This window comes from Culex pipiens, chromosome 1 (assembly GCF_016801865.2).
Source record: "Culex pipiens pallens isolate TS chromosome 1, TS_CPP_V2, whole genome shotgun sequence".
Taxonomy (NCBI): domain Eukaryota; kingdom Metazoa; phylum Arthropoda; class Insecta; order Diptera; family Culicidae; genus Culex; species Culex pipiens.
Window position 1 is genome coordinate 59679493 of NC_068937.1, and position 133786 is coordinate 59813278.

At 38.4% G+C, this 133786-nt stretch overlaps 7 protein-coding genes, 6 long non-coding RNA genes and 1 pseudogene across 20 annotated transcripts; 7 read left to right on the top strand and 7 right to left on the bottom strand.

Annotated features, from left to right (window-relative positions):
• The first annotated feature begins 4131 nt into the window (after positions 1-4131).
• LOC120425031 (uncharacterized) lies at positions 4132-6835 on the top strand. The gene is made up of 4 exons (XR_005606465.2): positions 4132-4223; positions 5383-5506; positions 5578-5645; positions 6511-6835. It is a non-coding gene; the product is annotated as an uncharacterized LOC120425031 (long non-coding RNA).
• Positions 6836-22590: 15755 nt separating this feature from the next.
• On the bottom strand, positions 22591-40037 carry LOC120425005 (phosphatidylinositide phosphatase SAC2). Of its 4 annotated transcripts, XM_039589373.2 has the most exons (11): positions 39507-40035; positions 38120-38241; positions 37232-38054; positions 36977-37169; positions 36593-36920; positions 36466-36536; positions 34509-34736; positions 34189-34428; positions 23075-24136; positions 22875-23016; positions 22591-22814 (listed from the first exon to the last, which is right to left on the bottom strand). In XM_039589373.2, exons 1-11 carry the CDS (start codon positions 39601-39603, stop codon positions 22707-22709), a joined length of 3414 nt encoding a protein of 1137 aa, XP_039445307.1. In that variant the 5' UTR covers positions 39604-40035; the 3' UTR covers positions 22591-22706. The 4 variants fall into 4 exon arrangements, with proteins under 4 accessions (XP_039445307.1, XP_039445309.1, XP_039445310.1 ...); XM_039589375.2 differs by lacking the exon at positions 34509-34736 and having other exon boundaries at positions 39507-40034; XM_039589376.2 differs by lacking the exons at positions 22591-22814; positions 22875-23016; positions 23075-24136 and adding an exon at positions 33806-34073 and having other exon boundaries at positions 39507-40037.
• A 7012-nt stretch (positions 40038-47049) lies between these two features.
• Positions 47050-48277, bottom strand: LOC120425021 (uncharacterized). Its single transcript, XR_005606462.2, has 2 exons — positions 48033-48277; positions 47050-47969 (listed from the first exon to the last, which is right to left on the bottom strand). It is a non-coding gene; the product is annotated as an uncharacterized LOC120425021 (long non-coding RNA).
• Positions 48278-49261: 984 nt separating this feature from the next.
• LOC120425010 (puff-specific protein Bx42-like) lies at positions 49262-50670 on the top strand. The gene is made up of 2 exons (XM_039589381.2): positions 49262-49819; positions 49887-50670. The coding sequence occupies exons 1-2, from the start codon at positions 49791-49793 to the stop codon at positions 50158-50160; spliced, it is 303 nt and encodes a 100-aa protein (XP_039445315.1). The 5' UTR covers positions 49262-49790; the 3' UTR covers positions 50161-50670.
• A 158-nt stretch (positions 50671-50828) lies between these two features.
• Positions 50829-56769, top strand: LOC120425006 (bromodomain adjacent to zinc finger domain protein 1A). Of its 2 annotated transcripts, XM_039589378.2 has the most exons (5): positions 50829-51297; positions 51626-51943; positions 52005-56051; positions 56120-56328; positions 56406-56769. In XM_039589378.2, exons 1-4 carry the CDS (start codon positions 51185-51187, stop codon positions 56319-56321), a joined length of 4680 nt encoding a protein of 1559 aa, XP_039445312.1. In that variant the 5' UTR covers positions 50829-51184; the 3' UTR covers positions 56322-56328; positions 56406-56769. The 2 variants fall into 2 exon arrangements, with proteins under 2 accessions (XP_039445312.1, XP_039445311.1); XM_039589377.2 differs by having other exon boundaries at positions 56120-56769.
• Positions 56770-58514: 1745 nt separating this feature from the next.
• On the bottom strand, positions 58515-59297 carry LOC120425011 (uncharacterized). Of its 2 annotated transcripts, XM_039589383.2 has the most exons (3): positions 59158-59297; positions 58855-59056; positions 58515-58783 (listed from the first exon to the last, which is right to left on the bottom strand). In XM_039589383.2, the coding sequence occupies exons 2-3, from the start codon at positions 59015-59017 to the stop codon at positions 58716-58718; spliced, it is 231 nt and encodes a 76-aa protein (XP_039445317.1). In that variant the 5' UTR covers positions 59018-59056; positions 59158-59297; the 3' UTR covers positions 58515-58715. The 2 variants fall into 2 exon arrangements, with proteins under 2 accessions (XP_039445317.1, XP_052562209.1); XM_052706249.1 differs by lacking the exon at positions 59158-59297 and having other exon boundaries at positions 58855-59151.
• An 11532-nt stretch (positions 59298-70829) lies between these two features.
• Positions 70830-72233, bottom strand: LOC120425008 (WD repeat-containing protein 18). Its single transcript, XM_039589379.2, has one exon. The coding sequence runs from the start codon at positions 72125-72127 to the stop codon at positions 70865-70867; it is 1263 nt and encodes a 420-aa protein (XP_039445313.1). The 5' UTR covers positions 72128-72233; the 3' UTR covers positions 70830-70864.
• Positions 72234-77240: 5007 nt separating this feature from the next.
• Positions 77241-80252, top strand: LOC120425018 (uncharacterized; annotated as a pseudogene).
• Positions 80253-84979: 4727 nt separating this feature from the next.
• LOC120425009 (NIF3-like protein 1) lies at positions 84980-87650 on the top strand. Its single transcript, XM_039589380.2, has 4 exons — positions 84980-85124; positions 85348-85616; positions 85677-86182; positions 86245-87650. The coding sequence occupies exons 2-4, from the start codon at positions 85399-85401 to the stop codon at positions 86433-86435; spliced, it is 915 nt and encodes a 304-aa protein (XP_039445314.1). The 5' UTR covers positions 84980-85124; positions 85348-85398; the 3' UTR covers positions 86436-87650.
• Positions 87651-90515: 2865 nt separating this feature from the next.
• On the bottom strand, positions 90516-91948 carry LOC128092416 (uncharacterized). Its single transcript, XR_008211751.1, has 2 exons — positions 91809-91948; positions 90516-91739 (listed from the first exon to the last, which is right to left on the bottom strand). It is a non-coding gene; the product is annotated as an uncharacterized LOC128092416 (long non-coding RNA).
• Positions 91949-92385: 437 nt separating this feature from the next.
• Positions 92386-94085, top strand: LOC120425028 (uncharacterized). Its single transcript, XR_005606464.2, has 3 exons — positions 92386-92526; positions 92588-93032; positions 93083-94085. It is a non-coding gene; the product is annotated as an uncharacterized LOC120425028 (long non-coding RNA).
• Positions 94086-95969: 1884 nt separating this feature from the next.
• On the bottom strand, positions 95970-98915 carry LOC120425036 (uncharacterized). Of its 2 annotated transcripts, none has more exons than XM_039589405.2 (3): positions 98724-98915; positions 98190-98668; positions 95970-98129 (listed from the first exon to the last, which is right to left on the bottom strand). In XM_039589405.2, the coding sequence occupies exon 3, from the start codon at positions 97853-97855 to the stop codon at positions 97280-97282; it is 576 nt and encodes a 191-aa protein (XP_039445339.1). In that variant the 5' UTR covers positions 97856-98129; positions 98190-98668; positions 98724-98915; the 3' UTR covers positions 95970-97279. The 2 variants fall into 2 exon arrangements, with proteins under 2 accessions (XP_039445339.1, XP_039445340.1); XM_039589406.2 differs by having other exon boundaries at positions 98186-98668.
• Positions 98916-109142: 10227 nt separating this feature from the next.
• LOC120425002 (uncharacterized) lies at positions 109143-111055 on the top strand. Of its 2 annotated transcripts, XR_008211770.1 has the most exons (4): positions 109143-109741; positions 109801-110026; positions 110108-110183; positions 110242-111055. It is a non-coding gene; the product is annotated as an uncharacterized LOC120425002 (long non-coding RNA). The 2 variants fall into 2 exon arrangements; XR_005606458.2 differs by having other exon boundaries at positions 109801-110183.
• A 1186-nt stretch (positions 111056-112241) lies between these two features.
• LOC120425004 (uncharacterized) lies at positions 112242-121550 on the bottom strand. The gene is made up of 4 exons (XR_005606461.2): positions 121272-121550; positions 121067-121151; positions 120758-120901; positions 112242-112525 (listed from the first exon to the last, which is right to left on the bottom strand). It is a non-coding gene; the product is annotated as an uncharacterized LOC120425004 (long non-coding RNA).
• Between the last annotated feature and the right edge of the window lie 12236 nt (positions 121551-133786).

Genomic DNA, 133786 nt, shown 5'->3' on the forward strand with positions numbered 1-133786 from the left:
ATTATCTCAATAATATTCTGTTATTTGAGACATATTAAAACTTTTGTAACTCCCTCTATTTAATTTGAACTTGAACAACGCGAAAAACGACCGTCACTATTCGCTTGTCACATGTGAAAATTGGCGTCTCCGGTACAAGAACACCCACACACACATCAGTTCGAACAGCTCTTCTTCGACTCTAAAAAGCAAATCACATCACACAAGTCCGGGTGTATTAAAACAGCGTGGAACACATCTGAAGGAACACGGTCCACAGAGGAGGCGTCAGAGCAAGTGAGAGAGGATTTAGTGAAATAAGATATAAATATGTATAAAATGAAAATTAAAAGCCCTTGAAATTGAATCTATTGTGCATGTGCGGATCTCGACAACGGCGTATCTTTTATCGTTTCGTTCAACCCCCTCCAATCACCTTGTCTGTCAGGCTCTCTCGACCTCACCACCCTCTTTCGACCTTATTTTCCCACCCAAAATCTGCTCGATTGGACGATTGGTTTGACTTGGTGGAAAATTTGGCGTGGAAAAAGCGACGGAGATTCGATTACGAAACCAATGAAGCTTAGCGGAGGAAAATAAATTAAGCTATCAAACAGACGGAGAACAGGACGGACGCCAATTACAAAGTGTCCCGATTGTACCAGTCCTTTTGGAGTTTCTTCTTGGTGATATATTTGAGGCTTGGGTAAGAGATTGAATGGAATTTGGCAAAAGTGTGGGCAAGCCTCGTTTCAATAACAATTATCAAGTTAAATGCTTATTTTTCTTTTTAGTTGATTCAAAACATTAATTAAGTCGAAAATTTTGATTCATGCGGAAGGAATTTTTGACGTGATAATTCGTATTTTCTAAAAACAAACTCAACCAAATTTAACTCAACAAGCTAAAATAAATTGAGCAGCTTGAGGTTGCAATAGTTGCAATTGAAGTGCAATTGGAAATGTTATCAATCGTCTATGTTGGACGCTATCAAAAAAGTCCTACGGAGTTTCCACGCCTGAGGTAACGTCAACTAGAGCGAATCTAGACTACGGGTAGGATAGGTGCAGAAGTTTTACAACTCTTGAAATTTGGAAAACGGTGCAATAGATTTCATTCCGGATAATCGAATCACAAAAAAATCCAATGTCTTATTTTTGATTGTCGGGCCCCTGAACTACTATAAAGATTTAAATCCAAGATGGCGGCCAAAATGGCGGTGATGAAATATTGAAATAAGTAGCGAAGCACTAATAAAAAATACATATGTTTAATACTTAACTACCGTCAGTGGGGGTGACATTGGGTCTGGGGGGTGAGATTGGGTCAAAGTGATTTTTTACGGATTTTACCATTTCTCAGGTTCTTCTCAATGAAAATGAATTCTTTTGAAAGGGTTGTGTAGGGGACATCATAAGATGACTTCGCTGAAAAAATCTCGTTCCTAGAACAAATCTAGATTAATTTTTCAAAACAACCTATCCCTCATGGGTTTCCTATGCAGATAGGACCTTTTGAAAATTTAATCGAGAAATCCTGTTATTTTGGCAGATGTCTAAAGTTGGGGTACGTTTTTGGCCAAAAATGACCTCTCGAAAAATCATTTTTCTAATATTTTTGTAAGAATTGCTCAAAAACTACCCAAATGTTTGAAAATCTCCACTTCAAACATTGTAGCGTGTCAATACGATTCCCTCGAACAAGAAACACTGTTGCATGACTTGTTTTTACCATATCGTTGTATTTGAGCGTCATTTTAGTTTCATTTGACCCAATGACACCCCCTCTAAGGGGTGAGATTGGGTCAATTTTGAAACAATTGGCATTTAAGGTAGTGTTCATCAAAATCCACCGTATTTTGGGAAAATGTTAATAAACTATCTAAGAACAAATCTACGTTGAAAGATTTATAACAAATGGCTGGCTAACTCCAGCAATGATGAGACCTCCCTTATTAAAATACCTCAGGGTCGGCCTGTTAATCCGAATTCGGCACAAAAGGGAAACACCTGCTAATACCGTTGAACAAAACACCCACTTTATTCCGGTTCTAGCGTGACAGTTTATTAGGCAGACTCAAGCTGCACTTCCTTGTCCTTCCCACTTCCTTATCCTAGTCCTACCTCACACGTCCTCTTCTTCCTTCTTCCTTGGGGCCCCTTTCCGGAACTGTCACTGCTGCCGCTGCTCGTTCTCGCCGGCTTCTGCTACTCGCCGTCGTTGTCGCCTCCACGCATCCGGGACACACTCCACCGGAGCGGAACGCCTTCTTCTGCTCTTCGCTCGTGCTTGACGGTCAGCTGCTTCAGCTCGTACTCGGACCCTCTCCTCGCCTTCTGCCTCGACGCTCCTGGGTTTGTTGACGGACCCAGGACTTCGGTGGACAAGTCCACCGGATTGCCTGGTTTCCGGCGTCGACGGGTTGTAACGGTTGGCAGATTCGGTGGCGGTTATGGTCGCGACAGGGATGTTCCTCGGAACAAGATGGCGGCGTCGCGACCGGCAGTTCCCACACCGGAACGGTGTAAAGCTACGATCGTCTGGCGTGACGATCGCCGTAGGGGACACTGCGGGTGTCGTGTGGGTCACACGGGCTTCCGGCACCCAGGGTTGGGCTTGCCGGCCAGTACGCGAAGCGTACACACCGAGGGGTCTGTAGGGCACAATGGGGCAGCGTTAGAAGATGGCGGGATGGAGATGGGTTGGCTGTTTCGGGGTTAAAGTGGAATCGTCCTTTACCTGGATGTCCAGTTTCTACGCAGGTACTCCTGCAGCTCGTCCGGATCTTCCGATCGACGGACCCTTTTCTTCCGGTCTTCCGCACCGGTTCCACTTCACTCTCACTTGACGGCGAACGTAGCTGGTTCGACCGTCCACTTCTTAAATCACCAGGCAAGTGACCGATCCAATGGCGCAGATTCTCCAGCGATCCTCAACCTCATCCATCCTTCCCGTTTCGCCCCATTCTCATCCTATTTCGCCCTAGCGAATCCATTGTCCTTCTCGTGGCGCTTTCTGGTGGTGACTAGCGCAACTACTCCAGCGTGCAGCGTTGGTAGCGTCCATTGGCGTTGGACCGCTACTCGAGTGGGGATGTTCCGCTCTCCAGCTTTCACAGGGTTCCCTTTCGGCATGCTAATTTACGCGTCGCGGAACAACAGTCTCACCACTCTTGAAGCTAACCTAACCACTGGTTACACTCTCCCCTCGCTCGGGTAAAAAAAATATTAGAACTAATATTTTTTTTGGAAAACACTAGAACGAATATTCATTTTATATTATTCACTGTAAACTGCGAACACTAGCTTACCTCTGAACCACGAAACAAGAACAAAAAATGACTGCACATCTGTGTTTTAACTCAAAGTAACCGGAAATAGTTGAATATTTAGACCTCAGTACTAAGTCAAGTCTGCATACACAAGTTGACAACACTTATATCAGGAATTATGGGTCGGGGTCATAAGTTATCATCGTCAACCTAAGTCGACTCCTCTCAGTTTCAAGGCCGTAACCTGTTACTGACCATCAACGTATATTTCAACTCCGGTCTCCAGCGAACTCCAATCCTGATACATTAACCGACATTGACAACATTTAAATTACAAAAATATATGTACAAGTCAAACAAAATAAATATTTACAAATTAAAATTCAAACAAGCATGCAATTTCTACATTATTACAGCATGCAAAATATTTACAAAATTCAGAAAATCAAATTCCAGAATAATTATTTACACAATAAATTCTTTTACAATCGTACCGAGTCACACCAAGTGACGGTTGATATACATCAACACGCGCGAGTGTCGAAGATCTCCTTTTCCACTCTACTTCGTTATCATTACCATTCGTATCAGTGTGTGTATGGCTCTCACGATTGTGTGCAAAAATTGTTTGTAATCTTCATGCAAATTTTAAGACAACAACAAACAACAAATTAAAATAATAAATAATTACAAAAATAAAATAAATTAACAATCGGCATAATATTTACAAAATTTGCCAATAATTTCCATATTTTAACTGAAAATTAAATTTGTGCATCAGCACTTTCATGCAACATTGTACGCAAGCTCTTATCAAACCTCGATCTAGTACTGCCTTTTCCGATAAATTGATATAAACTGTTTAATTGTATGTGTTATCACTGTTCGGGAAACTTACGAACTGTCAAATGAATCTGTCACACTCTGTCAAAGATGGTTTATATGTGGGAATGAGGCATGAATAAATGGAATGGTAAGTATCGATGAAAAAAAAAAAAAAAAAAAACGAAACTATTGGCACTACGCCCCCCGGGGCATGGCCTTCCTCTAACGTGGGATTTCTGCTCCAGCGCCTCTGACGAGACAGGAGAAACCGGGACCGACGTTTTACTTCACCATCCGATAGAAGCTCAGTGGATAAGGCGGGAATCGAACCCGCGTCTCATAGCATCATCGGGATCGGCAGCCGAAGCCGCTACCCCTGCGCCACGAGACCCAGTATCGATGAAATATTTGGTAAAAAAGTTGAGAAATTGCGAAGCAAGTACTCTCCAAATCATGAGGTACCAACATGCTGGTCAAGTACTCGCTGGTGAATGAATCTCATTCATTTTTATCAAGTAGTTCATCAAATACAGTGAACAAAAAAAATCATAACCTCAAACCTAATTGTGAAAATTGATGATTGGATTTTATTGGTGCTTTAATTATGTTGTGATTGATATTGATTATTATGTTTCATGATTTTGGTTACTTTCCCGAGACACATGATATTCAGATACTTTCTATGTATTCCAAGTCATTATGCTGAAGGCAAATTATGTGGGTTCTGTGATTTCTATTTATGCTTTTATGCTTTCATTCACTATTTATGGTGGAAGGTAGAAAATCGACTAAATTTTTGGACAAAACAGTACAAATCAATAAATAATCATGCAACAAACTAAAATTCAAATAAATTAACATTCAATTCAACTTTTTTACAAGATTTGTACAAACTCCTCACAACTACAGGTGATTAGGAGTAAACTACCTTTCTCCCACGCATTTTCTTTGGTATTAGCGATAATTGGAACAGTGTGAGTGTATCTAGAAGAGATGTTTACAGATACGACTCTCTTGAACCAAAATCCACCAAATAACATCGAGCCAAACTGCTCTAAAAGTTGCCCTAACTCGAGGCACAACTACTCCCACATTTTACAGGCTAGACCAACTTAAACGCAATACACGATCAAACATATTGTTAACGATCATGCACGCTGTTGTATCTACCGTAACATTACCGAACTCTGTCTCACCATCTCGTCAGATGTTGTGTGAGCAGGCTCAAAACTTCTACTTTCTGGATCCAAATTCAGCATAACAGCTGTAACTATGTCCTACGACACTAATAAACATTTCTCCTGCAGGTTCACCAAACTACGTGGCATATTACGAAGGACTGGAACTTAGTCACAACTACTTTGGCCAGGGATGAGCATTGGCGTACTTGAATGGACGAAATAGTACTTCTTAAAGAACATTTAACAGAAGGTAACTATTTGCCAAACTGTACTGCTCGATCTAACCAAAAGCAGCTCAACTAATTCCATCTCTTCTTTCAGGGTAAATTGGCCGTAACAACGCACCACCCTAACAAAGGAACATCGTCCTCAAAACATCTCACACACAGGTAAGATTTACATCTACAAACACTTCACAAACTTCACAAACACAAACGATCTTCATCGTCTTCCTAGACTAGTACCACATTACGATCAATGGTGTCTCTGTGTTTGCATGTCCACTACATCTGAAAATTCGACGAATGATGAACTTTTAACTTCATCGATTCTCAGAGTAGTTAACTACACACACAAGAGACCCAAAACGATCTAAAAATCTTGTTTGAGGACTAACTTAGGTGAACTAGTACTGCAATACTCTGCCTCTCCGAGTATCAACATTTCTTCTCACCAAGAGAAAACACATGGCCAACTCGACCAACATAAACTCCTATCTCTTCACAACATTAACTCCAAATTTGAACAGGTACTAGAAAAGTCTAGGAAATCTTAATAAAAAGAAAACAGATTTTCTAAAATTTTGTTCTTGGGTTAAAAACAAGTCTCATACACAACAAACTTTCATTTGTCATGCAGAAACCTACCACTAACTCTCTCATACTCGTAGCGACTCTCACTACAACATAAACTTTCTCCCTAAACGCTCTCTTTGATTGAAAGCTCTCGCAATTTACTTCAATTATCAACTCTTGTTTCAGATTTATCTCTCATTTTTTCAATTTCATATTCTTTTGCTGATTTGCTCTTTTTCTGATTCTCTCAAGGGGTAATTGGGTTGGAAAATTGGTGAAACAGTTCACCATTCTAGTACATCATTCATTCATCATTCTTTCATTCAAATATCACTCATCACTCAAACACTCAAATTAAAATCCTTTCAATAAATTTGATCACAAGATCTAAAACATTCACAACACTAAACCATTTCGTACAAAAACACTGTTTATTAAATCAAATACTTTTCTTTTTTAGATGTTATTTATCATCGCAAAATTCAGCGAAATGGACTACAAAGTACTGTGGAGTTCACTACCCAAAGCGGTCATGTTGTCATCATCCCACCGGAACACAAGTCCAGATTTGGAATGGAATTCCAATAAAAATTGGATAAAATTGTAAAGAACTACCTAGTAAAACGGTTTTGCACGTCGAAAATAATTTGATAACCTAGAATTTGTTCACGCTCGATACCTAAATGAGCTGATTTGAAATTGTATAATTACTAGGGCTAAGCTTGTGAACTCGCACAGACTGTAGGGAAAATAAACGATTTGTTTTGCCTGGTCTTTTCATTCAACACTTACGAAGGAAACCACACTCCACTGATACGAAAGCCATTCTGGAATTTTGTAAATTTATCAATGAAATCTTCGACCAATTACTATGTCAATGTCTGGTGGTCGTTCCTCCTCACATAGACATCCAAGACCCCTCCAAAGGACCTAAATATCCAAGTATTAGTTGTTCTTCTGTTTGTATTTTGATGTTTGGTCAAGTCCTGAACTTGAATAATGGGCGTTTTCCCAGAGAAGTGGGCATCATGCTCACAATTCACAGATATTCCCATGCACGAATTAGTTAAACTATTTCTAGTTGGGCGCCAAGTATAACAAATGGCTGGCTAACTCCAGCAATGATGAGACCTCCCTTATTAAAATACCTCAGGGTCGGCCTGTTAATCCGAATTCGGCACAAAAGGGAAACACCTGCTTATACCTTTGAAACAAAACACCCACTTTATTCCGGTACTCGCGTGACAGTTTATTTCGGCAGACTCAAGCTGCACTTCCTTGTCCTTCCCACTTCCTTATCCTAGTCCTACCTCACACGTCCTCTTCTTCCTTCTTCCTTGGGGCCCCTTTCCGGAACTGTCACTGCTGCCGCTGCTCGTTCTCGCCGGCTTCTGCTACTCGCCGTCGTTGTCGCCTCCACGCATCCGGGACACACTCCACCGGAGCGGAACGCCTTCTTCTGCTCTTCGCTCGTGCTTGACGGTCAGCTGCTTCAGCTCGTACTCGGACCCTCTCCTCGCCTTCTGCCTCGACGCTCCTGGGTTTGTTGACGGACCCAGGACTTCGGTGGACAAGTCCACCGGATTGCCTGGTTTCCGGCGTCGACGGGTTGTAACGGTTGGCAGATTCGGTGGCGGTTATGGTCGCGACAGGGATGTTCCTCGGAACAAGATGGCGGCGTCGCGACCGGCAGTTCCCACACCGGAACGGTGTAAAGCTACGATCGTCTGGCGTGACGATCGCCGTAGGGGACACTGCGGGTGTCGTGTGGGTCACACGGGCTTCCGGCACCCAGGGTTGGGCTTGCCGGCCAGTACGCGAAGCGTACACACCGAGGGGTCTGTAGGGCACAATGGGGCAGCGTTAGAAGATGGCGGGATGGAGATGGGTTGGCTGTTTCGGGGTTAAAGTGGAATCGTCCTTTACCTGGATGTCCAGTTTCTACGCAGGTACTCCTGCAGCTCGTCCGGATCTTCCGATCGACGGACCCTTTTCTTCCGGTCTTCCGCACCGGTTCCACTTCACTCTCACTTGACGGCGAACGTAGCTGGTTCGACCGTCCACTTCTTAAATCACCAGGCAAGTGACCGATCCAATGGCGCAGATTCTCCAGCGATCCTCAACCTCATCCATCCTTCCCGTTTCGCCCCATTCTCATCCTATTTCGCCCTAGCGAATCCATTGTCCTTCTCGTGGCGCTTTCTGGTGGTGACTAGCGCAACTATTCCAGCGTGCAGCGTTGGTAGCGTCCATTGGCGTTGGACCGCTACTCGAGTGGGGATGTTCCGCTCTCCAGCTTTCGCAGGGTTCCCTTTCGGCATGCTAATTTACGCGTCGCGGAACAACAGTCTCATCACTCTTGAAGCTAACCTAACCACTGGTTACAGATTTTCAATGTTATTTAAATTGTTTTTGTTATTAAGAAAATACGAGAGGTGTATCGTTTTTTGACCCATAGTCACCCCCACTAACGGTATTTCTAACTCATCGTGTTAAAATACAACCAAAATTCAACATGTTTCCAAACTATTGATGAAACTTTCAAACCATCGCTCCATGCAAAGCAATCAATCAATTCAAGATTGATTCGTTTGGCTTATTTGAAATAAATTTATTTTTTTCTCTTCAGCTCTCCAACTACACAGTAAAGCCAACACTGCAGCGCAGCCTTCATTCAACATTTCTGCGGCAATGTGCCCGATTGTCGATAGAAAATAATGTTTACTTTGGACTTGGTCCCCCGAGCAGAGGACACCACGCACGGCCGTTGTATCGCTGTACAACAACCGTCCCGGTATCATCATTTCTCCATTTGTGCCACATGAGCCCACAACTCTGTTGGCGAAGGATATGTGAAAATCTTTCTCAAAACATCGAGAAAACTCCCAGCTTTGGCGCCTTAAACTTTGCGGCATTCGATGATGTTGGCACATTCAGAAGCGGAAAAAAAGAGAAAACTTCTCTCTGCGAAAAGTCTAATTCACATGGTGTATCGGGATGTTTATTTATTCATTCAGATGCCTCCCTTAAGCTCACCATACTTGCTCCCACTCTGCTGAACCGAGACCCAAAATTCAACAGATTGTGTCATCGAACAAAACGGAGTGTGACGAAGATGCTCCTTCTCAAAGGTGGCAAAGGAGGGTGGAAAACTTGGCCAGAATGGACCAAACAAGCACACATTTACAAACTGAGGAAAAAGTCGGGAACTCTTGATATGTCATCGGGGACAGTTTTGCTTACAATTTGAAAGAGTTAAAAAGTTTTGTGTCAGAGCATCAAGAAACAGTATTTGGTGTGATGTAGTCACAAACAAAGCTATGATTCATGAGGACTTTAAATTTTAAAACGTTACAGACCAAATAAAAATAATTTAATTTAATCAAATACATTGTTTGAAAAAAATATAAAATATTGTTCGAAACTCATTTATTATATTGAAAATAAAAATAAAAATTTATTTGCAAATTAATCTAAGATTATCACTACTTCCAGAAATTTTGGCAAAGAATTTGTATTTCATTGTTCGTTGCGGTAAACTCCATTTATATTAATATATTTTTTTCTGTAGAGCCTTAAAACCACTGCGACCAATTATTGGAATGTTGTGGTGATATATATAGATGGGTTTCGTGGCGCAGGGGTAGCGGCTTCGGCTGCCGATCCCGATGATGCTATGAGACGCGGGTTCGATTCCCGCCTTATCCACTGAGCTTCTATCGGATGGTGAAGTAAAACGTCGGTCCCGTTTTCTCCTGTCTCGTCAGAGGCGCTGGAGCAGAAATCCCACGTTAGAGGAAGGCCATGCCCCGGGGGGCGTAGTGCCAATAGTTTCGTTTTTCGTTTTTTTCGGTGATATATATAATATTCCCAAGAACTATAGTTTTAAGAATCAGACATGGAGTTGTCCCTTGTAGGGAATGCCCTTAATTTCCCAAGCTGGCTATTATGGCTTGATGAAAAGCACGACGCCACATTATTACAGTTTTCTACTTTCGTCGATTTTAACGTATTGTAACACTTTCCAAAAATGTCTGAGCAAAATTAACTTTTTAACTCACATTGTAAAATTGGTTCAATACGATACATTTTTGAACAAAATATTTGTGTTCAACCAAACCACACTAATTCTCCATACAAACTTTTGAAAAAACAATTCGGCCCTTGTCTGAATAGGGGGGTTGAGATTTCCTAAAAAAAGTGTCCTCGTCACCGAACTTGATAATATATAAATTTGAGATAAGCAACTCTTGATACATGAAGATTCTTCACTCCTTAATAACTACGTCAGAGTTTTAATGTGTTTCTTATTTTCCTTCACAATTTGACAAACACTTAACTGGAGCTTAAGATTAGGATTATAAAAAAAATCAGCTATCTGCATAAAAGCGAAAACCTCAATTGACAGTAGAAAAACATTGTTTCGTTTGGGTAAATTAAATGTTTATTGCTTTATTCATTTTATTTATTTATTTCACAAACCAAACAAAAAATCAGAAACAAACAACAGATTTTTTTGGGCAAAAGTGCATTTAGGATCAAAAATTAAGTTCAATAGCTTTTATAAACAGCTTTTATACAAAAAAAAAATGGTCATGTAATTATTAATTCTCATACAATAGTCTGCACTGGCCGAGACAAAAAAAAAACGTAACAAACTCGCGCTGATAACGTTTCCCATCATCACACAACATAAAACATATAAAAAACCAGTCCCCAGCAGCCCCGATTGCACATTGAGCGTGCAAAATTACACCGGATGCGCACATTATTAACCTCTGATCAAATATTTTCACGCTGTATCAATGGACCCCAGGCTGTTGTTCGCCTGGCCACTGGCAGTGTACATAAATAGGGTCGCTCATCTCCGTTTCCCTTTCCCTCTGCAGATAAAGTTGATGTCTCTATTATTTACACTGGGTTCCGAGGCCGTTTTCATTTTTGTCGAGGCCAGATATGCGGAATTTATAACGCAATTAAAGCGGTAAATAGCTGTTAAATTGATAGGAATCATGTGCAGATCTGCCGTTTTACGGCGATATGATGTATACGCCATTGAGGTGATTTTGCTGTAGACACGATTTTCTGTTTTTGTTCATTTTTTCAATTTAAAATGATCAATTTAAGGTCTGCTCTGTAGAAACAGTTAAAAAGTACAATAAAAATGTGGCCCCTACAAAATTTCTTGTTTTTTCCTATTCTCTACGATTTTAAACCACAAACATCATTTGGCCGAAAAAATAGCAATAAAAAATCACTACTTTTACTGCCCAATGATGTATGTATACATTGCTCGATCAAAGCTGGCTTTATTTTTTGTGCCAGCTATTTTGAAAGCTGAGCGGATCCCGTAATGCATTGTCCACGTGGATACTTAAGGGGGGGGGGGGGTATTAGGGAGCGTTCTTTTATTACGTAACGCAGTTGGGGGGAAGGGGGTGGGGGTCGGAGGCCGTGTTACGCTCCATACATTTTTTTAAATTTGTATGGAAATTTTTTTACGAAGGGGGGGGGTCTAAAATCCGATTTTTTGCGTTACGTAATAAAAGAACGCTCCCTTAGCGATTGTCTACGCTCTATAAACACATTTTTTGGATGTACAATTGTCCGCAAGGGAGGTGGGAGGGTCTAGAATTTTCAAAAAAGTGTCTACGTGGATGTGGATAAGGTGTCATCCATTAAGTACGTCACATTAAAATCAGCCAAAATTTACTCCCCCCTTTGTCACGATTTCCTTATGCTTTTAACACGCAACGTCACGCTTGCTCAAAACCCCCCTCTTCCCTCAGATCGTGACGTACTTTATGGATGATGCCTAATGGACGTCCCCTTAAGAATTAAATCGAAATAATGTAATAAAATATTGCCCAGTCTTGATTTGGTCCCAAAACCTCAAATCAACATTCAAACAGTATTGAATTTGACTTCTATCAATTCTCAATGTATACATACATCATGATGAGTAAAATTGGCGTATACATCATAGTTTGTTTGCTTAATAAAATTAGCCCCAGAGCAGTTTTTTGAAAAATTCTTTCGTCAGGAGGTAGCTTTTAAGATTCTTTATCAGACTGTACAATAAAATTGAAAATGTCCAAAATGGCGTATACATCATATCGCCGTAAAACGGCAGAGATGTGCTCCCTGGTTGGTATGTCCCCGACAAAAGGGCACGGCTCAGACCAGGCCAGTGTCCGCGGACGGAAGAGCATCGAACGGTTGATCGGTACAGTGTCCTCTGTGCTGTGCGGTCCAAATGAGCCATAGAAGTGAACCTAATTTAATTACGCGCCACGGTTCGTAACGATCCGCATTGATGCGACAACGGACCAACGACCACCAATCGCTGACTACACGTGGTTGAGTTCAACTCAGTCTCCTCGCTAAATGTCGAATGGTTTTGGCAGTTTTAGGGAAATTACAATCGTCCTCCTCCTCCTCACCGGTGGCGGTGTGAAACGTGATGTAAATTAGCGCAATTCACTTTTATCACAACATATGTGGTCGTTTAAAATTCAAATAATTGCCCGTACAATTACGGTGACCCCGGGCCTAAGGCCAGCCTGCAAACCATTAGTCAGTATGAATAATAGATTTCGGCTGGTCGAATTTTACTGCAAAATTCAAAATAGTTATTATTATGCACGGATGATGGGTAAAACAGCGCGCGCAAATTACACCAAATGCTAATATTGGCAGGTGGGTAAATATGTGATAATTAATTGCACAATATTTACGATGTGGATTAATAACACGCCATTTGAGATTGAACGTGCAAATTTGTACGTTTTGCATTTTACCAAAGCATGCAGTACTTTTGAAGAGGTGTCTGAAACCTATATTTGTATCAATTCATTCTAAGCAGGGTTGTGAGAATATACAACTCTCAATTCTCAGCGACCTCAATTATCATGCCCGAAATCTCATCTACCAACTTAGCTTCTTCTTCTAACGCATGAAAATAGTGTGAAAAATTAATGCAAAATAAAAAAAAATCATTATGTAAAAAAGTTTACGCAAATCGGAGAATCAACCAATCGATCCCAACCTGACTCTTTTGAAAATATTATTTATCTATTCAGATTTTCTTTTCAATACACGTTTATTCTGTCAAAATATTGTTGAGTGTCCAATAGGATGCCCAGTAAAAATGACCCCCTGCTCCAAAGTTGTAGAGCATTAAATTTTCAATAAGAATCTCACTTTTGGGAATATTTGGATGGAAGTAGCGCACCATGCAGACCAAACAGTAAGAAAATTGGGGTTTCCATACATTTTTTTCGATTTTTTCTATACAAACTTCACCTCCGATTATCAATGGGTAAATGATGACCGATTTTGCTCATATTTGGCCCAGAGTCCTAAAATAGGTCAAGGTCAAGCGATGTTTTAAAAAAAGTCCCATATTCTGGGCACCCTAGTGTCCAATCACAATCGGTGATTTTTTAGCTCAAACCACCCTGATGACTCAGTTACCGAATCCTGCTCGCCAAATGGCTAAATGTGATCAAAGACATCCAGGGGATGCCAAAGTTTAAAAAATAACAGCATAGGAAAATTAAAGAAACTCAAAATATTTCTAGAGCAAATCCTGTAAATTTTCTTTGAATGTGGCATGACAATTTGTGAAAACTTGAAAATGTTTTCTTTATTTGTTGGATTTGATGATACAGTACTTGTTCGGTAACTGGGCTGAACAAAAAATAACGAGGGGACTACCGATGCATAATATTTTCTATATGAAATATAAAAATGAAAGTTACTGAAATAGTTTACAATGATTACTTTTCACATTTCTTCAATTGTGACTTTAAATTACATTAAAGTTTGAAATATATATATATATTTTTTTTTATTCATTAAACATGATTTTTGCATCCAACGGATGATTTCGGTTTGCTTTGGTTTTTGACGTTTGTCTGCTTTTTAACTGGACTACGGACCAGTTATCGAGCGCCCAGTTAAACAACGCCCAGTTACCGAACAACTACTGTACATCTATCCAGTGACCCTTCGTTCATGTAGCATTTTTATTGTTTTTGCTTTTGTCTGCTTTATAACTGCCGATGTTCACATGAATGTCCCAAAGATAATTAAAACTATAGAATAGACCGAATAACATCATAACTTCACAACTTCCTTGACAATTTAGTTGTATTTTTTATGCTGCTAAAATACTAAAAATACAGTAACCCGAAAGCATTCACCGCTTTTACAAATTCATTCAAACAAACAAAAAATCTTCCAACCATCTGCGTGGACGCGAAAAGGGACATCACGCCTTCCTTGCCGGCGTGAGTAAATCGGTGTTTAAAGAAGCGTGAAATAAACTGCTTTGCAAATTTATCTCAAGCTAATCGAGATCTACTTTTCCGCATATTATACGAGAGACGAGCTTCTTATCCCTTCCATTACGTTCCCAAAGAAGCCGGCCATTTAGCTCATCTGCTCGACGGCTTTGGACGCAGCAGAGTGAGGAAAGTATGTCGTTTCGTTAAGTCCGTTTTTTTTCTTTACTTTTATTTTGAGGGTTACAACTAGGGTATGCGTCAATAAACTGTAATCAATTTCAAGGCTGAGTTGTTTTTTTTTGTCCCTCACTCAAGACAGATGATATCATGCACTTTTTTGACAGATTCATTTCACAGGACTACATATTTTTAGTTTTTCTGAATTTAAATTCACACATTTTGATCTGCATCACTTTAGATTTAATTACTATTAGCCAATAAAAAATATTACAAAAGCCGACTCTGTCCAAATCAGGGGGCCAATCCATAAAACATTAAAATTTAAAAGGAAACATATATCTAATCAACTGAAAACAATTTTAAATGCATTTTCCGCGTTTTAAATCATACTTAGCATGTCTGATCGATCTAAAATATTTTAAATTTTTGTGGAATTCCAATGTACGCACCGCAAAATGTTTTTTTTTTCGGCGCATTTTAAAACACTTTTTTTCATTCAAATGTCAATATCAATTTTTATATTTTTTTAGCATACCGTCAGTGGGGGTGACTATGGGTCAAAAAATGATACACCTCACGTAATTTCTTAATAACAAAAACAATTTAAATAATATGTTCTTAGATAGTTTACTAACATTTTCCCAAAATATAGTGGATTTTGATGAACACTACCTTAAATGCCAATAGTTTGAAAATTAACCCAATCTCACCCCATAGAGGGGGTGACATTGGGTCAAATGAAACTAAAATTATGCTCAAATACAACGATATGGTAAAAACAAGTAATCCAACAGTGTTTCTTGTTCGAGGGAATCGTATTGTCACGCTACAATGTTTGAAGTGGAGATGCGAGAAAACAGATTCTGTTTTGTTTATGAGCTGATTTCTGCTCATTTTTTTATTTATTTTTTTTTTTTGTTGTGGTACGATTCGAAAGACAGTTTACAAAATAAGAAAAAATATAAGTTATAGAACGTCCATGATGAAATGGTGGTTTTCTCATAATTAATAACGCCGATGTGGTTAGTTAGACTGTCCAAAATGTTCTGATTTTATTGTAATCGAAAAGTCCCCTAGAGCTTCACACATGAGGTACTAAGGTTTTGCTTACTGAGCATTAATCGAGCTACTTGCTTTAATCGCGGCGAGGTAAACGAAGTTTAGCTTTGTTCGCAGTTTGGGTAACTGTTGTCGGCTGTGCTGACGATGTTGGTGGCGTCGATCAATTATGCGGAAAGCAATTTCCGTAACTTATATATTTTTTAGGATATATGAGTTTTTTAAAGCAGTTAAGCCAATAACTGATTCTTATCTTACTTCCTATGTCAAACGTATAAACCAATCAAGCAAAAGCTACAGGGATCTGACACGCATGCAGTTTCCTGAAGTCCCCGCCAGAGGATAAAACGTAACTGGCCGAGCTTCCGTGGCCGTAAGGTTACGGGTTTCGCCTTGTAAGCGGAAGGTGATGGGTTCGATTCCCGTCTGGCTCGGCAAAGTCAGATCCCTTAAAAGAGTTAATATGCTCACTGGGAATACTGACCGGTAGGGGATGGGTTTCGACTAGCGGCGTGCTGGGTTTCTAATCCAGAGGTCGTGAGTTCAATTCTCGTACCGGGATAATGAAGTTTAAAAAAAAGAAAAAAAACTCTTTTTAAAGGAAAAAAAAAACTGAAAAAAGTTTTGATTTTTGTAATTTATGTCCGATGCGCATACGACCTTTTCAAAAAGCTAAAAGCTACACATTTGCAGTGTGTCGATGCCTGTGTGCTCTCTTGAACTAAGCTTGCTGGTTTTCCTTTCTAGTTAACATAAGAGAGCACAGAGGCATCGGTGTGTCAAGATATCACGATCTGATCTGAACTACATTTCATGTAAAAAATTACAACATTGCTCAGGGACCATCCATAAACCACGTGGATACTTGGAGGGGGGTGGGGGGTATGGCGATTGTCCACGATCCATACAAAAAAGTTTTTTTTTGTATGAACAATTGTCCACGAGGGGGCGGGGGGGTAACGGATTCCCAAAAAAGTGTCCACGTGGTTTATGGATGGTCGCTCATGGTTCTTACGGTTTTTGCTGGTTATATATAGGGGAGAGTGGGGAGACTTGATCCTCGGGGACACTTGATCCCAAGCCTGTATCTCGTCAGCATGTGGGTAAAACAATTAACTTTGTTCTAGAAAGTTGTGCGAAATTAACTAAAACTCATTGTAGAAAACAAAGCAAAAAATTAAAAAATGTTTAGATTGAGTTACACACATTTTTCTAAAACGAGCTGCAAAAAACTTCCAAGAGATCTTTTTTTCTTTGTTTTGATATGTATTAGGGTGGTTACGAATTTTTAAAGTTCTCAGATCAAGTTCTGGTGTGGTTCCCCTTGTAGGTCATACCCATAGGGACTCTCACGCCAAATTTCAGCTCATTTGGTTGAAAACTGGCTTGTCTCAAGCGGTTTCAAGTTTACATAGAAATTACTATGGGAAATTTTGAATTTTCGTTCATTCGCTCCTACAGGCCTGGGGAAAACATGTAGAAACTTCTAGGATGGCCAGAAATGAGCGGAATCGTCTGAAGAACAACTTTCCCTAAGAGACCAGGTCGATTCGTTCAACCCCCATCGAGCTCAACGGCAATACATCCGGGGTTTTCGGAACCAACGGTTTTCCTTAGAAAAGCATCAAATTTTCCTTAGCATGCTATGAATGGTTGATGAACACCGCAACACCACATGTCAAACAGCTACCACGTGATTGTACAATTTGCACCACAACAGTTTTTTTTTCTTATTTGGAGATTTAGAATACAGCTAAATAGTATCAGGATCACCATAAATGATAATTCTATAGTTCAAAAAGTAATAAAAAGTAATATTTTATAGGCGATGCTAGTGCACGTGGTAGCTGTTTGACATGTGGCGTCGCGGTGTTCATCTAGCATTCATAGCATGCTAAGGAAAATTTGATGCTTTTCTGGGGGAAACCGTTGGTTCCGAAAACCCCGGATGTATTGCCATTGAGCTCGATGGGGGTTGAACGAATCGACCTGATCTCTTAGGGAAAGTTGTTCTTTAGACGATTCCGCTCATTTCTGGCCATCCTAGAAGTTTCTACATGTTTTCCCCAGGCCTGTAGGAGCGAATGAACGAAAATTCAAAATTTCCCATAGTAATTTCTATGTAAACTTGAAACCGCTTGAGACAAGCCAGTTTTCAACAAAATGAGTTAAAATTTGGCGTGAGAGTCCCAATGGGTATGCCCTACAAGGGGAACCACACCAGAACTTGATCTGAGAACTTTTCAAAATCCGTACCCACCCTAATATGTATAGAAAACACTCAAAAATTATTCAAAAAAATATTTGTCATGCATGAATTGTTTGATATACTTATCAACTCCAAAACCCTTACGCATTTGATGTTAAAATTATCGTTATACTATTTTTACAATCAATTGTTTAAAAAAGTGCGTTTAGGGAGACTCGATCCCTGCATTTTTACAGTCACTGGAATCAGCCTCAAGATTATTTAATTGGGCTGGGTTTTCATACATAGTTTCCTTTAGTATAGTTGCACATAACTTACTGCAGTTTGAACTTTTTTTGAAAAGTTTTGTAAACAAAAATTTCCAGCTTTTGTAAACATGGTTAATTTTGGTCTAAAAAATAATATTTTAAGTTTTTAAATATTTTACATACTAAACTTGTTATATTTTGAACACAAACGTACAGGTTTTATGTGAAATTGCTGTAACTTATAGAAAATTAAAAGTTTGGATGAATAAGAAACATTTTGCTTAAGATTTCTTCAAAATGTTGAAAGGGGGATCAAGTTACCCCTAACATTTTTAAAATGCCGGTTTAAAATATTTTTTTAAAACGCTTGGCATGATTCGAAGAGTTCATCTGATGAAATACCCTTATTAGCCAAACATAGATGAATGTTTAAGCTTTCAATTCATGCAAAAAGTTTATAGTTTTGGAGAAATTGACAGAGTTACGTGCGATACAAAAAAAGGGGATCAAGTCTCCCCACTCTCCCCTAAGGCCGATGCAAATATTTAAAAAAGCTTTTGTCCCTCGGCCCTGGCCGAGGTCAAGGGGGGGGGCAAAAAAAATAAAAAAAATAAAAAAATTAAATAACAAGCCATAGTCTTCACATTTAAATGAAAAAAGTGTTTTAAAATGCATTTTACAATAGTTCAGTTGTTTTGCAATCATTAGTTTTCAAAAAATCTAAGATCTGACAAAAACAAAAATTGTATCGAAAAAAAAGATTTTGCATCGAAATTTTTTAAAAAATCTTAAGATTTTTTAATAAACCCAAACATGCTAAAAACGATTTTAAACGCAGGAGAATGTATTTTAATTTGATTTCAGCTGGTTGCACTTGAATTTTCATTGAAATTTTGAAGTTTATTGTAAACATATTTTTTTTGCCCCCTGATTTTTCGGGCCAATTTTGAAGGGGGGGGGGGGGGGTGACAAAAACTTTTAAAAATATTTGTACCAGCCTAAGAGAAAATCGGCAAATTCGATGGAAATAGGACTAAACATACGAACATGCGAAGATTGCCATTATTCTTTAGAAAGTGGTTGATATCACATCGAACAGTAGAAAACACTTTAAAAAGCAGAGTTCGGCAAACCACTTACATTCACAAATCGAGTAGGCTTCCTCACAGCAAACACTCTCGATATTCACCATGAGTGTGAGGGCTGAGTAAATTTAGTCATATTGACGTAGACTTACGTCTTTGTCGAAAGTACTGGGGTGCCATTTCAAAAAACCCGGGCCGAAGGCCCTGGAATATTGCGTCATCCGTCAAACGCTTATATCTTCCTTCCCTCAAATCGAATCGGCACGATTTTGGTTTCATTCGATTCGAAAATTATTCAGCAATTTGCTATTAAATTTTCAATGTTGGCAAAATAGTTTTACTATTGTAACAACTCAATGTTTTAAAATGTTTTCAAAATGCAGAGATTTTGCAAGCAAAATGAGCGCTTCCCACTCACGGACGGGAATGTCAAGTACCTATTTTGAGAGGAAAATCACCCGAGCAACGCGACCGAGTGTCGGTCGCGAAAAAGGAAGGGAAGTAGCGGACTGAAATCATATATAAGAACGCGCGCTCAGCCCATTCTATCATTCACGTCTCAGACGTCGGACCGGCAGCAGCAGCAGGAAAGCTCAGCCCAGAGCAGCAGCAGCAGGAGAGAGAGAGGGACCAGAACTGCAAAAAAGCGCGCATCGCCTTCTCGTCGTCACCGTCAGCCAGTTGCCTCTCGATGGCCGGACCGTTTGGATCTTTCGTGGTAGGGGGTGAGGATTTCCCTACTCTTCGGAGTTGCCTCACTCCCCGTCTCTCGTCCCACCCGTGATGAGTCGGTGAAATGCCTTTCAGGAACTAGTCTTGGTCTTCGGGGGTGACGATTTGCACAGCTTTCTGAGACTGCTCCCCCCCAACCCCTCTCTCTCCCCACACATTATGCTACCAAACTTTCATTCGGTTCGCGAAAAAATCGCGAATTCAAAGGAAGGTTACATGGCAGTTGCGGTCCGATTGAGTTGACTGGAGTGTGTAAGTTCTGTCTTGTTGGGGGGTCCATCTCCCATTTACGATCTTATTCCGTTAATGTATTTCAAGTATCTAGCTAATTCTTCAAAATTAAGATATGGAAAACTCTATGTCCACATCTCATAACTTTACGTAGTCTACGCCATTCCGGTTATGTCTGTGACATAACTACTTTGACTTTTTGAGTAAAATGAGGGCGTGAGTAGGCCGTTTCCAACAGTTTGTTATTTATAGAATCAATAAACCTATCAATCCAAAATCAAACGTCTTTATTAATCAGTTGTACATTCGAGGTAGCGTTGATGTCTATAAATCCGAAGGTTCTGTGTTGGTATTAATTAGGCATAAATATATTTTGTTGTTGTCTGTCTGGTATTTTTTTTTTTTTTTCATTGCTGCAAAAGAAACCTTGGATTGTCGAAGTCCAGCGGCTGACGGATGGGCAATTATTTTCATAATTTTAAGATGGGCGACTGGTCGAAATCCGTTGTGGATTGACCTACCACAGGATAAATTGGAGGCCGCAGACCGGGGCAGCTTCTGCGGGTGGATGTTGGCAGCCATACCAAAAGTAGAATGCCGTGTTGTTGTGGGCAGGGGTGCCAGGTTGCCAGATAAATCTGGCATTGCCAGATTTTTTGCGTGCCAATTTGAAAAAAATAATTTTCTATTTCATCCACACATTGTTTTATTGACGTATTTTGTTTATTTTGTGAAGCTATAATGTATAAAAAGTGAAAATACACTGTTTTTGAACACAAAATTGCTTATTACTTTGAGAAAAGTGGCTTGCCAGATTTTTCCCAGATTTTTTGCCAGATTTTTTTCTCTTCAGACCTGGTAACCCTGGTTGTGGGTAACATCTCGAAATTTGTTTTCTAAAATAGCCCTCATGAGCCCTCAATGCCCTCTTTGTGAGTGAATGAGGAAGGCCCTCACACTCACCGAGAGTGTTGAGTAATTTACTCGCATGTAACTTAGTTTTTCCTCATGGTTGAGTAACTCGTGAGTGAGTTTCCGAACTCTGTTAAAAGGTGATCTCGATTTGTCCCCTCAAATGAGCTGAATTTCGGAAAGTTTCAGTAAAAATAAATACAAGTTTGCTTTTTGCTACGATTTGGATATTGCTTTTGGATGACGCGTCATACCATACTGTAGATTCCAATAAAGATATAATTTTTATAGTTTGTTTTGAAAATAATTCTCTCTATTATAAACGTATTACGTAAGATATTTTTCTAGTATCGTAAACCTTCATTTGGCAAAGGCTTCTCAAGATATTGATAGCAGATGAATTTATGGCTTTTACTTTCCAAGCAAACAAACAGAACATTTTAATAGTGGAATGAGTGTTCAATTATATTTTATCTTACAGAAAAAAACGAATAAAAATTGACTCTTCCAAACAGTAAGCAACAAAGACAATGAACAAACAATTCTTAGAGAAAAAAAAGGAGTTTACAGAAATAACGTTGACAGATTTTTTTACATTGAACGTGAACAAGAAGCCCTGATAATATCCTACAACAAACGATTTTCGTTTTCTCAACTGCTGGAGGACAGGGTTTACGATGTCTCCTAAGCTCTCTTTCTCTCAGGCATGCTACCCCAGTCACGACGTTCTAGCAGGATTCTAGCAGAGTTCTTATAGAGCTGAATATTCTTACAGCATTCTAGCAGAAATGTTCCACCGTTCTAGCAGAATTCTGGCAGAACCAGCTCTGCTAGAATATTTCGTGACTGGGACTCTGCGCCAATTTTCTACCGAAGCTGGTTTTCTGTTACCACTAACTGTGTAAAATGAGATTAATACAATCACTTCTAACAAATGAGTTATTGTTGTTTTGCTCTTTGTAATGCTATTCTCTTGTATTGTATAATGTGTGTGTGTGTGTGTTTCAATATAATTGACCTTTGTAACTATTCTGTCCCTGCGCTAGCTCAGATAGGTGCGAGCAATTTTATAAATTTAGCAGAAAACTCTCGCAACATCTCTAGGTTCGCTTCGGGCTAAAACCACTGCTTTTTTTAAGGTTTTGTTATCATGAATAGTTGAGATGAATGCTAAAAATAGATCGTCGAAGCACGATTTTCAAATGGATTACACACTAACAGGAATGGTCCAAATGGTCACTTTCAAAGGATACACTTTTTATGCTCACAATACGAGTAGTAAATATGGTAGTAAATATCTTTGGTTAAACACAAATAAGCCAGTGCCGATTAAGTAAGCTTAATACTGCATACAACGAACGGAAGCAAACTGTTTTCGGCTGTTGAAGGACTCAGTGTTGGTGTTTAACGCAGTTCTGCACACCACTCAAGCCTCTTATACACTTATTCTAAACGAGTAATCGAGTTGCGCCAGAAATTATGTCGACAAATCTACTAACTATAAACGGAAGAAAACTTCGCAAAAATTGTTTGTAACAGCCTATTTAAATATTCGATTTTCGCTAATTATCGAGTAGCCATCCACAGAAAGCATTTTTTTTTGTTTATTCTTTTACTCGTTTGCTGGGGTTGTAACGTACGCGCATAGCATATAATACCTGTGTGTGTATTTGTGTTTTCAACAATTAAAAGCCGGATCTTAGGCTCGCTTACAACGCGATAAGCTTGCTGCGACATTTGGCGTTGTCCCACTTCTCCTCGAGCCGCTTAATTTCCGCTGTAGGTGTTTCCATACTACGCGCCGGAAGTACCGGAGTCTGTAAATGGTTGGAGTCTTTAGACATTTGATTTATTTTGTTAAAATGACTCAATTTTACCTTCACTGCCATTTTACGAGGGTCGAGATTAGCACCCAAGCTTTGCAACCCTTTGCCAATGTTTGAAAGAGGACTTGTGAGTCTCTTTAGCTGTTTCAGAGCGTTATCGCCTTGATTTCCAGTCAAGTTTAGTGAGAGATCCCTAGAAGAAAAGCCGCGTAAGCTACCGTTCTTATCTTCTCGATTGCATCCCAACTCACCTTCCAGCTTTCCCATCCGATATCGATTTGTCCATGACCTCTGCGGTGCTCTGATCAACCCGTATCTCCGGAGTTGGGCTGCGGCCACGGATTGGCGAAGCGCACTCGAGCATTCCGGCTGGCATATTGATGTGATCCGTGACCGACGAAATGGACATTGTCGAAACGTCCGAAGACATTTTCGCAAAACTGTCCCTTTCAACAAGCAATGATGTCGAGCTGCCGTCGGTTCCGCTGTTCCCGGAACCACCCATGACGATGCCCACTGACGGTAGGAAAACATTTTCGTTGTACAGTGGATTCTCCTGCACCAAATCTGCCAGATCGTACATTCCCGGTTCGGCTTCCTCAGATTCTGAGCTTGAACCTTCGGCCTTTTGCAGGCTAGAACTGCGCGATCCAACGGTGAATTTACCGTGACCGATTCCATCGGAGACCGCAGCCGTGCTCACACTTGGGACGGCCGTTGCATCCTTGTCCTTCTTCCCGGAAGTTCCACGACCAATCTTTGCCGGATTCAAACTCTGTCCGATCTTGGAAAACTGTCCTGCCACGTTACTAAGTGCCTTAGACCCGATCTGAACCAACTGCGACTCGGAGAGATTCCTCGGGATACCCTGCGGAACCGAGAGCAGAGTGCGACTCTTCCGACGCTGCAGGCTTCCTCCACAAAGCAATGGAACGTTGCTCCGTCCACGACTTTCCAACGCAATCCGAAACAGATCCACGATCGCCGCCAACGATTCGGTAATTTCCTCCGTCTTCCGGATCACCACAGCAACGTTGTTGAAAAACCGGATATTGGGCGATCGAAACATGTGAAAGTATCCATCCACTCCGTCCACGGTGTAGTTGAGCCGTATGCAGAGATAAGCCGGTGCCGGTCCCTGGAACATTTTGCTGTGCTGAAACAGTCCCAACTCGATCAGCGTAACGTTGTCCAACGACACGTTCTCGAAGCGGACAATCTTATCCAGATGCGAGTCGTACTCTGCCACGATATACGAATCGTCCGTTAGGATTAGAATGGTATCCACCTCCGTTTCGTTCGGGTCGCCGGTGCTAGGTTGAAGAGTAAAGGTTACAGCTCTAGACTGCTGGAATCTCTGCAAATACCTTATCCTAATCTTATCCTAACAAAAGGAATGCATAACAGTGCAACATAGACAATCATTACAATCATTGAAGCATGTGCAGTGCAATAGGAACATTTATTAGTTTTGACAAAGAACTTTGTCCTAAGGGCTCTATTCTGGTGAGGTGTCAATCCAGAAAACCGAAAAATGTCGCGCGTTACGAAAATGTTGCATGCTTGGTACTGGGGAAGAGGTGTCTGCGACGCAACAAGGCACTGTTGCGTGGAATTTTCCGCACAGTTGAAACAAAAAGCGAATGATGAGGTTTGGGATAACCGGCACAAAAAGGCGGGGCATCCGTCACCATTTCGAGCCAATATAAACCCCGCTCGATCAGCCCAAGAAAATCATTCTATCGCTGGACGCCGAGAAGTGAACAACAGGGTTGTTACGGACGGCGCGGATCGCGCGGATGGCGCGTTTCGCGCGGATAGCGCGGATCTGGCGCGGATTTGCTGGCTAATTTTGCTCAGGCGCGGATTTCGCGCGGATGGCAATTTTGATAAATAAATTAATTGAGAGAGATAGAATTACTTTCAAGCTATTAAGAAAAATATTATCAGGAATTACGATAATTTGTTTTTTCCTTTGAGTGGAAGAATTTCATAATTTTTATTAATTGAATTTTCTTCTGAAAATGTTTGTTTGTATTTTCTTAGTATGAATCGTCGAAAAATGAAGATGAAGATTACGTAGACATTAGGTCTATTCCCGTACTTGCAGAATTGCAGAATTTCTGCAGCTTCTGCAGAATTCTGCAGCCAGCATAAGTCACTTTTTTGCAGCACGTTCCCGTACTTTTTAGCTTGCTCTCTTCATCTCTCTCTTTTGCAGAAGTTCTGCAAGTAGAGAAGCGGCAAAAAATTTGCCTGGGTAGCGCGTTGCAGTACTTTTTCTGCAACATTGTACACAGTTGAGTGGAGTTACTCAAATTGGGTATTATTTTTTTTATTATTTCAAAATATTTAAAAAAAATGGTTGATTAAAAAAAGTAATTGAAAGAAGTTTACCTATAGAACTGGGACATTGCAATGCAATGGGAATGCAGCACAATATTTTATTTGAAAAATTAGGATGTATTACTTATTAAGTAACTAGAAATTAATTATGCTTAGGTAGAAATCATATATTAGAAACAACTTAAAGAATTTACATTAGGTAACAATTTTACAAATGAGAGTGGCAGGTACGTTTAATAAACATGATTTGAAAAAAAGACAAACAAAGGTTTAATTTAGAATGGACCAAAAATACATGTTTAGTAGCAGAATGTTTGAAAGATTATTCAGGATAACATAAATAAATTATGACTGGATGTCACATTAAATAACAACGGCGAAGCAGTAAAATTGACAAATAAAAAAATGATTACAAACTCAAAAATTTTGATACACATAAATTAAGCAATCTGGAAATTAAGAAATCCATGATTAAAAATATAAAAAAACTAATATTTCCACATCAAGAAACATTTAAAAAAACATTAAATCAGATATTTGAGAAATTTATAAATGCAATTTATAAATGCAAAAAAACAAAAAATCACAAATTCAAAGCTTAAAAAATCAAATAATTAAAAACCAAATATTTCAAAATGATTGAAGTTCAAAAAATCTTTATTTAAAAAATTCAAAATAAAAAAATGGTTGAAAAAATTCAAAATAAAATAACAAAGTTTTTTTTAATATTTATGAGTTCAGAACACAACAAATTCAAAAGCTCAGTTGAAAATAATAAGATAGAAACATAAAGAAATTATAATTTCAAATACAAGTAAAATTAAAAAATTCTGCAAATCAACATTTTCAAAACTCAAATAAAAATAAAATAGGAACATTCAAAATTTTCATTCTTTAAATGCTCTAAATTTTAATTTCTAACCTAAAATATGACTTCAAAAAATGTGTATTTATTATGATTCAAGATGGCGTAGAAATTAAAAGTTCAAGAATTTATGAATTTAAGAATTTAAGAATTTAAGAATTTAAGAATTTAAGAATTTAAGATTTTAAGAATTTATGAATTTTAATTTCGACAAATAACATTTTTTTCTTGGTTAATATAAGAATACAAATTGGTAGCACCGTTAAAGGTATAATTTATTATTTGCCAATTAAACTTACTTGTTATTTAACACACATATTTAGTATATTCTGAGGTATATTCAAAAACAATTGAAGATCAAAAATTATTCCTAAACAAATATTTATTTGAAATTATTAAACTCAAAAGAAATGTGTCTTTTAAAAGTGTTTTAAAACAATTTGTTTCTTTAGTACAATTTTTTGTTGGGGTACTAGCCGTGCTGTCACACTATGGCTTAAGTTATCAATGTTTTATCAGGTAAAAATATAAACACTAAAAAAATCGCTATATCATTTACAAAAATGAACTAAGCCTGAAATCGTTTACATAAAAAAATCGTTCTCAATAAAACCAGAAATTAAAAAACTATCCCAAAATCATTTATTATTACAACTTATAATAAAATGCTTAATTTCACCCAACTTGCAGATTTTATGTAAGCGTGTAGCGAGGCGTGTAGTGAACATCCATCACACCAAATTGCAGTAACTTTTCAACAAGAAAGAGAAGAGAGAGCTTGCAGAAAAGTACGGGAACGGTTTTGCTGCAACTTCTACCTCTCTCACTGCAGAAGTTCTGCCTGAGAGAAAAGTTACTTTTGTTGCAGAAAAGTACGGGAACGCTTTGCTGCCGTTTTTGTGCAGAATTGCAGAATTCTGCAGTACGGGAATAGACCTATTATTTTTTATATGTTTCTTGGCATTTCTTAACACCTCCGGCTCTGAATATTTTATTTATTTTGAGTTTTGAGTAATGATTTTTAACCTTATTTATGCTTAATTTTGTAAATCAAATATTACAAACTATTCCCGAAGATATAGACATTAGAATTTGTGTAACAAAAACTATTATTGGGGCTTGTTCTGGTGGGCGCCAAATATGAGCTTGATTGGACGTAACAGAAGCTGGCCTCCACTTTCGAATTTTGGAATGGAATTTAATCGGTAGAAATATTTTTTTTCTAAATTTAAACATTCTTGGCGAAAATAAAAAGATTAGAACATTCCAAATTCAAAGCTTCTGAAATTCAAAAATTCGAAAAAAAAATATTTTTTTTTATAGTTTTTATTAGATTAAAAAACTAAATACATATTATTATTTTTTTCGAAATTTCTAAAATCGTAATTTCAAAAATCTGAAATTGTGAAATTCAAAATACCAAAAATTTGGGTAATCGAAAATTTGAAGTTTTAAAAAAATCAAAATTTAAAAGTCAAAATTTAAAAACTAAAAAATATCAAATTCAAAACAATATAGAAAAAAAAATCTCAAATCTGAAATATTTTTAGTATTCTTATGCTAATAAATTCTAAAATTCTAAAATTCTTTAAGCATGAGCATGAGCATGAGAGACCACTCTAAAATTCTTTAAATTCTTAAATTCTTAAATTCTTAAATTCTTAAATTCTTAAATTCTTAAATTTTAAATTCTTAAATTCTTAAATTCTTAAATTCTTAAATTCTTAAATTCTTAAATTCTTAAATTCTTAAATTCTTAAATTCTTAAATTCTTAAATTCTTAAATTCTTAAATTCTTAAATTCTTAAATTCTTAAATTCTTAAATTCTTAAATTCTTAAATTCTTAAATTCTTAAATTCTTAAATTCTTAAATTCTTAAATTCTTAAATTCTTAAATTCTTAAATTCTTAAATTCTTAAATTCTTAAATTCTTAAATTCTTAAATTCTTAAATTCTTAAATTCTTAAATCCTTAAATTCTTAAATTCTTAAATTCTTAAATTCTTAAATTCTTAAATTCTTAAATTCTTAAATTCTTAAATTCTTAAATTCTTAAATTCTTAAATTCTTAAATTCTTAAATTCTTAAATTCTTAAATTCTTAAATTCTTAATTTCTCAAATTCTTAAATTCTTAAATTCTTAAATTCTTAAATTCTTAAATTCTTAAATTCATAAATTCTTAAATTCTTAAATTCTTAAATTCTTAAATTCTTAAATTCTTAAATTCTTAAATTCTTAAATTCTTAAATTCTTAAATTCTTAAATTCTTAAATTCTTAAATTCTTAAATTCTTAAATTCTTAAATTCTTAAATTCTTAAATTCTTAAATTCTTAAATTCTTAAATTCTTAAATTCTTAAATTCTTAAATTCTTAAATTCTTAAATTCTTAAATTCTTAAATTCTTAAATTCTTAAATTCTTAAATTCTTAAATTCTTAAATTCTTAAATTCTTAAATTCTTAAATTCTTAAATTCTTAAATTCTTAAATTCTTAAATTCTTAAATTCTTAAATTCTTAAATTCTTAAATTCTTAAATTCTTAAATTCTTAAATTCTTAAATTCTTAAATTCTTAAATTCTTAAATTCTTAAATTCTTAAATTCTTAAATTCTTAAATTCTTAAATTCTTAAATTCTTAAATTCTTAAATTCTTAAATTCTTAAATTCTTAAATTCTTAAATTCTTAAATTCTTAAATTCTTAAATTCTTAAATTCTTAAATTCTTAAATTCTTAAATTCTTAAATTCTTAAATTCTTAAATTCTTAAATTCTTAAATTCTTAAATTCTTAAATTCTTAAATTCTTAAATTCTTAAATTCTTAAATTCTTAAATTCTTAAATTCTTAAATTCTTAAATTCTTAAATTCTTAAATTCTTAAATTCTTAAATTCTTAAATTCTTAAATTCTTAAATTCTTAAATTCTTAAATTCTTAGATTCTTAAATTCTTAAATTCTTAAATTCTTAAATTCTTAAATTCTTAAATTCTTAAATTCTTAAATTCTTAAATTCTTAAATTCTTAAATTCTTAAATTCTTAAATTCTTAAATTCTTAAATTCTTAAATTCTTAAATTCTTAAATTCTTAAATTCTTAAATTCTTAAATGTTTTTGTTTTTAAATTCTTAGTTCTTAAATTCTTGAATTTTCAATTTTTGAAGTCCTATTTTATGTAAGAGATTTTGAAATTATAAGAAGACATCATTTTAAATATTGGAAATTAAATTTCTTTCGGAGTGAAATTTTGGCGAGGATTCTAATTTTGAGGTTATATTTTGAAGTTAAATTTTTAGGTTTTTAAATATTGTATTTTCTATTTTGATGATTTTTTTTCATGACCCTTGCCTTGACCGTTGAGGATTTTTTTTAAATGGATTTATTGCTTTCATTCTTTTAGAACCTTTAAACATAAAACGAGTTTTTTTAATCAAATACTTTCTGAATTAGTTTTTCTTCATTAAAAAATAAAATTTCTTAAATGTTGGTCTCGATATTTTTTTATATGGCGTGGATTTCGCGCGGTTTCGGATTTTAGGTCGGCGCGGATTTGGCGCGGATTTTTTTTCGACTCTCCCGTAACAACCCTGGAACAACAACCTGGACCTGGAAGCAGATGGCCTGGAGGCCCAGAAGCAGTTGGCCGAAAAGCAGCTGGCCTGGAGCAAGGAGCAGCCCAAGCGGAGGCAGGCCAGCCGGAATGATTGAGAACCACCCGAATATTCTGGCCACAAGACACGGAGTGGCCAGAACCCTCAGGGGTGTTCCGATGGAAGGCCATACGAGACTGGGCAATATGGGTATCAAACTTCTTGGTACTGGTGATGAAAATGGCCATTTTGACAGTATTGGCCACAACCTGGAGTGGCCAGTGCCCTCAGGGAGGTTGTCCCGGAGAGAAATTTATCAAACCATACGGTTCTGGGCAATATGGGTATCAAACTTCTTGGTTTTTGGTACTGGTAATTAAAATGGCCATTTTGACAGTATTGGCCACAACCTGGAGTGGCCGGTGCCCTCAGGGAGGTACTCCCGGGAGGACATTTACCGAACCATACGATTTTGGGCAATATGGGTATCAAACTTCTTGGATTTTGATACTGGTGATGAAAATGGCCATTTTGACAGTATTGGCCACAACCTGGAGTGGCCAGTGCCCTCAGGGAGGTTGTCCCGGAGAGAAATTTATCAAACCATACGGTTCTGGGCAATATGGGTATCAAACTTCTTGGTTTTTGGTACTGGTAATTAAAATGGCCATTTTGACAGTATTGGCCACAACCTGGAGTGGCCGGTGCCCTCAGGGCGGTACTCCCGGGAGGACATTTACCGAACCATACGATTTTGGGCAATATGGGTATCAAACTTCTTGGTTTTCTGATACTGGTAATTAAAATGGCCATTTAAAAAGTATTGGCCACAACCTGGAGTGGCCGGTGCCCTCCGGTAGGTACTCCCGAGAGGACATTTACCGGACCGTACGATTTTGGACAATATGGGTATCAAAATTCATGTTTTTCGATACTGGTTATGAAAATGGCCATTTTGACAGTATTGGCCGCAACCTCATAAGTTGGTCAACTGCGATCGTTTGACGTTTGATTGTTAATATTCGTTCTATTTTTTTTAAATGGAAATCGTTTGGGGGAAAATATTTCAATTAATTTTAACGCCAAGCGTCAAAAGCTATAAAAATGCACCAAAAGCAGTGCATGAATCATTTAAAACAATAACTCTTTCGTGAATTTTTCGTTGGCCCTGAAAAGCGCCATTTTATTGCATTGCAGCAGAAGTTGATTCTTGTGGCTATCTTCTAGAGCGTCCATCCAAGTAGGCCTTGCTTTTCTCCTTCGACGTCGTTTTGGTAGCAATTTCACGCACACGCTGGCGTGTTTCTTCTTCTCGGAGCTTGCTCTTGATTTCCTCCAGTCGTTGATTTTTTTTCCGCTGCTGCTGCTGTTGCTACGATGTTGTCGGTTCGAACGATGACGATGGAATGAAAATCGTTGGCAAAAATGCTGCCTTCACGACTCCACGGCAAAACAAAACAGCCAATCAGAGAGCGGAACGATTTTTTGCGTGGGTCAAAGCACGCGCTTGCTTGTTCAAGGCCAACTGCGATCGTTTGACGTTTGACACTTGCAAGCGAAAATTGTAAATATTCGTAATTTTTTTTTCAAAGCGAAAATTTTGGGGGAAGTATTTAAATTAAATTAAACGCCAAGCGTCAAAAGCTTTAAAAATGCACCAAAAGCAGTGCATGAATCATTTGAAACAATAACTCTTTCGTGAATTTTTCGTTGGCGCTGAAAAGCGCCATTTTGTTAAATTGCAGCAGAAGTTGATTCTTGTGGCCATCTTCTCGAGCGTCCATCCAAGTAGGCCTTGCTTTTCTCCTTCGACGTCGTTTTGGCAGCAATTTCACGCACACGCTGGCGTGTTTCTTCTTCTCGGAGCTTGCTCTTGATTTCCTCCAGTTCTTGTTTTTTACGCTGCTGCTGCTGCTGCTGCTGCTACGATGTTGTCGGTTCGAACGATGACGATGGAATGAAAATCGTTGGCAAAAATGCTGCCTTCACGACTCCACGGCAAAACAAAACAGCCAATCAGAGAGCGGAACGATTTTTTGCGTGGGTCAAAGCACGCGCTTGCTTGTTCAAGGCCAACTGCGATCGTTTGACGTTTGACACTTGCAAGTGAAAATTGTAAATATTCGTAATTTTTTTTTTCAAAGTGAAAATTTTGGGGGAAGTATTTAAATTAAATTAAACGCCAAGCGTCAAAAGCTTTAAAAATGCACCAAAAGCAGTGCATGAATCATTTGAAACAATAACTCTTTCGTGAATTTTTCGTTGGCGCTGAAAAGCGCCATTTTGTTAAATTGCAGCAGAAGTTGATTCTTGTGGCCATCTTCTCGAGCGTCCATCCAAGTAGGCCTTGCTTTTCTCCTTCGACGTCGTTTTGGCAGCAATTTCACGCACACGCTGGCGTGTTTCTTCTTCTCGGAGCTTGCTCTTGATTTCCTCCAGTTCTTGTTTTTTACGCTGCTGCTGCTGCTGCTACGATGTTGTCGGTTCGAACGATGACGATGGAATGAAAATCGTTGGCAAAAATGCTGCCTTTACGACTTCCCATCCCCACCAGTGCATCAAAAAGCGAATGACGTAGGAATAGGATAACCGGCGCAAAGGGGCGGGACATCCGTCACCATTTTAAGCCAATATAACCCCGCTCCGTCAACTCTGGGAAATCATTCTATCGTTGGACGCCGAGGAGTAAACAACAACCTGGACCTGGAAGCAGATGGCCTGGAGGCCCAGAAGCAGTTGGCCGAAAAGCAGCTAGCCCGGAGCTAGGAGCAGACCAAGCGGAGGCAGGCCAGCCAGAATAATTTAGAGCCACCGGAATATTCTGGCCACAAGACCCGGAGTGGCCAGATTCCTCAGGGGTGTTCCGATGGAAGGCCATACGAGATTGGACAACATGGGTATCAAACTTCTTGGATTTTGATACTGGTGATGAAAATGACAGTATTGGCCACAACCTGGAGTGGCCGGTGCCCTCAGGGAGGTTGTCCCGGGTGGACATTTAACGAACAAAACGATTTTGGGCAATATGGGTATCAAAATTCATGATTTTCAATACTGGTAATGCAAATGGCCATTTTGACAGTATTGGCCACAACCTGGAGTGGCCGGTGTCATCAGGGAGGTTCTCCCGAGAGGACATTTACCGAACCATACGATTTTGTGCCCTAAAGGTAAGTTTTCCCGGGAAGACATCTATTGAATCAACGAGTTTTGGCAATATGGGTATCTCAACTCATGGTTTACAATACTGGCCATTTCGAGAAAGCTGGCAACAATCTGGAGAGGCCGCTACCTCACGATTGTTCCGATTGGGGGACAAACATCGAATTATAGAGATATCATGGTTTTTTATACGGAGCTTAAAGAGAAATTGAGCGAAAATATAAATCCAATAATGTTTTGATTTTATCTGACGCATAATTCAACAAAATGGCTTAATTTTAAAAGCTTTTCTACTAAGTTCTTTGTCATACTGGTCATGTGTAACATAACCACCTGCACCTTTTTTACTTTGTCCAACAATCAGAAAATCAAAAACTACAAAAACAAATTAACCTACATACAATTTAATATAGGCAAATAGCAAAGAATAAAATCCTATCATTTTCTAAATCCTCCTTAGCTCGGATTTCATGCAGCCCTGTATAATATGTGATCCCCAAAAATATGAGATAGTTAACTGGAAAAAATCGTATATTTGGCAGGATTAGCTCCTATTTCCATCTGATTTTCAGAACATTGATAGGAATTGTCTTTATATCGGCAAATCAAACGCATTAAATGAAAAATCCTAGTCGAATTTTGTTTTTCGGAATCGGAATTCGGAATCGATTTAAGCAGCACTCGTCGTGTTTGATTAATGTACGATCGTGCTGAGGCTTGTTACTAGTGGCACGTATTTAATGGATTTTTCAGATCATTCAATTTATTCACATTTGTTTTCAGAAAGAGAAGATTTAAGTGAACTACCGCTCGAAGGAAGTCCGGCCCACATGTAATTATTGAGTCGCAATAATCCATGCTGCATTGCAACAATCCTGTTTGGTCCTATTTGTTCCAAAGTTATGTATAATTTTATTTGAAAAAGGTTTTTTTAAACATACGGACTTTTACAGCTTATAAGACCTTTATAAATAAAACTAGATACATTTTTGATATTTAATTTACAATAAAACAACAAAAGAGTACAAGCTATGTTATATTTATTATTCCGCCACATAAATCTAAAAACAATACTGTTGAGTTTCATACAGTAAACACTAATACAAAACAATCTCTAAGATATATGAGTCTACCTAAATGCATATAAAATATAAACAATTTTAGTATCGAACAGACAAAAATACACTAAGTAGCACACAAAACTTCATATCATATTTTTTGGTATAAACTGAAAGCAATCAAAGGTGTGTAGCAAACCCAAAACTTTAAAAATTATTACTTTTCTTCTACACTACTGGAACAGGGAAACATTAAAGAGGAGGGAGCAATAAAGAAAATACATTTTAATGGAATTGTTACAACAACGACAACCAAAAATCCAACTCAAATCAAAAGCAAACACTCACCTCGGATCAGCATCGATGAGGCCCCAGGCACCGACCGGCAATTCGGCCGTGCCTAACAACAAACGCCGGCAGTCCTCCACCAGCATACGGGCATGTTCGCAACCCTCCAAAGCATCCGTTTCGTCAACCGCTCCGGCCTGTCCTCCAAGCGCATTCACCGATTCCGCCGATACGGAATTCCCCAACATCATGTCGATCGTGGCCTGCCGGTAGGTGTCCTTGAACCGGGCCAGATAGTAACTGCAAAACGACAATCATTTAGTGATACTCCTCGCCTGTGCAAGGCTCGACAGTCTTCGGTGTAATGTAAGAGGATTAACCTGGTACTACAGAGGAGCTCTTCCAGCAGAACGTGTTCCGCGCCCATGAGACCATGGTTATAGTACCCCAAGGGGGGACCCCGGGCCGGAACCAATGCGGTCGCCGCTACACCCACCAGCGCTTCGCACACGTCGTCCTCCATTATTGGCTCGAATGGGGACAAATTGCCGAGCATCAGGTCGATACAGCTCTGGCGGAACGAGTCGGCAAAGTGTTGGATAAAGTAGCTAGCGAGCGAGCGAGAGGGCAAGCAAGTGCGAAACCGACAAGTCGAAAAGCGCAAAAGAAAGGGGGGAGAGAGAGAGAGAGACGAGAATGCGAAAGTTACTGTCTCAAATATGTAAAGGTACGTTAATTACATTGTTACATTCAATTAGTCACAGTTTTACGTCAATTTTGTGTAGATTGTTTGTCCAGTGCCTAAAATCTTTGATGACTGACCGTTGAAATGCTTTCCAGTGAGAAAAATAGAGCCAAATCGACTCAACTCCCAGCTTAATAGGCTCGAGTTCGAGTTAAGTTGGTTCCTTTTTTTCGCTGGTTAAACACGAAAATTTTTGCGTGGTTTTCGAACCACCATCAGGCCAAGTGTGGATAACTTTTTTTTAAGAATCTTTAAACTGCCGTTTTGTATCGTCATAATCAATTTGTCTATTTTGACGAAGAATTTCGTCTTAGGGCTCTATATCCAAAATTTCGCGAAGCGAAATGAAACGTCTGAGATCAAAAAACCTTTCCCAAGCCCTTTCCCATCTTCTATTCGAGTATCTAATGTTCTTCGTAATTATGTAGCATTTGAAAACCCTGCACCCGAAATCATTCAGTGTGTTGTGAAGATGACACGTAGAGAACATCGGAAAGCAACTGCCGGAAACATCTAGTGTGTAGTGAAGCGGATACGTGGTGGACATTCGGTAAAAGGATTGTTGCCGTAACCAATCTTGTACAGAAAATAGGGATGTACCGTAAACCGGGGTGACTTTGATAGGATTTCAATTTGTTTTTAGAATATTTTCCAACATGTAAGGTTTTTCTCAAGATTATTATTTTTAAAACATGTACTGGGGTAGACCACACAAAGTCCATGCACTATTTAGTTTTTAGTTAACTAAGTGTATAGCTTTTTAGCAAAATACAAATAAATTTTAGGTAAAATTGTTAAAAAGTCGGAATTTTGCCTGAAATTTGTTAAAACTAGTTTTGTTTATAAAATAATCGATTAATATTGCATTTTATACTGAATTCGAAGGACGAATCACAAGTTTTCACATTTTACATGAAATTTGTTCAACTGAAATTGCCTATAAATTTGGAGATTTTTTCAAATTGTGTTTCAAAAACACATATTATTTATTATTTACAAACTTTTTTAACCTTCTCCTAGTGGAAAATTGTCCAAAGAATCCGAAAATGCATTCCGTTTTCCGATTAAAAATCATGTTCATTGAGAAAATCAAGACACTTTGAGAAGTTTAAAATAATGACTTTCATCAACATTTTCTTAACTATAGTTAACTAACTTTTTAAACTTGTCAAAATTTTATGAAAAGTTCTTCTTGAGGTACTTTGAACACTTCTCTACCACGGTCAGTATGTTTCTAAACCACTCCTTACGTATTTTAATTGTACTCTTCATTTTGCGGAAAAATCGCAAACCTATCAAAGTCACCCCGGCTATCAAAGTCACCCCGTTTTACGGTACATAGTGATGAAGCACGATTGATCTTTTTTGATCCACCTTTTTTTAAACAAAACTCTTGGATTTTTTTTTTCGGCATGAATCCTAATCTGACACACATTTTATTTTCCATAATTTCATAGCCGGCCTACGGGTAATGGCAGGCAGGACAACATTTATGAAGTTTAGTTTCGCATTCAAATACAACTTAATACCACATGTAATACACCAAAGTTAGTCCTCTTTGCATGATTAACCCTTCACCACAGACAACTTACCGGTTCGCAGAGTTCATGCCATCCTTCATGATTCCACTGATTTTCCTCTCACCGGTCCGTGTGTAATCGCCCTGAATGATTTATTAAAAGTTAGTGCAGCAAATAGTACCGATTCATCCATCCAAACCTTCAGTGCATTAGTCCCCGCGTACTGCCTGCTAATAACGTCCCCGTTGTTGGCCCAAACGATCATAAACGGAACCTTCAACTGTTCCGGCAGCTGCGAGTACGGCGGCGCCAACCCAAGCTTAACCAGCTGCGATTCCAGGACGGCCTTTCCTATTGCCGTTTGGACCACATTTGTACGGTCCAGACAGTCCATACAGTTTACGCGAAACACTGCCTTCTGGTTGCAAATGGGACCGTTGTTATCCCGCCAATGGAAACCCATCGAACCGGCCTCAGGGGCTAATGCTTCGATAAGCGACGACACGTTTTCAAAGCGCATGCCACGGCTGGAAATGAACAAGTTTAGTCAAGTGTCGATATTACGACTTCAAACAAAACGTACCAATATTCGTGGAAATCGAACGTTACGTAGGTTAGCTTGTCAGAGTTGTATCGCACGACGTGGCTGGCGTAAGTATCGCCGACAATTTTCTCCTTGCCACCCTGCTCCACCAAATTTATAATACAAACCGATTGATAAGTTTCAATTTCACGATTAAAGTGCTTCTCAAAAGCCAAATGAGTTTCGTTCTCATCTAAAAACATAAGAGCAAAGCTATTGATTTTCTACTGGATACATAATCGAACCACAACGTACCCCGGTCCAACCTCGGCGGAGGTCTGTACTTGTATCCGGGCTGACTCCAGTAGATCGGAACCGAGCCACGCACCTGCGTGAACGAGATCTGATGCTGTCGAAGCGAGAGAACCTGCTCCGTTTCGACATAGTTGGCACAGTAGCCGTCCTCGTCGACGCCACGGCGCTTGTACCGGGTTCCGGCACGGAAGCGCGACCTGCGCGAAACCAGTGCCAACGTGAAGCATTCGCTCCCGATTACGCACTGTTCGACCTGGACGAAGCCTTGAATAACCGGCAGCACCCACTTTTCGTCGTTGAGCTTGGCAATGTCCTTCACCATGTTCCGGTTCCAGTAGAACCGATCGTCCGGGGCCTCCCCGAGACGCTGGAGATTGTTGGTAATATCACAGTCTAAGCTATAGTAAAAGCTATCACTTTCGTCAAAAATTCGATGTAACTCTTCCATGACGCGTTTCTCCACCCGGACCGGATCCTTTACGACCATTCCGACGGTGGTTTTGACCTGGTTGGAAGCGATCGCGGCCGCCTTTTCCGTGGTGTTCTTGATTGTGCTGCCCGCACTCTTGACCGCTCCCCAGGTCTTGTTGACCAGTGCCGAACTCTCAAATAGCCGGCTTCGGGGAGACGATGTGCTTTGGCCGGAAGATGTCCCTGGCGCACCCGCCTGGGCGGAAGCGGATCCAATGCTGGGAATTGTTTTTACGGTAGTCGTAGTATTGTGCTTCGAACAGGGAAGTATTACGGTATCAGGCTCATCCGGGCCGAGAATGCAAATGCTCTTGATCTTGTACACCAAATGAGGCGCGTACAAAACGCCCACCTGAAAACAATCCATGAAAACAATCCATGAAAACAATCCTTCTGGACTGCTTGCGGTATACCCACCGGAATAGCCTCTTTGATGATAATAAGATGAGGCTCGAGAACGCCCTGCAGTGCGATCGTACCGACGATTCCGTGCGTTATTCCGATGCACTCGATGTCATCCACCGAGGAGAGATCCCAGCCTGGAATATGATGCAGAGAGAATTAGAATTATAGTTAATCTACTTGAAAGCTTTGCAATTATCGATACACACAAATCACAGGTTCAGAAGGTCAATGAATTATATTACGACACGAACATATTTTTTTTAAAATAACTTGATCCACCTTAAATGGTGTTGGTGCCTTTCTAACTTCAATATAATTTTGTTTTAGTAAATTAAAAATGTTCGACATTCAAACGTTCTCTAAAATTATATTAAAATTGTCATAACTTTTGATAGGGTTTTCAAATCTTCAGTCTTTTGGATTCACAAGAATGTTTTTTTAATAATTTATTCTTCAAGGATAGGTCGCATGATCGATCCGGACACATTTTTTATATCTTTATATCAAAATATCTGAGATCCAGCTTAAAAAAAAGTATAGACATAATTAGCACTTAAGTGATCATAACTTTTGAATGGGAATGTCAGATCTTCAATCTCTTGCACGCGTTGGAAAGCTCTTTTGATTACGCATCCAAGAATGGGTCGCATGGTTGATCCGGACACCATTTTTATCAAAATATAAAAGATCCGGTTATAAAAAAGGTATTATTGAAACTTATGTACTTAAAACATTTGTTCGGTGTGTCAGAATTTAAATATTTTGCACTCATTGGAAAGGCTTTTCTATAACCTATCTAACGAAGAAATTTTTGAGTGATTTCAGACGCTTATAAAGTGAGGACTGCAAAAACACAAGTTTTTGGTTTTAATCTCAGCCACAACGTACTCAGTGATGTCTACGAGATGTCTCTTTGACAAAGCCAAAAGTGATGCTTTTTCGATGGGTGTCTAGAAAACGTCTCGGAGATTTCTCCATCAAAAATTGTCCATTGAAGCTTGAAGCCAACATTTTGGCTAGGATATTTCTCTCAAAAAGGGTGCAAGTGGGTATATCATCGGTAGATGCAATCCCTGATCTGGACGACTCTCTGATTCATGCATAAGGTGGCAAATTTAATGTACTACATTGCTAGCCTTCTCCAAGGTCCACCGTCGTGTTGTTGTCTCTAATGCTGTTAATGACCCCTGAAAATCAGATCTCAAGCAAATCGTATACGAATATTATTTCCAAGAAAGTGCCCACAAGTAGTCTAATAATTTTGTTTACACTTAAGAGTAGTCATTAACCTTCCTTTAGGATTTTTTGAAAATTACACAGTATGTATTATAGGATGAGGTTAATATATATAATATTATACTATTTTTGCAAAGCTTGCTCTACTGCCCCAAGGACTCACCGCATTTGATCTGGAATTCCGACGTCGTTCGGTTCCACCACAAGCTTTTCTCCTTGCGCACAAAGATGTAGTAAGTCTCGGTTTGGAAAACCTCCATTGTTTCGTGTGTATGATGGCAATTTGTGCTTTGTTTAGTTGTGTAATTTTGATGCAATAATAATGTCTGCGCTAAAATCGATCCGCTCGACTAGCGAGCTAAATGACGACAAACGGCGATGATGATGCCACCGCCTTCGGTTTATCCTGCCAGCTGCTGGAATCGATCGCCAAGATTTTCCTTTCTTTCACGCACTTGTTTTTGCGATCCCCTCCCAGTTTTCAGGGCAAACTTGTTACGGCCTTTTCACGCGCTAATTCCAGCTTCATTCTAACAAAAACACTTACTCTCTACACTTCCGACCACGGGACATCTATTTTAGACACAATTATTAACTATTTTTTTCCTAAAACATCCAAAAAGTAAAATTTTTCTCAACTGCAATCAATTTTTTCACCTTCTGTTTTGCTGCTGCAGAAAACAACTTTTCAATAGGACGTAACTTAAAATGATAACATGTTTACATGAACTCTAGAGTTTTATTTGAAAAGGTCATATAAACATAGGGAACCACACAGCTTAATAACACCTTAAAAAAACTCTTGTCTATTCCCCTCTTACTTGACGTGAACTGTCACTTGAGCAAAAGGGATAGACTGCTTGTTTACAATCGCAGATTCGCCCTATTGAACTGTTACTGCATGCTGTTACTACGAAACATTAACAAGCTATTGTGTTGTACCTTTCAAATAAAACTCTAGAATTACTCTAGTTACTTTTTGTTGAGATGAATGAACATGAGTTACACTTTGTTAATAATCAAGAATACACCCTAGTTGTATTGTTAATTTGATTTTGGTTAACCGCGGTGGATTTTCATGAAATAATTCGAACCAAGATTCGAACTGTCAAAAATCCACCAAAGCATCTATAGACATGGTGTCGATCCAAATCCCAAAATAAAATTCCCTGACTTTTCCCTGACCTCTCCAGACCACAATTTTTTTTTATTTTCTATTTTTTACTAACATATTGTTTGGAGTGTTTTTATGGTTTCATGCATTTTCCTTTTTGAATATTGCAAATTTGAGATATAAAAAAAATCAATGACTTTTTTATATTATTTTTCTATTGATGGATTCTGCAAAAACTTAAAAACTTTTTTTTTGTCAATCATTTTTTCTAATCGAACAACCAAAATGAGCAACTATAAAATTGTCCTATTTTTTTTATCTGGTGATGCCATTTTAAATGTTGCCAAAAAATCTAGAGTTTTTTTTTAATGGGTCCTATAAACATATGAAACACATTAGCTTACAGGACCTTTAAAAAACTCTAGAAATAATTAATTATTACAATTTTGCAAATTTCAAATTGCGATTAGTTAGTTTCACTTCATTTCCTAAAGCAAATTTAAAGTTAAAAGTTTTCAAAAAATAAGCAATTGGGTACTAAAGCCCTATGTCAATTTTTATGTACAACGGTAAAAAACACGATCAAAAACCATTTCTGATCACTTTTTTCATTTTAATGCAAAAAAAAGACAACATTTTTTCGATGGATCAACTATAGTGCCCTTGAAACGAGCTGTCAAGTAGGAGCTTTTCTGTCAAGAAGGACCGCGAGGTTAATTTTTCAAAATTGATTTAAAAATCCATTTTAAACTCTTTGTGGTCGTATAAAGGGTCATTGTACTCAGAAAAATAAGCTTTATCGCTGTAAACAATAATATTAGAAATCGAAGCTTCATTTTCGGACCCAATTGAAAATTTGAATTAAAGTAAAAAGTCATATTTAATTTTAAAATTGTTGCCTTTGGCGGAACTTTCAAACGAACTAGGCCGATGCCATTTTTGATTGTGTTTTTATTAAAAAAAACTAAAGGTTTTGGAGACAAAAACTTGAAAAATATGTAATTTTGTAGAACCTTAAGAAAGATTAAAACAAAACTGAAAAACTAAGAAAAATATACAATTAAATGTAAATTTTTCAAGTACATGTTTACGGTTTAAAAAAAGAACTACGCCTTTTTCAACAATGATTGTATTTTAAGATTTTCTGAACATTTGAAGAAAACATCTTCTTAAATAATTTTACAAAAAAAATATTTTTGCTATAAAATTTAAAAAATGGTTTCTACCTTGACCAGAGCCTACAGGCGATCATTCACTTAATCAATACATTTTATAAAAAATAAAAACAAAATCGAGAAATTAAAAATGAGAGTGTGTGCAATATGGAGTTAAACTTTCTGTGCAGTTGCTGTGGAGCTTTCCATGGCACTTCGAAAAGTTTAACTCCATGTTGCACGCACACACTCTCACTTTTAATTTCTCAATACAACCTGCTCGAGCTTTTCAAAAAGTCAATGTTTATCAAACTTAGATATTTGGGTGTTTTGGAATAGATTCCAAATTTAAGCTCGATCTGACCACGGGAACTCCTCCTTGTAACCCCTTGAATGTTGTTTGGGGAAAATATGTGAAATGTAGTTGTACAATCCCTATGAAATCTCGGATGCTGGAAACAACTTTTCCGAAGAGACCACAATTTATAAATTCTTGAACTCTCAAATTCCTTAATTCAGATTTGTTACGGAGAAATCGAAAAAAATCCGCGCCATCCCAAAATCCAATCCGCGCAAAATCCACGTCATTTTAAGAAAAATGATTTTGCTACAAACATACAAAAGAGTTTCATAATAAATTCAATTTTGTAGAACGCAGAATCTTGAAACGCTGAAAATGTATTTTTGCTAGGATTAGGTAAACTAGAGGAAAAAGCCAAAACAAATATTTTGGCAAAAAGAAAACAAAAATTTCAACATTTAGAAATTTAGATCTTAAATAAAATCTTAATAGAAAAATAATAAAATTTAAAAAATGTAATAAATTCTCGATATTGAGGTTTTAAATTTAAGATACAGTTCATACTCGATGATCTTACCAAAGCGTCACTTAGAAAAATCGAAGCAATGTTTTCTACATCTTCTTCAAAAACACTTCAAATTTTATCAATATGCAATCTAAAATGGTAAAAAATGGCAGCATTTAAGCAATTTAAGAATATTAAGAATTTAAGAATTTAAGAATTTAAGAATTTAAGAATTTAAGAATTTAAGAATTTAAGAATTTAAGAATTTAAGAATTTAAGAATTTAAGAATTTAAGAATTTAAGAATTTAAGAATTTAAGAATTTAAGAATTTAAGAATTTAAGAATTTAAGAATTTAAGAATTTAAGAATTTAAGAATTTAAGAATTTAAGAATTTAAGAATTTAAGAATTTAAGAATTTAAGAATTTAAGAATTTAAGAATTTAAGAATTTAAGAATTTAAGAATTTAAGAATTTAAGAATTTAAGAATTTAAGAATTTAAGAATTTAAGAATTTAAGAATTTAAGAATTTAAGAATTTAAGAATTTAAGAATTTAAGAATTTAAGAATTTAAGAATTTAAGAATTTAAGAATTTAAGAATTTAAGAATTTAAGAATTTAAGAATTTAAGAATTTAAGAATTTAAGAATTTAAGAATTTAAGAATTTAAGAATTTAAGAATTTAAGAATTTAAGAATTTAAGAATTTAAGAATTTAAGAATTTAAGAATTTAAGAATTTAAGAATTTAAGAATTTAAGAATTTAAGAATTTAAGAATTTAAGAATTTAAGAATTTAAGAATTTAAGAATTTAAGAATTTAAGAATTTAAGAATTTAAGAATTTAAGAATTTAAGAATTTAAGAATTTAAGAATTTAAGAATTTAAGAATTTAAGAATTTAAGAATTTAAGAATTTAAGAATTTAAGAATTTAAGAATTTAAGAATTTAAGAATTTAAGAATTTAAGAATTTAAGAATTTAAGAATTTAAGAATTTAAGAATTTAAGAATTTAAGAATTTAAGAATTTAAGAATTTAAGAATTTAAGAATTTAAGAATTTAAGAATTTAAGAATTTAAGAATTTAAGAATTTAAGAATTTAAGAATTTAAGAATTTAAGAATTTAAGAATTTAAGAATTTAAGAATTTAAGAATTTAAGAATTTAAGAATTTAAGAATTTAAGAATTTAAGAATTTAAGAATTTAAGAATTTAAGAATTTAAGAATTTAAGAATTTGAAAATTTAAGAATTTAAGGATTTAAGAATTTAAAAATAATATTTTTCTGTTCTCTTGATTATTTTTATTTTACTTTTTATTTTTGAATATTGATATCTTTGATTTTTGTTTTTTTTTTATTTAAAAATTTCGAATCTTTTAGTTTCTTTTTTAATATGAATTTATTTTTTTGGGATTTTCAATACTTTTTTTTCCTTATTTTATTTCCTAATTTCTGAATAATCAAATTTTCAATGTTGGAGCTGTAATTTTTGAATGTTTAGATTTTTTATTTTTCTTCAAGAATGTTCAAATTTAAAAAAAATCTACTGGTTGAATCCCATCTAAAATTCAAAGGCGGAGAAGCTTCTGTTACGTCCAATCGAGCTCATATTTGGGATAGAAGCACAGTACACCCACTGGAACATGCCCAATAATAATTTTTGTTACATCCAAATGTCTGTATCTTCAGGAAAAGTTTGAAATATGGTTAAGATTCACAAGATTAAAATTGAATGTATCCAGTATAAAAGAACAATAAATAAGGATAAAAAACATTGCTCAAAACTTTAAAGAAATTAATTATTCAGAGTCAGTATGTCTAAAAATGAGTTGAGTGTAGTCCGTAACAACCATGTCTTTCCTTAAATTTTTGTTTTATTTCTTTAATTCTTGAATTTAATTCTTTAATTTTTTATTCAATTACATCATCACTATTTTGCTTACATTTTAGATTACACAAAATTAGACTAGTTTAATGTTGAGAAAAATATAAATTTAGATAACGAATACTAAAGTGAAATTTTGGAAAATTTTCTAGCCTTAATTTTTTTTTAGAATTTAAGAATAAGAATTAAAAAAAATGGGATATCAACAATTCCAAATTACCAGAATTTCAAAATTTTAAAAACTTCGAATCTTTATGCTTTAGAATTTTAGATTTTTTAAAATTTTCAAATGTTTGAATGTTTTAACTTTTGATTTTTTAAATTATTCAATTTTTCTGACAAAATGTATGATTTTCTCTATGGTCCCTATATGCTAAGCAATCGACCAATTTTAGAACAAATCTCTGAGGATGGTGGGGCAACTGCCTCATATTGTCCCACCCTGTGTGCGCTAGTAATTTGTAATTTTCAGTTGAACGGAAATCCAAATTATTTGATTTTTAAACCTAAACATATTGCAAACAAGCTACGCGATTTTCATCGTGACCCTTTTCTTAAGCATTTTTTATATGGAGTTCTGCGTTCCTTCCGGACTGACCACTAAAAAAAATAAATATTATCAATGTTGCAAAGTTTGGCCTGGAAAACATTCAAATACATCATCAAGGGCGAATTTTCAAAATGGAATGAAATTTTGTAGTAATATTTTTAAGATCATCGAAATTCCCTGACCCAGCTTAAAATTCCCTGACTTTCCCTGACTTTTCCAGGTCAAATAAAATTCCCTGACAATTCCAGGTTTTCCCTGACTTTTCCAGAAATCGACACCATGATAGAGGTTTCTACGTGCGCATGTAATGCGTGTACGTACACAAAAAAGATTGAGGTTAAATTTTGTCCGGCCAGCAAAATCAGATGGTGCGCTAGTGTGCGTACGCGAAACGTCATAAAGCTCTATAGAGCATTCTACGTGCGTATGTATTGCGTGTACGTACACGAAAATAAAGTGAGGTTAAATTTTGTCAGCCAGCAAAACCGAATGGTGCGCTAGTGTGCGTACGCGAAACGTCATAAAGCTCTATAGCAGGGGTGACTAAAGTATAGAGTTATTTACGTGCGCATGTATTGCGTGTACGTACACGAAAAAAAGTGAGGTTAAATTTTGTCCGGCCAGCAAAATCAAATGGTGCGCTAGTGTGCGTACGCGAAACGTCATAAAGCTCTATGGCCCGCGGGCCAAACGTGGCCCGCGGACTCATTTTGAATAGTCATGTAAAATGGCCCTCTGTGCATTTTACAAGTGCATTTAACTAAATGACTATATTTGTGAAATAACGATTGTATTCAGTCAAAGATCTTGTATTAATTTCGAAAGCGGCAATGAAATTTTTCGATTTTCTGATTTTAATAATGTTTAACCAATAGCGTGGCTCACGGATATCCATACTTTCAGGTGAATGGTGGAAGTACTAAACCTTAACCAAATGCGCTCAAAATTTCAGGCCATATTGCTACAGTTCTGGGGTCATATTGCTACAAAATTCCGGGCGAGGCGTTCGAATTCGAACACTTCGATGCCAACATTTCAAAAAGCATCATGTACACACCATCCTTTTTGAGAAAAACGCATTTGAATGTTGAGCATTTCCGTAGTAACATTTCAATAGGGCGAATCTGCGTGTGTAAACAAGCAGTCTATCCCTTTTGCTCAAGTGACAGTTCACGTCAAGTAAGGCAGGGATAGACTGCTTGTTTACAAACGCAGATACGCCCTATTGAACTGTTACTGCCAAGGTTACTGCGGATTTATTTTCAATTCCCATTTTAATATAAAAGCAAAATAAGATGTTCTAATGATAACATTGCTTTTATTGATACTTGAACATCCAAATTTAATAAAACATTATTTCCGTAATTTTATTTGAGAAAAACAAACATAACTTCTTATGAAATCACCAACGTCTATATCACTCTGCTGTCATTGAGGGGGACGCTTTGTTATGATTCGTTTTTATTCGCCGAATGTACATGGCGCTTTTTTCGTCACGAGGTTCATGTAGTCTTTTGTTTGACAGGTTGACAGGGCTATATAAACAGGGACTGCTGATGGCAGAGATTTTGTTTATGTTGTTTTATTTAAAATCATGATTAAACAGACTTTACTGAAGTAACTTTTGCTCATTTTTGGTGAAGAGGTAGCTTATTAGGAGTATTTTCAGAATATGCAATAACCCAGAAAGTGTCAAAATGTACATGATGCCTTTTGAAATGTTACCGTCGACTTTTGTGAGCTTCAAATTTGGACTCATGTGAGCTTCAAATTTGGCCCGCCACTCAAAAATTTTGAGCACCCCTGATCTATAGTATATATACAATTCCTATTTCTTGTTAACAAAAGCTATGTGCCCTTTTGGAATGTTAGGCTCCATCCCCGTAAAAAAAATGACAGTTCTCGATCTGACGACACACCCTGCGAAATCGGGTAATCAAATCAACCCAGGGAGTAGACGACCTGTCAAACTCCATACAGTGAGAGCCTACCTCTAATCTTTTGGTACTTTGACATGTTTTGGTACTTTGACAAGTTTTAGTGTCATTTTTGGTACTGATGAATTGCCCCAATATCGCACAACTTACTTTTCATTCGAGTAATATGTCAATTATCAATCATACCTATTTAGAGAAATTTAACTATCAAGTGGTTTTCAATTACTTTTAATCCTCGTTTTTTCAATGAAAAAAACAGAATTACAGTTTTGGATATTTTTATTTAATTTTTATTTATTCCGCCGCCGATCCGCTGACCTCACGATGCTTAGTTAACCCAGTGAAGTTTCAAACTGCTGCTGCAAAAAAGTAAACGCTGCTCCGTTTCCGCTGGAAGCCTCGCGCGGCCAAGAGTAAACTGTTTTGCGTCCCAACGTTCCGGGTTAACGGATCGAGAAGAAACGGGTCGAGTTGATGCGACTGCTCAACAAATATTTATCTGGTGTCTCGCGCTGGTATGGTCATCCGATCGCGCGAGGAGGACGAAGCCGAGAAGGCGAAGGTTCAGTAGACTAATGAGGAGGGGATCCGGAAGAGCATCTATTCTAGAACGGTTGATGACAAACAAGACGCGGACCAGGACCGGCAGGGATAGATCGAGACTAGCGGCCGATTGGAGAAGGGATCTGGGCAAAACTTTATTTATTTTAATAGATATATAAAAACGTTGAACTTTGAAATCTTTCCTGGGAAATGGTGCTGGTTGAAGTCCTGCTTTACGTGGCAGCAGCTGCTGATCCGGCTGATGTGTGAGTCCTAGGTTCTTCAGCTGCTGAAACCGCAAACATAATTCTCCGGCAAACATCCGGCGGCACACCTTTGTAGACGTGTGTCCCGTGCGAATCTGTTCAGGAAGGCTTGCGGATCTGACGAGCGGGAGGGTTTGATCGAGCGTGTTACACCGACGATCCGAGGGCCGGGACCGAATGCCCCGCAGAAGTTGGTTGTTGTGCTTTGGGTTGACCTCTACATGGCAATTCCGGAACAGCGTTTCGTTCATCGCAAGCGCCGTTTCGATAAACTCCTTTGAGCAGAACTGGATGCAGCTAAGATGTCCATCAGCCACACCGTGGATTTCGTTGCACAGATTTGTGACACGGGTGTTTGATCCAAATCCGGAACTGCACCAGGGGGGAATTTATATTTTATGAAAAGATATATAATACTGCTCTCTTAATACCTACCTTGCCCGGATGGAATTTGATCGCAGGATAATTTGGTAAGAATTATTCAAACGATTCGAAATAATTTTGCTCCTTTTGCTTTTTTGCTGTTTATATACAAACACCCATTGTTTATAAACACACGACGCCATATTGGAAATTATGTGCGGTAGGCTGAAATCCCCATCTGTCATCCCCCTGAAACAACCAACCAGTTATGGCATATCTTGGCATATCTACAATCACTTTTGTGGGAACCTACTTCAGGTTCCCAGGGACTCTCCTGCTTGGCCATTATTCCGGTCACCGGCGTGCTATTCGCGGCCTCTCGTGCCCGCGTGCTCTCACTGTCGCAGTCTGTTCTTGACAACTTGTCAAGATGTTGGCGCTTTAGGTGAGCACCACAACTTTACTTAAAAAATTGCACTTAGCTTAAACATTTTAATCAATGGAAATGAATCTGATCTTCCACAAGGGAAAAGTAATTAAATTGGGTCCCAAAATGAAGCTTAGATTGCTGATATTATTGTTTACAGCGATAAACAATAATATCAGCACGACCACAAAAAGTTTAAAAATTAACCTCGCGGTCCTTCTTGACAGAATAGAGTTATCTAGGCCCGAGCTCATGCACACTAGCACCCCATTTGTTTTGCTGGCGGGTACAAAATTTAACCTCAATCTTTTTCGTGTACGTACACGCAATACATGCGCACGTAGATAACTCTATAGCTCCTACTTGACAGCTCGTTCCAAGGGGACCATACACTGAAACTAAAATCATGATTGATTCTATATGAAAACCGCACATATACGATACGTATCCAGGTTTTTAAGCGAAGATGGCGTTCGAATGGTGAACGCCCGAAATGTCAAAATCGCGCAGTAGCACCAACATTAGAAAAAAAATGCGGCTGTCATGCCATGGCACCACGCATGGCACACTTTTTTTGTAATGTTGGTACCACTGCGTGATTTTGACATTTCAGGCGTTCACCATTCGAACGCCATTTTCGCTTAAAAAGCTGGATACGATAGCCTGTTAGTATATAAGCGGTATATGCACTTCGGAAGGAACCGGTCAAGAAAAAAATCAAATGGGCAGCAGCGGCAGCTAAAGCAAGCCAGAGAGGGTGAAGAAAAGCCCCAAGAAATCGCTCCCTCTCCTTTGTTCTGCTGTTCGTAAAGCTGTTTCTTGACCCCTTTCCTTCCGGTGTATGCACTCCGGAAGGAATCGGTCAAGAAAAATTTCAAATGGGTACACTGAAAATACGCCACCCTTTTTTTCCAAGTGCCCAAACACTTGAATGATTCAATTAATCCGCATCTTAGATCTAATTTGTTTGTGTTTAAATTTCAATCCAATCCATTATTAAATTCAAGTGTTTTGGCGATTGACTTTTTGGTATTTTTTGACACCTTATTTTCATTTGGGTGGCTCAAAATTTTCAAGTGTTTTGCTCATGAATTTTCCCCACTGTGCTGAACTATTCAAAGTAATGAGCAAAACACTTGAAATTAATCTTGTTTTGATTTGAAATCCAGTTTCGCGACAGCTTCGTCGGAATTTGCTTCGTTTCCTCATTTGAAAGTTTTGGAGGTCCGGTGTGTTCGTTTTTCGCAGACCGCTTGAGTTCGCTGCCGCCATGTTCCAGTCCAGAAAATTGCCTGCCCGGTTTGTGACCGCGAAGATGAGCATCACTATAAGGCTGTGTCCTCGGGCTCGGGCTCCGTATAGCCAGCGGAAGGGCTTGGTCTCCCGGCCAGTAGCCAACTTTGATGATAAAGTTCCTTTCCGGACCCATTTGGTGAGTGGGGAGAGATTTTTTTTTGGGTTTTGTTTTGATTTTTGGATGTATTTTGTATGATTCACAGGAAGGATGCGAAAGAGCTGCAGATGCCGTACCAGGTAGGCGGTGCCAGTGATAAACAAGATTTGGATGCATTCAACTCAGGGGCCATGATATGCGTCATTCGACTGGTCAAGGCACAGTTTGATTCGAACCACCGCGGTTCTGCATCAACAAGAAGATTCCCCATGGGGCCTCCATCTCCGCCGGTACCGGTGCTTCACTCGCCGACGCTGAGAAACCTCCCAGGAAGCAGTGGTGGCAAACAAACCGATCCCGACCAGGAAGGAAAAAAATAACAAAATTTTTACACGCCAGGTTGATAGAAAATAAAAAACATTTCATTTCGCAACATCTTCCTTACATAAAAACAAATCGAAATCCATTTCTATTACATGCAAACATGCATTGATTAAAGAAAGAAAAGCCATTTTAAACCAATAAATATAATATAGTATTTCATGTGACACAACACGTCAAATTCAAGTGTTTTGCTATTGAATTGACAGCTAATTTTGTTGCCCAAAATTCAAGTGTTTTGCGATTGGTTTTTAAGTGCACTGTATAGCAGGGTCAGATCAAGGGTAGAACACTTGATTTAAAAGGGTCATTTTTGTTCAGTGTTGGATCCAAAATAAAACGTAACAAACATCAGAAACAGAACTAAAGCTGATTAATATTTAACCAATCGTTTTAAAGAACTTTTGAGAGCCGGCAAGGTTGGTTTCAGTTTCAGTGTTGCAAGCTCAAAACATAAATACGTTGCCAGTGCCGATTTATTTTGCATCAACTAACCTGTAAAACTGTAGAACTGATTTTTTTACGGGGCCAGCCTTTTTCCCACCTTTTCAAACCACCTTGGCGTCAGAATTCAAACGGCGCCGTTTTTTGCGTCAGCTGTCAGCCCAAGCAGCAGCTCATTCATTCCTCAGCCTACTTTGTTCAATCCGAAGCTCTCGCGCGTGGGGCTGCAATCCAAATTCGCTGAAAATCGTAAATTTTAGCGTGAAATCGCGTGTGCTAGCGAATTTTGTAACTTCCGTCGCTAACTCAGCAAGATAGTGCGTGCTTTTCCAGTGTCGGGTAGTTAAAATTCGTCAAATTTCGGTGGTTAAAATCGAGTTAAAAGTTTTCCCGCCACTCGAGCCAGCAGGGCGCGTAAACATTTTTCATCTGGTGGTCGTGTGTGTGTATGTGTCGGTGTGTTTGTGTGTGCGTGCGTGCGCCAAGCTTGGGTGTAAAGTAGTGACTGACCAAGCAAGCCCATCAAAGTAGGCTGCTGCAGACGCAAACGGTAGTGGAAGACGGAACGGCAGCAGCAAAATGCCTCTGCTTCGCCGGAAGTTGTTCGAAAAGGTCACCGAGCCGGAACGGCTCCGGGATGGGGACGAGGTTTTTTACTGCGAGACGACCAACGAAATTTTCAGCAACTATGAGTGAGTATTGTGGGAGTGGGCAAGGTGGTGAAATTTTGCTGTTTGAAGATTTTTCTTCTGTTCTTTTGGTGGAGGGCGGAGGCACGGGGCGGAATCCCACCCTACAGCAGTAGCGCAGACATTACTCGATTAAATTTTCAAAAGGTCCTATCTGCATAGGAAACCCATGAGGGATAGGTTGTTTTGAAAATTTAATCTAGATTAAATTTTTCCATGGCTTGCTTGGGGGAGGGTTCGCATAAACAAACTGTTCTGATTTTTCGATTGAAGTTTTTGGGTTTTGTTTTTGGAGCGGATTTTACTTTAATTTCACTGTCCTTCTCTCTAGGGACTATTTTCACCGTGTTATGCTCATCTCGTCGATTGTGTGGAGCTGTTCAATAACGGGAAAGCCCAACCTAACGTACGCGGAGGCGCTCGAATCGGAGAAGCAAGCCCGGCGCCTTCTGCGAACATTCCCGGCGGCCGTCAAGGGGCCGTTCCTGATGGTGGCTTCCAAGACGAAGCGCAGCTCGTTCAACGAAATGTTGGAAGACGTGTTTGGCTTCATCAAAGATCACTTCTTTGAGCAGGAAATTGTGGACGCGATGGAGCCGAGTGGCCGGAAGTACCGCGAGGCCACCATTGTGGAAGTAATCGCGCCAAAGTACGTTCTTTTATCTTTTCTCTATTTAAAACTTTTTTATTTAACAAACTGCTTTTTTCAGCACCAAATCCAGCCCCGTGAAGGCGGAAAAAATTCGTTACCGAGTGCAGTCCGACGACGGTAACAAGCCCAAGGAGTGGACAGTTCTTGCGGAAAACCTGAAGCGCGATCGTAGCGCCACGACACGAGACAAATGCAAGCTTTTCCTGAAGCAGCACGTTGAGCAGGTAGCGGGCGTACTGAAGATCAAGGAAGCGTCGTTCAAAAAGTTCGTCACTGATGAGAAACTCAAAGAGCAGCAAGTATTCTTCGGTAAACCGCCCGACTTTGAACAGTCCAAGCGGCTCAAGCAGGCTGAGGAGAAGAAAAATCGCCTGGAGCAGGAGAAGAAGAATCCCTCGCCGCCAAAACCGGGAAGTGGCAAGAAGCGCGGACCGAAACCAGGACAGAAGAGGGACGACAAACAACAGAGCATCTCGAAATATCTCAACAAGTCCACCGAAGATGGCGTAAAACCGGACAAAAAGGCAGCAAACAACAAAGACTCCAAGGACTTGAAGGAGGAGATGGAGCGGTTACGCAAGGAAAAGGAAGAGAAGGAAGCGCAGGAGAAGAAGCGGTTGGAGGAACAGAAGGCTGTTATAAACGAGCAGGTGCTGGTTGCCCTGAAGAAGTACAATCGTGTTGGTGAAGATCAAGAGCTGATTGACCATAAAGTTATTCCCAAGGCAAAGCCAGTTAAGACCCTGATTGGAACGCGCCATTTTAGCGATTTTATGTACGTCCTGGAGTTTGTGACATCCTTCTCCGAGCTGCTTTCAATCAAAGACAAATTTGCCAACGGCCTCACGATGGACCTGCTGGAGCGAGCGCTACTGCTGAAAGAGGTCAACGGCCCGCTAAGTGACATCTTCCAAGTCCTTCTCAGCACCATCTTTTCGCACCAAATTGAGGAGGAAAACGAAGTGGCCGTTCGGTACGACCCGTCCGGCGACGTCGGAACACGCAAAGCTTACACTTCAGTACTTAAGCAGGCCACCAAAGCGGCCGTCTGGTGCGAGACACACTACTGCACCAAACTAAGCGAACTGCCGATGGATTCCACCACTGTTTCCGAGCTGCTTCGACTGCACTTCCTTTCGTCCGGAGCGCTAATCGAAGAAAAGGGTTCCAAATGGCGGTACGCAATGCGCGGCGGATACCACAGCTGTGACGACCCGGGAATGCAGCTGGTGCTCGACTATCCGCACATCTTCCGTGCGCTCAAATCACACACGGTTTTCGCGATGCCAGTTGGCGACATTTTAAAGATCTTAAAGTGTCTCATCGACCAACTGTTGACGTACAGCAGCGTCCGCGAACTCGTTGAAGAACGGCTGGAGAAGGCTCGCGTAGCGCGGCAGCAGTACAACACTGTGAACGTGGCCAAGCGCAAGCGAGAGGCACGCGTCGTCTCGGAAAAGTGGGACATGAAGAACGACATCAAGAAGAAGGTCACGGCTCACGAAGGTACGGTCGAGCAAAAGCTTGCGCTGCGAAAAGAGTTGGAGGAGAAAATGGCCCAGGACGTGGTTAAAATGGACGCCGAAGCCGAGCGGGACGTCAAGGTTCTGCAGAAAGACATTGACAAGTTCAAGGAGAGCTTCTTTGACTATCAAATCTACCTGGGGACAGACCGCGCGCATCGCAGCTATTGGCTGTTCGAGTCGCTGCCGGGATTGTTTGTCGAGCACGATCGTACCTTTTCCGGGAAGTGTGCCGACGAGCCAATGCTCAATATTCCGGAACTGGCCGTTTGTCCAGAGGATCGGCGTAAAAAGTTCATCTCGCAGGTCATTAGCAACAGCGACAAGCTGACTGGTGAAAAGGAGCTCAAGGTTATTCACGATGACATCGCGATCAGTAAACTGATGCTGAATGGTTGTGCCAAGCTCAAGGCAAGCAAACCCGCCATCAACGGTACGACCGCCGATGGGGATCCTTTGGCGATGACGGATTTGGTAACGCCGACGAACGAAGAGTTGATGATGTGCACGGCGAACCCAAAGGCTTGTCCAATCCACACGGACAACTTCCCGGGCACAGTTCGTTGGGGTTATTACAACACTGAAGAGGAGATAAACGCGCTTATCGAAAGTTTGAACCCACGTGGAACGCGTGAGAAGGCGCTCCGAGAAAATCTGGAAAGCGAAAAGGAGCTTATCCTGACGCACATTTCGGGCTGTCCCGTTGAAAAACTTTCGGCCGAAGCAAACGAGCAAGAAACGATTCTCGCAGGGATCGTCAACAAGTCTAGCAGAAAGTACGACGCGCCCAACTTTAACCACGAGCCCGGTACGGATCCGAATCTGATCCTGGAGACGTCCCTGCGGGAGAACGTGCTCGAGCTGGAGTCGAAAATCACGGTCGGCTATTTGGGCTCGATGAAGGTTTCCGACCGGGACGAGTGGCGTAACGCGCTGGAACAGTTTGAGTACAAACAGCTGTCGGAACCACTCCGATGGGGACCGAATCGGGTGATGGCGCTGAAAGACCCGAAGGATGAACAGCAAGACCAGGATCAGGACGACGAGGGAATGGAGGACGACGCGTCAGACATCGATTGTGATAAGCTGTTGTCGCATGAAAAAGACCCGGGTTACAATCTGCCAGACACGATGATCATCGAGTCGGAAGATTCCAGCGACGAGGCGATCCTGTTGCACGATTCGGTCACGCTGCACGATAAAGTCCACGGTCTAGCAAAGGCCTTACTTCAGATCGAACAGTGCGTCGATTCCAAATTTTTGATCTATCCGTTTGGACCTAAGAAGAACATCAAGGACAAGGCCAACATTACGAAGCAAACCTACAAGGGCCAGAAGAATCTCGCCAGCTGGGAAGAATCGCTGATGCGGGCGACCAATTTTTCGCAAATTTTCCTGCACTACAACGTGCTGTACGACGCAATCCAATGGTCGCGTTCGGCGGAAAAGATCGCCTGTATGATTTGCCGTCGCAAGGGAGATCCGTCCCAGACGCTGCTGTGCGACGACTGTAACCGAGCCTGCCACATGTACTGCCTCAAGCCAAAGCTGAAACAGGTTCCCGAAGGAGACTGGTTCTGCCAACGTTGCCGTCCCGAGGATTACACCAAGAAGAAGCAAACCAAGAAGCGAAAGGTGTTTGAGGAAGAAGAACCGGAGGAGGAGGAAGAAGTGCTGGACGAAACGATCGCCGACGATGACAACAGCGACGGCGATGATGATTCAGACGGTGAGGAAGAGATCGTCTGCAAAAAGTGCAAATCCGGAGGCGCCACCGCAATTTGCCACACCTGCGGAACCGGCTACCACCCGGAGTGCACCAAATCGCTGGATCGCACACCAAAGAAGCGATGGAACTGCGACAAATGCAGCAAGAGTTCATCCAAAGCGGAAAAGAAAAAGAAAGCCAAGGAAAGTAGCAAAAAGTCCAAGAAGCGCACGGTTCCGGTTCGGTTAGCTGTGGCGCGCATCGCATTTGACAGCGACGATGAGGACGTGGCAGACGAGCAGGATGAGGAAGACATGGAAGTGGCGGAGGAAGAGATCGATACTTCGAGAACCAACGGAAACTCTTCGCGAAGACGAAGCTCCAAACGGCAAGCCTCGGAGGAAGCCAGTGACGATGATGAGTCGCTCGCGTCGAAAGCCAAGCGCAGTCGTCGATCAACCTCGAAACGGTCCACGCTAACGAACGGTCATCACGCCGAGGAAGAGCTGGAAACGTCCCGCAACAAGTCGTCCCGGCGTTCGACGGCCAACAATGTGAGCGTAAGCGCAGATGAGGTCGAACCGGCTCGCCGTGGAAGACGTACCGGCGAGGACATGCCGCTAAACAACATTGCCCTGTACACGCTGCTCGAGGACGTGCTCAAGCACGAGGATTCGTGGCCCTTCCGGAGACCTGTTTCGACAAAGGAGGTGCCCGATTATTACGACATTATCAAGAACCCGATGGATTTTGCAAAGATCAAGTCTAAACTGAACATGGGCGAGTACACGATCAACGAGCAGATGATGAACGACGTGCAGCTGGTGTTCCGCAACTGCGACTTGTACAACACGGACGAAACGGAGATTTACACGTAAGTTTTACCGCACGTAATTCAAACGTCAACCCAACCCCTAACCAATCTATTCTCAAACCAAACAGGGCCGGTAAAAGCCTGGAACAGTTTGTGCTGCAACGGACGGCCGAACTCGGACTGCCCTTTAAGCCCAGTGACATGCTGAAGAACAGCGGCAAGAGCGGAAAATCGTCGGCGACGACGCCCGCCGTGATGAACGGAAACTCACCCAAGGCAGCGACATCCCAAGAGGGCAGTGCCAGCAAGCGGAGGTCGATTCGCAAGTAAATAGTAAGTAAGTAGAGATGTCTAGATGTTGAGCAAGCGGTTAAGTTATTCATTTTGATTCCGTCATTTAAAAAAATTGCACAGACACATTTTAAACAAATACAATTACGAACCAATTCGCTGGCTGGAAATTACTCACGAGTATTCTTGTATTATGTTTGCGCTGGCAGAACAAGCGATTGCAGTGCGCGCGGCTCCTAGGAACATAAGTTAAGCTGTTACAGAGCAGCATTACTCAGTAAGGAAAGGTAGTGAATGTAACAAGACAAACACTTTTTTTTTAAATAGCGATAAATAGGACTGGCATAACAAAGAGGGGCGGTGCCCTCTTCGGTCAAGCTCGAATCACATCATCCGCGTGAGCTTGGGCGGCGCTAAGCAGTAGGACACATTTTTCCGTTACATTTATCTATCTCATTTTTAATCAAATACAGTTTAGACGCTACAAGCCGGAAATGGGTTTCTGTTGAGGAGAAAATATGAGAAATCCATCCTAACACAAATGCACTCATTAATATGCCAATATTATCTCTGGTTGACGATTATCGTTACCTTAATATTTATTAATAATATCGAGGAAAGAAGAGCGCCGAAGTATGACAGTATGACACTAATAAAAAAATTCTGCGTGGAAACACGCGTTGGTGGTAGCGGTACCAAAGCCGAATAAGGACATCACGTAGAGAAAGCCTATGACACGGTGTGGCAGGAAGCTATTGTCCACAAGCTGGTAGTAGCCAACTTCCCACTGTATATTGTCAAAATCTAAGCCCAACGCTGTTCAACATCTTCAATGCTGATGTACTGATGATTGAAGGAGCGTCGTATGCGTTCTTTGCTGACGATGCTGGCTTCTTTGCAACAGACAACGTTATCCGAAAATCGTCACAATCAAACTTTAAGCTGCTCAAAACCGTCTGGAGGAGTTTCAACAAAAGTGGAGCATTAAAAGATTAAAATCAACCTTTCCAAGTCGCAAGCCATCTTCTTTACGTGCCGAAGAGCGCCCAAGAACCTGCGGCTTACTTCCCCATCCGACGGAAGCCGTGATCAGTCAAATCTCGTCTCGGATAATGTCACTGGGACCGTCCGGGATCGAACCCAGTTCAAATGGGGTGAGAGCAACCACGCTAACCCCTACACCACATTCTGTAAACTGATTCTTCTTTTACTCGATAGTAGGGGCAGGGGGGCAGAATGGCCCGCCTAAGTAGAATGCGTCAAAACCATAGAAAAACAATTACAAATAACTTACAAATTATTTTATGAATCCAGTGTAGTAGGCTTATGCTTCGGAATGTTCCCTTGAATGTTGAATACTTGATTGATACAATTTTTTTTACATAAAACTATTTTGAGCCACTTAAAAAAAATGTTTTTTCGACTACTTTTCCAGGGTGAGGGGCAGAATGGGCCACCTTACAAAACTAGCCATTTCGTCTAATACAACTTTGAAGGGTGATATGAAATGAATCAAGGGACCTTTCCAACATAGTTTCCATAAATAAAATGAAAATAGTCACTTAACAAAACAAACATTATTGAAAATAGTGTAACTATGTCGAAATAAGACTTATTTTTACAAATAAGCATCAAAACATCAACTAATGTTGCATTAAACGTGATTTGTGAAGCTACCAGGAGTAAAATAATCCATTGAATTTAAATTCCATAACTTATGATTGTTTTTATAAGGCAGGATAGGGCAGGATATAGGTGCCCCCAAGTGGATTTTGATTTAACACTTCCACCACCAAGCCTCTAAGTGATTTGAAGGTTGCGTTGTTGTTTGATTACCTTCATTAAAACGTCGTTTTCGGTGTGGTGATGTTATTTGACGTCTTTTTATAAGAACCTTGCCTTATAGTTGCCGGTAACCGTGGTGTAGGGGTAAGCGTGATTGCCTCTCACCCAGTCGACCTGGGTTCGATCCCAGATGGTCTTAGGTGCTCATGAGATTACAACAAAAACAAAGCCTCAAAAATGGCCATAACTCAACAAGCACCGATTTTATGGATTAAATCCCAATTGAAACTTCTAAGCCGGCAACAATCAAATTTATATTTGAGATTCGAGCTCAGTACAACTAGGGAATCATGCCCTGAAATACTTGCAAAATTTACAATTTTTTTAACATAATTTTAAACCATTTTTTCCTAAATATATTTTTTGGGACCAATAAAAGAACTATAATGGAGATTTTACGGCGACCATTTATTGTAGCAAAAAATGTTTCTTCTTCAGACAAAGGAGACCAGATCTTTCGGTTCCGGATGTTTGTTTATTTTGCCAGTGAAGATAACATCTCGCACATCAAATTAAGAACAGTTTCCAAGTTGACCTCATCTCTCATAAGCCTAAAACTAATGGTTTCCCCAGCATCTCCGCCATCGTTTAATGGTGCTCCTCGTGTTCCTTGCGCTTGGATTCGGCCCACTTGGCCACGTTTCCGGGCGAGTTGGCTAAAAGATTAAACAAAATTCAAAGTTAGTTCCGATCGACTCGATTGCCATTTTATGCTATCGGTACTCACCCAGTTTGCTGATCTTGTAGAACAGCGGGATGGACAGACCGAATGCGACAAAGTAGTAGCGCCAGATCCACTGGTTCTTGAAGTAGTGCTGGATCGGGAACTGTGCCAGCTGGGCGGAGAAGGTGTACGGGAACTTCATCGGGCGCGGCGTCGGCTCAGACATCTTGATCTGCTTGATTTCCGTGGAACGGTTACGCTGCAACTGTTGCAAAATAAGACCGATTATTTACCGAAGAACGCGAATACAAATTCCGTCGGATTATGTAATTTTTTTGCAGCAACGGCGGCGGCAACTCGACTTACTTCTCAAGGGACACGGGCGAGAATCGATGCGTTCACGGGGCAAAGAAAATGAAGGAAACGTCGCCCGATGACAGATAGAAATGACAGAAAGATTTCGAAAATGTGGTTGAAGCTTCGAAGTTCGAATCGTAGAACAGTTTGTTGCATGGGCGGACTTGTCCGGTTGATTTAAAAAAAAAAGATTTATGAGAGAGGACTTTAAATTGATTATTGTTCTGATAACGTTGAATTATCGTTTTGATAAACTTTACGTATCGAAACGACAATCTTCTTTATCATTTTGATAAATAACATTATTGCTAGATTTTTTTTCCGTATGCACGTTTTTGCCTGTCATTTGAAACATAAACAAACAAACCAAAATGAGTGAGGAAACGAACAAGTTTCTTTAAAGACGTTGTACCCGGAGGATTTGGCCAGCTTACAAAATAAAGGTCGTCTGCCGGTCGAGTCCAACTGTGTGTAAAGATCAACGTGCTTAAAGAAGTTGAGGAACCACCGTCCCTCTCTTCCTACTGTCGTGGTTTCACCGCAACTGAAGAGACGCACCCATGCTGGCCACAGAACCACAGAATCTGGCACCCAGGAAGAAGAGGCTGGCTGACGTTGCCAATGGAACCGGTGAAGGATAGTGTCAGATTTGCGCTGAATTTCAATAGGTGAGTTTTAAAATAAAAGTTGGATTTCTAATTGGTCGTGCTAAACGTGCTTCTTTTCAGTTGCGTGTTTCCTGAACCAAACCCTACCAGAAATCAGGACACCGTCAAGCCGCTTTTCGACGTCTTCGTCCTTGTAACAAAACGCACCCTGTATCGAAAGAATCCTCCAAGGTGGAGTTTCGACCCGATGGCCCACCACGGATGCACATCTACAACCTGGAGAGTCCAAACCTCTGTCACAAACGGCAGCAACTGATGGACCATTCACCGAGTAGGATTATCTTCTTATGGTATTACAATTTTGTAACAAAATAAAGTTTAAAAAGCAGCATCTATTTTGTTTGGTTTTATTTTATATACGAAGAACTAGCAGTGGAAGGAAGATAAATAACATTTTCAATTTGATAAAATACTTTATCTTTTCTATAAACTCATTTATCAAAATGATAAATATTTTTGTCGAAATGATAAATTTTGCTTTTGACGTTTCTCAAATGACGTTTATAAAGCGATAATATATTTTGTCAAATTGATAAACATTGTTTATCAAACTGATAAGAAAAGTTATCAAATTTGATAAAATAAATTATTGGTTGCCAACCGATAATTTAATTTATCGAAATGATGGCAGAAACTTATCGAATTGATAATTCTTTTTTCTGCGTGTTGACTAAAACTAAAAAATGTATCTTAAAATCTTTAATCGACGTTGTCAAAAGTTTTAGCAAGTTTTTGTATTGTTCATTAAAAGATGTATTTTTGGAATGGAATTGTAAATTTTATTATATATTTCTAGAGTTTTTTTTGCCTTCCTCACCTTACTAAGGAAAGGCTTTAAAATCACTCGAATAATGATCTTATTAATTTGATCTTGTAGACCCACCTTCACGTATACATATCGACTCAGAATCATATTTTGAGCAAATGTCTGTGTGGATGTGGTGGGTGGACAAAAAAATTGTCACTCGATTATCTCCGGACTGGATGAACGGATTTTGACCGTATTAATCTCATTCGATCCATCTTGGGGTCCCATAGGTCTCTATTTAAAATCAGAAAGTTTAGTTAAGTACTTCAAAAGTTATGCTAAAAAAAAAACGATTTTGGCGTATGTCTGGAAGATTGTAAAAGGGTGGTTTTTGCAAGAAAACCTACCATGTTATACATTTTCATAAAGGTATTAAAAAGACCTTTCCAATGAGCCCAAAACATTGAACATCTGACAAACCTTTCAAAAGTTATTAGCACTTAAGTGTTATTTATACACTTTTTGGAGGCCGGATCTCATCGTTAGTTAGATAATCCTTTATAGACCTTTCAAATGAGCCTAAAACATCAAGGATCTGACACCCTTTCAAAAGTTATTAACACTTAAGTGTTATTTATACACTTTTTAGAGGTCGGATTTCAGATATTGCGATAGAAATATTGTTTGAATCTTCCATGCGAACTATCGTTGGATAGGTTTTTTATCAGACCTTGCGGATTAGCCAGAAATATTGACGGTCAGCGAACCCTATCAAAAGAAATGAGTAATAAAGTTGATTAGTTAAACATGTTAAGGGGGAATCACAGACAAACAGACGTGACTCTCCATACAAATTATTTTTGAAATCCATCGTCCTTCATCAAACCACCAAATCACGGCGACGCCAGCGCTGCCTGGTGAGCTTATGCCGAAGCGCAGCCCAAACACACCAATACAAACCCATTACTGTCATGTGTCATGTCAGTGTATACGTGAGACAATCAAGCCTTAACGATCGTAAACATCAACAGCTGTTTCGAAATAATTTTGTTGTTGCTGATCATCAGTAACAAAATCAAAATAAATAAATCAAGACCGACGGCCGAAAATGACGGTGGGTCGGTTCCACCGTCGGTTCCGTTTCCATTGGCAGAACCTAATGAGGCAAATCATGCGGCAGCACCTGCAGCGATGCAAGACAACACAATGACAGAGACCACACCACTGGTCATCCCCGTTGCTTGCATGTTCCGTCTAAGATTCCTCCTCCACCGAAAACATGAACCATTACACCTGACACCATCATCAACAAGATATCCCGGTCACGAAAACACCAGTAGTGGCCGCCGGAATAGGAAAATCCAATTCAAAACTAACGGAATTGATCCCCACGATGGGCGTTTGGAAACATCTGCGGGTAACGTGTCCACGGCGCAATTAAGTTGCCAGCCAACAAAACCAAAAGGGCCGAATGAGACGAAAAAAGTCACGAAGAGTGGCGCTCACGATCGACGCAATATCGTCAAAATGCCAAAAGGACGACCAGCAGCAGCAATCTGAGCAGCAGTCCACGAAGGATAAGCAGGTTGCTCCGAAGGAGATGACTCCACCACAGGATCCGGCTTTCTCCACAGTAGCGGGCGCCTCAGCAGCAGCCTCGACTTCGGCAGGCAGTGGAGCAGGTCTATCTGGTTAATAGTGGGGTAAAAGGTATGCCCTCGCTAGTCAGCCGCTCATCTGACTCTGGCCGAAACTTCCCCAAATTTGACCCGCAAAGTCTGGATAGTGGATCACCGTTGGAATTTCTGAATTTCATAATAATTTTTTTGTTTTCATTTGCTGCCTCACACGTGCTCACGCTCAACTTAAAAACAAAAAAAAACACGCATCACACACACTGAGAAAAGACGGGCGAGCTGTCACGACAGCAGCGCCATCAGCGCCGGGTGAGTGGATGCCGAAACAAAATTGAATTTGAATTAACCGTTTTTAGAGGACGATGGTTCGGCACTCGAGTGTCCCGTCTGTTTGTCTGTGGGGGAATGTTGCTATTTTTACTGAATGTATTGACTTTATGAGTGTGAGGAAGGCACCATCCACCTAAAGGTTAATTAAGTAACGTTTTTGCCTTCCTCACTTTACTGAGGAAAGGCTATAAAATCACTCAGAAAACGAACTTCTTAGTTTTACCTCATAGACCCACCTTCATGTATACATATCGACTCAGAATCAAATTCTGAGCAAATGTCTGTGTGTGTTGTGGGATGTTGATCAAAAAAATTTGCTCTGGATTATCTCGGCACTGGCTGAACCGATTTGGACCGTTTTGGTCTTATTCGATCCGTCTTGGGATCCCATAAGTCGCTATTGAAAATTATAAAGTTTAGTTAAGTACTTCAAAAGTTATGCTAAAAAAACGATTTTAGCAAAAGTCCGGAAGATTGTAAAAAGGGTGTTTTTTGAAAGAAAATCCGTCATGCTATACATTTTTAGAAAGGTAATAAAGAGACCTTTCCAACGCGTTAAAAACATCTAAGATCTGACAACCCTATCAAAAGTTATAAGCATTTGACATAAAAAAAGCATTTGACAGTGTTTGGCATAAAGGTTTGATTGCGAAATTGAAAAGGTTTAATTTTCCGATTTATATCGTGAAAATTATTCAAAATTATTTGACGGGTCGTACTCTGCAGGTATGTTATCAGAACAGCAAATCTGATCAACTACCTGTACGTGCTGGCGTCCCTCAAGGAAGCATTTTGGGTCCAATTTTATACAATATTTTTACTTCTGACTTGCCTGATTTGCCCCCAGGATGTCAGAAATCACTTTTTGCTGATGATACAAGCATCTCCGCCAAATGTAGAAGCCTTCGTGTCATCACAAGAAGATTACAAAAAAGCTTGGATATTTTCAATTCTTATTTGAAAGAATGGAAAATTACTCCAAATGCTGCAAAAACTCAACTTATTATTTTCCCTCACAAACCAAGGGCTGATTTTCTTAAACCAAAAAGTCATCACATTATAAAGATGAATGAGGTAAATTTAAAGTGGGAGGATCAAGTGAAATATCTTGGACTTGCTTTTGACAAAAACCTTACTTACAAGGATCACATTGAAAGTATCCAGGTTAAATGTAACAAATATATTAAATATTTGTATCCACTTATAAACAGGAATTCTAGACTTTGTCTCAAGAATAAACTGTTAATTTATAAACAAATTTTCAGACCTGCCATGCTTTTTGCTGTGCCGATCTGGACAAGCTGTTGCTTAACCAGAAAGAAAAAACTTCAGAGGATTCCGAACAAAATTCTGAAAATGATTCTGAAACTTCCTCCCTGGTTCAGCACCAGTGAACTTCATCAATTAGCCGAAGTTGACACTTTGGATGTTATGTCCAATATGATAATTGATGCATTTCGACAAAAATCATTGCAGTCTTCAGCTGCATTGATCCGCTCTTTATATAGTTTATAAGTTAGTTTTAAGGTATCCCTTTTCCCTTTTGTACATGTAGGACCTCCTACATTTAAAACCACTGAATAGTGAAAGCTACAATATTTCATGCATAAATGGAAGTTGCTAGTATTTAAAATTGAGGTGAAAAGTCATCAATTGTGATTGGACACTCAATAATATTTTAACTGAATAAATGTACATGGAAAAGAAAAACTGAATAAATATAAACTAAAAAAAAAAATTGTTACAAGTTCTTTTCCTTTACCCAAGTAACCATCCTGCACTAAAAGAAATCATTAATAGGCTGTAAACCAGCATTCCACAGCTAATCTGCATTAAAACAGCTAATCTTAGAGCAAATCAGCTCTAAAGCAACTGCTCTAGCATATGCTGAAATGCAGCTCATTTAATGCTGCTACCAGCAACACTGCCTAATTTTTTCCCATTAAACTGGCAACACAGTTGAGATGTGAAAGAGAAAGAATGATGAAAACCAAAACAATATATCTCTGGCTCGCTCATCCCTCACGAAAACCAACCAGCTGAGGAAAAACGGAACGGCTGTCGGTCGCAGATTAAATCAAATTTCGATATTTTGCACGATTAATTTTATGTTCAATGATGTGAAATTGCGGCGAGAATTGCGGTGTAACCAAGGTCGGAAAAAGGGAACCATCACTTCTGCTGGACAGATTTCTTAGACTTAGAGGATGGAAGTTGGCATTTTTGGGGGCCAGTTTGGTATCAAATGCAATTGCGTTTAAACAGCAATTGCCGATGTTTAACTTGGGATTCCACCGTAAAACCACAATTTCACACACCACAAAGATTGCTTTCAAATAATTTCAAATGATTCTCCGTTGAGAGTTGGGCATGCTGTTCTCGGGTTGCAAAAACACCGTTGATTAATCTGTCTAAGTCCGTCGTTTCGCTTCCTTTTTATGATCAAATAGTCTCGAGAAAAAGTTAGCACATTTCAGTACGAAATGCAACTTACATATACTTCTGAAACTGCGCCCGAATCCCACCGCTTATTTAGGCATGATGGCAAGCGTGCATGATTCGATCAACGAAAAACATCAACAACCCGTGACTGGCATCAAGTCTCCAACACCAAGCTTTTCATCAAATAAATTGTTCCCCCCCTCTCAGCCATTTCCTCCCATCAAGCTGTGTCGGTAAAGAAGTAAACAAACCGAAAATAGAACTGGGGTAGGAGGACGAGAGAGAAAGAGATGACAACATTTTTGCATCTCATTTTTTTTTGACGTTTTGCAGGGCCGGATCAAGAACAGTAGGGGCCTAGCTCTAAAACAGAAATATAAAGTCCAAATTCAGCTGCAAATCAGCTGTAAAAGCGCTTTTCCAGCAATTTCCAAAACAATTCGGCTGTTATTAACTGCAGGAAAAGCGCTGTTAGTGCTGAACAATTACTACTTTTAGTGCTGATTAGTTACTTGGGTAGTTTTCAAATTATCTATAGTTAGACCTTTAGCCAAAGTTAAATTTCCAGCAACACCGAATGATCTCAGACCAATTTCCATTTTACCAACATTATCGAAGGCATGTGAGAATCTTCTTAAGGATCAAATAGTACAATACTTAACATTCAAAAAGCTTATAACCCCTTTTCAATCTGGTTTCCGGGAACATCACAGTACATCTTCAACCGTTATTAAAGTTTGTCAGGACATAAATAAAGCTTTAGACAGTAACATGGCAACAATACTTGTCCTTATAGATTTCACGAAAGCTTTTGATCTGATTGACCATAACATTTTTGTAGCTAAACTGAAAAAGCAATATAATTTCTCAGCAGAAGCTTGTAATTTGTTTAAGAGTTATTTAGGAGGAAGACATCGACTGGTTGAAATCAATGGAAGTCGATCACAATTTAGACAAAACGAACGAGGTGTTCCACAAGGATCCGTTGGAGGTCCCTTAGCCTTTACAATGTCAATTAATGATCTCCCAAGACATGTTCGTTATTGCAGTATACAATCTTTTGCCGATGACACCCAAGTTTATTTATCTTGTCCTATTTCAGAACTTCCTCACTATATTTCTTTGCTAAACGCTGATCTTTTATCCATTTTAAATTTTTGTCGCAATAATGGTCTAGTACTTGGGGGGAGGTGTCCACGTGCTTCCATCCCGCCAGTCCATATGTATAGCCTTAGTGTTGTGTTTGCTGTATTCGATATTTTGTGAACCACACCGTATGCTGTACTCGACAGATATGGACTGGTTCCCGGCCGGGCTGATGGGTCTCGCAGCTGGCTAGTTGAACGTACCTGTTAGAACATCAAATCATGATGTTTTATCCTTTTGTTTCCTTATAGTAACAGTAGCATAGTTAGTTCAGCAAGGGAAGCAATAGTTTGATCCGTTCAGCTGTTCAAGCAATTGCTTTCGATTCAAACTTGTGCTGAACATTGTTGAACTACCTAGACTACTGTTCAAAGGAAACAAACACGAGGGTACAAAGGGATAAGCTCCCCCCGGATGGGGCTAAATTGTGGAACGCTCCCAGTGAGTTTTACTGAGCTGCTTTGGACATTTTAGGTAATAGTTGTACAAAAAAATAGTTAAAGCTCGGTATTAATTCACTGGGAGGTCGTGTGCAAATTCCCGTGCTTGTGAAGTTCTGTTTCTGTGTCACTGTTGTGTTAGCTTGTAACATGTTCGACATTACACTACAAACCAGCAGTGATTAGTTATGCGGAATTCTTCAAGTGCGGGAACACGACGAAAATTAGACGACCCGAAGAAATAGTGAAAGTGATAGTGAAAGCTAACTAAATAAAGTGTCAATAAATAATCGTGAAGTGAAAATATTATTATAAATATATTTAATATTATATTACACTTTATATCTGTGTAAAACTCATTATCAGAATCTAATGTTTTCTTGTGTTCTCTTTTGTTCTTTTCGTTTCAAACTGAATGAGCGAGCATCTGACTTGCTACACAGCTGCAGGACAAGTTAACATCAGCTGTGATCAATACCACACCGACTGACGAGGTTTGCTACCAAGCTTGGTGTCCACGGCTATATGTCCAACCGAGAGACCTCCAAGGTCGCAGGGAAGTATTAATTAGTATCGCCTTTTTATTTTTGACCATTTTGTTAATACAAATTCCTTTGCAGATACAAACCACTTTAAAAGTATGCCTCGTGGCCTGCTTTGATGTTTTGCTTATTCTATCCGCTTTCTACCCCCAATGTGTCCTGCACTGGGGGTGCCTGGGGTAACTTCGAGTTGACCTGGGCCGCCCGAGGAATTATGTCGTAGGTGGCTCGTGTACAGGTTCACTCACCTCTCCTCGCGGCCAGGTTTTCCGTAGGTCTACACTCGAACATGCAACATGGGACAGCATGAATCTTCAGCTGAAGCCGGACGAATGTATTCCGAAATTACAGAATTACAGAATTACAGAATAATGGTCTAGTACTTAACGCATCTAAAACAAAAGCCATAATTTTTACACGTCCTAATTCTGATCTACCTGTATTACCGCCCATTACAATAGACAACGATATAATTGAAATAGTTGATAAAGTAAACAATCTTGGAATAGTTATGAACAAACACCTAACCTGGAACGATCATGTATCTTTTATTATTAGGAAGCTTTATACAACTTTACGAATTTTAAACCAACATAGAAACACTTTATCAATTGATACTAAAACAAAACTAGTAAAAACTCTTCTTTTACCTCACTTTATTTACGGTAATGTAATTTTCTCTCATTTGTCAGCAGAAACTGAACGTCATTTAAAAGTTTGTTTCAATAGTTGTATTAGATTCATTTACAATTTACGCAGATATGACCATGTTTCTCAATATCAGTCGTCAATTCTTGGCATACCTTTACAAAAATATTTTCATTTGCAGCTCCTTGTTTTTTTAGTTTAAACTTATTAAATTCAAAGAGCCAACTTATCTATATGAAGAACTTTCCTTTAGTAGATCACAACGTACACATAACATTCTCATTCCAACTCATCATACTAATTATCTGGGGAATTCATTCGTAGTCCGTGGCGCACGCCTGTGGAACGCTTTGCCTCATCGTCTGAAAAATCTTACTTCTATTAGTGATTTCAAGCAACAGTGTAGGGAATATTTAAGGAACACTTGATAGAAACAGTTTCTTGACCAGTTTATTTTCTCACCTAAATTCTTCTTGTTGAAGTCATTTTCATTTGTTTTTAGGTTAAGTTGTTTCTCTTTGTATATACAATGATCATTTCATGTACTCTATCCTAATTTTTAGTTAGTTTTAAGTTTTTTTTTTTGTTTTGTAGTTTTATCATATTCGAACTAAATGATGTCTCTGTATACGATAAAAGGCTTGCCCTTATGTATATTTTTGAAATAAAGATACAAATACAAATACAAATCTCGAGGCTCGAGCCAAAATTCTCAGTGAGTAATAGCGTGATTGCCGCAAAAAAAAAAGATATTTGGACCCCTTCCCTCTCCGTAACAAAATTTCCATGCAAATTTCCAATATTTTGTATGGAGCGTAACACGGCCTTCAACCTTTTGTGAATTTTGGTCACATACATACACACACACACACATACAGACATTTGTTCAGTGTCGTATTCTGAGTCGATAGGTACACATAAAAGTGGGCCTACGAGCTTTGTGCGAAAATTTCAATTTTAGAGCAGGATTATAGCCTTACCTCAGTGATAAACATAACACATGAATGCTCATCAAAAGTTAATTTTGTTACAACACAGTTCTCTTACGAAAGTGCAGGCCAAGGGTGGAATGATACCTTTTCGGTTGACACCCGGTGAGGAACATCCTGGAAGGAGCGGAACTACATCCGTAGTGCTGTTAGTTGATCTTGGTCAAAACAGCTGCTCTGGTTTCTTGCAAGTTACCCATTTTCTTACCTCCACGTTGGCTTGGTTTCGTCATCATGATGACAACACGTGACCTTGCTGGTGGCCTGTGGAAACGAACTCGTAAACCTTTGACCAGCGAGGGTCAGAGTCGAGACGGCCAAAAGAAAGGGATGCGCAATGTGGGAAGGGAAGATTGTAGACGGTATTGTTTTGATTCACAGCATGTTGAGTTAACTGTTGTGGATGTACCTGATACATCGCAACACGGGGTTTCTCTCCTTTTCACTTTCAGCTATTATCTATCTTCTATTTCTTTATTATGTATTACTGATTTTCTAATTTGGCTTCTGTTTACTATCCACCATTTTATTTTGATTGCATGATCCTTTGTTTCTCTTATTTTCGTATACTAATGCATCTTTTTGTTTTTGTTTTGTTTTGTTTTTGTTGGTTTTCATTTTCATGTCGTATCTGGGCCTACGGTTGGAGAACGATTGCACCACGACAACCGCTTCGGAGTGCTATTATCACACTGGAGACAACAGCAACAACATCAGAAACCCTGATGTCACTCAGGTTCCCGCAAGTAACTGTATCATTATTTTAAAGTGTTTATATTTTACTAACATCCCTTTCTTTGCAGAGCATGGACTACATTATAAAGCGGCAATGTGGGAAAGGGAAGTAATTTGTGATTGTAGAAGGTATTGTTTTGATTCACAGCATGTTGAACGAACTGTTGTGGATGTACCTAGAACATCGCAACTTGGAGTATCTCTTCTTATTATCTCCAACTACTTTAGTTCTGTTTCACTTATCTTTCAAGTCTCCTCTACTAAATTTGCCAGTTTTAACTTTATGTGTTTTCCCTAACAAAAACTGATCTCCTTAATATGCGAACGAGGTTAATTCTCGGGTTAATTCCTGTTCATATTTGATGTATTCTTTATTCATTGTCTAATTTATTTATTAATTAAAATATTATTTTAATCGGCTCCTAAAGTTGTCATTAATGCTATCTAAGCTTATATGATATTATTTATCCTTTATCACAAAGCTTTTTTCATAAATTATTGCCTATATTTTTAATCTACTTCATACAGCTTTTACTCTTCTTTCCTTCAACATACAATTATTCTTTCAGTATCAACTTTATGTAGTATGCTTTTTCCTTTATTGTCTATTGTTTTAATCTACGCCCTTTTCTTCAAACAAGTAAGATTTGAGTCCTTACTCAATATATTGAATGATCAAAGTCACACACATAACATTATTGTACTTTTGATAAATTTTTGAATAACATGCTTAGGTTCAAAACATTGTAACAAAACACCGCGACAGAAGAAATAGCAACAGATTAACACGACTCAACATTAGGCAAGATTTCAGGAGAAAACAATACACTGTAAATAACAATTAGTTTTTGAATTCAAACTAAAAATTAAACAGTTTTTTGCTTTACTGAAAATTTATAGGCACACTATAAATGGTTAGGCGCTTATACTTACATCAAACCCTACGTAATGTACCACCCCCGGCCGAGTTAAAATGCGTAACCGGAAAAGAAGGTGTGCATGCCTGGCACGAACACTCAAAGCGTGTTCTAGCGTGTTGCTCGTACTGACTCAGAGCAAGGTTAAGATGTAGGTGTAAGGGCAGTGCGTGTTCGTCGGGAACCTGGTGCATAAGATCGGTCAAGGCCCGTTCTTACACTGAAAATTGCGAATTGCGAATTGCGAACACAGTTCTCTTACGAAAGTAAGAGTCCTGGTTTCTATGATTCTGACGTTTAATTAAAGGACTGAAGTTTTCGTTTTGAAATTCAATATAAACTGTAACGGGATTTGCAAAGGCACGGTGTGAACAATAATAATTTTAATAAGTTTTTTCGGCCAGAGTTAATTTCGGACGTACATAATTCAACATACTACTCGAAGAAGAAAAATGTATTTCGATACCGTTTGATCTAACTATCTCTCATAATATTCTTCACGGTAAACTCGTACATTTCCTTGTTGACCATCTTTAAATGTTGAATCTCTTTCTTCAACTTGGCGATCTCCTCCTGATTACCGGAGGATTGACCCACAGCGGTAGTGCTCACAGCATTGTGTCCGTTTTCAGCAGGCTGTGTTTCGCGCACCTCTTCAAGTACTTCAACATCAATACAGAGCTCGTCAATTTTGTCGCTCGGATAGGCCATCTTTTGGAACGGCTGGAACAACGGGTTTATTTTAACCTCCTGGTTGAACATCGCCTTTGGGGTCATCAGAAAAGTCGCATTTGTGACTGCCCCTTTGTGGGGTATTGTACGGATTTGCTGTCGGCTTTTGATGTGCCAAACGAACACATTTTCGTCTGTGCCACCCGACAGAAGCGTTTCTCCGTCGACGGACACCGAAAGGCACGTGACCGTTTTTTTGTGGCCCAGGAAAGCGTTCTTTTGCTGCTGTGCTCGATCAAAGTGATACTCCTTGGTGCGAGGTGGGGAAAGCAAGCTGAATTTGTAGATTGGTCCATCGTTTGTTCCGACGAATACGTTCGATTCCAGTTTGTCCAACGTCACGGACGAAAGCGCCTCTGGGAACACCATGTTCAGGAGCATCGTTCCGGATGCCAAGTCGTAGATCTTGCATGTACGATCTACTGATACTGAGCAGAATACTGCCTTCATACCGCCGGTTCCAACGTACAAATCCGTGACCGGAAGTGCGTGGTCAGAAAACGAGTAAAGAGCACTTAGTGTTTGCTTCTGGAAGACTTGGACCACCTGGGCCAGGCTCCACACAAGCACCATTCCATCCTGTCCGGCGCTGATAAAGTGCGATCCATCGTCCGTGAATCTTAGAATGTTGACTGTCTGGTAGTGACGAGAGACTGTAGTCAAGATTGCCCCCGTAGCAAGCTGATAGACGTAGATCGTTTCCTGTACCGCCACCAGGCAGTAGTTTCCATCTGGAGAAACGGCAACCGCGGTCGGCCGTCCTGGCAGGATGAATCTCGTTGCCACCGGTTCATGACGATTAATCGGCCAAACGTGCAGCATCGGCTTCACCAGATTCCCCGTCAACACAAACTGATTCTTCACAACGGACAGCGTGTGAGCTCCGGGAGCGCCACCACCCTTGTAGGACATCAGCTGCGTTCCGGTGCGGACATCCCACACGCAGCAGCTCCACAGCTGGTCGCTGGAATCGCTAGTAATTGCAACCTCCACACAGTCGGACATGATCACAGCAGCGGGGGCAGTTAAATCGGATCGTTCCTCTTGGCCGAGGAACCACGTTTCTGCACCGCTTCAAAGTTCACAACAATAACAAGTTTTTGTGTTGACAGCGGAATCACCCGGTGCGAAAAGTGATGTACCGTCCGACCGACATTTGTATAACAGATAGGGTAATTGATTTATTGATGACTTTTAAATATATCTTGGGTTTTTTTTTGAATAGGTCCTATAAACATATGAAAGACAATATAGTTTATAGGTTCTTTTAAAAAAAAACTCTAGAAATGTTTCATATTTTTCATTTCTAGTTTTTTTTAAAAAGGTCCTATAAACATATGAAAGACAATAGCTTATACACTCAACCTCCGGTGGTTGGTCAATTTTTAGTTTGTACCCCGTTGGTTGGTCAAAGTCAAACTAAAAAGTGACGAACTGTCACTTTTTACACGGCGCTTGCGCACACTATCAAAACAAACGTTTGGTAGTGTGTGTGAACTCCGTGAAAAGGGGTGTCAAACTAAAAAGTGACCCCGTTCGTTTGACAACAGTTGGTGTCAAACCACCGAGGTTTGAGTGCAGGACCTTTTTTTTAAAAAAAAAAATCTTTAGATTTGTATGATATTATTTCTCGCTTTCTTTTTCAAACGGTCCTATGTACATAGGAAACTCTGTACTCAAATCGCAGACCGCAGGTTGCATGTTCTAAATTTTGAAATAAACGATTTTTATTTTTGAGATTTCCAAAAAAGTGTCCATTCACTACACTGAAACCCAACCATAGAGTTATCTACGTGCGCATGTATTGCGTGTTTGTACACGAAGGGTTTTTAGGTTAAAATTTGTACCCGCCAGCAAAAACAAATGGTAAGCTAGTGTGCGTGAGATCGGGCTTAGATAGCTCTATGGTACCATCACTGACACTGTCTGTGGTACCATATAGACGAATCCAGTTTGAAATGGCCGCTAGATGGCCAATGGTGTTAGAAATGATAACTTCCATGTATTTGAATATGGGAGCTCAGGAAAACTCAATTTTTTAGCAATAAAATGATTATTCATGATGAAAGTATTGATTGATTAGGTGCACAAAATGTGTCTAGAATATTATTAAAATAAAAACTGTTCGGAAATTTTGCTATCAAGATAAGTACACCATTCGATTCAGCAGGAATTTTGGGCACCAAAAATATATAGTTTTCATATGTTAAGTATTTTATTTTAAAAGAAAATTAACAAAAAGTATGAAAATCGAGACATTTAGTATGGGAGCTGTCAATTCTCTCACCATCAAAAAACAGCGTTGAGCTTTCGCTGGATTTGTCTATTGTAGAGTTAAATTGAGAACACGCACCGACGTATTTTTTGCTGCAAACATTCCGTTCGTGGATTGCCGGATTAAGGCTCTGGAAGCAAGTCTGGAAGGCATCATTCCAAATCGGCCATTAGGCGGCCATGTTTGTTTTAGAAAAACATTCAAATCTTGATTCAGAATGTTTCAATCAAAAAATTGTTTTCTTTGTGTTGTTTGTAGAAGCGTTTTACATATAGGGGCAGGGGAGGCAGAATGGACCATGGGGGCAGAATGGGCCACCCTTGGTTTTGGGCTTTAGAATGGGTTTAGACCAACTGTAAGGCAAGGGTCTTATAAAGACGTCAAATAACATCACCACACCGAAAACAATTTTTGAATTCATTGTATTTTTCGAATTATGAGCAAAAATGTAAATTTATTGACAAAACCACGCAAATGTTGTTTATTTCGAGGTTCTTAAAATTATTCTTATTTTTTATTTAATAAGCTTTCTGAAAAGTTGGATTGTTTGAAAAACTTCGCTCAATGCTTATAACGTTACTAGAACCTACTAGAACAACAACAGAACCTTAAAATCATTTAGAGACTTGGTGGTGGAAGTGTTAAATTAAAATCCACTTTGGGGCAGAATGGACCACCCTTTTCCTGCCTTATAAAAACAATCAAAAGTTAAAAATTTTAAGCTAAATGGATTATTTCACTCCTGGTAGCTTCACAACTCACGTTTAATGCAACAAAAGTTGATTTTTTAGTTGTTTCGACGCTTAGTTGTAAAAATAGTGTCTTTTTTCGACATATTTACACTATTTTCAAAAATCTTTGTTTTTTAAGTTACTATTTTTATAAAAGTGATCAAATTTCATGGAAACTATAATGGAAAGGTCCCTCAAGTGATTTCTTATCACCCTTCAACGTTGTATTAGAAGAAATGGCTTGTTTTCTAAGGTGGCCCATTCTGCCCCGCAGGGTGGTCCGTTCTGCCCGCACCCTGGAAAGTTAGTCGAAAAAACTTTTTTTTTAAGTGGCTCAAAAATAGTTTTAAGTATAAAATTTTCATCTGTCAAGTATACAACATTGAAGGGAACATTCAAAAGCATAAGCCTACTACACTGGATTCATAAATTTTTATGTTTTTCTATGGTTTTTGGTGCATTTCTTTTAGGCGGTCCATTCTGCCCCCCCCCCCCCCCCCCTGCCCCTAGTGATTATTTTTTTCATTTCAATTTACTTTCTGGCCTCTGAATTCAGAACCATCATTGACAGTCATTGCCCCAAGAGTGAAGAACACCTTCTACCACCTGAACGTAGTACACTCAAAGTAAAAAGTATCCTTTTTTCAAGTTTACCCGTCGTCACCCTTTAAAAGGGTATCGAAAAATGTACTGAATTTGACATACCCTTTTAAAAGGGTGACGCCGGGTGAACTTTAAAAAAGGATAGAAAGTATCCTTTTTGAGGATTGAAAGTACCCTTTTGAGGGATACTTCTGACTTTGAGTGTATGCTGTATGGTATATACACTGAAAGAAAGGCACATAGCAATATCACATGCATTGCACATGAATCTGCCCCATACGACTAAGCATGTGAATGTCAAGTGCAAATCACTTGAAAATTTGTATCGTGCGACATGCTTTATCCAAGTGAAAAACACGTGAACTTGACGTGACAATTCACTTGATTTTGCCATGCTGTGCTTATGAATGTTATATGAGTTTGTTTGTATTATTCGATCAATTTTCCTATGATAATCACATGACAAAAAATTGAAACAGCTTGTTTTTGGTTTCATGGAAATGTTTTCTTTATTTCAGTAAATTCACATCACTGATTTGGAATTTACACACTATTCTGCAACTTAAAACAATAAACACGATCTTCACTACGCGATTAAAGATACTAGCAATCAGAGGGCGTTTTTCATGGCGGAATTTCGTGACTCTTGCAGCAGGTTAAAAGGCTTTCCGTGAGCCACCGAATAATGCACCGTCCGAAAAAAGAATAATCTGGATCTGCTCCCGCTCCTTGAACAATCCGCTTTGACCATAAGGAACGCTATCATTCGGGTATGAAGATGTTGAACGGGAGCTTATGTTTTACGCACATTTGCTTGGTAAATTTTCTGAAAAAAAAAAAGATTTTTTTCAAGGATTAAGTAAAAATATTAAAAACTTGAACACTACAATCCATCAAAGCTTTTTTGAATAATTTTACTTACCAAAAATTCAGGAAATTATCTTTGGCGACTTGCACTGCTTTTTTCATTCTCGCCATCTTTCTTTTCTAGATTACAATAAGGGTTTTCACTTCGGTATCAAAATCAAAACATGCAAATCGAACGTGATTTGCACTTGAATATCATAGTATTTGGCCGTTGGGGCGAATCGAAGTGCATTCCACGAGAATCAAACATGAAAATCCAATGAAAAAAGTATGGATCATGTTAGGTACAACCAACGTGGTTTTCACATGTATTTATTTTGAATTACATGCCTAAACCAAAGGAAAAGCATGTGAATTTATCGTGTTGGTTTTTGGAGGAGCTCACGTGAAAAACCATTTGAATTTGCTATGTTGGATTTTTTCAGTGTAATTTGAACCTTGATTTGAACCCTCCAATATGGAGAAAATGATAATGATTTTGTAATTGCTTTAATGCAATTTTGTGAAAGCATGGTACATTTTACCATATTTGCATTTACTTTCACCAAAAAGCCACAGTTAATTTAACAAGCAGCATTTTTAGAACATGTTCTTAAAATTACCATGGTCGGGCTTTTTTTTATTTAACACGACTGTACACTCAAAACTAAAGTTACCGGTTGAAAGGGTTTAAAGTATCCTTTTAAACGGTAACCGAGCTCTACCCTTTGCAAAAGGGTACAGATTACCCTTTTCAAAGGGTGAAAACCACCCTTTGAAATTACTTCGCTGCAGATTTCGGTTTCCCCAGACCGGAAAACCAAGAATTACAGGCCAGTGAATGTTTTTGTGGCCGGCTTCGGTTGATTTCTTGGTTCTTCGATCTGGGGGAAGCGAAATACTATCTTCCGGCAGAAACTTTTACGAATCTGTCGGTTGCGGCCGGAAAGTGCAAGATTTCGGTTCCCCCAGACCGGAAAACCATAAATTACAGGCCAGTGAATGTTTTTGTGGCCGGCTTCGGTGATTTCTTGGTTCTTCGATCTGGGGGAAGCGAAATACTATCTTCCGGCAGGAACTTATACGAATCTGTCGATTGCGGCCGGAAAGTGCAAGATTTCGGTTCCCCCAGACCGGAAAACCAAGAATTACAGGCCAGTAAATGTTTTTGTGGCCGGCTTCGGTTGATTTCTTGGTTCTTCGATCTGGGGGAAGCGAAATACTATCTTCCGGCAGGAACTTATACGAATCTGTCGGTTGTGGCCGGAAAGTGTAAGATTTCGGTTCCCCCAGACCGGAAAACCAAGAATTACAGGCCAGTGAATGTTTTGGTGGCCGTTTTCGGTTGATTTGTTGTTCTTCGATCTGGGGGAAGCGAAATACTATCTTCCGGCAGGAACATATACGACCGGTAAACCGAGAAATAATAGTCCAATGAATGTTTTTGTGGCCAGTTTCCGTTGATTTCTTGGTTTTTCGGCCTGGGGAGAAAAAAAAATCTAGCTTCCGGCAGGAATTTATATAAATCTTCCGGCCGTTACCGGGAAAGGCAAGAATATGCTTCCTCCAGACCGGATAACCTAGAATAGCTGGCCAAAGAATACTTTTGTAGACGGTATTCTTGGTTCATCGGTCTGGGGGAATCAAAATTCTACCTTCCGGCATGCAAATCTTCCGGTTGTTACCGGAAAAGGTAAGAATCCCCTTCCCTCAAACAGGATCATGAAATCTTGATTGCTTGAAAAGAATTCCACCGTCCGGCCAGAACACTTTCAAATCTGCCGGATACGCCCCCAAAACGGATAACCAAGAAATACTTCTTCCGGCGGGATTTTCAGACCTACAACTAACCTTAAATTATCTTTCTTTTTCATTAGGTGCTTCTAGAAAATCGGGAGAAGACATACGCGAGTGCCGACAACCTCGAAGAACTTGAATGGACTGCGGAGGATATTATTGGTTCTTCCTAACTGGAACCAGGGCACGGGTGCCGTCAGCTTGGGGCTGGTCACGGCACTCCCGTGCCCTTGGAGGAAGTTGATAATGCGCGATCGAGAAAATCGCCGACTTCCGGATTTTTCCGGACATCTACCTGGAGCCGAGCATCCTGTGGACTCCGCCAATAAGACGCGTCACTCGATCCGAAGCCCAACTCGAACCAAAAGGAGGCGGTCGTCGCCATCACGACGCCCATTTCGGTTACGCTGTTTCCGATCCTGCTGATTGGGCCCTTTGGCACCTGGAAGACGTACACGCTGGCGCAGGCCATCAAAAAGCTGCTGCTGCAGCCGGAGTCAAAGATTCTCATCTGTACGCACTCGAATTCGGCCGCTGATTTGTACATCAAGGACTACCTGCACCATTGGATCGAGGAGAGTGGTGGGGAGGAGGCCAAACCGTTACTACCACAAACGCTGGGTCGCCACCGTCAACAGCATCGTCCAGAAGGTAGGGGGTTTTGAGTTGTTTGTTACGATATTAACTAAACTTTATCTCTCAGTACTGTCTGATCGACCTGAACATCAACGTGCGCATCTTTCGGCGGCCAACCGTCGAGGACATCCTCAAGTATCGTGGTGGTAACGCTGAACATTTCGATGGAGCTGGCCTCGCTCGATCTGCCCAAGGGACACTTTACGATCACTACCCGAACGATTTCCCGTGCAAGATCTTGCTGTGCAAAAATTACCGGGCACGCGAAGCGATCATCAAGTTTACGTCGGAGCTGTTCTACGAGCAGAAGCTGATCGCGTCCGGCAAGCAGCAGAGGCACGAAAGATTGGTTTGAAATGGTTATTTTCGTATTTTTTTTTTCTAAACTCAATCTTGCCTCTTCCAGAACCCGCCAGCAGATTCGTCCCCAGATAGCACAGCTCCCGACGGCCGACCGTTGATTCAACCGCCGATGAGGAGTCCGGTCCAGCAGCAGCAACAACAGTAACAATAATCAGGTGTCAGCGCCGCAAATGCCGTATCTCCAGCCCTTCCGAACTACGGCCAATTCCCATCCCACCACCAGAACCACATTCGCCCGGTGATGGGCAGCAGCGGAAGTGCCGGAGGCGGTCCCATCAGCCCAAGTTCGTATCGTTCGGACTGTCTACGGACTTGATTACGTCCTGTGCCGCTTCGCAAATGCAAATGCCCCTTCAGCAGCAGGTTGTAGCGGTGGTGTACCAACAGCAATCGCTGCTTCATCAACTGCAAAGCTAGCAAAAGTTTGGAGCGCTTCGGATGGATGACGGACGGCAGCAGCAGCACGGTGGGCTCGTCGACAAGCCAGGTCAGGCCGCAGCATGTGCACCATTACAACCCGGCCGTCGTTACGGACTTCAACCACTTGCTACCGTCCAACATGAGCTTCCTGGATGTGGCTTTGCAGACGAAGGAGTTCCAGTATCTGTTGTTTTTCAAGCTCGTTGAGACGCAGGGGTTGAAAAGCGGCGAACAAGTTGACGGATATTTTGCGCCAAGTTCCGACGCTAGGTCGACTCAACACCCGCATCAACAGCATCAGCCGCAGCCGCAACATCATCATCAACAGGTTCACCCGCAGCAGCAACAACAGTTGCAGAAGAAGATGAATTCATGTAGCAGTGGCTTGCTCCGGCGTTGTTGGGAGTTTTGGAAGACGACGACATGGAGGATTAAAACGACGACGAAGAGTTGGAGGAGATTGACAACACGGTTCTGCGAACCAACATGACCAAACAGGAAAAGTTACGCAAGATTTGGTAGCCGACGTACACCATCATGAACCGAGAGGCGTCGCCCTGACCGGTGTCCGCGAGGACTTAAGCCGTGGCGAAGAAGGTCGTGCGAGGTGTTCCCAATAAACAAGCTGGCGGCGTTTCCGCCGGAGGAGATCCGGAACATGCTGTGCGGCGAGCAGAACCCCGAGTGGACCCGACATTATGGCCTACAAATCGAAGAAATGGCCTCGAAGCACTTCACTTTATTGTAATTATCATATTGTGAAATCTGTCTTTTTCATCGATATAACGTCATGATTCGAAATCCGGACACTTAGTACCATATTATTTTTGTTATAGCTGGCAAAAAATTATGTAATTAGTTGGAAATGTAGAAATATCATCAGGATTTAGTATAAATAGTCAGTTTTAAGAGAATGCATGCAAAATATGTCTTTTCTAACAATTTTTCATCAGAATTTGAAAATTAAAATGACTTGTTGTGCTTCGAATCCCGGACACTGTTAAAAGCTGATTCGAATTCCGGACACTTTTGTTTCGAATTCCGGACACTCGATTTTGCTTATGAATCGCACAAATTTGGACTGAAATGTTACTGAATGGCATTCTTTAGGTCTCAAATAAGCTGTTAACATCAAAACAATCGATAGTTTATATAAAAATTTGCTAGAATTTAAGGAAATCAAAAACATAAATTTCTGCTTTGCCTTCCCGATGCTTCAGACGCCTATGAAATATTTCAATTGAAATGTTTCGAATTTTTGGTAAACTTATAATTTTATTTTATTTTATTGTTTTAGCATTAACTACAGCGTTCAAACAAACTTTAAATGAAAGTTGATGTTAGAATTCATCAAATAACACAGTTTTGACATTCATAATGCGAACTTATATCCAAATAAATGATAAAACAAGTTGAAGTGTCCGGGTTTCGAAGCGTCCGGGAATTCGAATCATGACGTTATTGTACATCATTTAGAAATCAATAAAAATATTGTTCAATCTAATAGTTAAATTGAAATTTAATTTCTCTTAATAAGAATCCCAACGAAAATCCAAAAACGCCCAAATGTAGGCAATATGCAATTTTCACCCGGTGAAACATTTCAAATTCGATTTTACACGAAATCCGACCCCTGTTACACGAAAGTATGTAATCGTACCTGAACTGAATTTCGTGTAATTGAACTCGATTTCGTGTAATGCCGATCCTCCGTGTACTAGTGAGCTACACACAAAATCAGAATAACCCTTAAAAGGGTACTTTCTATCCTTTTTTCAACTTTACCCGTCGTCACCCTTTTGAAAGGGTACGAGGGCGAAACCCTTCAAAAGGGTACTGGCTCAATACCCTTTAAAAGGATACTGGTCTTGGAGCGGCGCGCTCACTAGCGACATAGGGGAAATATACCCATTTTAATCACTCTAAGCCGATCGACCAATTCTCATCACTTTTGCCATTTTCCGCTATTAAATCAACATTTTGAGATGTATCAACAATGGAGAGTTGCTTGCTCACGTTTATTTGAGCTATTTATTACTTTGGAACAGCCAAAAACACTTTATGAAAGCTGTAATTCAAGATCAAAGTGCTGATAGGCCGATAATAGAAATAGGCTGTGTGGTGCTCTAATCAACACTCTCCACGCTACTCCAGATCAGACTGACTCTGTTGATGTTTACTTCCCTAATCCCTGTCCTCAACCTCACATGACAGCTTCCCGCTCTTCGCTCAGGGCTGTACTCAATCACTCCCACTGACATTGGTGTCAGGGCCGTACTCAGGTACCACATCTCTCCCTTTTTATAATAGATTAGATTTACAGCTTTATCCTATTATTTCTGGATCACAGTTTACAGACTAGTAATAATAGATAATTTTTAAGATAATTTGCAGTTGAGTCAAGAGCCTTTAAGTAAGAACTTACAGGTATACCTGGTTTACATTGCCACTAATTTCCTCCTCATACCAAACGCTAAGTCGACCCTTACCCTTACTTGGCCCTTACTCCTTTTTTAAAAAAAATCTGTGTTGATCAATAAGGCCTTCCATTACAAAATTCGCATCCGTAGCCAAAGTTTAAATGTCCAGCTTTACCGGCTTTCCCTCCCCGTTTTGTTACTATTGTTCTGAATTTGAACATCAACCCATTATAAAACTAGGGGAAATTCTCATATGTTTGGCAGGTTAAGCACTCGCTTCCAACTTCATCCAATTTGATGACTTTCACTATTTAAACAATTTTTTTGTAAAACTTTTGATAGAAACTTGCTTGCTCACTTTTCTATTTCGCTATTTACCACTCGGTTTCAGTTGAAAACCCTTTTTATGAGCTGTAATTGATCGTCAAAATGCTGACATGCCAACATTAGAGGCACGATGGAATTGGATGCTGTTCCCCTATCTGCTTGCATCTAAGTTAATTTGGTTTCAAGAGCTCTTTCTGTTCTTTAGTTCATTATAGCTTTATACAGTTTATCTCTTAAAATTTCTATTCTTGGGCAAAATCATGATATTTGTCGAAATTTTATAAACTCTTCATTTTTCCTATTTTTGCTAATAAGGTGCGTTTTTATTATGTAATTTTTTTAACCTTTTTTTAAATTTCTGGTTTCATTTTAATTTCATTTCAAATAAAATCTAACAGTGAAGGATCACACTCTACCGAACTGCTCTAATTTGACTTCCATTAGTTCGACCGAATGCTTTTCTAATTATTTCAAATTTTGATTATGTTTGGTCTAATCATTGCACTTCAATGCTGTCTACTGGATTTAAGAACTTCCCGTTACTATTTTGTTTTAGATTGTTTTTTTTTTGTTTATTGACTAACTGCTTGCATTTGACCAAAACAACACCCTGATAATATGATGTTACACCCGAGCTTAGTTAATCTCACCTCAAAGTCAGCCAGTTAATTACAGCTTTTGAGTCTGCCTTTTTTTTTATCTTCTTTGAGACTGTATTTTACAGTCTTCTAACAGATTGGTTATCATAGGCCGTTTATGAAAACCCAGCTTTCCTCTTGTCAGCTTTTGTAGGTATTCTCTTTTTAAAGAACACCTCATTTGGAAATACCTCATCCGTCTTCTTTGAGAACTCTCTTTTGACTCCGTGGAGACTCCTTTTTTTTAAAGTCTTCTTTAAGACTCTTTCCTTTTAGTCTCCCTTAAGACTCTATTTCTTTTCTAAAGTCTCCCTTGAGACTAGTTTCTTCTAAAGTCTCCTTTGAGACTTGTAGATTGTCTCCATTTCGATTATTTTCTAAAGTCTCCTTTGAGACTGATTCTTTGTCTCCATTGAAACTCTTTTTTTTTTAATCTTCTTTGAGACTGGTTCCTTCTCTTCCTTGAGACACTTTTTTAAAGTCTCCTTTGAGACTGATCCTTGTCTTCCTTGAGACACTTTTTTAAAGTCTCCTTTGAGACTGATCCTTGTCTTCCTTGAGACACTTTTTTAAAGTCTCCTTTGAGACTGATCCTTGTCTTCCTTGAGATACTTTTTTAAAGTCTTCTTTGAGACTGGTTCCTTCTCTTCCTTGAGACACTTTTTTAAAGTCTCCTTTGAGACTGATCCTTGTCTTCCCTGAGACACTTTTTTAAAGTCTCCTTTGAGACTGATCTTTGTCTTCCTTGAGACACTTTTTTAAAGTCTCCTTTGAGACTGATCCTTCAGTCCTTCTGTGGTTTTTGAATCTTTCGTGACCACCAAGTTTCAATCACCCTTGAGACTGATCACTGTTTACGGGACTCCGTTCAAACATTACGATTTTCGTATCATGCAAACGGAAAACTTTTTCTTTCCCTGTATTTGTTTACAAGAAAAGCAAACTCATTCCGTGTCATCTACGAATTCTCATCAAAAAGATCCCATAGATCTCCATTTTCCAGACGCTCTTTCCATTTGGAATAATTACGCAAACTACCCGTACCAAGGGCAACGAATTACCACTCACAACACTCCAAGGAATCGTCAAAACCCACTGAGAATGCAGCTGTATCCATCTCGGGCTTCCCTTCACCCGTCATCGGCTTTTCTTCTGCTTGGAACCGTTCTTTTATCACACTAAACTTTTCAATCCGGATTCCAAGCCATGGGTATAGGCGGAGGACAACGGAGCCTTGCCCCTTCACCCAACGAAAACCCACAACCACATTTTTCTCTACTTTTTCCTGTAAACAAAAAAAATCACAAATCACTCAGAATCAATAATTATTATTTTTCCTCGTCGCCATTGTGGTGCTCTAATCAACACTCTCCACGCTACTCCAGATCAGACTGACTCTGTTGATGTTTACTTCCCTAATCCCTGTCCTCAACCTCACATGACAGCTTCCCGCTCTTCGCTCAGGGCTGTACTCAATCACTCCCACTGACATTGGTGTCAGGGCCGTACTCAGGTACCACAGGCTGAGAAAGGGCAAGGCTGTATATCAAAGGTACTCGTCATCTTGCTTTGCATTAGTGTGAGTGCATGACTCCGTGCCACTAAAACCAAAACAATAACAAAAGAACAATGGACCGTGCCAGGAAAACCAAAACATAAACAATGTCAGTGTCAGTGGAGTGAGAGAGTCAGAGATAGCGATTTTGACAACCGCACTACTACACACTCAATCGCGAGTACCTTAGGTAGAAAGCCATGGAGAAAGGGTATAGTTCCCCTATATGGGTCATAAAAAATGTTTGATACAGTAGCACCATCTCTTGGTTATTCTTTTATACTGATTTAAGCAGAAGTTTCGTCTCAAAAATAGTTTCAATTAGAATTTATTTCGTTTTTTTTTTTACAAAACTATTTATCACGAGCCACTCTAGATGTTCATCAGCAGGAATAGGTTTCTGACCACCGACAGCTATCCGGTAACGAAACGTCCATGCAATCCAGAATGATTTCCGTGCTGCTTTGTGGTTCTGCTCCGAGCTGCACCTGGGACAGGTTCGCTTGTCTGCTCCGGGTTGTCATTTGTGCGCGCTTTTTTGCGGGAAAGAAAATAAACAGAAAATTGAAGTTTTTAAAAATATTGATATTGTAGAACTTACATTGCAGCGGTGCTTGCTAACTTCATTTGTCCTTTCCCGGTACCATTCTAGTCCAGGGTAGGCTGCTCTGCCGGATAGAGCACTGCTTGAACTAGTTGGTTGTGCATTTCGAGAGTTGTTTGTCCGGGTCGAAGATTATGGACGAAGAAACCGTCGGAAACAGCCGGTCCAGCGGGATGGAAGCAGTCGGTTCAATAAACACCGACGTGATGCTGTCAGCGTTTTGTTCGTCGTTGATGAGTTTGGTTCTGGTTCTGGCGAACTTAGTCCGGAGCAGTTCCGGCAAACTGAAAAAGTTGACACGCGATGACACGAACAAGATCCGACAGGTTCAAAACAAAACCTAGTTCCGATTTTTAAACGCAGGGCGGCGCACCCATCGCTTGCAGTAAAGAAAGTACCCTTTTGAAAGGGTAAAGCCAGCGAAGTAATTTCAAAGGGTGGTTTTCACCCTTTGAAAAGGGTAATCTGTACCCTTTTGCAAAGGGTAGAGCTCGGTTACCGTTTAAAAGGATACTTTAAACCCTTTCAACCGGTAACTTTAGTTTTGACGGTAACTTTAGGTTTGACTTTTGCTAGGGGAGCTGAAAAAGTTAGGTTATTTCACAGTTTGCATACGCCAATGAAGCAAAATTTGACAGACGTGTCACATTAAATTTTGTTTCCCGCACTGCCCGCACTGAAGAAAAGTCTGAATGAAAACCTCTAACCTGAACCAAAGGAAAATTTCAATTTGTGAATTATAAAGGTGAAAATACGGAAAAACGACACTAAAATCGGGACCACAAACGTAAGTAGAAATTATTCCTTGTGAGCGTTATGTAAATTATTGATTTGTTTTATGGGAAAAGCTATGTGATGATCAGCTAGTCATTTTATTATTGTTTTGTTTAAAACCTGTCTGTTGTCTAATATTCACACTAAGCATGATTTTTAATCCTAATTATTTTTATTTTAACAGCTAAGAAAAAGTCAAGCCACTTTTAATACAAAAAAAAAACATACTTTTTCAGTAATTGCCGGAAGGACCTGTCGCGTTGACCGCCGCCCTCGCTCTCGTGTGAATGTTCAATCTATACAAATCCGGCGGAAGCATCTGCAACGTAAATCGGACCGCATCGATTATCTCCACCAGCAGCAGCACTGCGGCATCCCCCTTCGTGCGCAAGATGGCCGGAGCGGCGCTGAACGTCGTGGTCGAGAAGCTGAACGAGTTTGCCCCGGAGAATCTGGCGGAAAAGTGGGACAACGTGGGCCTGCTGATTGAACCGTTTACGAAGAGGTGAGTGAAAGTGTTTTGAAGGGTTTTTATTTTATTTTCAGGATTTTTATTTTATTTTAGGAACATTAACAAAATTTTGCTCACAAACGATCTGACGGAGAATGTGATGAGTGAGGCAATGGCTCGAAGTTCCGACATGATAATCTCGTACCATCCGCCAATTTTTGCTCCGTTGAAGAGAATTACGCAGAAATCGTGGAAGGAGCGCATCGTTTCGATTTGTTTGGAGAACAAGATTGCGCTCTACTCGCCGCATACCTGTTGGGATGCGGTGACCAATGGAGTCAACGATTGGCTAGCCGCGTCGTTGCCACTGGCCAGTGCCCAGCCCGTTATGGAGAACCTGTCGAATCCGTCGATTGGCGCCGGACGTCTATGCGTCATTCAGGGAGAAATAACACTGGGAGCGGCCGTCGACCGTATTAAGGCATACACCAAGCTGAAGGATTTGAAGCTGGCCGTGGCCGTGAACCGGAACCTAGAGTCACCGATACGGACCTTTGCGGTTTGCGCAGGTTCCGGCACGAGCGTTTTGAAGGGTGTGAAGGCGGATCTTTACATCACAGGTTAGGCGTTGAACGTTGCATTTTTTCTTGTGGTTCAGTTAACTGTTTTCTCTTGCTCTCAGGTGAAATGTTCCATCACGACGTCCTGGATGCAAACCATCAGAACATCCACGTAATCCTGCTCAACCACAGCAACTCGGAACGGGGCTATCTGCCAATCTTTCGCGAGATCCTGCGCAGCATGCTCAAAGACTACCAGGGCATCCAGATTGATATTTCTGAGCAGGACGCCGACCCGCTACAGACCTATTGATTTCCGGTTTACCACTGGTAACACGCGCAGCAAGACCCTGGACAATTTCAACAGCAGCAGCAGCAGCTCCAGCACCAGCAGCAGCTGCCGTCGAAGTTGTCCAGCGGTAGTTGCGGGCCAACCACCAGTGGAATCGTCGCCCTTCCTCCTCCCACAAATCATCCCCAGCAGCGTCCGGCACCGCCCCCCGTCAAGCAGAAGCGAGTCGTGTGCAGTAACAAGAAGCGAAAAACTAAATAAGCTGATTCTGTTTCGCCGTCCGCGAAACGATAAATGAAACCAACAACTCTAAAAGAGTCCCGAATAAAAAGCAAAAAGTCATCGCAAAAAGCATTTCTTATGCTCGAGCTGCCATGCAGAGATCGTAATTCGTAAGCCAATTGCCAATATAACTAACGAAATATCGCGGAGATAAAGTCTATACAGAGCATTGTAAGCTCTTAAAATATGTCAGCCGTTTTTAACCAAAAGAGAAACGTAAAATCTAAATGTCGTGTTTTTTTGGAGTCGAAGTTGAAGCGGATCGAAATTTAGTTGTAGTAGCATGAAACACACACACACACACTTCGTATGATTGTAGCCGTACTTTAACTACAGATAACCAGTCACATCACATTGTCGCCGTTTTTTCTAACGTGTATAAATGAAATAGATTCCAACACAGCACTTTTAGAGACAGTCATAATCAACCAACCAGCAGCAGAAAAATAATTCATACATAAACCATCTTGAGTGCTCTTTTCGATCAAATTTGATCGACAATTGAACTTGAGTAGAGGCAACCTTTCCACATAAAATAACCGAGTGCCGCCATCCTTCATTATTGCGCATACTCCACTTTAGACATTTTCAAAATTTGTACGCATTTGAAACATTTTTGTTAAGAAAAAAAAAAAAAAAACCATGTAATGAAGGATGAGTTGCACAATTAGTAGCAAAGGTAAAACTGTCAGGCGTCACGCATCCCAAATGGTCGCAATTTTTAATTGGCAAAAGAGCAAATGCTTTGCTAGGATCCAGCTAAGACAAAATTACCTTCAACGTGCTTGAAAGTCTACAATTATTTAAACAAAACAAAACGCTGGCCTTAAAGTTTACGTTAAAAAGTTCGGCGCGAAATAAAACGGTTCTAGGAACGATTCAGTTGAAGCGATCATCCACCATGCATTATATACAATAACATGAAATAGAAGTAAAATGTGTTCAATTTCCGTAGCTCTTGGCGTTGTAATTTACAGAAAGAAAAACTATCCGAATAACCACCTGAAAGTCCATTTCTGTTAAACTCTTTAACTGTTCACATTTATTTTATTGCAGGCCAAGGGTGAATGATACTGATGATACTCGTCGGTTGACGCTCAGCAAGGGTCAGAGTCGAGACGGCTAAAAGAAAGGAGCGCGTCAATGTGGGAAAGGGAAGTAATTTGTGATTGTAGACGGTATTGTTCTGATTCGCAACATGTTGAGTCAACATCGCAGAATGGAGTTTCCCTTTTTTCATTTCCAGCTACCTCTCCTGTTCTACTGATTCGTTTTCTTCACTGATTCTCCTGTTTACCATTTGATTTTTATTGTATTAACTCTTGTTTCTCGTGTCTCTCAATGCTTGTCACTCTTTTTTTACCAATTAATACTGCTTAAACAAACTGTGTGTTTTTTAACCTTCACCTAATGTACTAGTAATATCAAGTGTATTCTAGGAGATTTATAAGTAGAAAGTTGTCTTTTACCGACCTGAATATATGAATATATGAAAATATTCTATTGGTATGGATTTCAATTTTCAATTCGGTTTTATTTGTGAATAATCAAGTTACAATGAGTTCATTTAGGTACGCAACAGAGTTTTGGTGTTCCTTTCAGCTGTATTTTACATCGTAATTCAATCGAAAAATTATTCCTTATAACTATGGAATAGACAAGAGTAAGAAAAAGTTTTCAACAAACTTACTGAAAGTGCAATGGGAAAAGGATAGATAGAGAGAAAGCTTAAAACTAGATCACAGACAAAAATAATCAATTATAGATGTGCTTGATCATCAGCTCCCCGAGGGCCAGAAATTGCTCCGCCTTGTTACGGCAGCTCCGAAACCGCGTCATCATCTTCCCCGCGAGAGCAAAGAACTCCGGCAGGGTAAAGAGATCTTCCCCGGTGACTCCTTGCTGGGCCGCATCGCCGCTACCGGCAGCGACCACGCTGGCAAACGAACGCCCCCATCCAGGAGGGATCCGAGGCTGCTTGCTCTCGTGCGTACACGGAGGTCGATTGGTATGGATTTTTAATTGAAAAAATCACAAAAAAAAAAACTGAATAAACTCGAATCGACAAAGTAGTAGGAAATTAAACTCCTAGAAAAACCTCACTCTTGGGCAATTTTGGGCGAGACCTGCGCCACCTGCTGCCGAGTTGTCGTCCTCTTCGAAGCAAGGCCAACTTCGATCGTTGGCGCTCTTGCTCGTTAGTGTTCGCGAAAAAAGGAACAATATCGAGAAATTAAAAGTGAGAGTGTGTGCGTGCAACATGGAGTTAAACTTTTCAAAGTGCTATGGTAATCTTCACAGCAACTTCACAGAAAGTTTAACTCCATGTTGCACACACTCTCACTTTTAATTTCTCGATAGAGTAATCTACGTGCGCTAGTGTGGGTACGCGAAACGTCATAAAGCTCTATTGAAAGAATGGTCAGTTCCGTCGTCGTCCTCGTCGAAGCAAGGCCAACTTCGATCTTTGGCGCTACTGTTTGTTGCCAGTTCCGTCATCATACGAGTTGAGAGAGCCTGGTGAGATCGGTCCGTTGTGGACCTAATTGATGTGTTCTTAAATATTCAAACATGCTTAGATACTACTTGACCCGCCCGTGTGGACCGCGCACTGGACTAACAATCCAGAGGTCGCCGGTTCGAAACCCGCGGCGGGCGCTCTAAAATTCTTTGTGTAAATATGGGTATTCGGCGCCGTCGCTCCGTGCCATACTTTCATACACTTAGGGCATCTCCACCGCAGGGACCTAATTGCGTTGCAAAGCTAATTTGGCACCCGCGTTAAGCCCACCGCGGTACTTGTGCGAGAGCTAATTTAGCTTCGAGTTCATCCGTGTTCATCCGAATCTAAACAAAACTCAGGTTTGCCCCGGGATCTAACGGGAGCAAATCATCTGACGGATGGGTTTTTCAAGCAAAACAATGTAATTGGGTCAATGTGAGTTTGTAAACGTCAGTAAATGTTTACATTAGGAGTGATGCTTGATTTTTCGATTTCAATTCTTCGAGTTTGGAGATATTTTCTCTCCTGTGCTGCAAGTTTACGCATGAAAAAAATCTTTTGGCAATCTGGGGTGTTAGTTAGTTTGTTTATGTCGCGTTGAGGCAGTGTTTGAATTCTAGATAACTTTTTCAAAAGCCCCATGGGTTTTCTATGTACATAGAACCTTTTGAAAAAGTAAGCGAGAATTTGTCGCATTGTCGATCTTCTGCCGGACATTTGAAAAGGTCTTTTGTATTGCGTAAAAAGCAAAATTCAAGCAAAACATTTTGAATGAATCAATGTGGATTTGAAAACAAGCAAGCAATCCTACTCATTCTAAATGTAAACCTGCGCTTATGTGAGCAGGATCGACTGTGTGTTTGCAAATCCAAATTTACTCAATGACATTGTTTTGCTTAAATTATAATAAAAAAAGGGATTCAGAACACAGAGAAAAACGTTGCATTTTTTCTGACAAAACAGAATTTTGATAAACTATTGACAAAACCAAAACCAAACCGTAGTCTTTAGTTAAGTGCGTTTGGGTCGACTAACCCGCATAGTCATGAACTATATAACTACTTTATGACAAATAGTTACTCAACTATTTATCAAATGGTCTCTACTATTCATTAAATTGTAACCCAACTATATATGTACGATATATCAAACCATTAATTCCATTCCCAAAATAGTTTTGGTCGATTTTACTATATGAGAAATTAGTTGTTAGGCAGAAAACTATATGAGGTTTTCATACATATGTGAATATTTTTATAAACTTGGATTTTACGTCAAATAGTCATTGCCCAAAAAATTGACTATTCCCTATATAGTTTCTGAAAAACTCCCGCATAGAAAAAAACCGTTTGAAAATCATTTGTTAAATATTCAATCAACATTTTACCAAATTGTATAGCCACTATTCGGTAAATCATTTTTTTAATTCCTCACCGTCTCTCAAATAGTGAACTATTCCCCATATATGTTGTTAGCAATATTCACTATTTGATTTTTTCTTCTAGCGACACTTTGTCAAATGCTTTTTGAAAGTTCATTTTTGCGTATATATTTTAGGGATTTCACCATTTCTCAAATGGTATTTTTAGGGTTTTAAATAGTTATATCAGTGATTTTTCATGGCACATTACATTTTGGGGAACAGTTGTAACAATTCGAATAAACATCATTTTTTCAAGGATTTTCGGAATTTTGAGCTAGAAAACATTAATTTTGCTTTGGTCAAACAGCTTATTTATTTTTTTCATTTTATTTGATATATATTATATTTTTGTCTGAATTGGCCTAATGATATGGGAATTTTAAATTCAAACATGATGGAGAGTTTGCGGGATTCTAAATCAGCAACAAATTAAACTGAAGAGAAAATAGTACAACAAATTTTAGAATTAACTTATACAGAAGAAGAAAAAACACAGTTCAGGGAGGCATCCACTGCGGTAGAGAGTTGACCGAAGCTGTACAGCACGATCAGCTCCATCTCCACCATCCTTTGGAAATCATTGGTCGGATGGTGGGGTCCCAGGTTATTTCAGCAGTCGGTTCTGCAGATTGTTCTGAAGGAAAACGGCACAGTCGTGCAACGTCGGATAACCGAGAGTTCATCTGGTGATCTTGTTGTTCTTGGATTAAACCTGAAAAAAAGAAAACACACTAAATAAAAAAATGTAAATAAAAAAACATGCAACATTTGAAGGGGCAGTACGACATTGCTCTTACGGCATTTCTTCTCATGTGTTCAAATGGGAAGAAGGTTGTAAGAGCAATTTCGTACCGTCCCTTTCTAATGTTGCTCCAGAATACAACTTGTTATCATACAAACAAAACATGCTGCGAGATGCTCCGCCTTTTCCAAAGAAATCCACGCAAAACCGAGTCTGTTTCCAGCTTCGCCAACAAAGGTTCCCTATGAAAGTTGCCTTGACCATTCCGGAAAGGTCTGGATCGCCGACTTTCCAAATACAGCTGGATTAGCCGCACCGAAAGCAACTTATTGATCCGTGTATCAATCAGGGATGTTTGCTGGAACTGGTTTTTGGCTAGAATCGAAAAAAACGAATGGATCCTTGTCGCAATCAAGACTTTCTTTACAGCTGTTGCCAACTTACTCCCAAATCTATCCTGCTCCTTCGTGATCGCTCAGAAGACTCACGGATGCCGTTCGGGATACCAGCAAGGGAGTCAATCTTGGCGTCTTGAAAGGTATCCTCGCAAACGGGTGCCGAGGACCAATGTGGTCCAGCCCTAAACCAATGTGGTCCACAAGTTTCACAGCACTCGTTCCGAATCCATCCGAAACACCATCACCGTAATTCAATCACAAACAGTAAAACCTAGTAAAACACTTGAGCAGCAGCCTGCAGCAGCTGACGTTTTCTCGACGCGCACAGATGTAAACATACACTGTTAGGTGCATTTATGCAATGTTTCGCGTAAATTACCTGCTGAAGTTTTTTTTTAATTGTATAAATAAATAAAATATAGTTATTTGCGTGATTAGTATTTGCAGTGCAAAAATAATTACTAATAATATTGGAAATTTACCATTCATGAATGTTAGAATTTTATAATCTGATTTAGATTTCGTTACTCAATTTTGAGTGCTACTTGTACTAAGTGTAAAGCAACTTGAAACAACAATTTTAGAGTGTATTACGGAATCCGACTTTCATCTGACATCAGTTTGTTTACAAGTTCAACACATCGAGAACCTTGAGCGTTTTTTTTTTTTCGAAATCTGAACTTGCAATTATCTCAACTTTTTCGCCCCAAATCTGTCTAAAAATGAGTGCTCCAAGTTTTCTCGAGTTGCTAAAAAAGTTTACGGTAAGATTTGCTTGAGTATTGGTTGATTTTTGTGTAATTTATTGCGAAATGTTTGTTCTAGACAACGGTAAACAAATGGCATCGAGATGCTGAAGAAGGAGTACGACGAGCTTAAGTCCTCGACGGACATTGACAAGCGGTCCGCACTGCACCAAGCATTCCGCGATCTGCTTCTGGCCAAAACGGGCGACATTCCGGCGATCGAGAAATTAATCTCATTTGCGGTTGCTGCCTGTCGGTCGGAACTAGGAAATGACCGCTCCGATGATCCCGGTGGTGCTGTTGGGTGACATTTTTTAAGCTGTCACGCTGGATAAGTGCGAGGCGATTTGCACCTGAGAACAATGTCACGACCTGGAAGGAGGATTTTTTCTTCACCGCTTTCAAGCACAACTTTCTGCGGACGTGCTACGATTTGCTGAGGGAATTTTCTTGGCCAAATTCTTTCCGTTTAGCGGTTGAACCTAGGTGCTCCCAGTGGTCTCAAATTGTTTAAAACATTTACGGTAAGTTTTGCTTTGGTTTTGGTGTAATTTATTGCGAAATCTTGTTCTAGACAACGGTAAACAAATGCACCGAGGGATCAGCATCGAGCTGTTGAAGGATTACAACGAGACGAAGTCCTCGACGGACATTGACAGGCATTTCGCACAGCACCAGGCGTTCGCGATCTGCGACCGGCCGGGACAGACGGCATTCCGGCGATCGAAACATTCATCTCGCTTGCGGTTGCGGTCTGTCGGTCGGAAATGACCCCTCCGACGATCTCGATGCTACTGCTGAGGATCATGTTTAATGCCGTTACGCTGGACAAGTGCGGGTCGCGACCAGGGAGGAATTTTTCTTCACATATAATTTCGGAGTTTAATCTGAAGAAGATCATCAAGTACGGGGTGGAGGAGAGTGATTTGGGAGATTCTGCGCGTTCGATGACTGATTGTGCGGAATCGTCGTCTCGGTCGGTGTGAAAAACGAGAGAGAATGGGAGACCAGTGAGGTACAGGAGGATGGGGATGTTCAGATTAGTGGTGGCGCTGGGACGCAACAGCCGCAGCTGAAGATCGACTACAATTTAAATTGCAAGCTTTGGGCGCTGCAAGACTTTTCCGTTAACCCATACCAGAGCTGATGATCCTTCACCTGTCTCCTCGTCAGTCAAGTTCAAGTCGGACAGTCACTGCCTTACCGTGGCTCAGGTTTATTGGCTGAAGGAAACTAAAACGACGGTAACCAAACTGATTGAGGAATCTCCGCCAGGGAAAAAAATCTGTCCAGTGAGGAACCGCAGCAGCGGCAATCTCTGAAATGGCAACCGAGGACCAGCCGGTGGTTTGAATTTTTTAGATTGTTTGAGACTATTTTAAAAATATATCAATTTTAGGATCGACAAAATTGGTTTATGTTTATGCTTCTTTTTAGAATCGACAGAATTTCTAATCGTCGCTCCATCAAACTCCTTGCACATTAAATAGCTATCAGATGCTATCAACGGAACTACCCGGCCGGTGGTCATCTTCAAATTGACGTCGGAATGTTCCGATCATATCCAGTCGCCGGTTCGCCCTACCAAAAGTCAGCGATGCCGGTGGTGACCGAGCTAAAAATTAATTCAATTCAATCAGCTGATTTTTGTAATGATTACTTTTTGATAATGTGAATTATTACATTTTTAATACACGCATATTTAGATATTTAGGTATATACATTAAAAAATATTGCTTATTTTAAATGCAAAAAAAAATCGAAACACAAATTCCATTGTTCACATATAAGATAATCATTGTAAATTCATTGTTGAATATGTAATGTTCTGTACTATCAAATAACAAATAAATCCATTGTACTCCAATCGAGAAAAAAATGTTTATTCGCTTAATATTCCTGACACAGGTCTTTTAATATATTTTTCTTAGAAAAAACTAAGTCGAATATTTCCAACAGCACCATTCGACAAATAATTATTAAGGATATTTTGGTAAGTAAAAAAAATATCATTAATAACAGTAATAATACTAATCTGTGTAAAAAAAACTTATTTAAATTTTTGTTGAAGATGAATGACTTCTCAAATAGTTCCCAGAAGGTCAAATATCTTCATTTTTCTGACCAAAATCAATGACTATTAAAAACAATTACATGAAAATTTCACAAATAATAACTATCTGATAAAATGTTTTTGGGAAAACAATTCAACAAATGGTGATTCTATACTAAATAGTCATTTAATATTTCTATATGATCATCAAATCATCCTCGTTCATCCGGGAATCGTTTAACATATAGTTGGATTATATAACAAACTGTAATTGTACTCTATACTGTTGAAATATTGTTTGAACTATTTGGACTTATAGACATAGTAATTTTACTTCATGTAAGTTGACAAATTATTTGGATTATACAAACTTATCGAAAAAAATGTGGCCGCCATCAATTGTGTTCTACTATAGCATTTATAATAGGTTCCCGCATAAACGAGAACCTTAAAAAAACTTTTTGTTAAATAGTTTTGTCACCATTTCAGAGATCGTAACCACAATTTGAAAAATGGTAGCAAAACCTTAAAAATACCATATCGGAAATGGTACCCTACCATTTATCATAAAGTTCGACCATCTGAATTGAGGGTGGTTAGCAACGGTAACCTTAAAAATCCCCGAACAACGTTTCGTCAAATTACCATTTGTGTAATGGTAAAAATAAAGTAAATTTTCTCGAAAAAGCGACGTTTTTCCTCCGGTTTTTACTGTTTCAGAAATGGTTTTTGAATGGTACCCGGATAAACGAAAACTATATCGATTGTGATGAGGAACTTAAAATAACCTTATGAGATATAGTCACCATTTGTAATAATGTTATTTGGCGGACCTCGACAACTATTTGTTGAATGGTTACCATACGTAATAGAGTTATTTTAATGTTTGTAATGGTCAACAATTTTTTTGGGAACTTTAAAAAACTACTTACGGATGATTTCTCAAATGGTTACCCTAAATCATAAGGTAATTTTAAAGTTCAAATGGTCCAAATTGCGGACCTTGATGACAATTTGTCAAATGGTTACCATACGTTATGGAGTCATTTTAATGTTTATTATGGTCAACAATTTTCTTGGTAACTCTAAAAACTATTTGAGGATGTTTTCCCAAATAGTTACCCTAAATCATAAGGTTGTTATAAAGTTCAAATAGTTAACATTGATTCGCAAGTACCATATAGAAACATTAAATAACCATTTGAAAATTGTTGCCATCTTCATTTTTTTTCCACAAAACAAAAAGTAAATTGGAATAAAAAACTAAACAGTCTTGTTTGTTGATTCAAAGAGCGGAGTTGAGAGCTAAGTGAGATGAAAAGGTGGTTGCTTTGAATAAATTAAAGATGCATACTATTGCACTCGACGTGAATGTGCATCAAAATGCAGAGCGTTTAAATGAGCAATAAATGCATTGTAAGTAATGTTTCTCTTAATCAAAAAAAAATTGTATGCAATTATTTAAACAAGCATCATTACAATCTTTTAGAATTTGATACGATTCATATTAATAGGAACACAGACACAATGTACCAGGATGTGGAACTCCAGGCTGGGAGACGGATTTCGTGTTTTCCTGAAACTGATCTTGCGGTATTTCTTCGTCACGGTCGTTTGGGTAAAAATCTCGGTGTTCGCAAATTCGTCCTGATCTTGGCCAGCTTGACCGCTTAACTGAGATTTTGCAGACAAGTAGCATGAGGATGCGTGGAGCCAAAGAATCGCACTGTAGTCGCTCACGTAGAAGTTCCACCAGAATCAAGCGTTGAAGTTTGAGCTCTTCTGAGGCCGTCGAGCGATCGGTGTAATTTCGTAAGGAAGATTGTGCACACACACATGTAAACTTAAACGCTGCGTGGAAAGCTCAACTCCTTAGCTGCACTCGAAAATTATTACCGCGTCGGAAATGCACTGGCTGAAGATGGTGCAACGCGATGAAAACTTGCATTCTCTGGGGGCACCGTGGTCCGTTTCAAACAAAGCTGTCCAATGACTCCTGCGAGAGGTGAGTCGTGCCAATTTCCCCCATACAGTTTAAATTCGGTTTACCACTCGCGTGACAGCCGTCGCCATGCTCATTTTACTCGCGTTTCTCTCTCGCTCTCTCCAACTTTTTGACCCGACGAAGGTGATCTCGAGGTCGTTTCGGTCCTGCAGTCTCTTGGCGATTGGCTGACGGAGAGATCTTGGTATAAAGACGTCGAAATTATAGAAAGTAGATAAACAGGATCATTAAAAGTTTGATAATTTTGGAAGCTTGTGAAATAACTTATCCGATGGTGGTGAAGAGTTTGGAGAGAATATTTGGCCGGATTATGACGAATTAGGGCAGGCTCTATGTTCAGAACAACTAGCTTTGTGGAACCTTAGTGTGTGTCTACTGCTGTTACCAATTGTGGCTTTAGACTTTTGAGACAAAGTGTGACCACTTGACCATGACCAGTTGCAGCTGCAGCCGTTTTTGTCACCCGCTAACCAAATCCCGAACCCCCTAAAATAATCTTTAATTTCATACATAGAATCTACATCGAATAACAAATATAAACATAATCAGTAAAATAAGGTCGCTCTTCTCAACTATGTGAATCGTGTTGTAATCGAACCAAGCCGAATATGATAAGACGACAATGTGATGCGTCTGCTCGTTAACGGTGTCCTCGAGGTCCTCTTTTTCCTGTGTGTTGCTGTTGTCGCTGATAGTGCCAGCCTGGTATTATTTCAGACGCGATCCGCATTGTCCAGAACGGTTATCGTGGCGAACTTCAACAGCATCATCTCCGGTTCACGTTTGGGCGGCTGCGGTGTGGCCGGGCCGAACGCCGAGTTGCTCGAGCATGCTTTTACCTCGATCCAGTTTGTTTCCGCCGGTGGGTTGTCAAAGTCTTTCGTCAAATCTTGCGAATCCTCGTCGTCGGCGCGTGGTTTCTTCAGGAAAACGGCCGAAGAGCGGGCACTCTTGCGCTTACCGCTCTTGGCTTGGGCGACGGCAAACGTTTGCGCTTCTGGTGAGTCAATTTGCCCGATTTCTTGACTTCTCGTCCCCGGCGGACACAGATCGTCAACGCTGAGACGATGCCGGATGTCCCCAGGCGAATGCGGACAGTCCGGAATGTTGTCCGCAATCGCACGTATTCGAAACCCACGAACAACTCCGGAAAGTAATACCGGTGGATCACGTCGTCTTGTTCCGGCGGAACGTGAGCCAGGCAACGGATCGACCGCTGAATAGATGATGTGCGTCGCTTCCTTCTCGTCCGGAGTCATCTCGCCCTGATGGTTCGTCAAGATGTCCATGGGGCAGTACGCCGTCTGCTTGTCCTAAAAGGTGCTATTCGTCGCTCCGTGCCCATCCTCCGCCAACGCCAAAACTTCCTTCGGCCACGTCGCATTCTACATCAGCACCGGCCGGAACTGCCCGGTTATTTTTCTTGTCTGAGCCCATGTCCAGTATCAGATCCACCTCTAGGTACGTGTAACAGCGCAGATTCGAGATGCATCGCTCCGGGAAATTGGTCAAACGTCCCGGCGTAGCAATCACCCCCTTAAAGCCACGATTCAAATCGCGAACCTAAGAAAAACAAAAACGTCAACGTCGGCAATCCAAGTGCATCCGAGGCAATTCACCTACGATCAATTCAGCGTGCTGTCAAAGATGCGGATGTTCGGCTTCTGATCATTATCTCGCTGGAGTGGAAGCTCGCGTCCGGACAGCGCAATCGGCCAACCCCCCGGCGGTCGGCGGGGGGAGGCTTTGTTGATCTCGGGGAAGTTTTCCTGCGTTGGATGGAGCACGGTATTACCTATGCATGTTTTTGCGGAATAACTGCACCTCATCGGCGGAACGAACCGCAACGCGTGGGCGGGGCACGTTAAAGGCCTTCAGCGACTGCACTTCAACGCGGTCCTCCTTCGAGTTCTTCCGGCTTGGGAACGTAACTGTTGCGCATACTCTTCCGTATGAATTCAACATCCGGTTATACTTTTTTTGGATTGTCGAACGAGCTCCGATTCGCCAAAGTTATTCTTCAGGATCATTCCACGTCCACCGCCCGCTGCCCGGTTCGCCACAGTTGCTGTTCGGAAGCTTCGTCACCAACTTCGTTTTTCCTGCAAAGAAAACGGACTTAAAATGTAAGCAAATTTGACACCCACAGAAACAAACCTTTTGCGATGAGGGGCAGGGCATGCTTCGATGCGAGTTTGTTATTCTTCGGAACGAACATAACTGTTTCGTCAAACTTGGCAAGTTCCGGTCCACCTTGCAACCTTACAACTGCTGAACCGCAACATTCGCCGAATCAGCCGTCGCGGCCGTCGCCAAAATCAAAACCATGCACAAACATAAACAATAACAAAAACAAGACCTACCGTCGGATACCGTAAAATGATACTGATACGAATATTTGAAAAATATTTGAATTTTCGGCTCTATTTATCAATCTAGAGCAGTAGCTTGTAAAAAAAAGTCATTGTAATCACATATTTTATCATTATTTTCCTTTTATTAAACATTTCTAGAGTTTTTTTTGAAAAGGTCCTATAAACAAAATTTTTAATTTTTGCTTTTTGGGTGTTTTTAGAACCGCCTTGAGTCAGGGTTATTCAAAAACACCCAAAAAGCAAAAAGTGAAAATTTTGTTTATAGGACCTTTTCAAAAAAAACTCGAGATTTGTATGCAAAATTTGCGTATTCAAATAAAATATTTTTAAATCTAAAGTTACTACCCACTACTGTAACTGTTTACGTATCGGTGGTGCCATCTGTTGTTTCAAATTTAGTTAATCAAAAATACCACCAGAGGGATTTGGCGTAGAACAAACGCGAACCTGGCGGCAATTTCGTGAAAAACCCCCTGTCCGTACCCCATTGTATTTATACGAATTTCGTTTCAAACGCAACAACCGATACAAACACGGAACCGGTTGTTGCTTTTGAAACGGAATGTGTATACGATTCGAAATTAATTCCGTTTCAGAATTCGAATAAAGCTGTGTTCGCTCAAATTCAGTAACAACATTTCAAAAGGGCGAAACCTACGATCCTGCCGTTTCGAGAAAATCAACATTCAAAATTTTGCAACTCCGATCAATTCCTATTTTCACAAAAAAGCATGAAAACCATCATTTTTTTCAAAACGTAATAGAAAATAGCAATAATTTCATCACAGAGAGCAATTTGAAATTAATTAAGGTGTTTTTGCTATTAAAAATTGAGAAAAACAAATTACGCCTTTTTGAAGAGCGTGCCTCCATTTTCGCCCCACCGTATTCGCCACCCACTCAACCAAAACAACGGTTTAGCCCGTCAGGTTACGCCACAAAGCAAAAGTAAACAACAGATTCGCCCTTTTGTTTTTTGTTCATTTTTCGGGTTTTTAAAGAAAAAAGTGGTGAAACAACTATTTTATCATTGTGAAACGTTACAGTCAGTGATAATACAGTGATATTTGCAACCTCAGTGATAAAAAATTGGTCTAGAAAGCCTTCATAAGGAGTCCGATTCAGGCCAAGACTCGTTGAGCTAGGATACACCGTAAGTAGCAAGTTGGTTTGACGATGTGGTCTATATTGAAGTGACGTTCCTTGGGGTGTCCCCGCCGGAAGTGGGAGACACCATCCGGCCTTCTCAATCTTTGCATAGCTTCGATGGTTACGGAGGCGATGATTTTGTACGGCATTCCTCCTTAACCTCCCTACACTAACTTTTTGTCCTGCAACTGCTCGACCTAGAATCCCCGGATGTCCCAAGAACCGGCAAATTATGGACCTTCACATCTAGATTGTGAATCCAGACCAGATCCGATACTACAATAATTGAAATTAAAAAGTTATGTATTTAGGACAAGATTTAGGATCATACAAATCTGTGTTTTTTGTGGAATTGTGGTCAGAGACATCAAAAACATACATTTTGATCCATTTTGAGGATTGTCAGGTTAAAATTCACTAAATTATAACGAAAAATTAGTGTTTCTAAATATACGTCGGAACTTGCAGAAAACACTACATTCGCCCCTCGTGATTGGATGAAAACACAAGGGCGGAAACACAATTTGGTTTGTTTTGATTGGTGTTGTTGATTAGCCCTTTTGTTTTTTGCTTGTAAAACTACGTATTTTCGGAATTTTGTGATGATGGAGGGTGTTTTAGAATCAGTTTTGTTCGCTTTATATGATTCTGACAAAAACTCAGTTTGTTTACATCTGAGGGTTTCGCCCTATTGAAAAGTTGTTACAGAATTGATTCAAGTACGGTATGCTGATCGGAAGGAACGCGGTCAAGAAATGTTGCGTGTTCTTTTCGTGACCCCCCCAAGAAAAGTTGACAGTTCGGTATGAGCACGATTGACGGTGTGCGCGCTTGAGGTTCTTTGGAGGAAAAAATAAAAAGATCAAAAATATTCAAAACTTAACATTAAATAGATTAAAAATGTTTATTCAAAAACTTTTAACAACAACAATTATAAACAAAATTAAGAAATCAATAAATAAAAGCAAATTTATAAATTCTTAAATTCTAAAACAAGAAAAACTGAAATAAAAAAATATGTAATTATGAAATTAAAAAACTATGTAATTATGAAATAAGGAAATTAAAAAAAATAGGAAATTAGGAAACAAGGGAATTAGGAAATTTGGAAATTATGATATTATCAAATTGGTAAAATAAAGAAAATAAGAAAATTAGTAAATTATGAAATTATGAAACAAGGAAATTAAGAAATTAGAAAATTAATATGTAAGGAAATTAGGATGTTAGGAAGTTAGGAAATTAGGAAATTAGGAAATTAGGAAATTAGGAAATTAGGAAGTGAGGAAATTAGGAAATTTGGAAATTAGGAAATAAGGAAATTTTTAAAATTAGGAAACTAGGAAGTTAGGAAATTAAATTCGGATATTAGTAAGTGAGGAAGTTAGGAAATTGGGAAATAAGGATATCAGGAAACTAGGAAATTAGGAAGTTAGGATATTAGGAAGTTAGGAAATTACGAAGTTAGGAAATTAGGAAATTAAGAAGTTAGGAAGTTAGGAAATTAGGAAACTAGGAAATTAGGAGTTTAGGAAGTTAGGAAGTTAAGAAATTATGAAATTAATATGTTAGGAAATTAGGAAGCTAGGAAATTAAGAAATTATGAAATAAGGAAAATAGGAAATTCAGAAATTAGAAAATCGTGAAATTGGGAAAATAATATGTTAGGAAATTCGGAAGTTAGGAAATTAGGAAGTTAGGAAGTTAGGAAATTAGGAAATTAGAATATTAGGAAGTTAGGAATTTGGGAAATTAGGATATCAGGAAATTAGGAAATTAAGAAGTAAGGAAGTTAGGAAATTAAGAAGTTAGGAAATTAGGAAATCAGGAAATTAGGAAGTTAGGAAATTAGGAAACTAGGAAATTAGGAGTTTACGAAGTTAGGAAGTTAAGAAATCAGGAAATTTGGAAGTATGGAAATGATGAAATAAGGAAATTAGGATATTCGGAAACTAGGAAGTTAGGAAATTTGGAAATTATGAAATAAGGCTGGTACAAATGTTTATTTTTTTTCTGGAATTCTTAAATTCTTAAAGTTTTAAATCCTTAAATTCTTAAATTCTGAAATTCCAAAATTCTTAAATTTTTAAATTCTTAAATTCTTAAATTCTTAAATTCTTAAATTCTTAAAAACTTAAATTCTTAAATTCTTAAATTCTTAAATTCTTAAATTCTTAAATTCTTAAATTCTTAAATTCTTAAATTCTTAAATTCTTAAATTCTTAAATTCTTAAATTCTTAAATTCTTAAATTCTTAAATTCTTGAATTCTTAAATTCTTAAATTCTTAAATTCTTAAATTCTTAAATTCTTAAATTCTTAAATTCTTAAATTCTTAAATTCTTAAATTCTTAAATTCTTAAATTCTTCAATTCTTCAATTCTTAAATTCTTAAATTCTTAAATTCTTAAATTCTTAAATTCTTAAATTCTTAAATTCTTAAATTCTTAAATTCTTAAATTCTTAAATTCTTAAATTCTTAAATTCTTAAATTCTTAAATTCTTAAATTCTTAAATTCTTAAATTCTTAAATTCTTAAATTCTTAAATTCTTAAATTCTTAAATTCTTAAATTCTTAAATTCTTAAATTCTTAAATTCTTCAATTCTTAAATTCTTAAATTCTTAAATTCTTAAATTCTTAAATTCTTAAATTCTTAAATTCTTAAATTCTTAAATTCTTAAATTCTTAAATTCTTAAATTCTTAAATTCTTAAATTCTTAAATTCTTAAATTCTTAAATTCTTAAATTCTTAAATTCTTAAATTCTTAAATTCTTAAATTCTTAAATTCTTAAATTCTTAAATTCTTAAATTCTTAAATTCTTAAATTCTTAAATTCTTAAATTCTTAAATTCTTAAATTCTTAAATTCTTAAATTCTTAAATTCTTAAATTCTTAAATTCTTAAATTCTTAAATTCTTAAATTCTTAAATTCTTAAATTCTTAAATTCTTAAATTCTTAAATTCTTAAATTCTTAAATTTTTAACTTTTTAACTTTTTAACTTTTTTAATTCTTAAATTCTTAAATTTTTTAAATTTCTTAATTTTTTTAAATTTCTTTATTCTTAAATTTTCATTCTAGATTTTTTAATTTTGGAAGAAATAGAGTTTTTGATTGTTATAATTTCGAGGTTTTCGTAAATTTGTATTTACGAATTTCTATATTTCCGATTTTTAAAACTTTTGGAATTTCGACTTGTACATTCGTTTCGAATTTTAACATTTTTGATCTATAGAATTTATAAAAACGTTAAAAATTAAAATTATTATTCAATCTGTATATTTTTAATTTAGATTTTCCAAATTTCAGAATTTTGTTGAAATTTTCTTTATTATTTAAAAAAAATGTTATTTGAAATTTCTGAAATGTTTATTTTTTTCACATTTTTGTATTTGTTGTTTGGTTGGATTTTAAAATTTCAGATTATTGTTGTATTTTCAGTAATAACATAGATATTTGTATGATTATTATCAAGTTTAATTTCACTCTGATTTACTTCATTTTGGTCCAGCGAGTATGGATAAATCGGACTGTGCAGGGGACTCATAATCCAGAGGTAGCTGGTTGGTACTAGCAATAAATTGTTGGTGACACGATGGCCGACATCTATAAAGACAACTTCTTTTTTTACTCCATTTCGACCGAAAAACTAAATCTGTCCTTTTTGTTCAATATTCTGCTTTTTGAGATTCGGCGGGAATTTTAAATATTATTATCTCCAAAATTATTAAAACGTTTGTAATTATCAGTCGTATTCAAAAAGAAAAATTACAATTCTTTGATTTTTTCATCAAAACATATTACAAACAAGCACCGCGCGAAGAAACTTCAAACGCAATCTTTCCGTTTCTGTTACTTTTCAGCTGCGTACCGCTTAAGAAAAATCTTTTCGTGACCCTTTCCTTGACCGTTTCTTGGGCGTTTTTTTGTATGGAGTTTTGCGTTCCTTCCCATCTGCGTATCAGCCTTCAGGTACGACTTTTAATTTCAATATATTTGTGCAACCGTTGATGCAAAAATGTATTGGTTCAGGGTTCAGGGTTAGACATTTTGCATTCAAATACTAAAAAAAAATGTGCCCACAGATTTATATATTTATTTTAATGATTATTATCTAACCGTGGGCCAATCCTGTTTTGACACAATAGTTGTTCAATCTAAACTCAAATTTTAGAATTTACTCACACAGCTACTCTGAAATCAGTTCAATACAAATAGTCAAAAAAATAGTTATGCTGAAATGTACGAAAAATAAATCTTGAATAATAATTTAGTTTTCCACCATCAAAAGTCTTGTTTCATTTTACAGTGCAAAAACATCGAAGAAAGCGATTGGCTAAAATGACAACCTCGGAAATCATGGCAAGTTTTGTTTACAAACAGCCTGAGCTGGAGTAACAGCCGGGAGAAGTTGGACGTGCTGAAGGAACAGAACGATGTCATCCAGAATCGGTCGAAGATTGAGGCGGAAATCGAGAGGAACATTGATCGCCATCTGCGGGACATTGAGGCCAAGATGGTCGTTTTTGGGAGGTCAAAGAGTAGAAGCTAGGAACATCTCTGCGACAAGAAGCGACAGATGCCTTGGCCAGGCGCAGAAAAAACGCAGCAAGTCGTAAGTTAGACGGTACAATCTGAGTATAAGATGATTGATCGATTTTCTTATTCCAGTGGTGTTGACCGGGTAGCGGATGAGTCTGAGACGTCCTCGCGGGATAACCTGTCCGCAATCAAAGGTTGCTGCATCCGTGTCAAATAATAATTACAGCGCTTTCAGGCCAACTCGAATGATTGTTTTGATTGGGATGACCTTCCGTTTGCGGTGGCGGCTGCGTCCTCCTCCGCCAAAATCGATAACTTTTCCGTGAACCTGCTGATGACCGGTAGCTGCTCGGAATTTCGTTCGGGCTGGTAAAGAGTGCCGGCAATCGGTGCTTCAGATGATCTACATTGGCCTCTTGGTGGATGAACTAGCGCGAAATTCGAGGGTTTTCGATTCGCGGTGTTCTTCGCGAGTGGTCGTATCACTACGGGTGATGGATTTTTAGGCCGTCATGGAGCTTGCACGAAATTAGGATGGTGGACCCTCAGGCCATTTTTGAAGCACTTTCGAAACGTTCGTTTCGGTGCTGGTGTCGGATTTGGGCAACTTAAGGAACAAGATTTTGCGGATTTTGTCTGATAAAGTTACCGGAAAAGTGTACGATCTACTCGAAGATGATGGGGCTGATAAAAGCGAAGAATTGTAACATTGGCGGAGAGTTTGTGAACCATACAGTAAAGGCCTTCAAAGAGAATCTGAAGCAATGCAAGTGAGACGCGGCCCAGTACGCGCTTAAATTTTTGGCCGATTTGTTCAATTGTCAAGTCAACTCGACGAACTTGTTGCTCTACCCGTTAGCCTAGGTTGGCCGGGAGTTGTACGAGAAGAAGGAATCGGCGCTGGAGAATTTCAACCGTCCCCTAACATGACAGTTTTCGTGAGTTGCGCGTATCCACCGACAGATGGCAAGTGGGCCTCGTCGGAGTACGCCCATCAAATACGCAACTCAAAATTTGCATAGGAAACTTTTTTTTCGTGACGGCTTTTGTGGCACGCTCACTTCAACAGTTCTAGACTAATATTTGAACGTGGCGTATCTCTAAACAAGTTTTTAAAGAAAATGATTCCATAATGCTTATTTTGTCGTTTTAAACCAAAATAAGGCAAAAACTATATTTGATTAAACTATTCGCCATTTTCAAAAATTTGGCTAGATAATATCGAAGGCCGCCATCTTAGGCCCACTGGGCCCACAAAACGGGGTACGCTCAGTTTGTATGGGAGCTGTCAACATGCTCCCGGGCTGGAGAATTTGCTGGGTATGATTTAGGTGTTTTTGAACAAGCGCACCAAGAAGCATCATAATTCGCCTCATTCGCAGGATGAATATCTGTGGGCACAGATTCGTAAGCTGCGCCAGGACATTTGGGCTGAGAAGCACATCCGGGGTACCTGGCGTTTGACCCCGTCCTGTGCGATGCTCTGCAGCACAACTTGCTGGTGATTCATCCGCCACCGCATCATCCGTGGGTCGTCTACCGGATGATTGATTACACCAATCTATATCAACCAAAAAAGAATACAAATTGAGGAGCACAAGAACAAAAAGGTTCGAAATTCATAAATAATTTTAAACATCTCATGTTTCTGATGTTTGTTACCTTATTTCAATTGTTTGAGCGAATCATTCTTCAATAGTTAATTATTATAATAATAATTTTGGATTTAACGCATAATTGCGAGAGCAAGTATCAAGCGTAGCAAGAGAAAAAAATGAGAGAGCGCGCAAGTCAGAGTATTAATAATCTGCCTTGCGCGCTCTCTCGTTTCTCTTCTCTCGCTACGCTCGTTACCTGCGCTGGTGCAGGCAATCGCTGGCACAGGCAAAAACAGTCTGAAGTGAATCGTTCGTGCGGCTGGTCGTTGTTTACGTTTTGTGCGCAGGTATAATTTTCAAACAAATCATTTAATTTACCAGATACTTTGTTTACATTTTTCTTTTTGATCATTTCAGCGCCGTGGAGAACTTGAAACATTGGATCAGTTGGTGCTGGATGATTCGATCGGTAATCAAAAGGGATCTTGGCGGCAGCCGACCGAGGAAATCCTTTGAATCATCAGATAAGTACATGATATTTGAATGTTACATTCTACTCGATACTTTGTGATTTTTTTTTCTTTTTTTTCTTTTTTCTTTTTTTTCAGGTTTGGACGACTTTGGCAGCATGATCAACCGAACAGAATCGGCAATCAACTAAAATTAAAGCCGAAAAAGTTCTAATATTATTGTTGTGAACCATCCGTCAAAAAGTGAACAATTCTGTACAAATTTGGTAGGTACAAACCCGCATAAAGTTTTACTATAAACCAACAGTAGATTTTATGGTTATCACACGATAAATTCTATGGTTATTTTTACCATGATTCTACAGTAGCCTTTATGTTTTTTCACCATAGAACATATCTTATTTTGGGAAATTACTATAAAAAAGGGGTATTGTTAGGCACAGTCACCATAAAAATTTCGACTTTTCCCCATACAAAAAAAAACCAAAAACTATATATTCTACCGTATTTTCATTGATGCCTTTTCCGTCCAAAAAATTACCCTTACCATCGAGGGGGACGTCACTCCGCGATAACACACTAAAACGCACAAAAACGAGCTCGAAAAGCATCAACGCTACTCATCGTGCCGAGTTTTCACATAACGCCACCTTAAAGCAAGTTATCGCAAGTTAACGCGCGTTAAAGCGATTTAAAGCGGTCAGCGACTGCTCGACTTTGAACTAAGCAAAATCGTTCTGCAGCCTTGCCATCTCAAATCGAGTAGTTTTTAATCGAGTTTGGCAACTCGGTGTTTGTTTTGCTTTTCCTGCAGTTTTGTAAATAAACAAAGCAATCTGCAATCCGCGAGTTTATTTTCTTCCAGGTCGGTGACAAAAACGTTGCAGGTTTGCCGCTCCGCTGGCGGTCCCAAGGGAAAGGGGGAATATTCCCGAGCCGGCGGTACGAGGAGTTGTTTTCAGCGATGGCTGCACTATGGGGTTTCAGGCGGCCATAAATCGAAAAACCGACATACTCTAATTATTTTTTTGGTATTTTTTTTCGAAAATAAACATTCTAACTAAGAAAAATCCGGAGTTTGAAAGTTGTAGGTTCAAAATTCACTGAATTGCAGACCTTCAAAGGCGAAAATGGTAAGAAAAAACATGTTTTTTGACAAAAAAATGATTATTTTTCATAGTTGTACTGTGTAGCTGTTTATGTATTTTTTCCTGCATCATTATATATATTCAGAAAGGTAATTGATTCAACTTCAATAACATTTTACAAAACACACTTTTACAGGCTAAAAAAAATAATAAAAATCAAAAAAGATGGATTTTTATTCAAAATTTAGTTTTTTTCAACTTTGTTAATGGAGTACTTTTTTTGTGTGCATTTGTGCGATCTGAAAATTTTGCAGCTTAAAATTTGAACCATTTCCTAACTTGTCTCCAAATTTCAAAGTGCACTTATGTGCACTTTTTGAGTTATGCCATTTTGAACATTTTGATTCATGCAAGAAAATTAATGATTTCGCGTATACGCTTGGTTAAAATCACATTATTTACCTGCGGAGGCAGAAATGACGTACCTGCTATGTATGTTTTGAAATTGATTTGATATTCATGACTTTTTTGGTACTTAGGTACGTTTAATAAAATTAGAAATTCCTATTCTAAGTATTTTACAGAAACGATTCGTCGAATATTCATATCAGTTCGTTGTTGTGTTCTTTTGAAAGTATGGATAATAATACCGTAGTGTCCCTGTACGATAAAACGAAGCACTATTCTGAAAACGTGAGAACTGGTTTCGAGTATATTTGTAAGAATTACAACATTGCAGAACCATCACATGATCAACTCAGGAAAAACCCACAGAGGAAAAACTACGCATGCTGTTCTGTAGCTTCAAAACGATGTATACAAAAGCCCATAGAAGAAGTTCATATTTTAAGTAATCTAACGACAATCGGTTACATAGTGATTTTGATTTAGAAGAATTTATCGTGGAAAACGTGAATTTTGCAAGTGGATCAACCAAAAACGTGGACGAGAATCCATACAATGTTCCATAAAATAAACCGTCTAAAATTCTAAAACACCGCAAAAATCAAATTTTAATTGGAGGGGGATGGGGGGGGGGGGGGTCTTCAAAGAGAGGTGGATTTAAACTCAAGAAAAAGAGGAGGGAGATTGAACGTAAATCAGAAACTTTAACATAGCATAAACCGTCATTCCGTGCATCAAATAGACAGAGCAAGAATATTAAAATTCACCACTTTAATGCATGTGGCCTCAAATATATGAAAAAATCGAAAATTAAACTTTTTTTTTGGAAAAATATCAAAATTCATTTGTTTTCATTATACTAAGTACAAACAACACAAAAAAGTCACAAAAAAGTAAAAAAATATTTTTGGCCGCTCGCTTATATGGAAATACCCCATAGTGGGCTGGTCCGGCGAATTCGGTTTGACGGAGCAGAAGCAAATGCTTCAGGTTTTGTGGAGGAGCCCGCAGAACCAGCGAAAGGCGGTCTACATCTCGGTGGAGGAAGGACCGAGTGGAGATGGTGAGGCACATGCAGGCCACGTACGACACGAACACGTTTTATTCTAGAGCGAATCGGGTGTTGGAGATTGACACGCCGGAAGAAGTTGATAGATTTTTGGGACCGTGAGGTGGATACGGGGATTAGGAACTTGTATCGAGGCCGAACGGGACCGAGCGGGTTGAGATCGTGGAGACACCAAGGACATTTCCGCCATCCGGTTGTTCCCTGGCCCATCTTCTGCAGTACTGTAGCATGGACACCCGGATCAAGATCGAAGAGTTTTACTACGAGCGGCGTTGCTTGCGAACCTGCTAGGGCCACCAGCAGGCCGGGCGGGGATAAGTTCGTGTCGGGTACATTTGCTACCTCAAGCTGTGGGACAACGAAACGGGCGACGTCGTGTCACACGTTAGCTCACGGAAGATACCGTTTTTCAGCCCGGATCACAGCAAGCAACACCTGCTAGTGGTGGGAACGTCCGACGTCCGATAAGATCATCTGCGTGAGTAGGTTTAACAAAAAAATATGAAATAAGAAATCTCAAATTGTCTTCTCTTATAGTGGGACACCCGTCCAGGAGTACGAACGCCATCTGGGCACGATAAACTTAGGCGATTAAAACCAGCGCTTCGTGACGACCTTCGACGACAAAAGCTAGTGCGTCTTGGAGTGGAAAACTCCAGTGAACATGACGGTGTACATCGCCGATCCAAGGATGCAATCGATCCCCGCAGTCACCCTTTCCCCTAACGGCAAGTGACTCGCCTGCCAGAGCATGCACAACAAGGTAGTGATCTTCAGCGCAATTAACTTACACCGGCTACATGGATTCCAGTCGTGCGTGTAATTTGGACATTTTCTTCGACAGGAGAAACCTTGTACCAGCGATGGCGACGGCTGAGTCTACATCTGTTTCACGGCCTTTACGAGCAGCTGAGTGTCACGTCAGTTCATCCGAATCTACCTGGAGGCTTTAGTGGTTTAATTTGGGTTCTTTTGCAGACTAACAGTATCGCCACGCGCTGATTCTCGAGTTTCTCCTGCTCCTCGCGAATACGAATGGTCTCGCAGGTGCATTCAATGGAGGTCCGCTGTTGAATCTGGACCACCGCGGGGACAGCACCAACAGTTTGCCGGCACCGGTGCCTATGCTGACGGAGTTCTACAAGGAAGAGCAACTCCAAGCTGAGCATTCCCGTCTGGCCTCATCGGAGGGACTTTTCCATGCAGTAAAGTGACCGGTTACGATTGGTTCAACCTGATGCGCAAAAAGACACAATTACGATGGCCTGCAAAGTGCTGCTTCTGTTCCGTCTGCGTCATATCAACAACCACCATCCTCAAGCTGAACATGGCCACCAAGAAAATGATGCGCATCGCCGGTCCGTACTTCACTTACAGCTACTTTTCGCTCATTTCGATCCGCAACCTGATCTACAAGCGTGGATTCGTCAAGCACCGACATTGCTGCATCACAATCACGGACAGGATCGAGCGCAAAACACCGTCAACCAGCTGGGCAGCATTCAGAGAGAGAGATCAACGGTTCAACTGCAGCATTCAGCAAGGGCGGCAACTTCAAGTTGGACGTTCCCAAGCACTGCAGGGCACTGGTCCCGCGCAAGAAAATGCCCCACCCCGCGGCATGTACAGTTTGTGTGGAAAAGTTTTCTGGTTACCGTAGAACATCAACTTCCGTTTACGATTCCGCCCGATCCCGTCGCTTCTGATCAACCACGGTCCCGATCTTGCCTGTTTTCTTATCGAATTAAATTGATGTTAAATTGAATGAATTTATTGAAAAGATTTTTTTTAATACAGTTTAGATTCCTTCAGATTTATTTAAAAAAAATACGCATCACACTATTACACATATCCTAAAGTTTTCACGTGAATGAATCGAATTGCGCAGCGGCGTTACTGGACGACGATCCATTGTTGGCTGCAAAACCGGTCGAACCTGGGGCAACATCGAAACCGTTGGCGACTTCCTCTATGGATTGGAATGCTTAAAAATAAAAATAAAATCAGCTCAGCTGCAAACTAACCTTTTTTTTTCGCTTCGTCACAGTCCGCAATCATTGAGTTTCTTGATGGAGGTCTTGGCATTGTCGTTCTGTTCCTTTGCTTTTGCCTTGTCGATCACTTGCTGCATCAACATCGTGAGTTTTCTCGAACGAGAAGATTCCGGCCAGTTCCGATAAGCACTCCGAAAGATTTATCGTCCTAGTTGTCACGGCCAGCTCGAAGATCTCCCTGACATGCCTTCTTGAGCCTGCTCGCCTCAAATCAAGTGGTCAACTCTAGAAGCAAATGCGCACGATATTACCACAACTTTCATCTGCTCAGACCAGCTGCGCCGTGGGAGGTTCGTGCCCGGGTGGCATGCTTGAAGACGAACCGCGTCCCGTCGATGTAGGGCATGATCTTCTTGGCCGTTCCTGGTCAATCCTTTTTGCAATTTCGAAAATCACGAAATCTACAGATGACCGAGCCAGTTGTGGAGGCGTCTAAAGTCCCTGGAACACAAACCCGTCACAAGCGCCGGAAACGGTTCCGGCGGAAGATTTGTCTCGAAACTTTTCTTTCAAGAAGAAAGCGAAACACACTGCTCGAATGGTTTGACAACGAGAAATGTCATTTGCTTTTGACAGTTCTCGCTGTCAAAAAAATCGAGCAGTCTGAAGCATGATCGCAACAAAAGGTAAGCCTAAAAGCAAGTTATCGCGGTTAACGCGAGTTAAAGCAAGTTAAAGCGGAAAAGCAAATGTTAGCGTTGCAAAGGTTTAAAAGGGAAGCTTTATCGCTCGGTGAACGCAGGAGTGACATCCCCCTCGCTTACCATAGAAAACATCATACATTTATAATAAAAACAGTAACCATTACAATGGTTTGCACAGTAGATTCACAGTTCTTCATGGATTTTTCCATACTAAATAGTACGGTTTAAACTATATTCGTACATTGAAATAAATAATAACTACAGTATGATTCATTGTATTTTCATTGTATTTATTTTTTTTCTCCACTAAATTGTACTGTAAAACATATATTTATACATTGAAATTAATGGTCAATATGGTAAGTTTTATTGTATTTTTATCGTTTTCTTTAATTTCACTTAATTTAGCACTTTTTTTCCGTGTCGTTTTCTTTTGTTATTCCGCTTCAATCCACACTGTTTGAAATTATTCGGAATGTCCGTAGCCGGTGCCGGATCAACTGCTTCGTAATTGGGATAGACATTCGCGTAATCTAGAAGCACAATCCTTAGTGAAATTAGCCCCTGTAGAAGAAAAAAACACTGAATTAGACATAAGGAAAATTTACATATGTTTGGCATGTTAAGGATCCGGTTCATTTTCTATTAAATTAGCTGTTCTTAAATTCTGAAATTTAGAAATTCTTAAATTCCTAAATTCCTTATTTCCTAAATTCCCAAATTCCCAAATTCCTAAATTCCAAAATTCCTAATTTCCTAAATTCCTAATTTCCTAAATTCCTAAATTCCTAACTTCATAATTTCCTAATTTCCTTAACTCCTATATACTTAAATTCCTAATTCCCTAATTCCCTAAATTCCTAAATTCCAGAATTCCTATATTCCTGAATTCCCAAATTCACAAATCCCTTAATTCCTAAATCATGAAATTTTGAAATTCTTAAATTCCTAAATTCCTAAATTCCTAAATTCCTTAATTCCCAAATTCCTAAATTCCTAAATTCCAAAATTCCTAATTTCTTAAATTCCTAAATTCCTAACTTCATAATTTCCTAATTTCCTTAACTCCTATATTCTTAAATTCCTAATTCCCTAAATTCATAAATTCCTTAATTCCAGAATTCCTAAAATCCTATATTCCTGAATTCCCAAATTCACAATCCCTAAATTCCAAATTTTCTAAATTCCTGAATTTTTAAATTCCTTTATTCCTAAATTCTTAATTTCATAAGTTCATAATTTAATAATTTCCTATATACCTGAATTCCTAAGGAATTAAGGAATCTAAATTCCAAAATTGAAAAAAAAACCTAAAAAATTCTAATTTCCTAGATTCTTAAATTCCATAATATCTCAATTCCTAAACTACTAAATTCCTAAATTCTTAACTTCATAATTCCATAAATTCCTATAATCCTAAATTCCTTAAATTCTTACATTTCTAAATTCCTGAATTCCTAAATTCCCAAATTCCCAAATTCCCAAATTCCTAAGTTCCAAAATTTCCAAAATCCAAAATTCTTAAATTGCTTAATTACAAAATTGCAAAATTCCAAAATTGCAAAATTGCAAAATTCCAAAATTGCAAAATTCCAAAATTGCAAAATTCCAAAATTCCAAAATTCCTTAATTCTAAAATTCAAAAATTCCAATACTCCAAAATTCCATAATTCCTAAATTCTTAAATTTCTAAATTTCTAAATTCCAAATTCAAAAATTCCAATACTCCAAAATTCCATAATTCCTAAATTCTTAAATTTCTAAATTTCTAAATTTCTAAATTTCTAAATTTCTAAATTTCTAAATTTCTAAATTTCTAAATTTCTAAATTTCTAAATTTCTAAATATCTAAGTATCTAAATTTCAAAATTTCTTAATTTCTAAATTTCTAAATTTCTAAATTTCTAAATTTCTAAATTTCTAAATTTCTAAATTTCTAAATTTCTAAATTTCTAAATTTCTAAATTTCTAAATTTCTAAATTTCTAAATTTCTAAATTTCTAAATTTCTAAATTTCTAAATTTCTAAATTTCTAAATTTCTAAATTTTTAAATTTTTAAATTTCTAAATTTCTAAATTTCTAAATTTCTAAATTTCTAAATTTCTAAATTTCTAAATTTCTAAATTTCTAAATTTCTAAATTTCTAAATTTCTAAATTTCTAAATTTCTAAATTTCTAAATTTCTAAATTTCTAAATTTCTAAATTTCTAAATTTCTAAATTTCTAAATTTCTAAATTTCTAAATTTCTAAATTTCTAAATTTCTAAATTTCTAAATTTCTAAATTTCTAAATTTCTAAATTTCTAAATTTCTAAATTTCTAAATTTCTAAATTTCTAAATTTCTAAATTTCTAAATTTCTAAATTTCTAAATTTCTAAATTTCTAAATTTCTAAATTTCTAAATTTCTAAATTTCTAAATTTCTAAATTTCTAAATTTCTAAATTTCTAAATTTCTAAATTTCTAAATTTCTAAATTTCTAAATTTCTAAATTTCTAAATTTCTAAATTTCTAAATTTCTAAATTTCTAAATTTCTAAATTTCTAAATTTCTAAATTTCTAAATTTCTAAATTTCTAAATTTCTAAATTTCTAAATTTCTAAATTTCTAAATTTCTAAATTTCTAAATTTCTAAATTTCTAAATTTCTAAATTTCTAAATTTCTAAATTTCTAAATTTCTAAATTTCTAAATTTCTAAATTTCTAAATTTCTAAATTTCTTAATTTCAAAATTTTTAAATTTCTTAATTTCAAAATTTTTAAATTCCTAAATTCCTAAAATCCTAAATTGCTAAAATCCTAAAAATCAATCAGAATTTTAGCAAAAAAAATATAAAAAAATACTAAAAACATTCCATTTTTTCGATGTCAATCCACCCAGCAGGGCAATTTGGCCAAATCAAAAATCCAAGTATGCAGAAGTTATCTACCAAATTGGTACATATGTCTACCTCGAAGGATTTTTAGTCTACCTCAATAGTTCAATAAGTAGCATTGCCCTGCTGGAAAGATACCTGTTTTCAAGAAAACGACGTCAAATCAACTTCTGAAGTAATACAAAGCAGTCTACCTCCGTTCTACCTAACGAATCTGCAATCAGATTTTTCCTAAACTTCTTATAAGTAGTACTTCTCTTTATACTTAATTTTCAAAGCACTTTATATATCGATTTTGACCACGGCATCGTGTTCCTTGGAAAATTTTAGCCCGATTTGACCTATGAAAGTCCATACTTAAGTTGAAAAATGACGGTTCTGGAGCAAATTAAAGATTGTTAAAAAATGAGCTACCATGCGTCTCCATCAAACAGAATAATTAACCCTTAAGTTCAATATATCTGCAGTTCTGATTATTCCTAGCATGTAGCAAGTATTTCTGCTGCAAAATGATGCCACATAATTATTTTATCAAGTTCTACCCCATAAAGAAATGAAGATAGCTAATGAATACTCAAAGAACGAAAAATGGAAATTTTAATAAAATATCAAATAAAAGCAGTCCTGCTGACAATCTGTGGCTCATTGAATGATTGGAGAATGTTGTTCTGATGACTTAGAATTATATTCAGTCATTCTACCAAATTCTACCTCATTGTAAAATTGTTTTAAAACACATTTATTAAGAAATTCCAACAAATTCCTTAAGAAAATTGCAATTTTAATAAAATTTCCAATCAAAGCAGACTTGCTGACAATCTGTGGCTCATTCAATGATTGGAGAATGTTGTTCTGATGTCTTAGAATGATATTCAGTCATTCTACCAAATTCTACCTCATCGTAAAATATTTTTTCAATACATTTATTAAGAAGTTCCAACAAATTCCATAAGAAAATTGCAATTTTAATAAAATTTCAAATAAAAGCTGCTCTGTTGACAATCTGTGGCTCATTGAATGATTGGAGAATGTTGTTCTGATGTCTTAGAATGATATTCAGTCATTCTACCAAATTCTACCTCATTGTAAAATTGTTTTTAAATACATTTATTAAGAAATTCCAACAATTTGCTTAAGAAAATTGCAATTTTAATAAAATTTTAAATAAAAGCTGCTCTGTTGATAATCTGAGGAACATTCAATGATTGGAGAATGTTGTTCTGATGTCTTAGAATGATATTCAGTCATTCTACCAAATTCTACCTCATTGTAAAATTGTTTTTAAATACATTTATTAAGAAATTCCAACAAATTCCATAAAAAATTGCAATTTTAATAAAATTTCAAATAAAAGCAGACCTGCTGACAATCTGTGGCTCATTCAATGATTGGAGAATATTTTTCTGATGTCTTAGAATGATATTCAGTCATTTTACCAAATTCTACCTCATCGTAAATTATTTTTTCAATACATTTATTAAGAAATTCCAACAAATTCCTTAAGAAAATTGCAATTTTAATAAAATTTCCAATAAAAGCAGACTTGCTGACAATCTGTGGCTCATTCAATGATTGGAGAATGTTTTTCTGATGTATAAGAATGATATTCAGTCATTCTACCTTATTCATAGATTCATATTTATTTTCATATTCATTGATTGTCAGTTGGGCTGCTTTTATTTGAAAGTTTATTAAAATTGCAATTTTCTTAAGAAATTTGTAGGAATTTCTTAATAAATGTATTTAAAAACAATTTTACAATGAGGTAGAATTTGGTAGAATGACTGAATATCATTCTAAGACATCAGAACAACATTCTCCAATCATTGAATGAGCCACAGATTGTCAGCAGGTCTGCTTTTATTTGAAATTTTATTAAATTTCAATTTTCTTAAGGAATTTTTTGAAATTTCTTAATAAATGTATTTCAAATTAATTTTACAATGAGGTAGAATTTGGTAGAATGACTGAATATCATTCTAAGACATCAGAACAACATTCTCCAATCATTCAATGAGCCACAGATTGTCAACAGAGCAGCTTTTATTTGAAATTTTATTAAAATTGCAATATTCTTAAGGAAATTGTTGGAATTTCTTAATAAATGTATTTAAAAACAATTTTACAATGAGGTAGAATTTGGTAGAATGACTGAATATCATTTAAAGACATCAGAACAACATTCTCCAATCATTCAATGAGCCACAGATTGTCAGCAAGGCTGCTTTTAATTGAAATTTTATTAAAATTGCAATTTTCTTAAGGAAATTGTTGGAATTTCTTAATAAATGTATTTAAAAACAATTTTACAATGAGGTAGAATTTGGTAGAATGACTGAATATCATTTAAAGACATCAGAACAACATTCTCCAATCATTGAATGAGCCACAGATTGTCAGCAGGTCTGCTTTTATTTGAAATTTTATTAAATTTCAATTTTCTTAAGGAATTTTTTGAAATTTCTTAATAAATGTATTTCAAATTAATTTTACAATGAGGTAGAATTTGGTAGAATGACTGAATATTATTCTAAGACATCAGAACAACATTCTCCAATCATTGAATGTGCCTCAGATTATCAACAGAGCAGCTTTTATTTGAAATTTTATTAAAATTGCAATATTCTTAAGGAAATTGTTGGAATTTCTTAATAAATGTATTTAAAAACAATTTTACAATGAGGTAGAATTTGGTAGAATGACTGAATATCATTCTTAGACATCAGAACAACATTCTCCAATCATTGAATGAGCCACAGATTGTCAGCAAGGCTGCTTTTAATTGAAATTTTATTAAAATTGCAATATTCTTAAGGAAATTGTTGGAATTTCTTAATAAATGTATTTAAAAACAATTTTACAATGAGGTAGAATTTGGTAGAATGACTGAATATCATTCTTAGACATCAGAACAACATTCTCCAATCATTGAATGAGCCACAGATTGTCAGCAGGTCTGCTTTTATTTGAAATTTTATTAAAATTGCAATTTTCTTAAGGAATTTGTTGGAATTTCTTAATAAATGTATTTAAAAACAATTTTACAATGAGGTAGAATTTGGTAGAATGACTGAATATCATTCTTAGACATCAGAACAACATTCTCCAATCATTGAATGAGCCACAGATTGTCAGCAGGTCTGCTTTTATTTGAAATTTTATTAAAATTGCAATTTTCTTAAGGAATTTGTTGGAATTTCTTAATAAATGTATTTAAAAACAATTTTACAATGTGGTAGAATTTGGTAGAATGACTGAATATCATTCTTAGACATCAGAACAACATTCTCCAATCATTGAATGAGCCACAGATTGTCAGCAGGTCTGCTTTTATTTGAAATTTTATTAAAATTTCAATTTTCTTAAGGAATTTGTTGGAATTTCTTAATAAATGTATTTAAAAACAATTTTACAATGAGGTAGAATTTGGTAGAATGACTGAATATCATTCTAAGACATCAGAACAACATTCTCCAATCATTCAATGAGCCACAGATTGTCAACAGAGCAGCTTTTATTTGAAATTTTATTAAAATTGCAATATTCTTAAGGAAATTGTTGGAATTTCTTAATAAATGTATTTAAAAACAATTTTACAATGAGGTAGAATTTGGTAGAATGACTGAATATCATTCTTAGACATCAGAACAACATTCTCCAATCATTCAATGAGCCACAGATTGTCAAAAGAGCAGCTTTTATTTGAAATTTTATTAAAATTGCAATATTCTTAAGGAAATTGTTGGAATTTCTTAATAAATGTATTTAAAAACAATTTTACAATGAGGTAGAATTTGGTAGAATGACTGAATATTATTCTTAGACATCAAAACAACATTCTCCAATCATTGAATGTGCCTCAGATTATCAACAGAGCAGCTTTAATTTATAATTTTATTATAATTGCAATTTTCTTAAGGAATTTGTTGGAATTTATTAATAAATGTATAAATGTATTGAAAAAATATTTTAAAATGAGGTAGAATTTGGTAGAATGACTGAATATCATTCTTAGACATCAGAAAAACATTCTCCAATCATTGAATGTGCCTCAGATTATCAACAGAGCAGCTTTTATTTAAAATTTTATTAAAATTGCAATTTTCTTATGGAATTTGTTGGAATTTCTTAATAAATGTATTTAAAAACAATTTTACAATGAGGTAGAATTTGGTAGAATGACTGAATATCATTCTAAGACATCAGAACAACATTCTCCAATCATTCAATGAGCCACAGATTGTCAACAGAGCAGCTTTTATTTGAAATTTTATTAAAATTGCAATATTCTTAAGGAAATTGTTGGAATTTCTTAATAAATGTATTTAAAAACAATTTTACAATGAGGTAGAATTTGGTAGAATGACTGAATATCATTCTTAGACATCAGAACAACATTCTGCAATCATTGAATGAGCCACAGATTGTCAGCAGGTCTGCTTTTATTTAAAATTTTATTAAAATTGCAATATTCTTAAGGAATTTGATGAAATTTTTTAATAAATGTGTTTGAAAACAATTTTACAATGAGGTAGAATTTGGTAGAATGACTGAATATCATTCTAAGTCATCAGAACAACATTCTCCAATCATTCAATGAACCACAGATTGTCAGCAGGACTGCTTTTATTTGATATTTTATTAAAATTTCCATTTTTCGTTCTTTAAGTATTCATTAGCTATCTTCATTTCTTTATGGGGTAGAACTTGATAAAATAATTATGTGGCATCATTTTGCAGCAGAAATACTTGCTACATGCTAGGAATAATCAGAACTGCAGATATATTGAACTTAAGGGTTAATTATTCTGTTTGATGGAGACGCATGGTAGCTCATTTTTAAACAATCTTTAATTTGCTCCAGAACCGTCATTTTTCAACTTAAGTATGGACTTTCAAAGGTCAAATCGGGCTAAAATTTTCCAAGGAACACGATGCCGTGGTCAAAATTGATATATAAAGTACTTTGAAAATTAAGTATAAAGAGAAGTACTACTTATAAGAAGTTTAGGAAAAATCTGATTGCAGATTCGTTAGGTAGAACGGAGGTAGACTGCTTTGTATTACTTCAGAAGTTGATTTGACGTCGTTTTCTTGAAAACAGGTATCTTTCCAGCAGGGCAATGCTACTTATTGAACTATTGAGGTAGACTAAAAATCCTTCGAGGTAGACATATGTACCAATTTGGTAGATAACTTCTGCATACTTGGATTTTTGATTTGGCCAAATTGCCCTGCTGGGTGGATTGACATATTTTTTCGTACTCGATTATCCGATCACTCGACTATTTCGGTTTATTTTGATTAATATCGAAAAATCAATCATCCGAAGGTTCAGATTACCGAAGAAGGAAAAATTCTACTTTTATTTTGGACTGAAATTTTAGTTCACTCATACAAAATAAGTTGATTCGATCTGTTGGTTACAGTTTTCCATTTTAGGTTACACAATTTTGTAATTTTAAAATTTTAGAATTTTTTTAAACTCAAATTTTCTGATTTTCTAAATTTAAATTATTTGAAATAAATTGTAGAATTCTTAAACATTTGAATCCTAGAAAATCTCTTTAAAAAAATATGATTTTTCTCTATGGTTTCCAATATTCTGAACAATAAGCAAAATCCTGCTTTTTGATTTTCGTCCTTTCAAGATTCAGCGTTTTGAGATTCGGTTTGATGAGCAGCTCTGGATTATCAATATTTTTACATTAAATACAACTTTATTTGTAATTTTCAGTTGCATTGAAATGTGCAAATCCAAATTATGTATTTGATTCACTAATCAAAACAAATTGCACCGCGTGAAACGCTACATTCCGTTTCTGTTACTTTTCAGCTGCGTACCGCAAAAAAAAATCGTGACCTTCTCCTTGACGTTTGAAAGTTTTCCGAGCTGCGCAGCCCCAACACAGAACTCACCTAACGATTTTCGCCTCCAGGCGAGACGAGCTCACCATCCGGAACAAACACGGCCGAAAGTGACCGCAGCAGGCGCCGGGTCCTCTCCCAATCGAACGCATCCGTTGGGTTGTGTCCCGTTAGCGAACCCGGTGGGAGAAGTCCCTGTGAAAAGAGAAACAAACAGTTTGTTTAGATCAAATGTTGCTGCAGTAGGCCACGAAAGATATCTGCTGCTGCTACGGAGATTTCGCACCGTGGCTCTCCCCTCCCACAACAAATCAGAGGAAAGTTTTCCAAGCAAAATTCCACCACAGCTGAAATACTCACCCAAAATGGTTGACAATTTCAAATTTGCTTTTCCGGATCGGTGACTCGGCAGATTTTTTCTGCCGGAAACGTGTGGAAGAAGTCCCTGTAAAGTAGAAAAAAACAAACACTGTGATAAAGCAATCTGCCCAAGCAGGCAATAGATAGTGCCGCTGCTGTTTTGTTTGGAATTCCCCTCCACCCTCACGAAACTCAAAATACTCACCCAAAGTTCCGCCATCCCGGAGCCGCTCCAATTCGAACTTCGAACATCCGTCCACCAACACTAGGATCGCGTTCGGCAACTTGATTGCCAATCGCCGGATGTTGCCAATTGGCTTAAACGACCGCCTCAACGCGAAAAATCCGGGTTTCCCCTAAAACTTCAGCAAACACCGTCAACACGAACATGATCGGACACGCGCGAGTAAAAAAAGTGACAGCTCGCTCGAACCATGGTGCGTTCGTTTCAGGAGCGTCGCACGGGTTCAGTGTAACTTGGTGTAACGGTGCGTTCGTTGCATGAGCGTCGGCTGAACAGGTTCAGTGTAAAGTTGGGTTTGTTAATTGATATTGGAATGTTTAAATGTTTAAATGTTTAAATGTTTAAATGTTTAAATGTTTAAATGTTTGAGTGTTTAAATGTTTAAATGTTTAAATGTTTAAATGTTTAAATGTTTAAATGTTTAAATGTTTAAATGTTTAAATGTTTAAATGTTTAAATGTTTAAATGTTTAAATGTTTAAATGTTTAAATGTTTAAATGTTTAAATGTTTAAATGTTTAAATGTTTAAATGTTTAAATGTTTAAATGTTTAAATGTTTAAATGTTTAAATGTTTAAATGTTTAAATGTTTAAATGTTTAAATGTTTAAATGTTTAAATGTTTAAATGTTTAAATGTTTAAATGTTTAAATGTTTAAATGTTTAAATGTTTAAATGTTTAAATGTTTAAATGTTTAAATGTTTAAATGTTTAAATGTTTAAATGTTTAAATGTTTAAATGTTTAAATGTTTAAATGTTTAAATGTTTAAATGTTTAAATGTTTAAATGTTTAAATGTTTAAATGTTTAAATGTTTAAATGTTTAAATGTTTAAATGTTTAAATGTTTAAATGTTTAAATGTTCAAATGTTTGAATATTTTAATATTTTAATATTTTAATATTTTAATATTTTAATATTTTAATATTTTATTATTTTAATATTTTAATATTTTAATATTTTAATATTTTAATATTTTAATATTTTAATATTTTAATATTTTAATATTTTAATATTTTAATATTTTAATATTTTAATATTTTAATATTTTAATATTTTAATATTTTAATATTTTAATATTTTAATATTTTAATATTTTAATATTTTTTTATTTTAATATTTTAATATTTTATAATTTTATTATTTTAATATTTTAATATTTTAATATTTTATTATTTTAATATTTTAATATTTTAATATTTTAATATTTAAATATTTAAATATTTTATTATTTTAATATTTTAATATTTATTTTTTTTGTGTAGAAACAGTTAAATATGTAAAATTTCTAGTATTTTAATGTCTTAATGCTTAAGTTTTTTAATAATTTGATTTGATTTGAGCTTTTCACAAAATCGTTTGTGAAGTTTTGTATTTAAAATATAACTCGATTTCAAATACTTTTGTTACATGATTCAAATTATTTAAAAAAAATCGTTAAAAAAAAGTTAACACTACGCAACTATAACATTACAATAAAACTTACTGTAACAAAAAATTGGAAAAAAATGCATTATGAGATTTCCAATAACAAAACCATAATATTTGCTGTATTCATGAAATGTACAGTAGTTTTATTGTTTCAATTTATAACATTTCCAATAACAAAACCATGAAATTGACTGTAACCATGAAATCTACGATAGCTTTATCGTCATTCCAATGAAGTTCAAAAAAATCAACCATAAACTAACCATAGATATTATAATATCTATTGTAACTGCATGGTTTTGACAATGCATATCATCATATAATTTTATTCGGGAATTTGAGATAAACTCTAACTTACCATTTAATAACCATTTATCAAAAAGTAAAAACAGGTCGAAAATTTATGGATAAACCTTAAATAACCATTTGTAAACTGTTTTGCAAATAGTGAAACTGCAGAAAATTATAGAATTAACCTTAAATAACCATGTAAAAACTTTTTCCAAAATAGTAGCGCTCGGTAAAAATAGCAAGAAAAACCCTAAAAAACCATTTACGAACCATTTGTAAAACAGTAGCAGCAAGGTTAAAAATTGTAAGAAAAACCTTAAAATACCATTCAAAAACCATTTCTGAAACAGTAAAAACCGGAGGAAAAACGTCGCTTTTTGGAGAAAATTTACTTTATTTTTACCATTACACAAATGGTAATTTGACGAAACGTTGTTCGGGGATTTTTAAGGTTATCGTTGCTAACCACCCTCAATTCAGATGGTCGAACTTTATGATAAATGGTAGGGTACCATTTCCGATATGGTATTTTTAAGGTTTTGCTACCATTTTTCAAATTGTGGTTACGATCTCTGAAATGGTGACAAAACTATTTAACAAAAAGTTTTTTTAAGGTTCTCGTTTATGCGGGTATTTTAAGGTTTTTCTTACAATTTTTAACCTTGCTGCTACTGTTTTACAAATGGTTCGTAAATGGTTTTTTAGGGTTTTTCTTGCTATTTTTACCGAGCGCTACTATTTTGGAAAAAGTTTTTACATGGTTATTTAAGGTTAATTCTATAATTTTCTGCAGTTCCACTATTTGCAAAATAGTTTACAAATGGTTATTTAAGGTTTATCCATAAATTTTCGACCTGTTTTTACTTTTTGATAAATGGTTATTAAATGGTAAGTTAGAGTTTATCTCAAATTTGTACCTACCAAATTTGTACAGAATTGTTCACTTTTTGACGGATGGTTCACAACAATAATATTAGAACTTTTTCGGCTTTAATTTTAGTTGATTGCCGATTCTGTTCGGTTGATCATGCTGCCAAAGTCGTCCAAACCTGAAAAAATAAGAAAAAAGAAAAAAAAGAAAAAAAAATCACAAAGTATCGAGTAGAATGTAACATTCAAATATCATGTACTTATCTGATGATTCAAAGGATTTCCTCGGTCGGCTGCCGCCAAGATCCCTTTTGATTACCGATCGAATCATCCAGCACCAACTGATCCAATGTTTCAAGTTCTCCACGGCGCTGAAATGATCAAAAAGAAAAATGTAAACAAAGTATCTGGTAAATTAAATGATTTGTTTGAAAATTATACCTGCGCACAAAACGTAAACAACGACCAGCCGCACGAACGATTCACTTCAGACTGTTTTTGCCTGTGCCAGCGATTGCCTGCACCAGCGCAGGTAACGAGCGTAGCGAGCAGGGTTACCAGGTCTTTATAGTAAAAAATCTGGCAAAAAATCTGGGAAAAAACTGGCAAGCCACTTTTCTTAAAGTAATATGCAATTTTTTGTTCAAAAACAGTGTATTTTCACTTTTTATGCATTATAGCTTCACAAAATAAACAATATACGTCAATAAAACGTTGTGTGGATTCCACACGAATGGCGACAGGTCCGGGTGGTTGCCATTCAAAAGCCCGGTAAGCCGGCGTCCGACCACAACTCGTATCGTCCAATCAGCTTGCTGTCGTGTCTACGCAAGTTGCTGGAGAAGATGATCCTCGACCGCCTCGAACCATGGATGGAACGAGAGCACTTGCTGTCTGACACGCAGTATGGCTTCCGGAGAGGCAAGGGAACAAGCGACTGTCTAGCCTTGCTGGCCACAGGGATCGACATAGCCCGTGGTAAAAAACAGCAAATGGCTTCTGTCTTCCTAGACATCAAGGGTGCATTCGATTCAGTCTCCATCGATGTGTTGGGAGTAAAGCTGCGGCGGAGCGGTCTCAATCCGACGATGTGCAACTTCCTCATCAACCTGTTGTCAGAAAAACACATGCACTTTGTGCAAGGTGATCTGGCAATCACCCGGATAAGTTACATGGGTTTGGCACAAGGCTCACGCCTAAGTCCATCCATGTATAACTTCTACGTCAGCGATATCGATGATTGCTTGACCGGAGACTGCACCCTTATACAGTACGCAGATGACGCAGTGGTTTCAATCGCTGCCAAGAAGGAAGTCGATCTGCTAGAACCCTTGCAAGATACCCTGAACAACTTGGCCCATTGGGCAGTTGGAAAGGGTATTGAATTCTCTCCGGAGAAGACGGAACTGGTCGTTTTTACGGGGAAGCATGAACCGCCGCAGCTCAATCTTTCTCTCTCGGGAAAGACTATCGAGCAGTCGGACCACTTCATGTACATGGGAACCATCTTTGATCAGAAGGGAACATGGGGGAAGCACATTAACTACCTGAAGCAAAAGTGCCTGCAAAGAACTAATTTTCTGCGCAGCGTCTCTGGCAACCGGTGGGGTGCTCATCCTTCTGACCTGCTTCGACTGTACAAGACAACGATACTCTCGGTGCTGGAATATGGCAGTTTCTGCTTCCAGTCAGCTGCTAAATCACGCTTGTTGGTCCTCCAGCGGATACAGTACCGAAGTCTTCGCATTGTCTTGGGATGCATGCACTCAACTCACAACATGACCCTCGAGGTCTTGGCGGGAGTGTTGCCTCTGCGAACTCGTTACTACGAACTGTCTTACCGGTTCCTGATCCGGTGTGATTACAGGAATAAACTGGTAATTGACAACTTTGAAACGTTGCTGAACCTTCACGTTGAGTCTCGGCGCATGCTTCTATATTATGACTTTATGTCATCGTGGGAGTGGAGCCCGAGCACAACGGTACAGCGCACGCCTCCGTTAACCAGCAGCACCCTGATTGGCTTCGACACGTCCATGAAAGCCGATACTCGCGGTATCCCAAACCATCTTCTGCGGGGAGTTGTACCGTCGATCTTCGCATCTAAGTACAACCATGTTCCTCCAAACAACAGATTCTTCACCGATGGCTCCAAGCTCGACGGCTGTACGGGCTTCGGTGTTTATCATGAATCTTATCAGCTGTTCTTTAAGCTGAAGGACCCGAGTTCGGTTTACGTCGCAGAGTTAGCCGCGGTTTACTGCGCACTGCGAATCATCGAGACCATGCCACCTGACCACTTCTTCATCTTCACCGATAGCTTTAGCTCTGTTGAGGCTATCCGGACTCTGAAGCCGACCAGGGAGTCTACGTTTTTCCTCACGGAAATACGTAAGACTTTAAACAACCTGGCGGCTCAGTCCTTCAGCATCACGGTGGTATGGGTCCGCGCTCATTGCTCGATTCCGGGTAATGAGAAAGCGGACTTGCTCGCCAAGAAGGGTGCTGAGAGTGGAAACATTTTTGAAAGGCCAATTAGCCTACAAGAATGCTACGGTTTTCCGAGGCAGCGTGCGCTTCTGGATTGGCAAAATCAATGGGACGACGACACCAAAGGACGTTGGATGTATTCCATACGACCTAAGGTGCAAAGAAAAGCCTGGTTCAAGGGAATGGACTTGACGCGTGGATTCATCAGAACGATGTCCCGCCTTATGTCGAACCATTACTCGTCCAAGGCTCATCTTTACCGTATCAACATGAGTGATACGAACTTATGCCACTGTGGGCAGGGTTATCAGGACATCGACCATCTCGTATGGGCGTGTCCAGATCACCAGGCTCACAGAATTAAGTTGAAAGATACCCTCAGGGCCCGAGGAAGACCACCAGAAATCCCGATGCGAGACGCGCTATCTCAGCTAGACCTTGATGTTCTCTATCCTATCTATCAGTTCCACTCAGATTCCAAAATATCTATTTAGTTTTCTTCCAGTTAGTTTCTCTTCAGTTAGTTTTCCTCTATTTAGTATAACTCGCCTTCACACAAAGCCGTCGTTTCTGGTTTGCACCGGAAGCAAAGCAAGATCGCCCCAGCAGCTGGACACCGAGTTGCGGCTGAGGACAAAACGCAAAGGCCAGAAGAGCCAACCAAGACCCCTACACAATCCCCCTTCCCTTCCCACGCCTTGTCTTTAACATCAATCCCTTTCCTACTAACCCCGAGTAGGCCGCGGGTAATCGGCTCCCCTCCCACTAACATTTACACACAAGATCCTCTGTAATTATTAAGTTTTTTGTAATTACAAAAGCCGACTCGGTCCTAACCAGGTCCCAGTACCGAAAAGGACCTAATAAAAATAATTTTATGAAAAAAAAAAAAAAAAACGTTGTGTGGAAGAAATAGAAAATTATTTTTTTCTAATTTGCGCTCAAAAAATCTGGCAATGCCAGATTTATCTGGCAACCTGGCACCCCTGGTAGCGAGAGAAGAGAAACGAGAGAGCGCGCAAGGCAGATTATTAATACTCTGACTTGCGCGCTCTCTCATTTTTTTCTCTTGCTACGCTTGATACTTGCTCTCGCAATTATGCGTTAAATCCAAAATTATTATTATAATAATTAACTATTGAAGAATGATTCGCTCAAACAATTGAAATAAGGTAACAAACATCAGAAACATGAGATGTTTAAAATTATTTATGAATTTCGAACCTTTTTGTTCTTGTGCTCCTCAATTTGTATTCTTTTTTGGTTGATATAGATTGGTGTAATCAATCATCCGGTAGACGACCCACGGATGATGCGGTGGCGGATGAATCACCAGCAAGTTGTGCTGCAGAGCATCGCACAGGACGGGGTCAAACGCCAGGTACCCCGGATGTGCTTCTCAGCCCAAATGTCCTGGCGCAGCTTACGAATCTGTGCCCACAGATATTCATCCTGCGAATGAGGCGAATTATGATGCTTCTTGGTGCGCTTGTTCAAAAACACCTAAATCATACCCAGCAAATTCTCCAGCCCGGGAGCATGTTGACAGCTCCCATACAAACTGAGCGTACCCCGTTTTGTGGGCCCAGTGGGCCTAAGATGGCGGCCTTCGATATTATCTAGCCAAATTTTTGAAAATGGCGAATAGTTTAATCAAATATAGTTTTTGCCTTATTTTGGTTTAAAACGACAAAATAAGCATTATGGAATCATTTTCTTTAAAAACTTGTTTAGAGATACGCCACGTTCAAATATTAGTCTAGAACTGTTGAAGTGAGCGTGCCACAAAAGCCGTCACGAAAAAAAAGTTTCCTATGCAAATTTTGAGTTGCGTATTTGATGGGCGTACTCCGACGAGGCCCACTTGCCATCTGTCGGTGGATACGCGCAACTCACGAAAACTGTCATGTTAGGGGACGGTTGAAATTCTCCAGCGCCGATTCCTTCTTCTCGTACAACTCCCGGCCAACCTAGGCTAACGGGTAGAGCAACAAGTTCGTCGAGTTGACTTGACAATTGAACAAATCGGCCAAAAATTTAAGCGCGTACTGGGCCGCGTCTCACTTGCATTGCTTCAGATTCTCTTTGAAGGCCTTTACTGTATGGTTCACAAACTCTCCGCCAATGTTACAATTCTTCGCTTTTATCAGCCCCATCATCTTCGAGTAGATCGTACACTTTTCCGGTAACTTTATCAGACAAAATCCGCAAAATCTTGTTCCTTAAGTTGCCCAAATCCGACACCAGCACCGAAACGAACGTTTCGAAAGTGCTTCAAAAATGGCCTGAGGGTCCACCATCCTAATTTCGTGCAAGCTCCATGACGGCCTAAAAATCCATCACCCGTAGTGATACGACCACTCGCGAAGAACACCGCGAATCGAAAACCCTCGAATTTCGCGCTAGTTCATCCACCAAGAGGCCAATGTAGATCATCTGAAGCACCGATTGCCGGCACTCTTTACCAGCCCGAACGAAATTCCGAGCAGCTACCGGTCATCAGCAGGTTCACGGAAAAGTTATCGATTTTGGCGGAGGAGGACGCAGCCGCCACCGCAAACGGAAGGTCATCCCAATCAAAACAATCATTCGAGTTGGCCTGAAAGCGCTGTAATTATTATTTGACACGGATGCAGCAACCTTTGATTGCGGACAGGTTATCCCGCGAGGACGTCTCAGACTCATCCGCTACCCGGTCAACACCACTGGAATAAGAAAATCGATCAATCATCTTATACTCAGATTGTACCGTCTAACTTACGACTTGCTGCGTTTTTTCTGCGCCTGGCCAAGGCATCTGTCGCTTCTTGTCGCAGAGATGTTCCTAGCTTCTACTCTTTGACCTCCCAAAAACGACCATCTTGGCCTCAATGTCCCGCAGATGGCGATCAATGTTCCTCTCGATTTCCGCCTCAATCTTCGACCGATTCTGGATGACATCGTTCTGTTCCTTCAGCACGTCCAACTTCTCCCGGCTGTTACTCCAGCTCAGGCTGTTTGTAAACAAAACTTGCCATGATTTCCGAGGTTGTCATTTTAGCCAATCGCTTTCTTCGATGTTTTTGCACTGTAAAATGAAACAAGACTTTTGATGGTGGAAAACTAAATTATTATTCAAGATTTATTTTTCGTACATTTCAGCATAACTATTTTTTTGACTATTTGTATTGAACTGATTTCAGAGTAGGGTATATGACCCTATTTTGGACCTAGTACCTATTTTGGACCTATTTTTATTAATCGAGGTAGTTCAGGCTTTTAAAGTACGACTTCACTGAATCCAACCAACAGAAAGTGTAGGCAGGATCGTTCTGTATCTTACCTCTTCCAAAAATGTTAACATTTTTGATTATTTCCGCTTTTTCAGCCACTTTTTCCAACACCATTCGAACTTCCTTTCATTTTCCTAGCACATCGATTAGGTCCAAAAATTCCGGCCTCGTTGCTTATCAGATTTGGCTCGCGACACCTTGATGATTTTTTCTGTTTTGCACTGACACCAAGCAATTTCGTCCGGTTTCCGAGCAATGTAACTGTTGTTTATTTAATTCTTTCTTGTTTTCCGTCACTAAACCATTGAAATAACTATTCTATTATTGAAAAAAACTCATTTCAAAATATTTTTTTCAAATCAGCCGCGTTGGATCAGTTTTTGGAGCTACTTTGCCGTCGGTTCAAGGCTATCACCAACACATGCATAACAAGGTGTTGCCAGTTTTGTTTATCAATTTATTTCGATATTTCATTGAAATTGATTGAAATTTTTTAATTTAATATTTTGAATTGAAATTCTTTACTGTAATTATTTGAATTAAATCTAAGCTTTAAAAAGCAAATGATTAACAGAAACAATGAAAATATGTTTTTTAAACGATAAAAATGTAAATTGATGCTAGAGATTTCGATGATTGTTAGGACCGATTGCAAAGTATCCCAAAATTTAAACTGATGTTGATTTATTTTTGTCTTAACATCATTATCACCAATTAAGCCGCATATATTTTTAATTTTTGCTTCAAAAAATGCAAACTGGCTACCCTGTTGGAATTAAAGGGGAAACGATTGAAAAACCTAAAGGGTCTAGTTCATTAAATCGTCAGCTGTCACCGTGACAGGAGCTGTCAACATCGCTGATGAGTGGTTTTTGAAAAAGTCGTATGAATTAAATTTTAAAAAATTTTGAGTTAGTTTTAAAAAGATCCTAAGCGCTAGTTGTAAACAAATCCATTTTTCGATTAGTTCTCGATCAATTTACGAATTATAAATAAAAAATGCTTTGAATTGTCATCTGCACGTCTTTTAAATGCTCTTTACTGGAAAACAAACAAAATTTGGTTTGGTTCAGAAAGAAAATCAAATATGTGTCGGAGAACGTGATGGCTTTTAAGACGTATTGCAAACTAATCAGAGAAATATACATATGGAAAATATATTTTTGTAAGTTTTATCTGATTTTTGCATATTTATCTATATATAATTTTTAAAAATACAGGTTAATCGATTTTTTTCACAAAGGGCAACGTTGGTTTATAATAAATTACACTTTTAAATTTTACCTTGTCAATCATGTTAGAAACACAATTAAACCAGCTAGAAAAATAAAAATCTAAGAAAAAAATAAGCATAAGAGGTTAATGCGATGTTAACATTATGAATTTTATGATTTGAGACATATAGCCGGGGTGACTTTGATAGGTTTGATATTTTTTCCGCAAAATGAAGAGTAAAAATTGAATACGTACGGAATGGTATGGAATCATACTGACCGTGGTAAAGAAGTGCTCAAAGTACCTCATGAAGAACTCATCTCATAATTGAAAGGCATTTCCAGTAAAACAAATGTCATATAAAATGTGAAAACTTTTGATTCTTTCTTTAAATTCAGTTATACATGTAACATAAATCCATAATTTAATAAACAAAACTAGTTTCAACGAATTTCAGGCAAAGTTCTGAATTTTTAACAATATTACCTAAAATTTATATGTATTATATTAAAAAGCTTATAAACATAATTAACTAAGTATTGACATAAACGATTTTCTTAAAAATTATATCAGCAACCTAAGTGATGGTAAGTTCGAAGTAAAAATAATGTTTGAAAACCTCAAATCTGCTTTTAACAAGAAAAACTATGACCACAGACAAACAGACGGGACACTCGAGTGCGGAACCATCGTCCTTCAATAACCGAGCCAAAAATGGTTATTTCAAATGCAATTTAGCTTCGGCATCCACTCACCCGGCGCTGATGGCGCTGCTGTCGTGACAGCTCGCCCGTCTTTCCTTAGTGTGTGTAATGTGTTTTTGTTGTTGTAAAGTTGAGCGTGAGCACGTGGCAGCAATTGAAAACAAAACAAAATATGATAGAATTCAGGAATTCTAACGGTGATCCGCAATCCAAGCTTTGCGGGACAAGATTGAGGCAGTTTCGACCAGGGTCAGATGAGTGGCTGACTAGCGAGTACATACCCTTTGCGCCTTTGCCCCACTATTAACCCGGTAGGCCTGCCGATGCCGAGGCTGCTGATGAGGCGTCCGCTACTGCGGAGAAAGCTAGATTCTATGGTGAAGTCATCTCCTTCGGAGCCTTGGACCTTGGAGCAACCTGCTTATCCTTCATGGATTGCTGCTCAGATTGTTGCTGCTGGTCGTCCTTATGGCGATGTTTCGCCGATTTTTTGATGTAAGAGTTTGCGGCAGCGTTTTTTGGAATCTTTGCGACTTTTTTCATCTTATTCGCCACTTTTTGCTGTTAGACGCAACTTAACTGCGCCGTGGACACGTTTCCCGCGGATGTTTCGAAACGCCCATCGTTGGGATCAATTCTGGTAGATTTGAATTGATTTTTTTTCTATTTCGGCGGCCACTACTGGTGTTTTCGTGACTTGTATCTTGTATCTTGTTGATCAGGTGTAATGGTTCGAGGTTTCGGGAGAGAAGGAATGTTGGACAGTTTTTGGGAGCAACGGGGAGGACCAGTGGTTTGGTCTCTGTCGTTGCGGTTGTGGTGCGTCGTTGTTGATTCTGCCGCATGGTTTGGCCGTCATCTTCGGCCGTCGGTGTTAATTTTAATTTCACCGAGTACTGACGATATCCAACAACAACATTATTTCAATCAGCTGTTTACAATCGGTTTGATTGTCTCACGCATACACTGACATGACACATGACAGTAATGGGTTTGTATTGGTATGTTTGGGCTGCGCTTCGGCATAAGCTCACCAGGCAGCGCTGGCGTCGCCGTGATTTGGTGGTTTGATGAAGGACGATGAATTTCAAAAATTATTTGTATGGAGAGTCACGTCTGTTTGTCTGTGCTATGACTATCAAAGGCACCCTGGTATTCAAACAAAGATTTTTTTCAAATATTACATTGTTTTTAAAGTGCAACATGTAGTTAAACTTTTTGTCAAGCAACTGGAAAGTTTAACATGACAGATGAGAAAGTTTCACACAAAGTTACAAGCTATATTTAAATTTCTTGATTGTTTAATATCATTTGATCATAAGCTCTGCGTAAAATTTAGAACCTTTTTTCATTGTAACTTGTTATGTATCTATGTCATTCATTTAATTTTAAGATAAGGTGTTTTTATTGCGAGTAATAACGGGTTGTCTTTTATATTCTAATGCTTCAACAATTAGGTCGTAAGAATATGCAAATTGTAAATAGGACAGAGACCTGCTAAAGATGCGTGAGTTTCCATTCAATATGATTAAAACACGTTTTCAAATTCAAATCCATTGTTTCATCATAATTGTTTAATTTCTGAAATAAATATTTTCCAAATTATAATCGTGGATAGGCCCTTTGGTTTATCAAACCGAGTTTTTGTAAGTGTGCGTGTTGCCGCCGCACGCCGCAATTCGAGTTGTCCAAATTTCAACCAATCAGAGTGTGGGTCCAAAATAGGTTCAGCGATGTCTCCAAAATACATTCAATAAGTCCAAAAAGCATCCAAAAAATGTTTTACTTGAAATGCTTATTACAATGGAATGGTTAAATGATTTTAAATTTTCAATAGTACACTTTGTTAAGCATAAATTAAGGCACAAAACAATCCTGAAACGAGCCAAATTAGTTAGACCGTTCCTAAGAACTATGCGAAATATGTTGACGCTTTGCATAGTAGGTCCAAAATAGGGCCATATACCCTAGCTGTGTGAGTAAATTCTAAAATTTGAGTTTAGATTGAACAACTATTGTGTCAAAACAGGATTGGCCCACGGTTAGATAATAATCATTAAAATAAATATATAAATCTGTGGGCACATTTTTTTTTAGTATTTGAATGCAAAATGTCTAACCCTGAACCCTGAACCAATACATTTTTGCATCAACGGTTGCACAAATATATTGAAATTAAAAGTCGTACCTGAAGGCTGATACGCAG

Bases quoted from the DNA above. Each gene is read 5' to 3' on its own strand.
- LOC120425005 (XM_039589373.2), bottom strand. From the start codon at position 39,603: ATGGAGGTTTTCCAAACCGAGACTTACTACATCTTTGTGCGCAAGGAG. The intron at 38,242-39,506 runs GTGAGTCCTTGG...ATCATATTCCAG, and splicing joins GGAATTCCAGATCAAATGCG to GCTGGGATCTCTCCTCGGTG. The intron at 36,921-36,976 runs GTACGTTTTGTT...GTTCATTTCCAG, and splicing joins TTCGATTTCCACGAATATTG to CCGTGGCATGCGCTTTGAAA.
- LOC120425010 (XM_039589381.2), top strand. From the start codon at position 49,791: ATGATAAAGTTCCTTTCCGGACCCATTTG. The intron at 49,820-49,886 runs GTGAGTGGGGAG...TATGATTCACAG, and splicing joins TTCCTTTCCGGACCCATTTG to GAAGGATGCGAAAGAGCTGC.
- LOC120425006 (XM_039589377.2), top strand. From the start codon at position 51,185: ATGCCTCTGCTTCGCCGGAAGTTGTTCGAAAAGGTCACCGAGCCGGAA. The intron at 51,944-52,004 runs GTACGTTCTTTT...TGCTTTTTTCAG, and splicing joins GTGGAAGTAATCGCGCCAAA to CACCAAATCCAGCCCCGTGA. The intron at 56,052-56,119 runs GTAAGTTTTACC...CAAACCAAACAG, and splicing joins GACGAAACGGAGATTTACAC to GGCCGGTAAAAGCCTGGAAC.
- LOC120425011 (XM_039589383.2), bottom strand. From the start codon at position 59,017: ATGTCTGAGCCGACGCCGCGCCCGATGAAGTTCCCGTACACCTTCTCC. The intron at 58,784-58,854 runs GTGAGTACCGAT...TTAATCTTTTAG, and splicing joins CTACAAGATCAGCAAACTGG to CCAACTCGCCCGGAAACGTG.
- LOC120425008 (XM_039589379.2), bottom strand. From the start codon at position 72,127: ATGTCCGACTGTGTGGAGGTTGCAATTACTAGCGATTCCAGCGACCAG.
- LOC120425009 (XM_039589380.2), top strand. From the start codon at position 85,399: ATGTTCAATCTATACAAATCCGGCGGAAGCATCTGCAACGTAAATCGG. The intron at 85,617-85,676 runs GTGAGTGAAAGT...ATTTTATTTTAG, and splicing joins ATTGAACCGTTTACGAAGAG to GAACATTAACAAAATTTTGC. The intron at 86,183-86,244 runs GTTAGGCGTTGA...TCTTGCTCTCAG, and splicing joins GGCGGATCTTTACATCACAG to GTGAAATGTTCCATCACGAC.
- LOC120425036 (XM_039589405.2), bottom strand. From the start codon at position 97,855: ATGGACATCTTGACGAACCATCAGGGCGAGATGACTCCGGACGAGAAG.